This window comes from Hemitrygon akajei, unplaced genomic scaffold, assembly GCF_048418815.1.
Source record: "Hemitrygon akajei unplaced genomic scaffold, sHemAka1.3 Scf000186, whole genome shotgun sequence".
NCBI classification, from domain to species: Eukaryota; Metazoa; Chordata; class Chondrichthyes; order Myliobatiformes; family Dasyatidae; genus Hemitrygon; species Hemitrygon akajei.
In genome coordinates, this window is record NW_027332072.1 from 549623 (window position 1) to 684506 (window position 134884).

Below are 134884 nucleotides of genomic sequence, written 5' to 3' on the forward strand. Positions count from 1 at the left end.
CTGTGTCCAGTGCTCCCGGTGTGGCCTTTTATATATTGGTGAGACCCGACGCAGACTGGGAGACCATTTCGCTGACCACCTACGCTCGGTCCGCCAGAGAAAGCAGGATCTCCCAGTGGCCACACATTTTAATTCCACGTCCCATTCCCATTCTGATATGTCTATCCATGGCCTCTATTGTCAAAATGAATCCAAACTTAGGTTGGAGGAACAACACCTTATATACCAGCTGGGTAGCCTGCAACCTGATGGCATGAACATTGACTTCTCTAACTTCTGTTAATCCCCTTCTTACCCCATCCCTGACATATTTAGTTTGCCTGTTCTCCATCTCCCTCTGGTGCTCCCCCCTCCTCCTTTCTTTCTCCTGAGGCCTCCCGTCCCATGATCCTTTCCCTTCTCCAGCTCTGTATCACTTTCGCCAATCACCTTTCCAGCTCTTAGCTTCATCCCACCCCCTCTGGTCTTCTCCTATCATTTCGCATTTCCCCCTCCCCCCACTATTTTCAAATCTCTTACTATCTTTCCTTTCGGTTAGTCCTGACGAAGGGTCTCGGCCCGAAACATCGACAGCGCTTCTCCCTATAGATGCTGCCTGGCCTGCTGTGTTCCACCAGTATTTTGTGTGTGTTGTTTGAATTTCCAGCATCTGCAAATTTCCTCGTGCTTCCACGCAAAAATCCATGTTGACTGTTCCTAATCAGACCCTGTCTATCCAGATAATTATATATACCATCTCTAAGAATACTTTCCATTAATTTACCCACCACTGACATCAAACTTACAGGCCCATAATTGCTAGGTTTACTCTTAGAACCCTTTTTAAACAATGGAACAACATGAGCAATATGTCAATCCTCCGGCACCATCCCCGTTTCTAACGACATTTGAAATATTTCTGTCAGAGCCCTTGCTACTTCTACACTAACCTCCCTCAAGGTCCTAGGGAATATCCTGTCAGGACCCAGAGATTTATCCACTTTTATATTCCTTAAAAGCGCCAGCACTTCCTCCTCTTTAATCGTCATAGTTTCCATAACGTCCCTACTTGTTTCCCTTACCTTACACAATTCAATATCCTTCTCCCTAGTGAATACAGAAGAAAAGAAATTGTTCAAAATCTCCCCCATCACTTTTGGCTCCACTCTGATTCTCTAAGGGACCAATTTTATCCCTCACTATCCTTTTGCTATTAATATAACTGTAGAAACCCTTCGGATTTATTTTCACCTTACTTGCCAAAGCAACCTCGTATCTTCTTTTAGCTTTTCTAATTTCTTCCTTAAGATTCTTTTTACATTCTTTATATTCCTCGAGCACCCTTGCTGCCTATATTTATTGTAGATATCTCTCTTTTTCCAAACCAAGTTTCCAATATCCCTTGAAAACCATGGCTCTCTCAAACTTTTAACCTTTCCTTTCAACCTAACAGGAACATAAAGATTCTGTACCCTCAAAATTTCACCTTTAAATTACCTCCATTTCTCTATTACATCCTTCCCATAAAACAAATTGTCCCAATCCACTCCTTCTAAATCCTTTCGCATCTCCTCAAAGTTAGCCTTTCTCCAATCAAAAATCTCAACCCTGGGTCCAGTCCTATCCTTCTCCATAATTATATTGAAACTAATGGTATTGTGATCACTGGACCCGAAGTGCTCCCCAACACATATCTCCATCACCTGACCTATCTCATTCCCTAACTGAAGATCCAACACTGCCCCTTCTCTCGTTGGTACCTCTATGTATTGCTTATCCTTTGACATGTGTGCCCGATGCACTAGATAGATAGATAGATACTTTATTCATCCCCATGGGGAAATTCAACATTTTTTTCCAATGTCCCATACACTTGTTGTAGCAAAACTAATTACATACAATACTTAACTCAGTAAAAATATGATATGCCTCTAAATCACTCTCTCAAAAAGCATTAATAATAGCTTTTAAAAAGTTCTTAAGTAGTTTACTTAAATACATTAAATACAATCAACCCCGGCACTTTAACATATCTTACTCCTGGCAGTTGAATTGTAAAGCCGAATGGCATTGGGGAGTATTGACCTCTTCATCCTGTCTGAGGAGCGTTGCATCGATAGTAACCTGTCGCTGAAACTGCTTCTCTGTCTCTGGATGGTGCTATGTAGAGGATGTTCAGGGTTTTCCATAATTGACCGTAGCCTACTCAGCGCCCTTCGCTCAGCTACCGATGTTATACTCTCCAGTACTTTGCCCACGACAGAGCCCGCCTTCCTTACCAGCTTATTAAGACGTGAGGCGTCCCTCTTCTTAATGCTTCCTCCCCAACACGCCACCACAAAGAAGAGGGCGCTCTCCACAACTGACCTATAGAACATCTTCAGCATCTCACTACAGACATTGAATGATGCCAACCTTCTAAGGAAGTACAGTCGACTCTGTGCCTTCCTGCACAAGGCATCTGTGTTGGCAGTCCAGTCTAGCTTCTCGTCTAACTGTACTCCCAGATACTTGTAGGTCTTAACCTGCTCCACACATTCTCCATTAATGATCACTGGCTCCATATGAGGCCTAGATCTCCTAAAGTCCACCACTATCTCCTTGGTCTTGGTGATATTGAGACGCAGGTAGTTTGAGTTGCACCATATCACAAAGTCCTGTATCAGTTTCCTATACTCCTCCTCCTGTCCATTCCTGACACACCCCACTATGGCCTACCCTGAACTGTACCAAGGAATGACGGGCACAAATAGATGAAGGCTTTACCAGGCGAAAAACTTTACTCCATTGATTATCTGAAAGTAACTCTTGAAATTCCAATTCCCAGGCAGCTTTAATTTTATCATTAGATCATTCGTAAATTCAATAACCATTTATAAATTGTAGCTATTGATCCTTTGTGGAGTGGTTTAACCTGGAAGAGGATATCTAATATATGAGACAGATAAGTGGAGGGGTAATTTGGAAGCAAAGTACATAAAAATTCCTAATTTGTAAATATTTTAAAAAATGTACATTGGATAAATCAAATTTATCCTCTTGCTGAGTAAAAGACATTAAACAATCACCTATAAACAAATCGGAAGAAGTTATTATACCTTTGGATTTACAAATTTAAAAAGCCTGATCTAAAATTGATGTTTTAAAAAAATAGTTATATTTTACCAGAAGGGACAAAATTATTTAATTCAAAAAATCTGGGAAACTGAAACCAAATTCTTAATGTGTTTAATAATAGGATTAAGGTCTTGTCTACCAAAGTTAGAGAGCAGAAAAGGAAGAGGAGCTCCCAGTAAAGAAGCCAAAAAATAACACCTTCACCGAGTTTTTCTCCAATTCCACCCATAAAGGACAGTGGTATATATCTGAATAATGAATCCAACAGGTAATATATTGAATAGTAATTGCCCAGTAGTACAGTTTAAGGTTTGGCAAACCCATACCACTGTCCTTTTTTAATTTCAGCAGTAAAGGTTTACTCTATCTAGAATTTTTATTGTTCCAAATATAGGATAAAATTCTAGAGTCTATTCTGTCAAAAAACTGTTTAGGAAGAAATAAAGGAATTGCTTGAAATATATATAAGAATTTTGGTAGAACTATCATTTTAATAGCATTAATTCGACCAATTAATGATAGCATCATAGGAGACCATTTAGCAAGTGTTTGTTGGGTAAAATCAATTAATGGGAGAAAATTATATTTATATAGATCTGGAAAATTCTTAGTAACTTTAATACCAAGATAAGTAACTTGATTTTTAAAATAAATTCAATTCTTGTTAGCCACGGTTTTAGAATACTTCTTCCTCGATAGGACTTCCAGTATGACACAAATACAGCGAGCACCATCATCAGTAAGGGCTCCCAGATGGTCTTATTTCCCCCTAAATAAGAAACGGTTATTTAAATAGAAAAGTGGGTCTTGTAGCATGAAAGGGGGAAACAAAAGAAAGACGAGGAAAACCGCAACAAAACCTGAAGACAAGCGATAAAATACCGACTGACGGTGAGGACACAGATGTCGGTGCTAGCAACCAAGCTGAACACGAGGATACGGAGGCTGTTCATGTGAACGTCATAGCTGAAATACAGGCACTTCAATCGGATATGAAAAAAGAACTGAATGATTCCGTGGGTTTTCTAAAGAAGGAACTGGTGGATTTCAGAGAATAAATTAACCAGAAGTTGAATGCTATTGTTGGTGATTTAAAAGAAATAATGGGCAGAGTTGAAGAGACAGAGCAAAGGGTGACAGAAGTGGAGGAATGGAAGGCCAAGGCTGGGGAGGTTCTTTCCCGCACACTGGAACTTCGGGAGATTACTCAAGCTCAACTAACAAACCTGGAGGCATGTTCACACAGGAACACATACATATCCATGGAATTTCCAAGGGGGCGGAAGGAGACAATGTACAGGAATTTCTGGAAAAATTTATTAGAGTTATCCCTTCCCGATGTCACCCTTGGCATACAACGTTGCCATCAATCTCTTGAATCCAAACCACCACAAGGTTCCAACCCAAGGTCATCTACTTCCAGGAGTATAAAATTAAAGAGTTGGTGCTTCACTCGGCTTGGAAAAAACGAGAGATTTATTACGATGGGAAAAGAGTATTTTTTGCCAAGACTACCCAACCGAAATACTTAAAGCTTACTCCACCATCAGAAAGACACTTAAAGAAAAGGGGCTCCAGTTCCAGACTCTTTATCCAGCCAAACTTCGTGTTTTTTGACACTGGACAAGTCATCTACAGTAACGCATTGGAGGTGACAGAAGACCTGAAGAACCGGGAGTTTTCCCGGAATCGTGGCCCCCGCGGAAGGCACAGCCACGACGAAACCGAGGCGGCTTTCCTGGGAGACAGCGGGTGCAAAATCCCGTCGGGATCGAGAAACACGTCTGAAATGCATCCAGGACAAGCTAAAGGAATTTTGATGCATCAAAGATACTGCACGAAGCTCTCAAAAGTATATCCTTCAGCTAGGTCAGTAAAATCACACGTACCCTAACACCAAACTATAATTGACTTTGTATTAAGAACTTAAAAATAGAACATAAACAAGTTTTCCTCTGTAAGCTCTTATTACTATAATGGACCACAAACCCCACTTAGAAGTTTAGTTTACTTGTTCATCAGTCACTGAAGGTGAATGAGCAAGTGCAGCAGGCAGTGAAGAAGGCTAATGGAATGTTGGCCTTTATTACAAAGGGAATTGAGTACAAGAGCAAGGAAATCCTTTTGCACTTGTACAGGGCCCTGGTGAGACCACACCTGGAGTATTGTGTACAGTTTTGGTCTCCAGGGGACATCCTGGCTGTAGAGGAAGTGCAGCGTAGATTCACAAGGTTAATTCCGGACTGTCCGGACTGTCTTACGCAGAGAGGTTAGAGAGACTGGGCTTGTATACGCTGAAATTAAGGAGATTGAGAGGGGATCTGATTGCAACATATAAGATTATTAAGGGATTGGACAGGATAGAGGCAGGAAATATGTTCCAGATTCTGGGAGAGTCCAGTACCAGAGGGCATGGTTTAAGAATAAGGGGTAGGTCATTTAGGACAGAGTTAGGGAAAAACTTCTTCTCCCAGAGAGTTGTGGGGGTGTGGAATGCACTGCCTCAGAAGGCAGTGGAGGCCAATTCTCTGGATGCTTTCAAGAAGGAGCTAGATAGGTATCTTATGGATAGGGGAATCAAGGGATATGGGGACAAGGCAGGAACCGGGTATTGATAGTAGATGATCAGCCATGATCTCAAAATGGCGGTGCAGGCTCGAAGGGCTGAATGGTCTACTTCTGCACCTATTGCCTATTGTCTATGGAAGTCACAGATGTTATATGTGTTGTTTGCATGTTAAATGTTAACTTGTTGTACAGACAGAAGTTCATTTGTTTAGGTCAATGAGGGATCTCTTTTATTGGTGTGGAATGCTGTATCAAGAATACAGAGTAATCACCCTTGATGTGAATGGGCTGCAGAACCCAATCAAAAGGAGTAAGGCTACAGCTAAAATGAAGAGAGAAAAGCAAGATACAATTTTTTGGCAAAAAACTTACCTTTCAAAGATTGAACATAAGAAGTTACGCAAATTGAGAATACTTCTTCCTCTTTGGGATGTATATATCCTGTGCCTTCCAAACTCTTCCAGAAATTCCAGCCAATACTGCTCTGCCGTTATCCCTGCCAGTGTTCTTTTCCAATCAATTCTGGCCAACTCCTCTCTCATGCCTCTGTAATTCCCTTTACTCCATTGTAATACTGATACAGCTGACTTTAGCTTCTCCTTCTCAAATTTCAGGGCGAACTTGATCACATATGAACACTGTCCCTAAGGGTTCTTTTACCTTAAGCTCTCTAATCAATTCTGGTTGATTGCATAGCACCCCATCCAGAGAGGCTGATCCCCTAGTGGGCTCAACCACGAGCTGCTCTAAAAAGCCATCTCAAAGACACTCCAGAAATTCCCCCCTCCTGGAAACCTGACTTACCCATCTACCTGCATATTGAAATCCCCCATGACTATTGTAACATCGCCTGATAGCATGTATTTCTGTGTCCTGTTGAAATTTGTAGATCACACTCTTATGACTATTTGGCAGTCTGTAGTACAACTCCCATCAAGGTCTTTTTACCCACTACCTACCTACAATGAGTCAACACCTTCTATGTCACCTCTTTCTACTGATATAATTTCATTTTTTACCAACAAAACAATGCCACACCCTCTGCCTTCCTGCCTATCCTTTCAATACAATGTGTACCCTTGGACATTAAGCTCCCAGCTAATATCTTCTCTCAGCCATGACTCAGTGATGACTACAACATCGAACCTGCCAATCTGTAACTGTGCTGCAAGTTCATCGACCTTATTCCGTATACTGTGTGCATTCAACTACCAACACCTTCAGTCCTGTATTCATCCTTTTTGATTTTGTCCACCTTTTATGTTGTATCTCATCCTGTTGACTGCAATTTTGCCCCATCAGGAGCCTCACATCACTACACATTACCTCTGTTCGTTAACCAGCTACCTCGCCTTCAGCACCATCATCCACCTTTCCTATGAGATTTCTTGCATTGAAATGTACACAGCTCAGGACACAAGTCACACCACGCTCAACCTTTTGATTCCTGACTTTGTCTGAGGTCTTTCCAACACCTGCCTCCACAACCTCTTCAATCAGACCTTCCAATCCACATCGCATTACAACAGCTTTTTTAAAATCCTTGTAATTTCTTTGATTTAGTTTCACTGACCTCTTTCGACAATGCATCCCCCAGGGTCTCTGACCCTCCACTCTCAACCTTTGCTAGCAACTCTTCATCATTGGGGCATTTTCTTCATATATAACTATGAAGGTAAACTCTCTCATCTTTCAAACGCCCTGGGTTAATCTTGTCCTTCTTTCTTTTACCTATTTTAATATCCTCACCTCATGAATGATTCAATTCAAAACTAGGGTCCCAGACCTCAATTTTTCTTTTCAAGCTGAAATCTGTTGACTACCATCAACTGGTCTAGGTTAGGCACCTCAATACACAATTCTTAATTCGTCAAATCTTGTATTTTATTGTCTCTGCACAAAAAAAACTTAAGAATTAAAAACTTAAAATATGAATTCTATTGTTCCGAGTTACTCAGGTCAGGCACAGAACACGATCAATAAACCGGCATGTTCTATAATGGTGGCCGGGAAAAAACAACTCTGAAATAACTTCTTATTTGGAACTGATCTCTAATTCAATAGATTATCAGGAGTATCTTTGTGTCCACTTTGATAGAGCTATTCCTGAGCAGAACAAGTTCACAACGCAACTCACAAAATGGAGGTTACAGAACAAGGACAATTGGTTTATCTACATCCACTGTCCCTGACTCATTCGCATTTGATGTTTTCTTCCATATTTTAGTTCCTTCGTGGTCAACACAATAATGCTGTGAAACTAATTTCCATGAAAACATAAAACTCCCAACTATAAACACAGGAGCTGTAGTCCTTGAAAAAAGCGTGTAGATGGTAGAATCAGCTCAGCACAGTGGTGAAGGGTATTATCCACGCTGGTTGAGGAGCCTGATAGTTGTACTTTAATAACTATTTCTGAACCACCTGCTGTGTGGAACCTAAAGGTTCAAAGATTCATTTATTATCAAAGTAAACAGCTTTGAAATTCTTCTTCTCTCCATATCCACAAAACCAAGAAAGAAAACAAAGACAGCCTGATCAACCCCAAATCCCTCCTCCCTGCACAAATAAAATGAACAAAAATGGCATCGACCCCCAAAGTCCCCTTCCCTGCACACAAAAAAAATGAGAACGATCGGGTGAAAAACACAGAATACAAGAAAACCGTAAGACTGAAAAAAAGTTCACAGTCTAAGTCCACATCCAAAGCACAGAAAACCTGGGCAACATTCTCCCTCTCCGTATCAGAATATCTCACCAGGAAAAGGCGGTCTCCTCTCTCTGTAACAGAGTGATTTCACCAGCAATAAAAGGCGGTCTCCTCTCTCTGTATCAGAGTGATTTCACCAGAAATAAAAGGCAGTCCCCTCTCTCAGTATCAGAGTGTTTTCACCATCAATAAAAGGCAGTCCCCTCTCTCTGTATCAGAGTGATTTCACCAGCAATAAAAGGCGGTCTCCTCTCTCTGTATCAGAGTGATTTCACCAGCAATAAAAGGCGGTCTCCTCTCTCTGTATCAGAGTGATTTCACCAGCAATAAAAGGCGGTCTCCTCTCTCCGTATCAGAGTGATTTCACCATCAATAAAAGGCGGTCTCCTCTCTCCGTATCAGAGTGATCTCACCATCAATAAAAGGTGGTCTCCTCTCTCCGTATCAGAGTGATTTCACCAGCAATAAAAGGCAGTCTCCTCGCTCTGTATCAGAGTGATTTCACCATCAATAAAAGGCGGTCTCCTCTCTCCGTATCAGAGTGATTTCACCAGCAATAAAAGGCGGTCTCCTCTCTCCGTATCAGAGTGATTTCACCAGCAATAAAAGGCGGTCTCCTCTCTCCGTATCAGAGTGATTTCACCAGCAATAAAAGGCAGTCCCCTCTCTCTGTATCAGAGTGATTTCACCATCAATAAAAGGCAGTCCCCTCTCTCTGTATCAGAGTGATTTCACCAGCAATAAAAGGCAGTCTCCTCTCTCCGTATCAGAGTGATTTCACCATCAATAAAAAGCGGTCTCCTCTATCCGTATCAGAGTGATTTCACCATCAATAAACGGCGGTCTCCTCTCTCCGTATCAGAGTGATTTCACCAGCAATAAAAGGCAGTCTCCTCTCTCTGTATCAGAGTGATTTCACCATCAATAAAAGGCGGTCTCCTCTCTCTGTATCAGAGTGATCTCACCATCAATAAAAGGCGGTCTCCTCTTTCCGTATCAGAGTGATCTCACCATCAATAAAAGGCGGTCTCCTCTTTCCGTATCAGAGTGATCTCACCATCAATAAAAGGCGGTCTCCTCTCTCCATATCAGAGTCATCTCACCAGCAATAAAAGGCGGACCCCTCTCTCCGTATCAGAGTGATTTCACCATCAATAAACGGCGGTCTCCTCTCTCCGTATCAGAGTGATTTCACCAGCAATAAAAGGCGGTCTCCTCTCTCTGTATCAGAGTGATTTCACCAGCAATAAAAGGCAGTCCCCTCTCTCTGTATCAGAGTGATTTCACCAGCAATAAAAGGCAGTCTCCTCTCTCTGTATCAGAGTGATTTCACCAGCAATAAAAGGCGGTCTCCTCTCTCCGTATCAGAGTGATTTCACCATCAATAAAAGGCGGTCTCCTCTCTCCGTATCAGAGTGATCTCACCATCAATAAAAGGCGGTCCCCTCTCTCCGTATCAGAGTGATCTCACCAGCAATAAAAGGCGGTCCCCTCTCTCCGTATCAGAGTGATCTCACCAGCAATAAAAGGCGGTCCCCTCTCTCTGTATCAGAGTGATTTCACCAGCAATAAAAGGCGGTCCCCTCTCTCTGTATCAGAGTGATTTCACCATCAATAAAAGGCGGTCCCCTCTCTCTGTATCAGAGTGATTTCACCATCAATAAAAGGCAGTCTCCTCTCTCTGTATCAGAGTGATTTCACCAGCAATAAAAGGCGGTCCCCTCTCTCTGTATCAGAGTGATTTCACCAGCAATAAAAGGCGGTCCCCTCTCTCTGTATCAGAGTGATTTCACCAGCAATAAAAGGCGGTCCCCTCTCTCTGTATCAGAGTGATTTCACCATCAATAAAAGGCGGTCCCCTCTCTCTGTATCAGAGTGATCTCACCATCAATAAAAGGCGGTCTCCTCTCTCCGTATCAGAGTGATTTCACCAGCAATAAAAGGCGGTCTCCTCTCTCCGTATCAGAGTGATTTCACCATCAATAAAAGGCAGTCCCCTCTCTCTGTATCAGAGTGATTTCACCAGCAATAAAAGGCGGTCCCCTCTCTCTGTATCAGAGTGATTTCACCATCAATAAAAGGCAGTCTCCTCTCTCCATATCAGAGTGATTTCACCAGCAATAAAAGGCAGTCTCCTCTCTCTGTATCAGAGTGATTTCACCAGCAATAAAAGGCAGTCTCCTCTCTCTGTATCAGAGTGATTTCACCATCAACAAAAGGCAGTCTCCTCTCTCTGTATCAGAGTGATTTCACCATCAATAAAAGGCAGTCTCCTCTCTCTGTATCAGAGTGATTTCACCATCAATAAAAGGCAGTCTCCTCTCTCTGTATCAGAGTGATTTCACCAGCAATAAAAGGCAGTCTCCTCTCTCTGTATCAGAGTGATCTCACCAGCAATAAAAGGCGGTCTCCTCTCTCTGTATCAGAATGATTTCACCAGCAATAAAAGGCGGTCTCCTCTCTCTGTATCAGAGTGATTTCACCATCAATAAAAGGCAGTCTCCTCTCTCTGTATCAGAGTGATTTCACCAGCAATAAAAGGCGGTCTCCTCTCTCCGTATCAGAGTGATCTCACCATCAATAAAAGGCGGTCTCCTCTCTCCGTATCAGAGTGATTTCACCAGCAATAAAAGGCAGTCTCCTCTCTCCGCATCAGAGTGATTTCACCAGCAATAAAAGGCGGTCTCCTCTCTCCGTATCAGAGTGATTTCACCATCAATAAAAGGCGGTCTCCTCTCTCCGTATCAGAGTGATCTCACCAGCAATAAAAGGCGGTCCCCTCTCTCCGTATCAGAGTGATTTCACCATCAATAAAAGGCGGTCTCCTCTCTCCGTAACAGAGTCATCTCACCAGCAATAAAAGGCGGTCCCCTCTCTCCGTATCAGAGTGATCTCACCATCAATAAAAGGCGGTGTCCTCTCTCCGTATCAGAGTGATTTCACCAGCAATAAAAGGCGGTCTCCTCTCTCTGTATCAGAGTCATCTCACCAGCAATAAAAGGCGGTCCCCTCTCTCCGTATCAGAGAGATCTCACCAGCAATAAAAGGCGGTCTCCTCTCTCTGTATCAGAGTGATTTCACCAGCAATAAAAGGCGGTCCCCTCTCTCTGTATCAGAGTGATTTCACCAGCAATAAAAGGCGGTCTCCTCTCTCCGTATCAGAGTGATCTCACCATCAATAAAAGGCAGTCCCCTCTCTCTGTATCAGAGTGATTTCACAAGCAATAAAAGGCGGTCTCCTCTCTCTGTATCAGAGTGATTTCACCAGCAATAAAAGGCAGTCTCCTCTCTCCATATCAGAGTGATTTCACCAGCAATAAAAGGCGGTCTCCTCTCTCTGTATCAGAGTGATCTCACCAGCAATAAAAGGCGGTCTCCTCTCTCCGTATCAGAGTGATTTCACCAGCAATAAAAGGCGGTCCCCTCTCTCTGTATCAGAGTGATTTCACCAGCAATAAAAGGCAGCCCCTCTCTCCGTATCAGAGTGATTTCACCAGCAATAAAAGGCAGTCTCCTCTCTCCGTATCAGAGTGATTTCACCAGCAATAAAAGGCAGCCCCTCTCTCTGTATCAGAGTGATCTCACCAGCAATAAAAGGCGGTCTCCTCTCTCTGTATCAGAGTGATTTCACCATCAATAAAAGGCGGTCTCCTCTCTCTGTATCAGAATGATTTCACCAGCAATAAAAGGCGGTCCCCTCTCTCCGTATCAGAGTGATTTCACCAGCAATAAAAGGCGGTCTCCTCTCTCTGTATCAGAGTGATTTCACCAGCAATAAAAGGCGGTCCCCTCTCTCCGTATCAGAGTGATCTCACCATCAATAAAAGGCGGTCCCCTCTCTCCGTATCAGAGTGATTTCACCATCAATAAAAGGCAGTCTACTCTCTCTGTATCAGAGTGATTTCACCAGCAATAAAAGGCGGTCTCCTCTCTCCGTATCAGAGTGATTTCACCATCAATAAAAGGCGGTCTCCTCTCTCTGTATCAGAGTGATTTCACCAGCAATAAAAGGCGGTCCCCTCTCTCCGTATCAGAGTGATTTCACCATCAATAAAAGGCAGTCCCCTCTCTCCGTATCAGAGTGATTTCATCAGCAATAAAAGGCACTCCTCTCTCCGCATCAGAGTGATTTCACCAGCAATAAAAGGCGGTCTCCTCTCTCCGTATCAGAGTGATTTCACCATCAATAAAAGGCGGTCCCCTCTCTCTGTATCAGAGTGATTTCACCATCAATAAAAGGCGGTCTCCTCTCTCCGTAACAGAGTGATTTCACCAGCAATAAAAGGCGGTCTCCTCTCTCTGTATCAGAGTGATTTCACCAGCAATAAAAGGCAGTCTCCTCTCTCCATATCAGAGTCATCTCACCAGCAATAAAAGGCGGTCCCCTCTCTCCGTATCAGAGTGATCTCACCATCAATAAAAGGCGGTCTCCTCTCTCCGTATCAGAGTGATCTCACCAGCAATAAAAGGCGGTCTCCTCTCTCCGTATCAGAGTGATTTCACCAGCAATAAAAGGCAGTCTCCTCTCTCCATATCAGAGTGATTTCACCAGCAATAAAAGGCGGTCCCCTCTCTCTGTATCAGAGTGATTTCACCAGCAATAAAAGGCGGTCCCCTCTCTCTGTATCAGAGTGATTTCACCAGCAATAAAAGGCGGTCCCCTCTCTCTGTATCAGAGTGATCTCACCAGCAATAAAAGGCGGTCCCCTCTCTCTGTATCAGAGTGATTTCACCAGCAATAAAAGGCGGTCCCCTCTCTCCGTATCAGAGTGATCTCACCAGCAATAAAAGGCGGTCTCCTCTCTCCGTATCAGAGTGATCTCACCAGCAATAAAAGGCGGTCTCCTCTCTCCGTATCAGAGTGATTTCACCATCAATAAAAGGCAGTCCCCTCTCTCTGTATCAGAGTGATTTCACCAGCAATAAAAGGCGGTCTCCTCTCTCTGTATCAGAGTGATTTCACCAGCAATAAAAGGCAGTCTCCTCTCTCCATATCAGAGTGATTTCACCAGCAATAAAAGGCGGTCTCCTCTCTCTGTATCAGAGTGATCTCACCAGCAATAAAAGGCGGTCTCCTCTCTCCGTATCAGAGTGATTTCACCAGCAATAAAAGGCGGTCTCCTCTCTCCGTATCAGAGTGATTTCACCAGCAATAAAAGGCGGTCTCCTCTCTCCGTATCAGAGTGATTTCACCAGCAATAAAAGGCGGTCTCCTCTCTCCGTATCAGAGTGATCTCACCAGCAATAAAAGGCGGTCCCCTCTCTCTGTATCAGAGTGATTTCACCAGCAATAAAAGGCGGTCTCCTCTCTCCGTAACAGAGTGATCTCACCAGCAATAAAAGGCGGTCTCCTCTCTCCGTATCAGAGTCATCTCACCAGCAATAAAAGGCGGTCCCCTCTCTCCGTATCTGAGTGATCTCACCATCAATAAAAGGCGGTCTCCTCTCTCCGTATCAGAGTGATCTCACCAGCAATAAAAGGCGGTCTCCTCTCTCCGTATCAGAGTGATTTCACCATCAATAAAAGGCAGTCCCCTCTCTCTGTATCAGAGTGATTTCACAAGCAATAAAAGGCAGTCTCCTCTCTCCGTATCAGAGTGATTTCACAAGCAATAAAAGGCGGTCTCCTCTCTCTGTATCAGAGTGATCTCACCAGCAATAAAAGGCGGTCTCCTCTCTCCGTATCAGAGTGATTTCACCTGCAATAAAAGGCGGTCCCCACTCTCTGTATCAGAGTGATTTCACCAGCAATAAAAGGCAGCCCCTCTCTCCGTATCAGAGTGATTTCACCATCAATAAAAGGCGGTCTCCTCTCTCTGTATCAGAGTGATTTCACCATCAATAAAAGGCGGTCTCCTCTCTCTGTATCAGAGTGATCTCACCAGCAATAAAAGGCGGTCCCCTCTCTCCGTATCAGAGTGATTTCACCAGCAATAAAAGGCGGTCTCCTCTCTCTGTATCAGAGTGATTTCACCATCAATAAAAGGCAGTCTCCTCTCTCTGTATCAGAGTGATTTCACCAGCAATAAAAGGCGGTCTCCTCTCTCTGTATCAGAGTGATTTCACCATCAATAAAAGGCAGTCTCCTCTCTCTGTATCAGAATGATTTCACCAGCAATAAAAGGCGGTCTCCTCTCTCCGTATCAGAGTGATTTCACCAGCAATAAAAGGCGGTCCCCTCTCTCCGTATCAGAGTGATTTCACCAGCAATAAAAGGCGGTCTCCTCTCTCCGTATCAGAGTGATCTCACCATCAATAAAAGGCGGTCCCCTCTCTCCGTATCAGAGTGATTTCACCAGCAATAAAAGGCGGTCTCCTCTCTCCGTATCAGAGTGATCTCACCATCAATAAAAGGCGGTCTCCTCTCTCCGTATCAGAGTGATTTCACCAGCAATAAAAGGCGGTCCCCTCTCTCTGTATCAGAGTGATTTCACCAGCAATAAAAGGCGGTCTCCTCTCTCTGTATCAGAATGATTTCACCAGCAATAAAAGGCGGTCTCCTCTCTCCGTATCAGAGTGATTTCACCAGCAATAAAAGGCGGTCCCCTCTCTCCGTATCAGAGTGATTTCACCAGCAATAAAAGGCGGTCTCCTCTCTCCGTATCAGAGTGATCTCACCATCAATAAAAGGCGGTCCCCTCTCTCCGTATCAGAGTGATTTCACCAGCAATAAAAGGCGGTCTCCTCTCTCTGTATCAGAGTGATTTCACCAGCAATAAAAGGCGGTCCCCTCTCTCCGTATCAGAGTGATCTCACCATCAATAAAAGGCGGTCCCCTCTCTCCGTATCAGAGTGATTTCACCATCAATAAAAGGCGGTCCCCTCTCTCTGTATCAGAGTGATTTCACCAGCAATAAAAGGCAGCCCCTCTCTCCGTATCAGAGTGATTTCACCAGCAATAAAAGGCGGTCTCCTCTCTCCGTATCAGAGTGATTTCACCAGCAATAAAAGGCGGTCTCCTCTCTCTGTATCAGAGTGATTTCACCAGCAATAAAAGGCGGTCTCCTCTCTCCGTATCAGAGTGATCTCACCATCAATAAAAGGCGGTCTCCTCTCTCCGTATCAGAGTGATTTCACCAGCAATAAAAGGCAGTCTCCTCTCTCCGCATCAGAGTGATTTCACCAGCAATAAAAGGCGGTCTCCTCTCTCCGTATCAGAGTGATTTCACCATCAATAAAAGGCGGTCTCCTCTCTCCGTATCAGAGTGATTTCACCATCAATAAAAGGCAGTCTCCTCTCTCCATATCAGAGTCATCTCACCAGCAATAAAAGGCGGTCCCCTCTCTCCGTATCAGAGTGATCTCACCAGCAATAAAAGGCGGTCTCCTCTCTCCGTATCAGAGTGATTTCACCATCAATAAAAGGCAGTCCCCTCTCTCTGTATCAGAGTGATTTCACCAGCAATAAAAGGCGGTCTCCTCTCTCTGTATCAGAGTGATTTCACCAGCAATAAAAGGCAGTCTCCTCTCTCCATATCAGAGTGATTTCACCAGCAATAAAAGGCGGTCTCCTCTCTCTGTATCAGAGTGATCTCACCAGCAATAAAAGGCGGTCTCCTCTCTCTGTATCAGAGTGATTTCACCAGCAATAAATGGCGGTCTCCTCTCTCCGTATCAGAGTGATCTCACCAGCAATAAAAGGCGGTCCCCTCTCTCTGTATCAGAGTGATTTCACCAGCAATAAAAGGCAGCCCCTCTCTCCGTATCAGAGTGATTTCACCATCAATAAAAGGCGGTCTCCTCTCTCTGTATCAGAGTGATTTCACCAGCAATAAAAGGCAGTCTCCTCTCTCTGTATCAGAGTGATTTCACCAGCAATAAAAGGCAGTCTCCTCTCTCTGTATCAGAGTGATTTCACCAGCAATAAAAGGCGGTCCCCTCTCTCTGTATCAGAGTGATTTCACCAGCAATAAACGGCGGTCTCCTCTCTCCGTATCAGAGTGATTTCACCAGCAATAAAAGGCAGTCTCCTCTCTCTGTATCAGAGTGATCTCACCATCAATAAAAGGCGGTGTCCTCTCTCCGTATCAGAGTGATTTCACCATCAATAAAAGGCGGTCTCCTCTCTCCGTATCAGAGTGATCTCACCATCAATAAAAGGCGGTCTCCTCTCTCTGTATCAGAGTGATCTCACCAGCAATAAAAGGCGGTCTCCTCTCTCCGTATCAGAGTGATTTCACCATCAATAAAAGGCGGTCTCCTCTCTCCGTATCAGAGTGATTTCACCATCAATAAAAGGCGGTCTCCTCTCTCTGTATCAGAGTGATTTCACCATCAATAAAAGGCGGTCTCCTCTCTCCGTATCAGAGTGATTTCACCATCAATAAAAGGCGGTCTCCTCTCTCCGTATCAGAGTGATTTCACCATCAATAAAAGGCGGTCTCCTCTCTCCGTATCAGAGTGATTTCACCATCAATAAAAGGCAGTCTCCTCTCTCCGTATCAGAGTGATTTCACCATCAATAAAAGGCAGTCTCCTCTCTCCGTATCAGAGTGATCTCACCATCAATAAAAGGCAGTCTCCTCTCTCCGTATCAGAGTGATTTCACCATCAATAAAAGGCAGTCTCCTCTCTCCGTATCAGAGTGATCTCACCAGCAATAAAAGGCGGTCTCCTCTCTCTGTATCAGAGTGATTTCACCATCAGTAAAAGGCGGTCTCCTCTCTCCGTATCAGAGTGATTTCACCAGCAATAAAAGGCGGTCTCCTCTCTCCGTATCAGAGTGATTTCACCAGCAATAAAAGGCAGTCTCCTCTCTCTGTATCAGAGTGATTTCACCAGCAATAAAAGGCAGTCCCCTCTCTCTGTATCAGAGTGATTTCACCATCAATAAAAGGCGGTCTCCTCTCTCTGTATCAGAGTGATTTCACCAGCAATAAAAGGCAGTCCCCTCTCTCGGTATCGGAGTGATTTCACCAGCAATAAAAGGCGGTCTCCTCTCTCTGTATCAGAGTGATTTCACCAGCAATAAAAGGCGGTCCCCTCTCTCTGTATCAGAGTGATTTCACCAGCAATATAAGGCAGTCCCCTCTCTCTGTATCAGAGTGATTTCACCAGCAATAAAAGGCGGTCTCCTCTCTCTGTATCAGAGTGATTTCACCAGCAATAAAAGGCAGTCTCCTCTCTCCATATCAGAGTGATTTCACCAGCAATAAAAGGCGGTCTCCTCTCTCTGTATCAGAGTGATCTCACCAGCAATAAAAGGCGGTCTCCTCTCTCTGTATCAGAGTGATTTCACCAGCAATAAATGGCGGTCTCCTCTCTCCGTATCAGAGTGATCTCACCAGCAATAAAAGGCGGTCCCCTCTCTCTGTATCAGAGTGATTTCACCAGCAATAAAAGGCAGCCCCTCTCTCCGTATCAGAGTGATTTCACCATCAATAAAAGGCGGTCTCCTCTCTCTGTATCAGAGTGATTTCACCAGCAATAAAAGGCAGTCTCCTCTCTCTGTATCAGAGTGATTTCACCAGCAATAAAAGGCAGTCTCCTCTCTCTGTATCAGAGTGATTTCACCAGCAATAAAAGGCGGTCCCCTCTCTCTGTATCAGAGTGATTTCACCAGCAATAAACGGCGGTCTCCTCTCTCCGTATCAGAGTGATTTCACCAGCAATAAAAGGCAGTCTCCTCTCTCTGTATCAGAGTGATCTCACCATCAATAAAAGGCGGTGTCCTCTCTCCGTATCAGAGTGATTTCACCATCAATAAAAGGCGGTCTCCTCTCTCCGTATCAGAGTGATCTCACCATCAATAAAAGGCAGTCCCCTCTCTCTGTATCAGAGTGATTTCACCAGCAATAAAAGGCGGTCTCCTCTCTCTGTATCAGAGTGATCTCACCAGCAATAAAAGGCGGTCTCCTCTCTCCGTATCAGAGTGATTTCACCATCAATAAAAGGCGGTCTCCTCTCTCCGTATCAGAGTGATTTCACCATCAATAAAAGGCGGTCTCCTCTCTCCGTATCAGAGTGATTTCACCATCAATAAAAGGCAGTCTCCTCTCTCCGTATCAGAGTGATTTCACCATCAATAAAAGGCAGTCTCCTCTCTCCGTATCAGAGTGATCTCACCAGCAATAAAAGGCGGTCTCCTCTCTCTGTATCAGAGTGATTTCACCATCAGTAAAAGGCGGTCTCCTCTCTCCGTATCAGAGTGATTTCACCAGCAATAAAAGGCGGTCTCCTCTCTCCGTATCAGAGTGATTTCACCAGCAATAAAAGGCAGTCCCCTCTCTCTGTATCAGAGTGATTTCACCATCAATAAAAGGCGGTCTCCTCTCTCTGTATCAGAGTGATTTCACCAGCAATAAAAGGCAGTCCTCTCTCTCGGTATCGGAGTGATTTCACCAGCAATAAAAGGCGGTCTCCTCTCTCTGTATCAGAGTGATTTCACCAGCAATAAAAGGCGGTCCCCTCTCTCTGTATCAGAGTGATTTCACCAGCAATATAAGGCAGTCTCCTCTCTCCGTATCAGAGTGATTTCACCATCAATAAAAAGCGGTCTCCTCTCTCTGTATCAGAGTGATTTCACCATCAATAAAAGGCAGGCAACTGATGTTTCAATCTCCCTTGTCACTTTCATCAGCAAACAATGGGAGCTTTAATTGGCAAAATGGAGTCAAACATCGGCTCGCAGCCTTCTCACCCAACATTCCTGCAGGCTGCCTCTATCTTCTCGAAACCCCTCAGATACTGCAGAGCGCTGGATCACCCAAACGATCTCCAAACTGCAAATCACAGGCTCGAACAGTTCCAGAATCACATTCAAGATGAAAAACAAATGTAAAAGACATAAATATATTGTTTAAATATCTATCCAAAAGATGTCAACTGATTGAGTGTTTTATGTAGCATCTTCTTGATCAGAAGTCAAGAACCTAAGGCCCAGTGGTAGTAGTGTGAAGAGAGCATGGCCTGGGAGGTGGGAGTCCTTGATAATGGGAGTTACTTTCTTGTGACAGCACTCCATGTAAATGTATGCAATGGTGAGTAGAGTTCTCCGACAATCTGCTGAGAGTGGAAGAGTCAAGAGCTGTGTGAGAAAGAACTGGGTATCGTCAGCAGACAAGGGAACTGGCAATCCATTTTTAGGTTGTAAAGGGGAATGTGTTGATGAGAAATTGGGAGGGTACCAAGCACAGATTACCGGCTGGTGGCATAGTGGCATCAGCGCTGGACTTCAGGGCGAGAGTTCGAATCCAGCCGACTCCCTTGCACGGTCTCCATCCGTGCCTGGGTTGAGTGTCGAGCTAGCATTAAAAAAACCTGGAGCGGGATGGGCTCTGCCAGGTTTCAGATGAGCAATCACCAAAAAGCTTGTCATGACGGTGCCCCAACGACTCCACCAGGAGTGAAGGGTGCACACGCACGCACGCACGCACGCACGCACAGATCCTCAACAGGATCAGCATACTGAGAGATACCGCTGGAGGAAATCCCTTGCTCCAGTCTGGTGGACAAGAATGGAAGCAGGGAATTGTTATTAGGTCCAAATGAATAATGGTTCAGAGATGATGGATGAATGTGATGAGGTGTGATGTCAGTCAGTTAAGAAGAGACATGGATCAAAAATTGTATAAAAGACATTCATGAAAAGTGCTTTGGCTCGCGGGCAGAGACAGAAATCTGACTGATTATAATTTCTGCTAATGGTACCTTTCACTAAGGGATTCAATTTCAAAATGGTATCCAACAAATCAGATTCTTGTAAGTATGGAAACTTCGGTAAATATTGTTGTAAAAAATGTCTAACCTGAAAATATTGCAAAAATGTGTATGAGCAAGAGAGTATTTATTAATTAACTCTTCAAAAGTCATCAATCGACCATTATAAAATAAATCTGTAAAAGAACGGATCCCTTTATTTTTCCATAGGAGAAAAATGGGGTCGGTTATTTAAGGTTTAAATGAAAAGTTTCGATATAAAAAACTAGACAACTTAAATTGTTTAAAATTTAAAAAATTACGAAACTGAATCCAAATCCGTAAAGATTGTTTAATAACCGGGTAAAAATTTAAATTTGGAATTTTAGAGAGCTGTAAAGGTAATGGAGCTCCTAATATTGAAGTTAAATGAAATTGTTTAACAGCTTTTAATTCCAAAACAACCCAAAGTGGTTTTTGGCTCTTATCGAGCCAGTATAACCAAAAACGTAATTGTCTAATATTCACAGCTGGTACTTGTTAATTCTTGGTCTCTTATTGTTCCAAGTAAAGGAAAAAATAAGAGAGTGAATTTGATCAAAAAAAATTTTAGTTAAAAAGATAGGTATATTTTGGAAAATATATAAAAATCTAGGTAATGTCATCATTTTCACAGCATGGATACAACCTGTTAAAGAAAGAGTAAGTGGATTCCATCTAGAAAATAATAATTTCATAAAGTCTACTAGAGGAACTATATTAGCTTTATAAAGATCTTTATATTTTTAGTAATTATGACACCTAAATATCTAAATGTATTAACAATTCTAAAAGGAATATCATTATATGTACTAACATGAGCATTTAATGGAAACAATTCACTTTTATTCAAATCAAGTTTATATCCTGAAAATTTTCCAAAATCTTTAAGTGTTTCCAAAAGATTAGGAATTGATTCCTCAAGATTCGAAATAAAAATCAAAAGATCATCTGCATAAAGAGAAATCTTATGTATGGTTCCATTTATAGAAATATCATGAATGTTTTTGGCCTCCCATAATGTTATAGCTAAAGGCTCCAATACAAGATTAAATAATAAAGGGCTTAATGGACATCCCTGTCTAGTACCACGAGAAAGTGAAAAGAAAGAAGACCTGTAATTGTTAGTAATGACCGTGGCAATAGGGTTCTTATAGATCATTTGAATCCATCTATTAAAATTATTACCAAAACCAAATTTTTCTAATACTTTGAACAAGTATGGCCACTCAACTCTATCAAATGCCTTTTCTGCATCAAGAGAGATAACACATTGAGGTTGCTTAGATAATGGTGAATAAATAATGTTCATCAATCTCTGAACATTAGAGAAAGAGTAACGGCCTTTATTAAAGCCCGTTTGGTCCATAGAGATAATTTCAATTAAAATATTTTCCAAGCAGCTAGCCATTATTTTAGAAAGAATTTTTGCATCCACATTTAATAGTGAAATAGGTCTATATGATGAACATTCAACAGGGTCTTTATCTTTTTTAAGAATTAAGGAAATAGATGCTTCATAAAAAGAAGGTGGTAAATTACCCTTCTCAAAGGATTCATGAAACATTTCCAAAAGATACGGAGAAAGTAATCTTTCAAATTTTTTGAAAAATCCCACCGAATAACCATCAAGTCTGGGAGCTTTACCTGATTGCATTGATAAAATAGCTTTCTGAATTTCATGCTCGGTAATTGGAGCATCAAGCATCTGTTGATCTTCATCAGAAATTTGTGGAAATTTAATCTTATGTAAAAAAGCTTCCATTTTGGAAGAATCTTCAGGAAATTGAGATCTATAAAGATCAGAATAAAAATCTTGAAAAGTATTATTAATATCCTCATAGTTACTTACCATATCTCCATTGTTTTTACGAATCTTTAAAATTTGTCTTTTAGCTCTAACTGCTCTTAGTTGGAAAGCTAAGAGCTTATTATTTTTATCCCCAGAGATATAAAATTGACTTTTCAATTTAAGCAAATATCCTTCAATAGGATATGTTACAAAAAGAGAACTTATCACTAAAGATTAAACAAGATTGGGAGAGAGAACTTAATATGACCTTTGTGAATGAAGATTGGGTTCAAATTTTAAAAAATGTAAATTCTTCTATATGTGCCAATCACGGTCTAATTCAATTTACAATTGTCCATCGTTATTATTTAACAAAGGAGAGACTATCTAAAATATTTCCTAGTGTAGATAATTATTGTGATAAATGTAAAACTGAAGTAGCTACTTTGTCACATATGTTCAGGTCATGTTCTTCATTAAAACTGTTCTGGAAATCTTTATTTTCTACAATCTCTAAAGCTTTGAAAATTAATTTACAACCTAATAGATTAACTGTTCTATTTGGAATAGTTCCACATCATATTCAGGGTATTTCATCTTCAGATCAACATGTAATTGCATTTGTTACATTGTTGGCAAGAAGGGCTATTTTATTAAAATGGAAAGATATCTCTTCCCCTGCATTGATTGAATGGTTTTCTCAAGTAATGTTATGTCTCAGTTTGGAAAAAATTAGAAGTAGAACTTTTGAACCTCGATTTTATTTTGAGAGAAGATGGGGCTCTTTTGCCAAATATTACCATTTAATTTGAATTATTCTATATGGTTTCCTTCCAATTTTATTATTTTAAAAAAATGTGAACTGGCAGTTGATGAATTTTTTTCTATATATTTAGATGACGGTTAAACGTATTGCTTCTGGGGGTTGATTCCTAATGGGTTTTTCCTGTAGTTAATGGGGGTTTTTTTCTCTGTTAGATGGGGTTCTTTTTTTCCCTTCTTTTTTCTATATATAATTTTTTTTATTTTTATATATTATAGTTTTTTTCTTCAGCTCTATTAATTGTATACATATTAATTTGTTGATATTTTGTATTATTCTATAGTTGTGGAAAATTATGTATTAATAAAAAGATTCTAAAAATGAAAAAAGAAGAAATCTGACTGATTTGTTTCAAACAATGATTCATGCAACTATTCAAGACTCCTAGAACAGATGGGAATTTCAAGATTGTTACCAAAAGAACAAAAGTTGAGAGTGTGCACAATGTAATCAAGTGTGAAATTACCTCACCACAATGTCAGAGCCAGACCCACAGAAATCTGAGTTCCACAAACGCTGGAGGAACCCAGCGGCTCAGGCAGCATCTACGGAGAGGAATAAACACTCGACGTTCAGGCCAAGACCCTTCTTCAGTCCTGGTGGTGGGGGGGGGGAGTGTAGAAGCTGGCAGGTGATAGGTGAGACCAGGTGAAGGAGAAGGTGGGTGGGTGGGGGAGGGAGGTGGTAAGTGGAAGAGGCAAAGGGCTGAAGAAGGGGGAATCTGATAGGAGAGGAGAGTAGACCATGGAATAAAGGGAATTTGGAGATGAACCAGAGGAGGTGATGGCCAGGTGAGTAAAAGAGAAGGGGAGAGAGGGTGGGGAACCAGAGTAGGGAATGGAAAAAGAAAGAAGGGTGAAGGGGGAGTGATTACTTGAAGTTCCAGAAATCAGAGACAGAATATGAGATGTTGCTCCTCCAACCTGAGAGTGGTGACAGAGGAGACTGTGGACAGACAAATCAGATTGGGAGTGGGTAGCTATTGGGAGATTTTGGCATTTGCAGCGGACAGAGCAAAGGTGTGCAGTGAAGCAGCAAAAATGCTACATAAAATTTCCTCGTACACATACAGAAAAGGGCCTACCTCCTCTTTCCGAGGTACTAACTTTCTTTTATAGATGGTCACTGGTTTTGGATTCTCCTGTTACGTACCCCGTAACTGGGTGTCTGACCAGCAGAGAAAGAAGAATCCGTTGGAGTCTGGTGGTACCAAACTAAAGGTGTTTATTAGTAAACTACACAATACAATATCAAAAATGCAAATATACATATAAAACAAGTTAGCAGTAATAAACCTAAAAGTGTAGGAATAATAATAATCAATAATAAACAAGCTCTATCGATGTCTAGGGGTAAATGAATTGTGATAGGAAAGTATAGAGCTCAGTTCATAAATGCTGAAGTAGTTATGGTTGTTGTATTGAAATCGTTGGACAGAGAGAGAGAGAGCGAGCGAGAAGTAACAGCTACAGCAGCCAAACCTTCCTTTGCTTTCCTAATCCGTCGTATCGTTGTGGTCATTCAGTTATGACCCCTCTGGTCTTCAGCTAGACTGTTCTTCTGTGGTGGACTCATCACTCTGGCATGAGTGGACACACACACAAGTCCCCACCGGCCCTGCTGTAACACTGTGAGTTTTACTGACCGATCTCCTGGTTCGGTCTCCGAAGCCCCCACCTTTCTGTGGGTTCCCAACACTCAGTCAGTGTCCACTGGTGTGTCTGAAGGGTGTCTCTCCAGACCTGTCTTTTATCCCCACTCACGGGGTCTCAGCTATCCATCAACTCTGAATAACCGTGTCCATCAAATCAGGCCACTCCTGCTGTCTCCTGAGGAATGTTAACGAGCCAAGTACAGTCCTTGTAGTAGAAAGTAAATAATCCAGGAAGAGTCATAATACAGTAAATCAACAGTCTCTCTCCCCCTCTTATCTGTAGCAAATGTTCTTGCCTGGGCTTTATCTCTCTCTCATGAGCAGCGTAACAACAGCAATAGTTCGTAGTTCTCAGGAGGGGGGTTGGGAATGGTTAACTCTGCACCCCATTGTCCATCAGGTCTGTTCATCACTCATAACACTCCCATAAATCAAAGTTCAAAGTCAAACGTGTTGTCACAGCACACGCGTGTCTCCACAGAAAACCCAAAGGCTCGTTTCCTTTCCTGTGGGCATACTTAGCAAATCCATCAGGATCACTGAACCACAAACTGCAGATATAAATAAATAGCAATAAATAACGAGGATGAAATAACAAGATGAGTCTTAAAATAAGTTGTGGAAAGACCGGAAGTAGAATGAGCATAGTTTTCCTTTTTTTTTCAAGAGCCTGATGGTTGAGGGGTAGTAACTATTCTTGAATCTGGTGGTGTGAGTCCTGAGGCTCTCGTACCTCCTTCCTGATGGCAACAGTGAGAAAAAAGCCCGGCCTGGGTGGTGAGGATCTTTGATCTTGGATGCTGCTTTTCTGCAGCAAAGCCTCATGTAGATGTGATCAATGGTTGGAACGGCTTCACGTAAATGTGAATATTCTTAACAATCCTGCCAACTTATAATTAATTACAAAGCTTCATTCATCCTCTATTTTTTTTAAATGTCTAAATAAAAAGATCCAATATGCTTATGTTTTCCGACATGCAAATTGACTGGCACTGAAGTGTGGTGCTGTATTGAAAATCTTACGCGCTAACCAGACCAGAAGCCGTGGATGACCGCGGAGGTGCGTGCGCTGCTGAGGACCCGTGACTCCGCCTTCAGAGCAGGCGACGAGACAGCCCTAACAACAGCAAGGGCCAAACTGCCCCGAGCCATCAGAAGGGCAAAGCGTGCACATGCCCAGCAAACCCACAGCCACTTCCAGGACAGCGGCGACACACGGCGCATGTGGAAGGGCATCCAGGACATCACCAATTACAGGACAACATCACCTGACTGTGCTGGCGATGCCTCCCTCCCAGATGTGCTGAATAACTTCTACGCCCGTTTTGAGGTGGAAAATGACGTGGCGGCGAGGAAGTCCACCCCTCCTCCAAATGACCAGGTGCTGTGTCTCACCGTGGCCGACGTGAGAAGAATCTTGTGCAGGGTCAACCCACGGAAGGCTGCTGGACCAGACAACATCCCTGGTAGAGTGCTCAGAGGATGTGCAGACCAGCGAGCAGATGTTCTCACTGACATCTTCAACATCTCCCTGAGCAGTGTCACCGTTCCAACATGCTTCCAGGCTGCCACCATCGTCCCCGTGCCGAAGAAATCTTCAGTGTCCTGCCTAAATGACTACCGTCCCATTGCACTCACATCCATCATCATGATGTGTTTCGAGAGGCTCGTCATGAGGCATATCAAGACCCTGCTGCCCCCCCCCTTACTGACCCCCTGCAGTTTGCGTACTGTCCCAACCGCTCAACAGATGACGCCATTGCCACCACCCTCCACCTGGCCCTAACCCATCTGGACAAAAAAGACACATATGTTCGGATGCTGTTCATAGACTTCAGTTCAGCATTCAACACAATCATTCCTCAGCACCTGATTGGAAAGCTGAGCCTACTGGGCCTGAACACCTCCCTCTGCAACTGGATCCTAGACTTCCTGACTGGGAGACCTCAGTCAGTCCGGATCGGGAGCAGCATCTCCAACACCATCACACTGAGCATGGGGGCTCCCCAGGGTTGTGTGCTCAGTCCATTGCTGTTCACTCTGCTGACCCACGACTGTGCTGCAACACACAGCTCGAACCACATCATCAAGTTCACCGATAACACGACCGTGGTGGGTCACATCAGCAAGAATGATGAGTCACCTTACAGAGAGGAGGTGCAGCGGCTAACGGACTGGTGCAGAGCCAACAACCTGTCTCTGAATGTGAACAAAAGAGATGGTTGTTGACTTCAGGAGGGCACGGAGTGACCACTCCCCACTGAACATCGACGGCTCCTCGGTAGAGATCGTTAAGAGCACCAAATTTCTTGGTGTTCACCTGGCAGAGAATCTCACCTGGTCCCTCAACACCAGCTCCATAGCAAAGAAAGCCCAGCAGTGTCTCTACTTTCTGCGAAGGCTGAGGAAAGTCCATCTCCCACCCCCCATCCTCATCACATTCTACAGGGGTTGTATTGAGAGCATCCTGAGCAGCTGCATCACTGCCTGGTTCAGAAATTGCACCATCTCGGATCGCAAGACCCTGCAGCGGATAGTGAGGTCAGCTGAGATGATCATCGGGGTCTCTCTTCCCACCATTACAGACATTTACATTACACACTGCATCCGGAAAGGAAACAGCGTTATGAAGGACCCCACGCACCCCTCATACAAACTCTTCTCCCTCCCGCTGTCTGGGAAAAGGCACCGAAGCATTCGGGCTCTCACGACCAGACTATGTAACAGTTTCTTCCCCCAAGCTATCAGACTCCTCAATACCCAGAGCCTGGACTGACACCTTGCCCTACTGTCCTGTTTATTATTTATTGTAATGCCTGCACTGTTTTTGTGCACTTTACGCAGTCCAGTGTAGGTCTGTAGTATAGTGTAGTTGCTATGTGTGTGTGTTTTTTTTCTCTGTTGTTTTTTACGTAGTTCAGTCTAGTTTTTGTACTGTGTCATGTAACACCATGGTCCTGAAAAATGTTGTCTCATATTTACTATGTATTGTACCAGCAGTTATGGTCGAAATGACAATAAAAGTGACTTGACTTGACTTGACTACATTTTTCCAGAGAAGGTATGGAATCTGGAACGTGGCCTGACCAGAACCCTACAAGTAACTTATCATGACTTCTTTGTCAGCTCTGTAACTCCTGAAACAATCAGAATCCTCAACTCAGCAGGCTAGGCAGCATCTATAGGGAGAAGCGCTGTCAACGTTTCGGGCCGAGACCCTTCGTCAGGACTAACCGAAAGGAAAGATAGTAAGAGATTTGAAAGTAGTGGGGGGAGGGGGAAATGTGAAATGATAGGAGAAGACCGGAGGGGGTGAGATGAAGCTGAGAGCTGGAAAGGTGATTGGCGAAAGTGATACAGAGCTGGAGAAGGGAAAGGATCATGGGACGGGAGGCCTAGGGAGAAAGAAAGGGGGAGGGGAGCACCAGAGGGAGATGAGAACAGGCAGAGTGATGGGCAGAGAGAGAAAAAAACTAAATATATCAGGGATGGGGTAAGAAGGGGAGGAGGGGCATTAACGGAAGTTAGAGAAGTCAATGTTCATACCATCAGGTTGGAGGCTACCCAGTCGGTAGAAAAGGTGTTGTTCCTCCAACCTGAGTTTGGATTCATTTTGACAGTAGAGGAAGCCATGGATAGACATATCAGAATGAGAATGGGATGTGGAATTAAAATGTGTGGCCACTGGGAGATCCTGCTTTCTCTGGTGGACAGAGCGTAGGTGTTCAGCGAAAGTCTCCCAGTCTGTGTCGGGTCTCACCAATATATAAAAGGCCACACTGGGAGCACCGGACACAGTATACCACACCAGCCGACTCACAGGTGAAGTGTCGCCTCACCTGGAAGGACTGTCTGGGGCCCTGAATGGTGGTGAGGGAGGAAGTGTAAGGGCAGGTGTAGCACTCGTTCCGTTTACAAGGATAAGTGCCGGGAGGGAGATCGGTGGGAAGGGATGGGGGGGACGAGTGGAGAAGGGAGTCGCGTGGGGAGCGATCCCTGTGAAAAGCAGAAAGGGGGGGGGAGGGAAAAATGTGTTTGGCAGTGGGATCCCGTTGGAGGTGGCGGAAGTTATGGAGAATTATACGTTGGACCTGGAGGCTGGTGGGGTGGTAGGTAAGCATTTTGTGTGTGTTGTTTGAATTTCCAGCATCTGCAGATTTCCTCATGTAGAATCCTCAGCTGTTTGGACAAATTGTAATGCTGCTTTTAAAGATTTGAGCACCTGAATGCTTAATCTGTCTTCCGCTGAATAGAGATGAGGGTGGTAGGTGATATTTCACAGCTGTGCAGGAAGTTGATACCACTGGATCACAAGTCCAAGGACCCAGAATGCTGTGTGTGGGACTTGCATAGTGCGCACTGCTCCAGTTTCTCCCCACGTCCCAAATTCATGAACACAGAAAAAAGAACAGTATAGCACAGCACAGCACAGTTCCAACCTTTTAACCTACTCAAAGATCAATCTCCAATCACCTTAAAATTATAAACACAAAGTACACTTGATTTCAACGGACGCTGCCCGACCTGCTGAGTTCATCCAGCTTTTGCACGTGTTGACCTTATAATTATGCCTCTTATAGTAGCCATTCCCGCCCCGAGAAAAAGGTGCTGGTATCCACTCTATCATCTTGTACCCTCTCAGTCTCCCGCGTTCACTCTCTAATCCTGCAGCCTCTCCAACCAGATCTGACCACAACGCAATATCCCAAGGGTGGTCTGACCAGAGCTTCATAAAGCTGCAACACTGCCTCACGACGAACTAGAGTCCTGCGTTAAGGTTATTACAAGAGCTGAGTTTAGCATCGGTATCACGGTGACCAATAGATACGCACGTCACCCTGCGCCGTGAGCATGCGCTATCGGTTTCAGTTTGGACTACAATGTCCAGAATGCACTCGCAGGCATTCCCGAGTCACGTGACAGCGGTTTCCGCGATCATATGATCTGAGGCCGGCTTTCGGGGAGAGCTTGCGAAGCGCTGGCTTTGGGATGCGGTGCCCCGGCGCTGGGTGAGTGCATTGGATTGGGATGGGGAAGGACCCTCTTCCCTGAACCCCGGAAGCAAGGGTTAATACGACTCCCTGGTAGTGGGTGATTGGTAGGCTACCCTGAGCACCGTTCAGTGACTTGTCTAGGAAAGCCCGCTGTAATATTACCAACTGTACTGGGGACCATGGACTAATATGACTAGGAAACAAGTTAAATAAATTGGCAAAAGAAACATCAGGGCACGTGCAGTGTGACTTGGGTAAATGTTAAGTAACCTTTCGAGGAAAATGGATAACGGTGCATTATATTTTACAAGGTGAATTGGGAAAGTCGCAAGTTCGGAGATGCTTGGTACGAGTCCCAGGAGCTAAACGTACGGTTGTAGAAACGTGTACATTGGTGTTCACTGCAAGAGGCTTTGCTACGGGAGCAGGGGTGTCTTGCTCAGCCTTGGTCAGACTGGAGAATTCTGCACAGGTTTGGAGTAGGATATGCATACTGTGTGGGGGGGGGGGGGGGGGTAGCATAAATTCATTAGACTACCGTGCAGGGAGAGAGTACGTTGGCTAGGTCTCCTGCAGACAGGGTGGGCCAGTGGTCCTTAACCAGAGGAGTGAGTGTTGGTACAGTCACTGCGGACTGCAGCCATACTGTGATTTTTGTGAATTCCTGTTAGCATTGCTCAACGTTTTTTTTTAAAGGAAAACATTATAGAAGAGGGTGGAGAATGAAAGTCTCAGCTGTAGATGTCACATGTTGAATCACATGATTTCAAGTCAAGTCCAGTAGTTTATTGTCACGTGCGCATTTCTGATGAGGAGCAGGTATAATGAAAAACTTGCCTCAGCGTCACAGGCACCTAACTACAGAGATAACGAATTAAACCGAGAGGTACATCGAGTAGACAGGAAAAATACTTTTCTAAGGGTGGAAAAGTTGATTTTAACGTAAGTTAAGAGATTAACACAGCATTGTGGGCTGAAGGGCCTGGACTGCTGTTATCTTCTAATGAAGAGAATGAGAAAGACAGAGTCGGCAACAGCATATTAAAACAATTCAAGAAACAGAGTTCATGAAAAAGAAACACTCCATTTCTAGGTAGCAGAGTGGTTAGCACAATGCTTTACAGTACCAGCAACACAGGTTCATTTCACAGCACTGCCTGGAAGCAGTTTGTCTCTACTCCCATGTCTGCACAGCCTTCCTCCCAGAGGCCAAAGATGGAGTGGTTGGTGGGTTAATTGGCCATTGTAAATTGTCCCATGATTAGACTACAATTAGACTGGGGGTTACTGGGTGCTGGGGTTTGACATTGTCCCGTGATTAGGTTATGATTAGACTGGGGGTTACTGGGTGCTGGGGTTTGACATTGTCCCGTGATTAGGTTATGATTAGACTGGGGGTTACTGGGTGCTGGGGTTTGACATTGCCCCGTGATTAGGTTAGGATTAGACTGGGGGTTACTGGGTGCTGGGGTTCAACATTGTCCCGTGATTAGGTTAGGATTAGACTGGGGGTTACTGGGTGCTGGGGTTTGACATTGTCCCGTGATTAGGTTAGGATTAGACTGGGGGTTACTGGGTGCTGGGGTTTGACATTGCCCCGTGATTAGGTTAGGATTAGACTGGGGGTTACTGGGTGCTGGGGTTTGACATTGCCCCGTGATTAGGTTATGATTAGACTGGGGGTTACTGGGTGCTGGGGTTTGACATTGTCCCGTGATTAGGTTAGGATTAGACTGGGGGTTACTGGGTGCTGGGGTTCGACATTGTCCCGTGATTAGGTTAGGATTAGACTGGGGGTTACTGGGTGCTGGGGTTTGACATTGTCCCGTGATTAGGTTAGGATTAGACTGGGGGTTACTGGGTGCTGGGGTTCAACATTGTCCCGTGATTAGGTTAGGATTAGACTGGGGGTTACTGGGTGCTGGGGTTCGACATTGTCCCGTGATTAGGTTAGGATTAGACTGGGGGTTACTGGGTGCTGGGGTTTGACATTGTCCCGTGATTAGGTTATGATTAGACTGGGGGTTACTGGGTGCTGGGGTTTGACATTGCCCCGTGATTAGGTTAGGATTAGACTGGGGGTTACTGGGTGCTGGGGTTTGACATTGCCCCGTGATTAGGTTAGGATTAGACTGGGGGTTACTGGGTGCTGGGGTTCGACATTGTCCCGTGATTAGGTTAGGATTAGACTGGGGGTTACTGGGTGCTGGGGTTTGACATTGTCCCGTGATTAGGTTATGATTAGACTGGGGGTTACTGGGTGCTGGGGTTTGACATTGCCCCGTGATTAGGTTAGGATTAGACTGGGGGTTACTGGGTGCTGGGGTTTGACATTGTCCCGTGATTAGGTTAGGATTAGACTGGGGGTTACTGGGTGCTGGGGTTTGACATTGTCCCGTGATTAGGTTAGGATTAGACTGGGGGTTACTGGGTGCTGGGGTTTGACATTGTCCCGTGATTAGGTTAGGATTAGACTGGGGGTTACTGGGTGCTGGGGTTTGACATTGTCCCGTGATTAGGTTAGGATTAGACTGGGGGTTACTGGGTGCTGGGGTTCAACATTGTCCCGTGATTAGGTTAGGATTAGACTGGGGGTTACTGGGTGCTGGGGTTTGACATTGTCCCGTAATTATGTTAGGATTAGACTGGGGGTTACTGGGTGCTGGGGTTTAACATTGTCCCGTAATTATGTTAGGATTAGACTGGGGGTTACTGGGTGCTGGGGTTCAACATTGCCCCGTGATTAGGTTAGGGTTAGACTGGGGGTTACTGGGGGGGTGGAATTTGACCAGTTGAAGTGCCTATTCCACACTATGTCAATAGATTTTTAAAAATTGCATGTACTGCAAGCTTCAGTGAGCCGGGTTAACCCTGACACCAGGCGCTTTGTGTGTGTGTGTGGAGTTTGCATGTTATTGCTGTGAATGTGTTGGTTAACCCCCACACCCCGTGCTCGAGTCTTCTCCCACAATCCCAAATGCGTGCGGGTTGCTAGCGTAGGTGAGGGACACAACCGGGTACAGTTGAGGACAGTGTGGCGAATGGTTTCTGTGGGGGAGGGGCCTGTATTTGCGCTGCCTGTCTTGCCTCTGTGCATTCTGATTGGTGTTGTAAGGTGGGAAATTCCAGCCAATCTGCATGTCAGCAAGTGTCTGTAATTATCAGGTTCAACAAGAAAAGCAAATGTTTGTGCAAAATGGAACAGAAAGCGTCTAAGTTCTCAGCAGGCCAGTCAGGATTGGTGGAGAGAGAAACAGAGTTAAAATTTGTGTCAGAGACCCTGTGTTACATTCATGTCCTTGAGACATAGGAGCAGAATTAGGCCATTTGGCCCATCGATTCTATTCCACCATTTCATCATGGCTGATCCATTGCCCTCTCAACCCTTTTCTTCTGCCTTCTCCCCGTACCCATACCCTTTCACACCCTGACTAATCGAGAATCTGTCAATCTCCTCCTTCAATACACCCAATGATTTGGCCTCCACAATTGTCCGTGGCACCAAATTCCACTGATATGCCAACCTCTGGCTAAAGAAATTCCTCCTCATCTGTTCTAAATGGGCATCCCTCTATTTTGAGGCCGTGTCATTTGGACTTCCCCACCAAAGGAAACATCCTCTCCACATCCACTCTGTCTAGGCCTTTCAACGTTTGATAGGTTTCAATGCGATCCTCCTCGTTCTTCTATATTCCAGTGAGTAAAGACCAAGAGCTATCATGGCTCCTCATATGGAAAGCTCTTCATTCCCAGAATCCTTCTCATAAACCTCCTCTGAGCTCTTGCGAATATCAGCACATCCTTCCTTAAAGGGCCCAGTTCTCCAAGTGAGGCCTCACCAATGCCTTTTATATCCTTTTAAATTGTCGTCCTCTTGAAATGAATGCTAACATGAATGCCCTTCCTCACCACCTACTCAACTAGAAAAGTAACCTTTAGGGAAGCCTGCACGAGGATTCCCAAATCTCTTTGCACCTCTGATTTTTGTATTTTTGTCAACATTTAGAAAGTAGTCTATGCTTTTAATCCTTCTACTAAAGTGTATGACGTTACATTTTCCGACACTGTATCCCATCTGCTTAGTTGCCCATTCTTCTAATCTGTCTAAGTCCTTCTGCAGCTGATCTGATTCCTCAACAATACCTGATTCCTCCACCTATCTTCATATTATCTACAAGCCTGGCCACAAAACCATCTATTTCATTATCCAAAAGCAGTTCAAACACAGACCCCTATGGAAAACCACTAGTCACTGGCAGCCAATCTAAAAAGGACCCCTTTATTCCCAATTGGCCAAAGTTCTATCTGTGCTAGTATCTTTTCTGTAGTACCACGGGCTGTTAGCTTGTTAAGCAGCCTCATGCGCAGCAACTTGACAAAGGCCTTCTGAAAATCCAAGTACACAACATCTACCAACTCTCCTTTGTCTATCCTGCTTGTTACTTCTTCAAAGATTTCTAACAGATTTGTCAGGCAAGATTTCCCCTTGAGGAAACCATGCTGACTTTGGCCTGTTTTATCACGTGCCTCCAAGTACCCTGAAACCACATCCTTAACAATCGACTCCAACATCTTCCCAACCACTGAAACCACGCTAACTGGCCTAAAATTTCCTTTCTTGAAGATTGGAGTGATATTTGCAATTCTCTAGTCCTCCAGAACCATGCTAGAATCTGCTGATTCTGCACAAGCTCTTCATGCGACCGTTTTTAGAATCCATCAGGTGGAGGTAACTTGTCTACCTTCACACCTTTCCATCTCCCAAGTAACTTCATTCACTTCTGTCCCTTGAACTTCCACCCTACTGCTAGTGTCTTCCACAGTGAAGACTGATGGAAAATACATACTCATCTCATCTGCCATTTTCTAGTCCCACATTATTATCTCTCCAGCATCATTTTCCAGCAATCCAATATCTACTCTTGCCTCTTTATATATCTAAATAAAAGTTTGGTATCATTTTTGATACTATTGGTTTATGTTCATATTTCATCTTCCCCACATCCCACTAATTTTTGCTGTATTGTGTACCCTCTCTTTTGCTCTTGATGTCTTTGACTTGTCCGCCATGGTGGTGTCATCCTGCCTTTAGAATAGCTTTGGAAAGATATCTATCCTACACGTTCTGAATTAATCCCAGAAATTCCAGGCATGGCTGCTGCAGATCTGGTGATGAGTATTGACTCCGTGGCCCTGGGTGGAGGGCTCGACTCGTGTTCCATCTGGATGACGGTACCTCTGACAGATCATCAGAATGAGATGAGGCATCCATTAGTCTGGCGAGGCCACGGATCTGCGCCCGGAAGATCAGTCTGTGTCGGTTGTGGAGGCCCACACGGGAGTGACCGTCTCAGCTGCAGTGACTGCATTTGAAGGCGCGGCGTTGTCTTGGTGCTGTTTTCACAGTGAATGCGCTTTTCTTCAGCAGCAAGCCGCAGCTTCCCTTTTCAGACCTCTGCGGAGTTCCAGTCTCCAGCGAGAGCGGTCGCTTGCAATGTCCTCCCGCCTCTCGATGTTCATCAGCATATTGTTGGTTATTTAGTATTTTTATTTACTTAGTGATATGGACTGTGTGTGTGGGAGGGGGAGGGGGAGAGACCAGAGCACCCAGAGAAAACCCGCGCACCCCACGAGGAGGACGTACAGAGACTCCTTACAGAATGGCAATGGAATTGAGCGCCGACTCGGAATGCTCCGCCTGTAACACTGTCACAGTCTTCGCTACGACGGCTACTGAGATGCGCTGAAAAGCGAATCACGTTTATTGTCACTTGCGCATGTTGTGAGATTTGTTTTGTGGCAGCAGTGCAGTAAAATACAAAGATTTATGTTGTAAATCATTAAGACAAGGGTATAAAATTAAATAGTGCAAAATTCGCACGGTGGTATTCATGGGGAATGTGACGGCAGAGGGGGTGCTTACAGACAGGGTAATGCAAAAGCAGACATTTCCAGGTCCAGCAGCCACAATGAGGTAGTTTGAGAGATCAAGTGCTCATCATTAGCATTGGAAAGGCCCGTTCAAGAATTATGACAGCTGGGCAATGCTATCCTTGAGCCTGGGGTGGGGTGGGGGGGGGTGTTATTAGAGACACAGGCCCTCCTGGCCCAATGACCCAGTGCGGCACATTTAAACCCACTTGGCAAATTGACCTGTATGCCTTTGCAATGTGGGAGGAAACCCACATGATGACAGGGAGAACAAACGTACAGACAGCAGCAGGAAATGAACCCGAGTCACTGGCGCCGTAATTGTATTAGGCTGCCATATTTGTATGGGGGGGGAGAGAGAAAGAGAAAATGAGGGATGTCTTCTCTCATCACAGGTTTTGTGCTGGAGTGCCTTGGCTGCTATTTGAACCCACGATCTCGTGAGAGAAGTTAGTGGAGCCAGCAAGCACAGGTGTAGGCCCTTGGGCCCATCGTGTCTATGCTGACACATCTGCACATTTTCCAGCACCTGGCCTGTTGCCAGTTCAAGTCATTGTCCAGTTGCTATCTAAATGCAGTGAAAGTAGCTCTTTCCCCCACCCACTCAGGCTGAATGAACGTGTATAGTGGTTTGGGGGGGAAGGGGGAGGGGGAGGGCAGATAGTCGTTGCTCTGTCTTCCTAATTGCAGCACGTTTTGTTTCATTTTCTCTGCCTCTCCCACTCCCGTCCTTTTAGATGCTGAGTGAAACGCCTCTGGTTCTGTGGATGGTCCAGGCTAACCGAGCCCGTTTGTGTGAACCAGTGGGCACTGCACAGGGATGGCCTGCTGTGAGGCCTCAGTGAACAGTGACCAGCAGGACTGGGGCTGGAGCCAGGAGCGTGGGGAGCGCACTCTCCTCCTGCCCAGCTCATCCACCCAGCAGCCAAGGGGCGCAGGGAAGCAAGGAAGGACACCAGCCTATGCGGCTGTCTTCATTGTAGTCAATGCCGCACTGGGCGCAGGCCTGCTCAACTTCCCCTACGCCTTCTACGTGGCCGGAGGAGTGGTGGCTGGCATCGTCCTGCAGATGGTGAGTCCATCTTTACAGATGTAGCTCTTCAATCTTTCCTTCCCGGTCTCCTCCAGCCTCGTCCGGAGATTCAGCAAGACACTCTGATGGGATCTGAGCTTTTCCATTGGGAAGTTTGGGATTAGCTTGATATCCAGTGCCGAGCCAGAGCGACACAGTGGTGCAGCAAGCAAAGGCACCCCTCCAGACTCCAGAGAGCCAGGTTCAATCCTGACTCCAGGTGCTGTCCACGTGAAGTGTACAGACAGACAGACGTACTTTATTGATCCCGAGGGAAATCGGGTTTCGTTACAGTCCAAGAATAGTGTAAACATGCTCTCCCTGTGATCATATGGGCTTCCCCCGGGTGCTCTGGTGATGTGACCCGTCAGAATGCTGCCCACCGTACAAGTGACATTTTCCACCCTCCAGAACCATTTCAGAATCGCGTGATCACAGTTACTTCTCTCAGAATGTCGGGGTGTAGTCAGGTGACTTGCCCACCTTCAGCCCTTTCAGCTTCCCCTTGGTGACTCACCTCTGCCTCGATACTGCAAGTGTCTTCCACAATGAAAACTGATGCAAAATACTTAAGTTTGTCCCCCATTACTAGCTCTCCAGTGGTCCAAATGCACTCTCACCTCTTACTCTTTATACTTCTGAAAAAGCTTTTTCTATCTGATATTATTGGTTAGCTTAGCTTCATATTCATCTTTTCTCTCCTCACGGCTTATTTTAGTTGTTTTTTGGTTTTTAAAAGCTTCCCTCTCTGACTTCCCTTTAGTTTTTGCTCTTTTATACGCACTCTCTTTTGCTTTTTGCTGCCTTTGACTTGTCAGCCAGCGACTCATCCTCACTTCTTCAGGACGTATCTGTCCTGCACTTTCCTGCTCCCAGAAGCTCCAGCCATTTCTGTTTTGCTGTTATCCCTTCCAGTCAACTTTGGCCAGCTCTTCTCTCAGACCTCTAAACTCCACTGTAATACTGATACATGAGACTGCAGTTTCCCCTCTCAAATTGCAGAGTGAATCCTATCATATTATGATCACTGTCTCCTTAGGGCTATTTTATCTTAAACTCCCTAACCAAATCGGAGTCATTACGTAACACCCAAACCAGAATTGCCATTCCCGCGTGGGCTCAAACACAAACTGCTCTGAAAAAGCCACCTCGTACGGATTCTACAAATTCCATCTTTTGGTACCCAGCACCAAACTGATCTTCCCAATTTACCTGGCGATTGAAATCCCCATGCCTATCGTGGCATTGACCTTCTTACCTGCTTTTTTCGGTCTCCTGTTGTATTTTGCAGACCACATCCTAGCCTGTATTTAACAATGTCATACGTGCCAATTTGTAACTGCACTATAATTTCCTTACACAGCACCCATTCAAATATAACACCTTCTGTCCTGTATTTGTCACCTTTTCTATTTTGTCCCCCGTGTTACACTGCAACTCATCTTACTGACTGTGATTTTGCCCTAACATATGCCTGTCCTTCCTCTAAGTCTGACTACACGCTGTATCTGCTTGTAAAACAACTGCACAATTTTCAACGTGAAAGGTCCTTTTACGTTTTACATTCTGAAGTTTGAAGATATCCTCAAATGGATAACTGTCAGAGGCAAAAGTGACTAAGTATTTGGCTTCTAACTTCCAATTGACTTGCTTCCCTTCCACCGGATTAAAGCATCTCTTACTCAATGGTACGTGCACGAGTCTGGGTTTAGGACACTTCCACTGGGCAGGACCTCATGGCAAGGGAAATCAGACCCAAATTTTTATGATTACAGGGTAACCTTGGTATCGATCGGAAGTTACAGCCCAGTGGCAGGAGACTGGAGGCCCAGAGGCCTGTCTTGAGTTGGAGGGCTATCTATGGGTGGGAGGGAGGAATGGGGCTGGTTTGACTGTTCAGTTCTTGTCTTCTGTGTTGTCCTGCTGAGTATTGGGCACATGGTATGTTGGTGCCCATTCGTATGACGACACTTACTAGCTGCCTCAGCACGTCCTTGGGTGTGTTTGTTGTGAAAACAGTCAACATCATTCACTGTATTTTTCAATGTATACATAATAAATACATCTGAATCTGTATAGAAAATAGACGGGTCCCTTGGGGATTGGGTGCCATGTTCCCTCCTGAGATACAGACAGGTCCCATGGGGATTGGGTGCCATGTTCCCTCCTGAGATACAGACAGGTCCCATGGGGATTGGGTGCCATGATCCCTCCTGAGATACAGACAGGTCCCATGGGGATTGGGTGCCATGTTCCCATCTGAGATACAGACAGGTCCCATGGGGATTGGGTGCCATGTTCCCATCTGAAATACAGACAGGTCCCATGGGGATTGGGTGGCATGTTCCCTCCTGGGATACAGACAGGTCCCAAGTTCCCTCCTGAGATACAGACAGGTCCCATGTTCCCTCCTGAGATACAGACAGGTCCCATGGGGATTGGGTGCCATGTTCCCTCCTGAGATACAGACAGGTCCCATGGGGATTGGGTGCCATGTTCCCATCTGAGATACAGACAGGTCCCATGGGGATTGGGTGCCATGTTCCCATCTGAAATACAGACAGGTCCCATGGGGATTGGGTGCCATGTTCCCTCCTGAGATACAGACTGGTCCCATGGGGATTGGGTGGCATGTTCCCTCCTGGGATACAGACAGGTCCCATGTTCCCTCCTGAGATACAGACAGGTCCCATGGGGATTGGGTGCCTTGTTCCCTCCTGAGATACAGACAGGTCCCATGGGGATTGGGTGCCATGTTCCCTCCTGAGATACAGACAGGTCCCATGGGGATTGGGTGCCATGTTCCCTCCTGAGATACAGACAGGTCCCATGGGGATTTGGTGGCATGTTCCCTCCTGAGATACAGACAGGTCCCATGGGGATTGGGTCCCATGTTCCCTCCTGAGATACAGACTGGTCCCATGGGGATTGGGTGCCATGTTCCCTCCTGAGATACAGACAGGTCCCATGGGGATTTGGTGGCATGTTCCCTCCTGAGATACAGACAGGTCCCATGGGGATTGGGTGCCATGTTCCCTCCTGAGATACAGACAGGTCCCATGGGGATTGGGTGCCATGTTCCCTCCTGATTTGCAGATGGGTCCCATGGGGATTGGGTGCCATGTTCCCTCCTGAGATACAGACAGGTTCCATGGGGATTGGGTGCCATGTTCCCTCCTGAGATACAGACAGGTCCCATGGGTATTGGGTGGCATGTTCCCTCCTGAGATACAGACAGGTCCCATGGGGATTGGGTGCCATGTTCCCATCTGAGATACAGACAGGTCCCATGGGGATTGGGTGCCATGTTCCCATCTGAGATACAGACAGGTCCCATGGGGATTGGGTGCCATGTTCCCTCCTGAGATACAGACAGGTCCCATGGGGATTGGGTGCCATGTTCCCTCCTGAGATACAGACAGGTCCCATGGGGATTGGGTGCCATGTTCCCTCCTGAGATACAGACAGGTCCCATGGGGATTGGGTGCCATGTTCCCTCCTGATTTGCAGATGGGTCCCATGTTCCCTCCTGAGATACAGACAGGTCCCATGGGGATTGGGTGCCATGTTCCCTCCTGAGATACAGACAGGTCCCATGGGGATTGGGTGCCATGTTCCCTCCTGAGATACAGACAGGTCCCATGGGGATTGGGTGCCATGTTCCCTCCTGAGATACAGACAGGTCCCATGGGGATTGGGTGCCATGTTCCCTCCTGATTTGCAGACGGGTCCCATGGGGATTGGGTGCCATGTTCCCTCCTGAGATACAGGCAGGTCCCATGGGGAGTGGGTCCCATGTTCCCTCCTGAGATACAGACTGGTCCCATGGGGATTGGGTGCCATGTTCCCTCCTGAGATACAGACTGGTCCCATGGGGATTGGGTGCCATGTTCCCTCCTGAGATACAGACAGGTCCCATGGGGATTGGGTGCCATGTTCCCTCCTGAGATACAGACTGGTCCCATGGGGATTGGGTGCCGTGTTCCCTCCTGAGATACAGACTGGTCCCATGGGGATTGGGTGCCATGTTCCCTCCTGAGATACAGACTGGTCCCATGGGGATTGGGTGCCGTGTTCCCTCCTGAGATACAGACAGGTCCCATGGGGATTTGGTGCCATGTTCCCTCCTGAGATACAGACAGGTCCCATGGGGATTGGGTGCCATGTTCCCTCCTGAGATACAGACTGGTCCCATGGGGATTGGGTGCCATGATAAGATGCAGCTGCAGCTCTCATTTCTTGAGGCCATGTCCTGTGTTACATTTCCATTGGTGACCATCTCTAGCAAAAGGAATCTGGAGCGCGTCCCTGTACATTAATTAACCCTAGATGCATTAATGTCAATAGAGGTTAGCCCGTCTCCATTCCTCCTGTAGTCCACAACCAGCTTCTTTGTTTTTGCGACATTGAGGGAGAGGTTGTTTTCTTGACACCACTGTGTCAGAGAGATATCTTCTTCCCTGTAGGCCACCTCGTTACTGTTTGAGATAAGACAAATCAATGTAGTGTTGTCAGCAAATTTAATTAGCTGATTGGAGCTGTGGGTGGAGGTACAGTCATGGGCATACAATGAGTAAAGGAGGGGACTCAGTATGCAGCCCTGAGAGGCTCCTGTATTGAGAGTTAGAGGGTTGGAGGTGAGGGAGCCCACTCTTACCACCTGCCAGTGTTCTGACAGGAAGTCCAGGATCCAGCTGCACAAGACAGGGTCAGGGCCGAGGTTTCTGAGCTACCTGTCGAGCCTGGGTGGAACGATGGTGTTGAATGCTGAACTGTAGTCCAAGAACAGCATTCTCACATAAGCATCCTTCTTCTCCAGATGTGTAAGGACCGTATGTAGAGCAGTGGTTATTGTGTCTGTCGATCAGTTGTGTCAGTCGGCAAATTGCAGGGGTTCCAGTTTGGGGTCAAGCTGCAGATGTAGATGCAATTTCTCAAAGTTCTGGTAATTGATCTCCCCCCTCCCCTCAACATTCCCATTCTCACTTTCCCCCTCTCACCTCGTCTCCTTCTCTGCCCATCACCTCTCTCTGCTGCTCCTCCCCCTTCCCTATCTTCCATGGCCTTCTGTCCTCTCCTATCAGATACCCCCTTCCCCAGCCCTTTCACCTTTCCCACCTCTTTACTTCATTCCTCTCGTTCCCGGTTTCACCTACCGCCTTGCACTTCGTACTCCCCTACCCCAGGTTTTTACTCTGACCATCTTTTTTCCAGACCTGATGAAGGGTCCAGGCCCAAAACGTTGATTGTTTACTCTTTTCCCTAGATGCAGCCTGACCTGCTGAGTCCCTCCAGCATTGTGTGTGTTGCTGCTCAGGGTTTCCAGCACCTGAGCCTCCTGTCAGGCCGCGATTGGCTTTGTGAATTTTTATACAGCCCAGCCCAATCACAGGACACTTCACAATGACCAGTCAGTACGTCTAGGAGGAAGCAACCACCCAGAGGAATTCCTTGCTTTCCCAGGTGGGAACGTGGACTTCCTGACGTTGGAATTGGACTCTGCGGAATTGCGTGGTGCTAACCGTTGCGATAGCTTGCTGCCCAGGAAGGGTTGCAACAATGGCATCAGCTCCTTGTACTTGGTGCTGAAGGCTTTCGTATCCATTTCGTTGATGTCCTAAGCACAAGGTGGGCTCTTGATCTTTGGATGTTACTCCATCACCTGTCTCCTTGGCAGTCTGGATTTGGACTGATTTATTAGATGGACGTCAAAACATAGTGAAATGCATCAACAACCAATGCAGCCTGGGGGGACTCACAAGAGCCCCCAGCTTTCCAGTGCCAATGTAGCATGCCCACCAGGTTTTGCAGAGTACAACAGAACAGACCAAGAAATGACCATATAACAATTACAGCACGGAAACAGGCCATCTCGGTCCTTCTAGTCCATGCCGAACGCTTACTCTCACCTAGTCCCACCGACCTGCACTCAGCCCATAACCCGCCATTCCTTTCCTGTCCACATACCTATCCAATTTTTTTTTAAATGACAAAATCGAACCTGCCTCTACCACTTCTACTGGAAGCTCATTCCACACAGCTACCACTCTCTGAGTAAAGAAGTTCCCCCTCGTGTTACCCCTAAACTTTTGCCCCTTAACTCTCAACATGTCCTCTTGTTTGAATCTCCCCTACTCTCAATGGAAAAAGCCTATCCACGTCAACTCTATCCATCCCCCTCATAATTTTAAATACCTCTATCAAGTCTCCCCTCAACCTTCTGCGCTCCAAAGAATAAAGACCTAACTTGTTCAACCTTTCTCTGTAACTTAGGTGCTGAAACCCAGGTAACATTCTAGTAAATCTTCTCTGTACTCTCTCTATTTTGTTGAAATCTTTCCTATAATTTGGTGACCAAAACTGTACACAATACTCCAAATTTGGCCTCACCAATGCCTTGTACAAATTTAACATTACATTCCAACTCCTATACTCAATGCTCTGATTTATAAAGAGCAGCATACCAAAAGCTTTCTTCACCACCCTATCCACATGAGATTCCACCTTCAGGGAACTATGCACCATTATTCCTAGATCACTCGGTTCTACTGCATTCCTCAGTGCCCTACCATTTACCATGTATGTCCTATTTGGATTATTCCTACCAAAATGTAGCACCTCACACTTATCAGCATTAAACTCCATCTGCCATCTTTCAGCCCACTCTTCTAACTGGCCTAAATCTCTCTGCAAGCTTTGAAAACTACTTCATTACCCACAATGCAACCTATCTTAGTATCATCTGCATACTTACTAATCCAATTTACCACCCCATCATCCAGATCATTAACGTATATGACAAACAACATCAGACCCTGAGGCACACCACTAGTCACCGGCCTCCAACCTGACAAACATTTATCCACCACTACTCTCTGGCATCTCCCATCCAGCCACTGTTGAATCCATTTTACTACTTCAATATTTATACCTAGCGATTGAACCTTCCTAACTAACCTTCCGTGTAGAACCTTGTCAAAGGCCTTACTGAAGTCCATATAGACAACATCCACTGCTTTACCCTCGTCAATTTTCCTAGAAACCTCTTCAAAAAAAATTCAATAAGATTTGTCAAACATGACCTTCCACGCACAAATCCATGTTGACTGTTCCTAATCAGACCCTGTCTATCCAGATAATTATATATACCATCTCTAAGAATACTTTCCATTAATTTACCCACTACTGATGTCAAACTGGCAGGCCGATAATTGCTAGGTTTACTCTTAGAACCCTTTTTAAACAACGGAACCACATGAGCAATACGCCAATCCTCCGGTACCATCCCCGTTTCTAATGACATTTGAAATATTTCTGTCAGAGCCCTTGCTATTTCAACACTAACTTCCCTCAAGGTCCTAGGGAATATCCTGTCAGGACCCGGAGACTTATCCACTTTTATATTCCTTAAAAGCGCCAGCTTTTCCTCCTCTTTAATTGTCATAGTTTCCATAATGTCCCTACTTGTTTCCCTTACCTTACACAATTCAATATCCTTCTCTTTAGTGAATACCAAAGAAAAGAAATTGTTCAAAATCTCCCCCATCTCTTTTGGCTCCACACATAGCTGTCCGCTCTGATTCTCTAAGGGACCAATTTTATCCCTCACTATCCTTTTGCTATTAATATATCTGTAGAAACCCTTTGGATTTATTTTCACCTTACTTGCCAAAGCAACCTCGTATCTTCTTTTAGCTTTTCTAATTTCTTTCTTAAGATTCTTTTTACATCCTTTATATTCCTCGAGCACCTCATTCACTCCATGCTGCCTATATTTATTGTAAATCTCTCTCCTTTTCCAAACCAAGTTTCCAATATCCCTTGAAAACCATGGCTCTCTCAAACTTTTAACCTTTCCTTTCACCCTAACAGGAACATAAAGATTCTGTACCCTCAAAATTTCACCTTTAAATGACCTCCATTTCTCTATTACATCCTTCCCATAAAACAAATTGTCCCAATCCACTCCTTCTAAATCCCTTCGCATCTCCTCAAAGTTAGCCTTTCTCCAATCAAAAATCTCAACCCTGGGTCCAGTCCTATCCTTCTCCATAATTATATTGAAACTAATGGTATTGTGATCACTGGACCCGAAGTGCTCCCCAACACATACCTCAGTCACCTGACCTATCTCATTCCCTAACAGGAGATCCAAGATTGCCCCTTCTCCAGTTGGTACCTCTATGTATTGCTGCAAAAAACTATCCTGCACACATTTTACAAACTCCAAACCATCCAGCCCTTTTACCGAATGGGCTTCCCAGTCTATGTGTAGAAAATTAAAATCTCCCACAATCACAACCCTGTGCTTACTACAAATGTCTGCTATCTCCTTGCAAATTTGCTCCTCTAATTCTCGCTCCCCATTAGGTGGTTTATAATATACCCCTGTAAGTGTTACTACACCTTTCCCATTCCTCAATTCCACCCAAATAACCTCCCTAGACAAGCCCTCTAATCTATCTTGCAGAGCACCGCTGCAATATTTTCTCTGACAAGCAATGCAACACCTCCCCCTCTTGCCCCTCCAATTCTATCACACCTGAAGCAACAAAATCCAGGAATATTTAGTTGCCAATCACACCCCTCCTGCAACCATGTTTCATTAATAGCTACAACATCATATTTCCAGGTATCAATCCATGCTCTAAGCTCATCCACCTTTCTTACAATGCTCCTAGCATTAAAATAAATGCATTTAAGAAACTCTCCATCTCTTATTCTCTGTTTATCCCTAACGGTGCAAACAACTTTATTATCTTTTTCTTTCTTCCTCCCTCGCACACTGTCTACTAGCTTTCTCTATTTGTGAACTAACCACCTCTCTCCTAGTCTCTTCAATTTGATTCCCACCCACCCCCCCCCCCCCAACCATTCTAGTTGAAAGACTCCCCAGCAGCCTTCGCAAATCTCCCCACCAGGATATTGGTCCCCCTAGGATTCAAGTGCAACCTGTCCTTTTTGTACGGGTCACACCTGCCCCAAAAGAGGTCCCAGTGATCCAGAATCTTGAATCCCTGACCCTTGCTCCAATCCCTCAGCCACGCATTTATCCTCCACCTCATTCCATTCCTACTCTCACTGTCGCGTGACACAGGCAGTAATCACGAGATTACTACCTTTGCGATCCTTCTTCTCAACTCCCTTCCTAACTCCCTGTATTCTCCTTTCAGGACCTCTTCCCTTTTCCTACCTATGTCACTGGTACCTATATGTACCACGACCTCTGGCTCCTCACCCTCCCACTTCAGGATATCTTGGACGCGATCAGAAACATCCCGGATCCTGGCACCAGGGACACAAACTACCATCCGGGTGTCCTGACTGCGTCCACAGAATCGCCTATCTGATCCCCTAACTATCGAGTCCCCTATCACTACTGCCTTCCTCTTCCTTTCCCTACCCTTCTGAGCTACAGGGCCGGACTCTGTGCCAGAGGCACGGCCACTGTCACTTCCCCCAGGTAGGCTGTCCCCCCGCCCCCCCCAACAGTACTCAAACAGGAGTACTTATTGTCAAGGGGTACAGCCACTGGGGTACTCTCTAGTACCTGACTCTTCCCCTTCCCCCTCCTAACCATGACCCACTTGTCTGCCTCCCGTGGCCCTGGTGTGACCACCTGCCTGTAACTCCTCTCTATCAACTCCTCACTCTCCCTGTCCAGACGAAGGTCATCGAGCTGCAGCTCCAGTTCCCTAACACGGTCCCTTAGGAGCTGCAGCTCGGCGCACCTGGTGCAGATGTGGACGTCCGGGAGGCTAGGAGACTCCAGGACCTCCTACATCCGACATCGAGAACAACAAGCTGCCCTCACACTCCTACTTCCCCCTTTCCCCAGATAACAGGAAAAATTGAAAACTAAACCTGCCTTGTCTCGCCCGTTTCTGCCTAAGCCCATTGAGCCAAAGCCCTTAAGCCTTCACTGTTCCTGGCTCACTGCGCTGCCCGCAAACGACGCTGCCTGCTGTATCGGGCTGTGTTCCTTTTAAATCTTCCGCGCTTCACTGCCCGACGTCACACGCTTGTGCAGTCCCGCCTCTCTTAACCCCGATGAGAAGAAAAAATCAAAATGGCTCCCGCAGCACTCCCGTTCTGATTCTCGGACTTCCTCCTCCAAAAAAAATAAAGCAACGACAGTCAACAAAAGGCCCATTTCTCCTTCCCTCCCACCATAACCCGATCCAAAGTCTCCGGCTGGCATAGCTTCTCTCCCCCCTCCACAAGGATCACTCCTTCCCCAGACACTCCCCTATAACTGCAACCACTTCGCAGACAGATGGTCCAACAGAGGAGGGCTAACACCCCAGGTCAGGACTCGGCCGCACATCCACACCTAAAGGACGAGGGATACTCCTTTGATAACAACGTGCACACTTTGGACAGGGAGCACAGGTGGTTTGAAAGAAAGCATCTTTGTCAAACTGGAAAACCCATCCCTGAACAGAGGAGGTGGGGTACAACACCACCTAGCAGCTGCTTACAGTGCAGTCCTACCATCTCTACCCACACCTCCGTTCAGGAAAAGGTAAGACTAACAACCCTCTCATTACCTCGATGACTCTTAATGGTGCTCATGTGATTGCTATCCATGGATCAGAAGCCTCCCAGATGAGTGGAGAGATGCCTTCCAGACAACACAACGTCCAGCTGCCCTGATTTGCTGCTGCGTGATATGCGATGACTTGGATGACTGAGAACCTCCTTAGACACAAATTCAGTAGAATTTTATGAAAAATATGCCTAAAGAAAGACTAACAAACACATAATGTGCAAACTGATCCAAACTGTGCAATAAAAAAGGGAATCCTGAGAATGTGAGTTCTAAAGAGGCTTTGAGAGTGATTCTGTAGGAGGTAGAATCGGTTCAGAGTAGTTGTGAATGAAATTAGCCATGCTGGTTCAGGAGCCTGATGGGATTAACGTGAGAGGGGAAAGGGGGTCTGAGGGACATGTTTCCCACAGAGTGGGGGTGCTGGGGTATGTGGGAGGTGGACTACTTAGAACTACAACGTTTCAGAAGTATTTAGACAGGTACATTGTTTCGAGGAAGGTGGGACAAATACTGGCAAGTTGGACCCACTTAATTGGGTATCTTGGTCAGCCTGGGTGAGCTGGACCGAGGGACTCATTTCTCTGTGACTGTTCACGTAGAGCCCGAAGTTGTGTGCTGCACTTCCCAGGCTAGGTGTTAGAGCTTAAACCCTGTGCTTCAGGAAAGAGTGCAGCCAGCCGACCCTGGCCCCCTGGCCTTGTGTCAGTGTCTGCCTTCAGCGGAGGGGGAAAACAATAAAATATGGGAGTAGAATTAAGCCATTCAGCCCATCAAGTCTGCTCTCCCATTCCATCATTGCAGGTTTATTGTCCTTCTCCCTATAAAACGTAATCGTGGATTCCCTCACCCACGTATTCCACCCACCTCACCTGCAGTTCTTTGTGGGAGGAAGCCCGCTCAGACACGGCCAGCTCCCTGGGTAAGCTGGAGCTCTGAGGCTCATTGGGCCTCTCCGCCGATGCCATCTCCAGCCCCCAAAGCTTTTGGAGACACTGTAGTGTAATGGGGTGGGAGTAGGTAACAGAGGTAACTGGTTTACTACATGAAACCAGACAGACAGACAGACATACTTTATTGATCCCGAGGGAAATTGGGTTTCGTTACAGTCGCACCAACCAAGAAAAGTGAAGAAATATAGCAATATAAAACCATAAATAATTAAATAATAATAAGTAAGTTATTCCAAGTGGAAATAAGTCCAGGACCAGCCTATTGGCTCAGGGTGTCTGACACTCTGAGGGAGGAGTTGTAAAGTTTGATGGCCACAGGCAGGAATGACTTCCTATGACATTCAGTGTTGCATCTCGGTGGAGTATAAAGCATAGGAGCAGAGTTAGGCTGTTCAGCCCATTGAGTCTGCTCTGCTATTTGATCAAGGCCAATTCATTATCTCCCTCAATCCTATTCCCTTGCCTTTTCCCAGTAACATCAATGTCTGCTTCAAATATACCCAACGAATTGGCTTCCAGATTCACCACCTTCTGGCTAAAGAAATTCCTCCTCTTCTCTCCTTGTAGTCAGGCTGTGTTCCCTGGTCTTGATTCCTCCTCTATAGGAAGCATCCTCTCCACGCCAACACTATCTAGGCCTTTCAATGTCCGACAGGCCTCAGTGAGTACAGGGCCAGAGCCGCCATTCCTTAATGCTTTCATCAACTTCCACTGGGCCCTCGGATGCACGGCACATTGGGAAGCTTTCATTTAACGGTCTGCCAGCCAGACAGACAGACCGTTCTATGCAAAATCACGTTCAGGAACTGCAAAACAATACAGAATATGCAATAGCTTTACAGTTACGGGAAAAGTCTGAGGTAGAGTTCATTCTGATTATTCTGCTAGTGAAAATGGCATCGCAGAATCAAAGTAAGTTGTGGAATTGTTGGCTCTATCATGGGTACTAGTCTCCATGGTATCCAAGGCATCTTCAAGGAGTGCTATTTCTGCTCTTGCAGTAATTTTAATGTAACTGTTGATTACATACACACACTTTAATTCAGTTTTTTCTGTTCTCTATTGCATTGTACTGCTGCCACAAAGTTAACAAGTTTCATGACGTTTGCTGGTGATAGTAAACCTGATTCTAATTCCCAAACCGCTGGCAATCAGCCAAATGTTGTGTGATTTTTTTTTTCTAGTGCTTGCTGCTGTTTATAATTGCTGGGCTGGTGATCCTGGCTTACTGTTCACAAGTGAGTGGTAAAGCCACGTACCAGGAGGTGGTGCGGGCGGTCTGTGGACAGATGGTGGGCACAATCTGTGACATCCTGATCGCTGTCTACACCTTCGGCACCTGCATTGCATTCCTCATCATCATCGGCGACCAGCTGGACAAGAGTAAGTCATCGGGAGTGGGGCTGGACGGAGATCCTCGTGTCTGGGTCGGGTAGGAGAGGATGGCAGCGTTGGTATGGTATGGGCAATGAGTGGGTTCACCAATCCAACCCCCACTGCCATGAGTTGACTGGGCACGGCAGGTGGTGAATTCATCCTAGACTGAGTGGACACGGGCTAGATTTTCTGGCCATCGTTAGTATGATTGTTGTAGGCACACATTCTGCGTGGTTACAGACACTGGGCTTCAGCTTGTCACAGGAAAGCTGGTGTGTACCGGTGGGAAGTGTGTCTTGGGCAGGTAGGGAAAGCTGCCCAATCTCCGGACTGGGGGGGGCGGGGGGATTTGGACGGTTACTGTTTTAGAATGGGATTCTGTAACCGCAGGAGGTTCCAGTTCTTTTTCCCAGTTTCGGTTGGATGATGTTTCATGGGGGAATGTGGAAGCCCATTTGCTGACAGAGGCCTCACACATGAGAACTGCAGAAGATCAAACACAGAAAAGGCACTTCAGCCCATCATGTTGTACTGACTTTTTAACCTACACCAAAATCAATCTTACCCTTCCCTCCCGCACAGCCCTCCATTTTCCTATCACCCCTGTGCCTACCTAAGAGTTTTTTAAATGTCCCTAATACACCCGCCTTTACCACCACCCCCAGCAGGGTTTTCCACACACCCACCTCTCTCTGTGTGAATAAATAAACAGCTTGCCTCTCACATCCCTGCTATAACTCTTCAATCATCCTGAAATTATACCCACTTGTGTCAATCATTTTTGCCCCGGGAAAACCCCTCTGGCATCCTCACTCACTGAGGAGCTCATCATCCTGTACACCTCTTATCAAGTTGCCTCTCATCATCTTCCGATCCAAAAAGAAAATCGCTCAACCTGTCCTCATGAGACATCCTGACTGATCCAGACAGCATCCTGGTGAATCCCCTCTGCACCCTCTCTGATCCAGACAGCATCCTGGTAAATCCCCTCTGCACCCTCTCTGATCCAGACAGCATCCTGGTAAATCCCCTCTGCACCCTCTCTGATCCAGACAGCATCCTGGTGAATCCCCTCTGCACCCTCTCTGATCCAGACAGCATCCTGGTAAATCCCCTCTGCACACTCTCTGATCCAGACAGCATCCTGGTAAATCCCCTCTGCACCCTCTCTGATCCAGACAGCGTCCTGGTGAATCCCCTCTGCACCCTCTCTGATCCAGACAGCATCCTGGTGAATCCCCTCTGCACCCTCTCTGATCCAGACAGCGTCCTGGTAAATCCCCTCTGCACCCTCTCTGATCCAGACAGCATCCTGGTGAATCCCCTCTGCACCCTCTCTGATCCAGACAGCATCCTGGTAAATCCCCTCTGCACCCTCTCTGATCCAGACAGCATCCTGGTAAATCCCCTCTGCACCCTCTCTGATCCAGACAGCATCCTGGTGAATCCCCTCTGCACCCTCTCTGGTCCAGGCAGCACCCTGGTGAATCCCCTCTGCACCCTCTCTGATCCAGACAGCATCCTGGTGAATCCCCTCTGCACCCTCTCTGATCCAGACAGCATCCTGGTAAATCCCCTCTGCACCCTCTCTGATCCAGACAGCATCCTGGTAAATCCCCTCTGCACCCTCTCTGATCCAGACAGCATCCTGGTAAATCCCCTCTGCACCCTCTCTGATCCAGGCAGCATCCTGGTAAATCCCCTCTGCACCCTCTCTGATCCAGACAGCATCCTGGTAAATCCCCTCTGCGCCCTCTCTGATCCAGACAGCATCCTGGTGAATCTCCTCTGCACCCTCTCTGATCCAGACAGCATCCTGGTAAATCCCCTCTGCACCCTCTCTGATCCAGACAGCATCCTGGTAAATCCCCTCTGCACCCTCTCTGATCCAGACAGCATCCTGGTGAATCCCCTCTGCACCCTCTCTGATCCAGACAGCATCCTGGTAAATCCCCTCTGCACCCTCTCTGATCCAGGCAGCATCCTGGTGAATCTCCTCTGCACCCTCTCTGGTCCAGACAGCATCCTGGTAAATCCCCTCTGCACCCTCTCTGATCCAGACAGCATCCTGGTGAATCCCCTCTGCACCCTCTCTGATCCAGACAGCATCCTGGTAAATCCCCTCTGCACCCTCTCTGATCCAGACAGCATCCTGGTGAATCCCCTCTGCACCCTCTCTGATCCAGACAGCATCCTGGTAAATCCCCTCTGCACCCTCTCTGATCCAGACAGCATCCTGGTGAATCCCCTCTGCACCCTCTCTGATCCAGGCAGCATCCTGGTAAATCCCCTCTGCACCCTCTCTGATCCAGACAGCATCCTGGTAAATCCCCTCTGCGCCCTCTCTGATCCAGACAGCATCCTGGTGAATCTCCTCTGCACCCTCTCTGATCCAGACAGCATCCTGGTAAATCCCCTCTGCACCCTCTCTGATCCAGACAGCATCCTGGTAAATCCCCTCTGCACCCTCTCTGATCCAGACAGCATCCTGGTGAATCCCCTCTGCACCCTCTCTGATCCAGACAGCATCCTGGTAAATCCCCCTCTGCACCCTCTCTGATCCAGGCAGCATCCTGGTGAATCTCCTCTGCACCCTCTCTGGTCCAGACAGCATCCTGGTAAATCCCCTCTGCACCCTCTCTGATCCAGACAGCATCCTGGTGAATCCCCTCTGCACCCTCTCTGATCCAGACAGCATCCTGGTAAATCCCCTCTGCACCCTCTCTGATCCAGACAGCATCCTGGTGAATCCCCTCTGCACCCTCTCTGATCCAGACAGCATCCTGGTAAATCCCCTCTGCACCCTCTCTGATCCAGACAGCATCCTGGTGAATCCCCTCTGCACCCTCTCTGATCCAGACAGCATCCTGGTAAATCCCCTCTGCACCCTCTCTGATCCAGACAGCATCCTGGTAAATCCCCTCTGCAGCCTCTCCACATCTTTCTCTATCGAGTGGACCGATACCGCTGAGGGTGAGCTAGCCAGGGTTGTATAGAGCTGCAACGTTAGTTTGTTGCTCGATTCTGCCACGGATCCTTTCATGAACCCTTTATTCTACCTTTAGTTATGAACTTGGTGATGAAATCTGGGCTAATCGAGCTGCTACATTAGTCCTCAATGTAATGTCCTTCATGGTGTTTAACTGAAGTATTTAATCAAACATGAACATAGTCTGAGCAGTAGATATAGTCGCCTCCCTCTGGGAGTTGTTTGCCCACTGTCTCTAGCCCTGGGTAGATGCATCTAAACAAACGTTTTAAGGAAGGTAGTTGGTGGGGAGTGATGTGAGTGGTTGGTTTTGCCTTGCAGTACTTGGGGCAGTGTTGCACACACACGAAGGGGATGCTGCTGTCTACGGCCACTGGTATAGTAACCGCAAATTCACCATCTCGGTCATCTCCATTCTCGTCATCCTACCTCTCTCCATTCCCAAAGAGATTGGGTTCCAGAAGTACGCCAGGTTAGTGCTTGTACTGTATTGAACAGTATTACTGTATTCCACAGACTGAAGATGGGTGATCACTCAGGTGTTTACCAAGTCTTGGCAACCTCACCAGCTGTCTACCCTTTCACCTCCAAAATTCTCACTCCTCTCGTCCTTGCTCCTGATGTTTGAGCAGTCCCTGGTTCCCCCATTGTTCCATTCCCTGTCGGTCTCCATCCCCAGCCCCCTGGAGTTCTGGAATTCTAGCACCTCCGACGTGCGCTGTGTGAATCCCCCTCTGCCCAGCTTGGGAATTTCCACGCACACCCATCAACTTGTTGGTCCTTGGTTCTCGTTCAGGTCAGCAGACCCGGCCACACACAGCCGAAACCCTCTGGAAACTGCTGTCAGCCACACCCCCTTGTCCACTGACCTCAGACCTTCCCCTCCTGTGCCCTCCATGGGGACCCCTCTGTCAGAGCAGTTATGATTCCAGAGAACAATGAAAGTGAAGAGCAAATCCTTGAGACCAGATTGACCGGGCTCAGTTACCATATTGAGTGGACCCTGCTGAACAGGATGTCATCTGTCCACGGGGCGTCCTGGCAAAGCCTCTCCAGAGCTGTGACACGAAGGAAGCTGGATTTTGCAGTGTTCTCCTAGTGAGGATGTCATTATAGAATCAGTAGGGCACTGAAGGAGGCCTCTCAGCCCATCTTGTTCTTTCTGACCACGGTGGCCTCTCCCTCTCCCCCTCCCTCTCCCCCTCCCTCTCCCCCTCCCTCTCCCCCTCCCTCTCCCCCTCCCTCTCCCCCTCCCTCTCCCCCTCCCTCTCCCCCTCCCTCTCCCCCTCCCTCTCCCCCTCCCTCTCCCCCTCCCTCTCCCCCTCCCTCTCCCCCTCCCCTCCCGTCTTTCCATCTATGCCTATTGCATTTTCATTACCTCATTCGGTTAGCTCTCCATTCTAATCAAACTTTCAGTGGGATTTTGATAATTTGGTGCTTCTGTTGTCTGTCCCTTGTATTGACCATGATGCCTTGCTGTCCAATTCCATCATCGAATGAATGCCCCCTACTCGCTACAACCACCAGGTGGGGCAGTTCAGGAGCTTCAGGTCCCACACCACCGGGTTCAGGAACATCAGACCCCGGAACCAGTGTGCATAACGTCACTCATCTCAACTTGCGTCGAGTGTTATTTATTTACTTATTTGCATGATTTGTCTGTGTATTTTACATAAATTCTATGTGATTTCTTTGTATTCTGCAGGAAAATGAATCTCAGGATAGTTAATGGTGACTTTGTGGACCAGTAATAAATTTACTTTGAACTTTGAATATGGCCTGTCCTTGATCCGAGTTCCTGCCAAACATCGCTACGCACTCAGCGGGGAAGGCTTGGCAGTGAGGATGCCTGACCCCTCCGTCCATATATTGTTTCTTAGCTGGTGAAGCACGCCACTCCCTGCCCACCATGAGTTCCTGTACCCATGTCCCATCTGTGCTCCGTGGACAGTTGAGCACATGGCTCATTAGCCACAGAATGGGGCAGTTGTCTCTGCGTGTTGGTTGGGGTTATCACAAGGGGATGGCTGGGGAAGGTGTCGCTAGGCAAGGGAACCTGGCTAGCTGGACATTGACTTGGCACAGGCTGTGCCTTTGTCCATCAGCTGATTCTGTCTGTGTCAAGAACTGCACAAAAATCACTCCATATGCTCACCATGCCATCGAAGTACTGTAAAGCAGGGCATCGACTAATAAAGACAATTACTATAGGTGGAAACGTTCTGTTGTTTGTAAGAATTTTTGCATGCAATGATATGTGAGCTTGTTCATATCTGGGCTGTACGTAACTAGGGAACGGTGGGTACGGACAGTACTGGTGTCTTTTGCTTGGGACAAATCCGGACTAGTGCTCGTGGTGAGATGGGTGCTCCTGGCTAGCAGCTGCTCCGCAGTAGTAGGTAGATCCCAAAATCGCCAGCTGGTATTTATGATGAATAATATTAAACAGGCCTTGCAAAGTAGTCCGAGTTTGGAACTGATTGAACTGTACTTCGCTTGCTTGGGGCGGTCGATACCAGGCCTAACTCCTGGAATTCCTGTGTACCATTCACCAGAGCTGGCACCCTGTTAAAGAGTGACGCAGTTGACCTGAGCCAGGATTTCACACGGCAGTCAAGGAGCTTTGAATTCAAACCTTTGTAATATTTGTCAGCCTTTGCACTTGATATTTACGCCCGGTTTTGATGTCTATTTCTTTTACTCTAGCACCCTAAGTGTGTTGGGGACTTGGTACGTGACTGTTATAGTCATCGTCAAGTACGTGTGGCCAGATCAAGGCATCGATACTGGGCACATTCCCACCAGGTAGGTGCTGTCTCCTTCTGCCCGGTTTGTTAGGCTTCAGCAAGCTGTTTCTGAGCCATTGTGACGAGATGCTGGCCTACGTGGGGTGTGTGATGCATTGCTGCCTGGATTAGCTGGCCTGCGTGGGGTGTGTGATGCATTGCTGCCCGGATTAGCTGGCCTGCGTGGGGTGTGTGATGCATTGCTGCCCGGATGAGCTGGCCGACGTGGGGTGTGTGATGCATTGCTGCCCGGATTAGCTGGCGTACGTGGGGTGTGTGATGCATTGCTGCCCGGATTAGCTGGCGTACGTGGGGTGTGTGATGCATTGCTGCCCGGATTAGCTGGCCTGCGTGGGGTGTGTGATGCATTGCTGCCTGGATTAGCTGGCCTGCGTGGGGTGTGTGATGCATTGCTGCCCGGATTAGCTGGCCTGCGTGGGGTGTGTGATGCATTGCTGCCTGGATTAGCTGGCCTGCGAGGGGTGTGTGATGCATTGCTGCCCGGATTAGCTGGCCTACGTGGGGTGTGTGATGCATTGCTGCCTGGATTAGCTGGCCTGCGTGGGGTGTGTGATGCATTGCTGCACAGATTAGCTGGCGTACGTGGGGTGTGTGATGCATTGCTGCCCGGATTAGCTGGCGTACGTGGGGTGTGTGATGCATTGCTGCCCGGATTAGCTGGCCTGCGTGGGGTGTGAGATGCATTGCTGCCCGGATTCGCTGGCCTGCGTGGGGTGTGTGATGCATTGCTGCCCGGATTAGCTGGCCTGTGTGGGGTGTGTGATGCATTGCTGCCCGGATTAGCTGGCCTGCGTGGGGTTTTACTGCCCGGATTAGCTGGCCTGTGTGGGGTGTGTGATGCATTGCTGCCTGGATTAGCTGGCCTGCGAGGGGTGTGTGATGCATTGCTGCCCGGATTAGCTGGCCTGCGTGGGGTGTGTGATGCATTGCTGCCCGGATTAGCTGGCCTGCGTGGGGTGTGTGATGCATTGCTGCCTGGATTAGCTGGCGTACGTGGGGTGTGTGATGCATTGCTGCCCGGATTAGCTGGCCTGCGTGGGGTGTGTGATGCATTGCTGCCCGGATTAGCTGGCCTGCGTGGGGTGTGTGATGCATTGCTGCCCGGATTAGCTGGCCTGCGTGGGGTGTGTGATGCATTGCTGCCCGGATTAGCTGGCCTGCGTGGGGTGTGTGATGCATTGCTGCCCGGATTAGCTGGCCTGCGAGGGGTGTGTGATGCATTGCTGCCCGGATTAGCTGGCCTGCGTGGGGTGTGTGATGCATTGCTGCCCGGATTAGCTGGCCTGCGAGGGGTGTGTGATGCATTGCTGCCCGGATTAGCTGGCCTGCGTGGGGTGTGTGATGCATTGCTGCCCGGATTAGCTGGCCTGCGAGGGGTGTGTGATGCATTGCTGCCCGGATTAGCTGGCGTACGTGGGGTGTGTGATGCAATGCTGCCCGGATTAGCTGGCCTGCGTGGGTTGTGTGATGCATTGCTGCCCGGATTAGCTGGCCTGCGTGGGGTGTGTGATGCATTGCTGCCCGGATTAGCTGGCCGACGTGGGTTGTGTGATGCATTGCTGCCTGGATTAGCTGGCCTGCGAGGGGTGTGTGATGCATTGCTGCCCGGATTAGCTGGCGTACGTGGGGTGTGTGATGCAATGCTGCCCGGATTAGCTGGCCGACGTGGGTTGTGTGATGCATTGCTGCCTGGATTAGCTGGCCTGCGAGGGGTGTGTGATGCATTGCTGCCCGGATTAGCTGGCCGACGTGGGGGTGTGTGATGCATTGCTGCCTGGATTAGCTGGCCTGCGAGGGGTGTGTGATGCATTGCTGCCTGGATTAGCTGGCCTGCGAGGGGTGTGTGATGCATTGCTGCCTGGATTAGCTGGCCTGCGTGGGTTGTGTGATGCATTGCTGCACAGATTAGCTGGCCTGCGAGGGGTGTGTGATGCATTGCTGCCCGGATTAGCTGGCCTGCGTGGGGTGTGTGATGCATTGCTGCCTGGATTAGCTGGCCTGCGTGGGGTGTGTGATGCATTGCTGCCCGGATTAGCTGGCCGACGTGGGGTGTGTGATGTGTGACTCATTGCTGCCTGGATTAAAGAACGTGTCTTGTGAGCAAACTCAGGCTTTTCTTTCTGGAGCAAGGGAGGATGAGAGGGGACGATAGAGATGGTGAAGATAATGAGGCATAGATCGAGTGGACAGCCAGGGTGGAAATGGCTAATGCAAGGAGGCGTAATTTTAAGGAGATTGGAGGGAAGTATGGGGGATGTCGGAGGTAGGTTTTTGCTTTTTATTTAAGGTGTTGGGTGCCTGCAGTGACCCTGCTGGGATGGTGGTGGCGCTAGATACATTAGGGTGTTTAGAAACCCAGACACCTGGATGATAGAAGTGGAGGGCTGTGCGTGAGGGAAGAGTGTAGAGTTACTCTAGAGTTCGTGTTGGAGGGTGGCACAGGGTCACATGGTCTCTTCCTGCGCCTGGAGGGTTCTCTGCTCACTGCCAGAACAGAGCTGGACGTCTGGCACCTCGGTGGCCGAGGAGTGCGATCAAATGTGTTCCGGGTGCCTGAGGTGGCAACCTTGGGTAAGAGCAACCTGACAAATGTCTGACCTTCAGGGCTGACGTACAGCAGAGAACGCGGGCAGTAGGTTAGCACTAGGGCAGCCCGGCGGTGTACAGCAGCCAGCTGTAACCCTCCCACTGGAGCCGGTGACCCTCCCACTGCTCCAGCTGTTCCTCCCTCATTCGCCGTTCGGGGTGAGTGATTGGAGGCAAGCTGGAAACATGGTGACGCTGGCCCAGCAGAATCCCGACCGGTTCGATTTGATGCATTTTCACTGTGTTTCAGGAAATAAAGCCAGTCTTTCCTCTATCTTTCCACGGGGAGGGGGGGTTGAGCCAACAGTAAAGTTCATGTATTTTCTCTCTCTCTGCAGTCCCTCCTCCTGGATGATGGTACTGAATGCTGTCCCGACTATCTGCTTCGGCTTCCAGGTACAGGTCTGCGGTGCCCCGTCTCCATTTCTCAGTCGTGGCACTGGGGGCCATGAACAAGAGCGTGTGGGTGTGAGGCAGAGAGAGGGAAAGGGAAAGGGGGGAGAAGAGGGACTGTCCAGGGCTGTGATTACGCTGGCTGATTGACTGAGGCTGTGAGTCCACGGAGGAGAAGTTGTTTCTGTGATGTGCTGAGCTGTGCCCACGACTCTCCAGTTTGTAGTGGCCATGGGCACAGTGGCACCCTGACAGAAGCTTTCTGCTGGTTGTGCGGGGAGAGGGTCTGTATCCTGCTGGTTGTGCGGGGAGAGGGTCTGTATCCTGCTGGTTGTGCGGGGAGAGGGTCTGTACACTGCTGGTTGTGCGGGGAGAGGGTCTGTACACTGCTGGTTGTGCGGGGAGATGGGTCTGTATCCTGCTGGGTGTGTGGGGAGATGGGTCTGTACCCTGCTGGTTGTGTGGGGAGAGGGTCTGTACACTGCTGGTTGTGCGGGGAGAGGGGTCTGTATCCTGCTGGTTGTGTGGGGGGAGAGGGTCTGTATCCTGCTGGGTGTGTGGGGAGATGGGTCTGTATCCTGCTGGGTGTGTGGGGAGAGGGTCTGTACACTGCTGGTTGTGCGGGGAGAGGGTCTGTATCCTGCTGGTTGTGTGGGGAGAGGGTCTGTATCCTGCTGGGTGTGTGGGGAGATGGGTCTGTACACTGCTGGTTGTGCGGGGAGAGGGTCTGTATCCTGTTGGTTGTGTGGGGGGATGGGTCTGTATCCTGCTGGGTGTGTGGGGAGATGGGTCTGTATCCTGCTGGGTGTGTGGGGGGAGGGTCTGTATCCTGCTGGTTGTGTGGGGAGAGGGTCTGTACCCTGTTGGGTGTGTGTGGGGAGATGGGTCTGTATCCTGTTGGGTGTGTGTGGGGAGATGGGTCTGTATCCTGCTGGGTGTGTGGGGAGATGGGTCTGTATCCTGCTGGGTGTGTGGGGAGATGGGTCTGTATCCTGCTGGGTGTGTGGGGAGATGGGTCTGTACCCTGCTGGTTGTGTGGGGAGAGGGTCTGTATCCTGCTGGGTGTGTGGGGAGAGGGTCTGTACACTGCTGGTTGTGCGGGGAGAGGGGTCTGTATCCTGTTGGGTGTGTGTGGGGAGATGGGTCTGTATCCTGCTGGGTGTGTGGGGAGATGGGTCTGTACCCTGCTGGTTGTGTGGGGAGAGGGTCTGTATCCTGCTGGGTGTGTGGGGAGAGGGTCTGTACACTGCTGGTTGTGCGGGGAGAGGGGTCTGTATCCTGTTGGGTGTGTGTGGGGAGATGGGTCTGTATCCTGCTGGGTGTGTGGGGAGATGGGTCTGTACCCTGCTGGTTGTGTGGGGAGAGGGTCTGTATCCTGCTGTGTGTGTGGGGAGAGGGTCTGTACACTGCTGGGTGTGTGTGGGGAGATGGGTCTGTACACTGTTGGGTGTGTGTGTGGGGAGAGGGGTCTGTACACTGCTGGTTGTGCGGGGAGAGGGGTCTGTATCCTGTTGGGTGTGTGTGGGGAGATGGGTCTGTATCCTGCTGGGTGTGTGGGGAGATGGGTCTGTACCCTGCTGGTTGTGTGGGGAGAGGGTCTGTATCCTGCTGGTTGTGCGGGGAGAGGGGTCTGTATCCTGTTGGGTGTGTGTGGGGAGATGGGTCTGTATCCTGCTGGGTGTGTGGGGAGATGGGTCTGTACACTGCTGGGTGTGTGGGGAGAGGGTCTGTACCCTGCTGGGTGTGTGTGGGGAGATGGGTCTGTACACTGTTGGGTGTGTGTGTGGGGAGAGGGGTCTGTACACTGCTGGTTGTGCGGGGAGAGGGGTCTGTATCCTGTTGGGTGTGTGTGGGGAGATGGGTCTGTATCCTGCTGGGTGTGTGGGGAGATGGGTCTGTACCCTGCTGGTTGTGTGGGGAGAGGGTCTGTATCCTGCTGGTTGTGCGGGGAGAGGGGTCTGTATCCTGTTGGGTGTGTGTGGGGAGATGGGTCTGTATCCTGCTGGGTGTGTGGGGAGATGGGTCTGTACACTGCTGGGTGTGTGGGGAGAGGGTCTGTACCCTGCTGGTTGTGTGGGGAGAGGGTCTGTACCCTGTTGTGTGTGCGGGGGGAGGGTCTGTACCCTGTTGGGTGTGTGTGGGGAGAGGGTCTGTACACTGCTGGGTGTGTGTGGGGAGATGGGTCTGTACCCTGCTGGGTGTGTGGGGGGAGATGGGTCTGTACCCTGCTGGGTGTGTGGGGGGAGAGGGTCGGTACACAGCTGGGCGTGCGGGGATGGGGGAGGGGGTTGGTGCCCTGCTGGGCGTGTGGGGAGGGGGGGGGTCGGTGCTCTGCTGGGCATGCAGGGAGATGGGTCTGTACCCTGCTGGGCGTGTGGGGAGATAGGTCTGTACCCTGCTGGGCGTGTGGGGAGAGGGTCGGTACACAGCTGGGCGTGCGGGGATGGGGGGGGGGGGGTCGGTGCCCTGCTGGGCGTGCGGGGAGGGGGGGTCGGTGCTGTGCTGGGCATGCAGGGAGATAGGTCTGTACCCTGCTGGGCGTGTGGGGAGGGGGGGTTTAGTATGCTACTGGATATCCTGGGCTTCATAAATAGCACAGACTGCGTAAACTGGGAGGGAGTGTTGAGTCTGTGGGTATTGGATATCCAGTTCTGGCCATTGCCTTTGGGTGTGATGTGAAGACCATGGAGAGGATGCCAAAATGATTTACTCGAGTGGTTCGAGGGATGAGAGAGGGCTGCCGCGGGGTTAGACTCAGAAGGTAGACATTCATTTGCTGCTAAGGCAGTGAAGAGGGTGTAGGCACAAGCTTATGGCCTTGTGTGAAGTCAAAAGGGAGAAGTTCTCGTTAGCTGATGGCTGGCGGACACAAAGTGAAGGACATTTTATGTCAGTATGGTGACGCAGAGTCAGGTTCGTTATCACTGGCACATCGTGAAGTTTGTTTTGAAGCTGCAGCATAGTGCATTACATAGGAACTATATAAAATAAATAGTGCAAAAATAGGAGAGACGAATGTAGTAAGTTAGTGTTCAGGCCTCCTTCAGAAATCTGATAGCGGAGGCGAAGAAGTGGTTCCTAAAACACTGAGGGTGTGTCTTCAGGCTGCTGTACCTTGTCCGTGATGGTAGCAATGAGCAGAGGGCATTATTTCTGTGGTGGTGTGGGTCTTTCAAGATAGATGCCATTGAAGATGGAAACGTCAGCCGAAACTCTCAGAGGGAAATGGGGTTCTTGAGGAAATAATGTGCAGTGCAAGAATGCTGGATTGGGACTGATGGAGTTGTAACTGCAACTATTTCCTGTTAGATGTACTGAGGTGGAGTGCATGCCGTCCTGATAGACCAGCCAGGATTGTCCAACCTCTCCTCAAGGATCATTTTGTTCTGGCTTCACCGAGTCAAAAATGCTCCCTTTGCCCGGCGCGTCCCCCCTCGCCCCCCCACCCCGGCCCGGCGCGTCCCCCCTCGCCCCCCCAGCTAAAGCTAGGTCTCACTCTATCTCCGTTTGGTGAATCAGCTCTGATTCCCTTTCCACAATTACTGCCTCCCTCACCTGTACTCAGCATGTTCAGATTTGGTGCAGATGCTTTTCTGCAGCCAGAGGTCTGAATTCTCTGTTCTTGAGGTATGGAGCCAAGGAGCACTACAGCACAGAAACCGGCCCTGAAACATCCCAGCTGCTGAACTTTGTCCCACACGTGGAACACGGCCCCCCCAATACCCACCTCATCCACGTACATATCCAAACCCACATCCAGCAGTTCTGCCGTCACCTGGTTCCACACTCTCACCACCCATTTCACCCATGACCCATGACCTCTGGTTCTGGTCCTCCCCCAGCCGCAGTGGGAAAAGCCTGCTTGCATTTACCCTGTCTCATAATTTTATATACCTCCATCAAATCTTCACTCAGGCCCCTATGCTCCAGGAAGTGAAGTCCTAACCTATTCCACTTCTCCCTAAATCTCCAGTGCCAACAGCATCTCAGTAAATATTATCAGCCTGAAGTCGGCCCTTTAACCTGCTACCCCCGATTTAATCCTCGCCTAATTCTGGGACCATTTACAATGACCGATTAACCTGCCAACAGCAACATGCATCTTGGTGCTATGTGAGGGAAGGGGGTCAGGGGGAAATGTGCAACCTGCTCCCGGACGGCGGCTGGAACTGAACTCTGTACACTGAGAGGTGCTAAGCACTCTGCTACCGTTCTGTCGTCAGGTTCCTGAGCGCACAGCCTCGCTATTCCACCTCGGTGCTGTTTATTTCTGTAACTCTTGGACAGCACATGGGTGATTGAGAATGGGAACGGAGGGAAGGGTTGGATTGATCTGGGAGTAGGTTAACAGGTTGGCACGACATCGTGGGCCAGACGGCCTGGACTGTGCTGTGATGTTCAGTGATTTGTCTTGCTCTGTACTGCCACAAGACAAGTTTCACGGCATATGTCGGTGATGGTAGACCTGAGGGGAAGGGGAGGCTGGAGGGCCTGTTGCTAAGCCGTTTCTCCTCCTCCCATCGGCAGTGCCACGTGAGCAGTATCCCGGTGTTCCACAGCATGGAGAGATCGTCGATGCGGCGTTGGAGCTGGGTGGTGACTGCTGCTGTCCTGGTCTGCCTGTTTGTGTACACAGGCACAGGTATGATGCACATCTCCCGGGGAACGTGGGCCTAACTGGACAGTCCTATCCCACCCCACCCTCCCACTGCTTCACTGGAGCAAGCAAAACCTCTTGGTGGGTTGGGGGGGCATCGAGTTCCCAGCCCACCAGAGGTGGAGTTGAATTGGGGGGGTAGAGTGGAGATCGTGAGGGACTGCAGATGCTGTAATCTGGAGTGTAAAGCAGAGCAGTGGAAGGACTCAGCAGGTCAGGCAGCATCTGTGGTGGGGGGAAGGAATGAGCAGTGGGCATTTTGGGCTGACACCCTTCACCTTGAGTGAACATGAGGAGGGAGAGCCAGTGTAAAGAAGTGAGGGGAGGGGTGGGACAAGAGCTGTCTGGGGAGCGGGGAGACGGGGGCTTGTGACAGGCAGCTCGGGGCTGTGGTCAGTGGGTTCTGATAGCGGGGCGCTGTGGTCAGTGGGTTCTGATAGCGGGGAGACGGGGGCTTGTGACAGGCAGCTCGGGGCTGTGGTCAGTGGGTTCTGATAGCGGGGCGCTGTGGTCAGTGGGTTCTGATAGTGGGGAGACGGGGGCTTGTGACAGGCAGCTCGGGGCTGTGGTCAGTGGGTTCTGATAGCGGGGAGACGGGGGCTTGTGACAGGCAGCTCGGGGCTGTGGTCAGTGGGTTCTGATAGCGGGGAGACGGGGGCTTGTGACAGGCAGCTCGGGGCTGTGGTCAGTGGGTTCTGATAGCGGGGAGACGGGGGCTTGTGACAGGCAGCTCGGGGCTGTGGTCAGTGGGTTCTGATAGCGGGGAGACGGGGGCTTGTGACAGGCAGCTCGGGGCTGTGGTCAGTGGGTTCTGATAGCGGGGAGACGGGGGCTTGTGACAGGCAGCTCGGGGCTGTGGTCAGTGGGTTCTGATAGCGGGGAGACGGGGGCTTGTGACAGGCAGCTCGGGGCTGTGGTCAGTGGGTTCTGATAGCGGGGCGCTGTGGTCAGTGGGTTCTGATAGCGGGGAGACTGGGGCTTGTGACAGGCAGCTCGGGGCTGTGGTCAGTGGGTTCTGATAGTGGGGCGCTGAGGCATGGGAGTTGGGGTTCGGCGAGGGGAGGGACCCGGTGGGAGGAGTGTGGGGATGAGAGACAATATGGTGGGGGCAGTGGCGGGTTGTGGAGAGAAATGAGTAGATCAGAAGGAGTGGGAAAAGGGATAGTTTATCTGAAATTGGAGAATTTGAATGTTCCTTGTGTGCCAGATGGAATAAGACACTGTTGTTCTTATTTGCATTCCATCTGCTCAGTTTTTTATACACGTTAAGTCACATTCAGATGGGGGGGTTGGGGTCCATTTCCTACCACGAACGCTGCCTGACCCACTGAGCTCCTACTTTCTAACACTTTGTGGAGATGTTGTTGGTCTAGGAAGAGGTTGCTTTGGTGAAAGCAGGACTGACTGCTTATCAAAGTTCAATGTTGTGATACTGACAAAAAGAGTCTGGAATGGTTAGACAGGAGGCAGAAAGGGTGAGGGAGCAGCTGAGCGAGGTAGAGTTGAGTGATATGATTGAGAAAGGGTGAGGGAGCAGCTGAGCGAGGTAGAGTTGAGTGATATTGAGAGGGTGAGGGTTTCAGTGCAGGTGAGTGAGGTAGAGTTGAGTGATATGATTGAGAAAGGGTGAGGGAGCAGGGACTGAGGTAGAGTTGAGTGATATGATTGAGAAAGGGTGAGGGAGCAGGGACTGAGGTAGAGTTGAGTGATATGATTGAGAAAGGGTGAGGGAGCAGGGACTGAGGTAGAGTTGAGTGATATGATTGAGAGGGTGAGGGTTTCAGTGCAGCTGAGCGAGGTAGAGTTGAGTGATATGATTGAGAAAGGGTGAGGGAGCAGGGACTGAGGTAGAGTTGAGTGATATGATTGAGAAAGGGTGAGGGAGCAGGGACTGAGGTAGAGCTGAGTGATATGATTGAGAAAGGGTGAGGGAGCAGGGACCGAGGTAGAGTTGAGTGATATGATTGAGAAAGGGTGAGGGAGCAGGGACTGAGGTAGAGTTGAGTGATATGATTGAGAAAGGGTGAGGGAGCAGGGACTGAGGTAGAGTTGAGTGATATGATTGAGAAAGGGTGAGGGAGCAGGGACTGAGGTAGAGTTGAGTGATATGATTGAGAGGGTGAGGGTTTCAGTGCAGGTGAGTGAGGTAGAGTTGAGTGATATGATTGAGAGGGTGAGGGTTTCAGTGCAGGTGAGTGAGGTAGAGTTGAGTGATATTGAGAGGGTGAGGGTTTCAGTGCAGGTGAGTGAGGTAGAGTTGAGTGATATTGAGGGGGTGAGGGTTTCAGTGCAGGTGAGTGAGGTAGAGTTGAGTGACACGATGGCGCTCTTCAGCAATGGTGGTGTTGGGGTGTGAGGGGATTTGGGGTCTGAAGCTCACCTTCATGCTTGTGGCTTGAGAGCCAGCAGCTGGACAATGGGTTCCCCTGGGACCGATGGTGTTGTCTGCCATTTCCCTTGTTCAGTGGTGGGTGTGAAAGCTGTGGTCAGAAGGGGCAGTGAGGACTAACAACAGAAGCCATCCACTGTGAGCGTGGAAAGAACATGCCCAGGAGGGGTTGACATCTAACTTGTTTTGTGGGGTTGGTGTGTAGAATGTTGAACAGTTTTTCCATTACTAGCCGGTTTGAGTTATCACCCACTCTGCATTTCACTAAACGAGGATCTTAGACTCAGTGCCCTCCCTCTGGTGTTGAGGAAGAGAAAGAGCGATGTGGTTTTTGTGGAGCTGAAGTCCATGTGCAATGGCACAGAGCGAGAGCGAGAGAGAGAGGTTGCTTTGTCCCACGGGTGCTGTACCTATCCTGGGAATGTTTGATCCTCTGCTCCGATTGAACCAGCACTTGGCCTTTTGGAGAGGTGAGGGGTGACAGTTGAAAGCCACGGACTTTAATGTCGGTGCGGGGTGTATGTTGCGTGACTGACCCACATCCCCTTCCGAACTCTGCAGGAGTGTGTGGTTTCCTGACCTTTGGCTCCAGTGTGAATGTGGATATCTTGCTGTCGTATCCGTCGACTGACATCTCTGTGGCTGTGGCTCGAGCCTCCATCATCCTCTGCGTGCTCACTTCCTACCCCATCCTTCACTTCTGTGGCAGGTGAGGCTTGCACCTGACTGCCCCTGGTCAGTTACTGGATTCATCACCGTGGCAGAGTCTTGCTGAGGTGGGAGGAGGGAGCGTTTCTACTGAGACAGATTGCCATTAATAAGAAACGGAAAAACATGCATTTGTGTTGTGCTCTTATGGTCTACAGAGCATTACAAAACTTTTCAGAGCCAAGATACACTCTTGAAGTGTACAATCTGTAATAAGATGGGAAATCTCTGGAACAGCTCTCTCGGAAGGCAGTCAAAGCTGATTGTAGATCTTCATTCAGATACAAATTGGATAGATACCCTCTTGAGACTAATGTTTAAGGACAAATACAATGTATTAGTAATTTGAGACATGGCATGACATTCGATTCAAGTTTAATTGCCCTTCAACCATGAATGCAGTCAAAGCAGACACCGTTACTCCAGGGCCAACAGTCACCGGCTCCGACTCAACCCCGTACACCTGCCTTCTTGCCATAGCCTTTGATGCCCTGACCAGTCTGGAAACTTAACAATTTTTGCTTTGAATATACCCACAACTTGGTCTCCACCGCAGTCTGTGGCAGAGCATTCCACAGATTCACTACTCTGGCTAAAAAAATTCCCCCGTACCTTTGTTCTGAAGCTAGAGGCTGTGCCCTCTAGTTCTGGACACCCTCCACCATTGGAAACACCCTCTCTATATCCACCCTATCCAGTCCTTTCAACATTCAGCAGGGTTCAATGAGATCCAATCTCCCCTCCCCCCACCCCTGCATTCTTCTAAATTCCAGTCAGTACAGGCCCAAAGCTGCCAAACGCTCTCATATGTTAACCCCTTCATTCCTGGTATCATCCTCGTGAACCTGCTCCAGACTCTGTCCAATGATAACACATCCTTTATGAGATATGGGGCCCAAACCAGTTGGCAGTATTCCAAGTGCGGCCTGACTAGTGTCTTTTTAAGCCTCAGCATTATCTTCTTGGTTTTAATATTCTATTTGTCTTAAAATAAATGCCAAAATTGCATTTGCCTTCTTTACCATAGACTCAACCTGTAAATTAACCTTCTGGGAGTCTTGCACGAGGACTTCCAAGTCCCTCTGCACCTCTGCTGTTTGAATTTTCTCCTCATTTAGATAATAGTCCATGCTATTAGTCCTTTTACCAAAATGCATTATCGTATATTTCCCAACAATGTATTCGATCTCAAGGAAATCTGCAGATGCTGGAAATTCAAACAACACACACAAAATGCTGGTGGAACACAGCAGGCCAGGCAGCATCTATAGGGAGAAGTGCTGTCAACATTTTGGGCCGAGACCCTTCGTCAGGACTAACTGAAAGAAAAGATAGTAAGAGATTTGAAAGTGGGAGGGGGAGGGGGAAATGCGAAATGATAGGAGAAGACCAGAGGGGGTGGGATGAAGCTGAGAGCTGGAAAGGTGATTGGCGAAAGTGATACAGAGCTGGAGAAGGGAAAGGATCATGGGACGGGAGGCCTCAGGAGAAAGAAAGGAGGTGGGGGGAGCACCAGAGGGAGATGGAGACCAGGCAGAGTGAGAAAAAAAAGGGAGGGGGGGAATAAATCAGGGATGGGGTAAGAGGGGTGGAGGGGTATTAATGGAAGTTAGAGAAATCAGTGTTGATTTCTTGTAATCTACAGCATATTCATGATCTGTGTGTGGGTGGGGGGAACTACCTCTGACATTCTCTCCGCCCCCCCCCCCCAATACTTTCCTCCAATCACCTTAGCATTATGCCCTAAGAATTAATCATCCCCTCTCTGGGGAGATATCTGTGGCTATTCACTTGATCTGTGCCTCTTTTCACCGGGGAAAGGGAATGTGTCTGGGGCTCGATACAATGAACCCAAAGGTAGGATTGTAAAGCATTGTATCAAGCATACATGAACCGACCTTCACCACAGATACTGAATCATTTGCACAGTTTCACTCGGTAAAAGGATTGTCTGCTGTTGCCGTTTCCACACCTCACCTGTTCAGTTCTACCTTTGTCCTTGGCTATATCTTTTCCTTTCTAACTGGCAAGGCAGCATCGCTACCTTTGTCCAAACTTGTGACCTGTGGTTCTGGGTCTGCAGCATTTGCTGTATTTACGTGAGTGCTTTTGCTTTCCGAGGAAATGGACAAGTCACACAGGAGACCAGATTTCTGATGCCTGTGTGCCAGCTTTGGACGTCAGTACTGAGATCGCTTGACTCCCTCACGTGCCGCTTCCAAGGGTAGTTGGGTTGGTGCCATTTTGACAATATTCTAATTTGCTTTCAATCCAAACCAGATGATCATTGCCCATATTCATCTGCTCTTGGGAGTAGGGTTATCATTCTGAGGAGGCAGAGGCAGGAGGCGCAGGTTTAGCGTGGATGTGAGGTACACGTTTTCAAGGTGAGTGAATGGAGTAAGCTGCCAGAGGAAGTGGTGCAATTACAAGTTCTAAAAGACATTTGGGCAGGCAAATGGAGAGGAAATCTTTGTAGTGATGGGGACCAAATGGGGACTGGCTCAGGGAGGGGCCCTGGACGAGTTGGCCAAAGGGTCTGTTTTGTGCAGTCTCTGTGAATGTTGAAGCAGAGGTGATGAATGCCGGGCTTGGTGGAGAGCGTGTGGGTGGTGGTGTCCGAGCACACGCACAAAATGCCGGAGGAACGCGGGCCAGGCAGCATCTGTGGAGAAAAAACTGTCGACGTTTTGGGCCGAGACTTCTTCAAGGCTGGAGAAGGTCAGTAAGAAGGTGAGGAGAGTTGTGCAGGGAATGTCCCCTGTGGAAAGCAGAAAGTGGCGGGTGGGGAATAACGTGCTTTGTGGTTGGATCCTGTTGGAGATGGCCCTCCCCACTGATCTCCCTCCTGGCACTTATTCTTGCAAGTGGAACCAGTGCTGCACTTGCCCCTACACCTCCTCCCTCACCACCATTCAGGGCTCCAAACAGTCCTTCCCGGTGTGGCGACACTTCACCTGTGAGTCTGTTGGGGTTATCTGTATCCGGTGCTCCTGGTGTGGCCTCCTGTATATCGGTGAGACCCAACGTAGATTGGGAGACCATTTCACTGAGTGCCTACACTCCGTCTGCTAGAAAAAGCGGGATCTCCCACTGGTCACCCATTTGAATTCCACTTCCCATTCCCATTCTGGCATGACCTCCTCGACTGCTCCAACCTAATGGCATGAACATCACTTCCAATAGTGAGCACCCCCACCATTCCCCATCCCTCACCCCCCTCACCTTATCTCCTAACCTCCCTCCGCTGCTCCTCGCCCCTTTCCTTTTTTCCATGGCCTCTGTCCTCTCCGATCAGACTCCCCCTTCTCCAGCCCTATGTCTCTTTCACCAATCACCTTCCCAGTTCTTCACTTCATCATTCCCCCTCCTGGTTTCACCAATCACTTACAACCTTTTACTTCTTCCTCCCTCGCCCACCTTCTTACTCTGACTTCTCACCTTTGTTTCTCCAGTCCCGACATCTCGGCCCGAAATGCCGACTGCTCATTTCCATAGATGCTGCCTGGCTAGCTGAGTGTGTGTTGCTTGGATTTCCAGCAGCTGCGGATTTGCTCTTGTTTGTGAGGTGTGATGTGCCCCTGCCCCAGGTGGGTAACTGGATGAACTTGTTGTCGATGGTGCACATGGCCGCCTTGGTTGCCATGATTGTGCTAGCGTAACCGTGGCGATGGGTTGAGTTTTGAGCTGGGGGTAGGTAGAAGGACAGGTTCACCTTTCCTAATGCAGGGCAGGCATCTGTGGTGATTGCTTGTCATAATGGAAATCAGGCTAAACCTGAGAGTGTGGAAGAAACTTAGTGACCCACTTGGACCAACGAGGTTGCTGCCTTTGAATGAGAGGAATGCAGTGCAGAGTTCAGCAGACTGTGTCGTTGTTAGTCCAGGCATAGAGAGCATGCTGAGGGCCCCAACAGGAACTCAGTAAGCCCTGGTACTGGAAAGGGAGTGGCTGTGAGGATCCACGCTTGTCGGGCTGACCCAGTTTACTGCACGACTATGTCAGCTGGAAGTACGAGGCTCCGTCAGTCGGTGTTCAAGCTGCAGGGTCCTATCATCAGCTAGTCCAAGGTCAATCCCAGACCTTCAAACACTGCTCCCTCCCTCTGTCCCCCTAAAGGGGCAAGGCAGCAGGGGGAAAACACTGCTCCCTCCCTCTGTCCCACTGCTCCCTCCCTCTGTCCCACTAAAGGGGCAAGGCAGCCGGGGAAAACACTGCTCCCTCCCTCTGTCCCACTAAAGGGGCAAGGCAGCCGGGGAAAACACTGCTCCCTCCCTCTGTCCCACTAAAGGGGCAAGGCAGCCGGGGAAAACACTGCTCCCTCCCTCTGTCCCACTAAAGGGGCAAGGCAGCAGGGGAAAACACTGCTCCCTCTGTCCCACTAAAGGGGCAAGACAGCAGGGGAAAACACTGCTCCCTCCCTCTGTCCCACTAAAGGGGCAAGGCAGCAGGGGGAAACAATGCTCCCTCCCTCTGTCCCACTAAAGGGGCAAGGCAGCAGGGGGAAAACACTGCTCCCTCCCTCTGTCCCACTAAAGGGGCAAGGCAGCAGGGGGAAAACACTGCTCCCTCCCTCTGTCCCACTAAAGGGGCAAGGCAGCCGGGGTAAACACTGCTCCCTCCCTCCCTCTGTCCCACTAAAGGGGCAAGGCAGCCGGGGTAAACACTGCTCCCTCCCTCTGTCCCACTAAAGGGGCAAGGCAGCCGGGGAAAACACTGCTCCCTCCCTCTGTCCCACTAAAGGGGCAAGGCAGCCGGGGGTAAACACTGCTCCCTCCCTCTGTCCCACTAAAGGGGCAAGGCAGCTGGGGGAAAACACTGCTCGCTCCCTCCCTCTGTCCCACTAAAGGGGCAAGGCAGCCGGGGGAAACACTGCTCCCTCCCTCCCTCTGTCCCACTAAAGGGGCAAGACAGCCGGGGGAAAACACTGCTCCCTCCCTCTGTCCCACTAAAGGGGCAAGGCAGCCGGGGGAAAACACTGCTCCCTCCCTCTGTCCCACTAAAGGGGCAAGGCAGCCGGGGGAAAACACTGCTCCCTCCCTCTGTCCCACTAAAGGGGCAAGGCAGCCGGGGTAAACACTGCTCCCTCCCTCTGTCCCACTAAAGGGGCAAGGCAGCCGGGGAAAACACTGCTCCCTCCCTCTGTCCCACTAAAGGGGCAAGGCAGCCGGGGGTAAACACTGCTCCCTCCCTCTGTCCCACTAAAGGGGCAAGGCAGCCGGGGGAAAACACTGCTCCCTCCCTCCCTCTGTCCCACTAAAGGGGCAAGGCAGCCGGGGAAAACACTGCTCCCTCCCTCTGTCCCATTAAAGGGGCAAGGCAGCCGGGGGAAAACACTGCTCCCTCCCTCCCTCTGTCCCACTAAAGGGGCAAGGCAGCCGGGGTAAACACTGCTCCCTCCCTCCCTCTGTCCCACTAAAGGGGCAAGGCAGCCGGGGTAAACACTGCTCCCTCCCTCTGTCCCACTAAAGGGGCAAGGCAGCCGGGGAAAACACTGCTCCCTCCCTCTGTCCCACTAAAGGGGCAAGGCAGCCGGGGGTAAACATTGCTCCCTCCCTCTGTCCCACTAAAGGGGCAAGGCAGCTGGGGGAAAACACTGCTCGCTCCCTCCCTCTGTCCCACTAAAGGGGCAAGGCAGCCGGGGGAAACACTGCTCCCTCCCTCCCTCTGTCCCACTAAAGGGGCAAGACAGCCGGGGGAAAACACTGCTCCCTCCCTCTGTCCCACTAAAGGGGCAAGGCAGCCGGGGTAAACACTGCTCCCTCCCTCTGTCCCACTAAAGGGGCAAGGCAGCCGGGGAAAACACTGCTCCCTCCCTCTGTCCCACTAAAGGGGCAAGGCAGCCGGGGGTAAACACTGCTCCCTCCCTCTGTCCCACTAAAGGGGCAAGGCAGCCGGGGGAAAACACTGCTCCCTCCCTCCCTCTGTCCCACTAAAGGGGCAAGGCAGCCGGGGAAAACACTGCTCCCTCCCTCTGTCCCATTAAAGGGGCAAGGCAGCCGGGGGAAAACAATGCTCCCTCCCTCCCTCTGTCCCACTAAAGGGGCAAGGCAGCCGGGGAAAACACTGCTCCCTCCATCTGTCCCACTAAAGGGGCAAGGCAGCAGGGGAAAACACTGCTCCCTCCCTCTGTCCCACTAAAGGGGCAAGGCAGCAGGGGAAAACACTGCTCCCTCCCTCTGTCCCACTAAAGGGGCAAGGCAGCAGGGGGAAAACACTGCTCCCTCCCTCTGTCCCACTAAAGGGGCAAGGCAGCCGGGGAAAACACTGCTCCCTCCCTCCCTCTGTCCCACTAAAGGGGCAAGGCAGCCGGGGTAAACACTGCTCCCTCCCTCTGTCCCACTAAAGGGGCAAGGCAGCCGGGGGAAACACTGCTCCCTCCCTCTGTCCCACTAAAGGGGCAAGGCAGCAGGGGAAAACACTGCTCCCTCCCTCTGTCCCACTAAAGGGGCAAGGCAGCCGGGGTAAACACTGCTCCCTCCCTCTGTCCCCCTAAAGGGGCAAGGCAGCCGGGGGTAAACACTGCTCCCTCCCTCTGTCCCACTAAAGGGGCAAGGCAGCAGGGGAAAACACTGCTCCCTCCCTCTGTCCCACTAAAGGGGCAAGGCAGCCGGGGGAAAACACTGCTCCCTCCCTCTGTCCCACTAAAGGGGCAAGGCAGCCGGGGGAAAACACTGCTCCCTCCCTCTGTCCCACTAAAGGGGCAAGGCAGCCGGGGGAAAACACTGCTCCCTCCCTCTGTCCCACTAAAGGGGCAAGGCAGCCGGGGGTAAACACTGCTCCCTCCCTCTGTCCCACTAAAGGGGCAAGGCAGCCGGGGGAAACACTGCTCCCTCCCTCTGTCCCACTAAAGGGGCAAGGCAGCCGGGTTAAACACTGCTCCCTCCCTCTGTCCCACTAAAGGGGCAAGGCAGCAGGGGGTAAACACTGCTCCCTCCCTCTGTCCCACTAAAGGGGCAAGGCAGCCGGGGGTAAACACTGCTCCCTCCCTCTGTCCCACTAAAGGGGCAAGACAGCAGGGGGAAAACACTGCTCCCTCCCTCTGTCCCACTAAAGGGGCAAGACAGCAGGGGGTAAACACTGCTCCCTCCCTCTGTCCCACTAAAGGGGCAAGGCAGCCGGGGTAAAACACTGCTCCCTCCCTCTGTCCCACTAAAGGGGCAAGGCAGCCGGGGTAAACACTGCTCCCTCCATCTGTCCCACTAAAGGGGCAAGGCAGCAGGGGTAAAACACTGCTCCCTCCCTCTGTCCCACTAAAGGGGCAAGGCAGCCGGGGGTAAACACTGCTCCCTCCCTCTGTCCCACTGAAGGCAGGTGCAGCTTGAGCCGAGTCGAGTGTAGTGGAGCAGGTGAGTGAAGTTAATCCATGTTCAGCCGGGTGAGTGGTGGAGGAGAGCCAGTTGGGCCTCTTGCTTTTGACGGAGGAGGAGTGTACTCGGGACCTTGTCTTGTGTGGGATAGAGGGGCGAGAAAGGAACTGGGAGCTAACGAATGGGAGAAGGGTTGGGGATGTCGTGAATACAGTGTGGAAGGGGCTGGGCCAAGGTGAAAAGATGGGGGTCAAGGTAGGAAAAGTTGGAGTTGGTTTATTAATGTCACAATTACTGAGATACAGTGAAAATCTTGTCTTGCATACTGTTCCTGCACATCAGATCATTACAGCGTGCACAGAGGTAGAATAATGCAGTGTAAAAACTACAGAGAGGGTGCAGTGCAGGTAGGCAATAAGGTTCAAGGTCATAACGAGCTGAATTGTTAGGTCAGTGGTCCCAGCGGCACACTTGGGGCAGAAAGCATTCTGAAACAACGGTCCTATTTGTGAATTTGAGGCAGGAGTTGGAAGTGGGGCTCGTGTCAGTGACTGTCATCTCCTCTCATTCAGGGCTGTGATTGAAGGCCTGTGGCTCCGTTACAAGGGAGAGGCCCTGGAGGTGGACAGGTATCGAGAGAGACGGCGACGTATACTCCAGACAGTGACCTGGTTTGTGCTGACCCTGATTCTGGGCCTCTTCATCCCAGACATCGGGAAGGTGATCTCTGTTATCGGGGGATTGGCTGCCTGCTTCATCTTGGTGTTTCCAGGTACAGGGCACGTGGGTGGGGGGGAGCGTGGGGCGGGGCATTGTAGGCAGGAGGCTGTGTGTGTGACAGCAGGGTCAGCAGTAATGCTTAATACAGCATTACTGGGTGGTCACACTGGGCTTGTGGGGCTGTGGTGGTCTGTGGGGAGAGATCGCGACAGCAATCAGCTGAGGGTGAAAATCAAGAGAAAGCTGTAGACACTGGAAATCTGAGGTAAAAACGGAAGCATGCGGGGGAAAACTCGGGTCAGGCAGGATCTGCGGAGAGGAAATGGTCGCTTCTTGGGGAATGGAGATGTTGAATCCTGTAGCATGCAGCAGTGGGGTAAAAGACGATTTGGGGGGTGGGTTGGAACTAGCACCCAGCGGGAGTTTGTGTTACACTGGGATATGGGAGAGCAACCCAGGGGTTCTCCTCCCAAACCCACGTATTTCCTCGAGAGCTGAGCAGGGCACTTGTGAAACCATTCCTCATTGTAAGTGACAAGGCTCGTGCAGAGCACTACTCAAAAGGCCGAGGTGGAGAAGCGCAGTGATCTGGAGCCATTGGCTGCAGCCATGTGCAGTTAGATTCAGCAGTAACAGTACAGTAGAGAAACAGGCCTTTCAGCCCATCTTGCCTGTGCTGGCCTTATTGCCAAATTAAGCTAATCCCATCTGCCTGCACACGATTCCTATCCCTCCATTGCCTTCCTGATCCCATGTCTGTAAATGACATGGCTGCCATGACGGATTCTGCCACCCCACCACACCTTTTGGGGGAAGAAACGTGCCACTTGGATCTCTTTTGAACTTTACCCTGCCTATAAATTTCTGTCAGATCTCCCCTTGGCCTCCACCGCTCCAGGAACCACTTTAGCTAATACCCCCCGGTCCAGGCAGCATCCCAGTAAACGTCATCTGTACCCCCCTCAAACCCTCCATGTCCTGTAGTGAGGTAACCAGAGCTGTGTGCTCTGCTCCGCATGGGGAAAAGTGCCTGGCACTCGGTTCCTAGCTTGGGTTAGCGATTGAGGGGATGTGGGGCAGCTGGCGGGAGTGAGGAGTGTCAGAGCGGGTCACTGTTAATGTGGTTTTCTGTGCCCTCAGGCCTCTGTCTGATCAAAGCAAAGCTCTGTGAGATCCAGCAGTTCAACTCTGCCAGGTAAATACCAACGGAGGCACCCGGGGCACTGATTCCTTCGTCTTGAACTATACTTTTCCCACATCCACCCTGACAAGTGACCTGATTATCAGAGTGATGACTGGGGCAGGGGGGTGCACTGAGACGAGGAGAAGGTTATTACTGACCTGACGAGGGAGGGGGCATCTTTACGTTGTTCCCAGGCAGTCAGCAGAGCTGGAGGAGGGCCTGTTGAGTTAATGGCAAGAGTGGAAAGGGCCTGTTGGGGAGAGAGTTCTCTTGGGGTTGTGCACTGAGTTTTGGGGTAAGGGTAGGTGGTGTTGTAGTGAAAGTTTCAGAGAAGGGTTTAAAGCCATAAGACGAGCAGAATCAGGCCATTCAGTCCATCTAGTCTGCTCTGCTATTCCATCATGGCTGATTCAGTCCCTCTCAGTACCATTCTGCCCGTAACCTTTCACACTCTGACTAATCAAAAACCTACCAACCTTCACCTCAAATACACCAAATGACTCAGCCACCTGTGACAATGAATTCCACAGACTCACCACCCTCTGGCTAAAGAAATTCCTCCTCATCTCCATTCTAAATAGGCGTCCCTCTGTTCTGAGGCTGTACCCTCTGGTTGTAGGCTCCCCCACCAAAGGAAACATCCTCTCCGCATCCACTCTACCAAAGCCTTTCAACATTTGATAGGTTTCAATGAGATAACCCCTCAGTCTTCTAAATTCCAGTGTTCCCAGAGCCATCAATTGCTCCTCATACGATAAACTTTTCATTCACTTAATCATTCTGATGAACCTCCTCTGAGCCCTCTCCAATGTCCACATATCCTTCCTTAAATAAAGGGCCCAAAACTGCTCATGATGCTCCAAGTGAGACCTTCTCATCAGTGCCTTATTTCTTCTACCGACGTGCATGCCGATGCTCGACCCGTACCAGTACCTTCCCTGAGCTCCTATCCAGTTCAGCAGCCTCGTGCAAAGGCCTTCTGAAAATCCAAGCGCACAGCATCCACTGATTCTCCTTTCTCTCTTCTGCTTGTTACTACTTCAAAGAATTCCAACAGGTTTGTCAGGCAAGATTTTCCCATAAGGAACGTATGGCCTATCATCATGTGCCTCCAAAATCACATCCAAAATCATCTCCAACGTCTTCCCAACCTTTGAGGCCAGGCTAACAGGCCTATAATTTCGTTACTTCTACCTCCCTCCTTTCTGGAAGGGTGGAGTGATATTTGCAGTTTTCCAGTCCTCCAGAACCATGCCACAATCTCAAACGAGAGAAAATCTGCAGATGCTGGAAATCCAAGCAACACACACAAAATGCTGGAGAAGCTCAGCAGACCCGGCAGCATCTATGGAAAAGAGTAAACAGTCAATGCTTCAGGCCAAGACCCTCCTTCCGTTCTGATGAAGTGTCTCGGCCTGAAACGTCAACTGTATATAATGTAACTGCTGCCTAGCCTGCTGAGATTCCGTGCTAGAATCTATTGAGTCCTGAAGGACCATTACTAATGCCTCTACAACCTCTTCAGCCACTTCTTTTGGAACTCTGGGGTGTCGTCCATCATGTCGAGGTGACTTGTCAGACTTGTCAGTTTCCAAAGTACCATCTCCCTAGAAATGGCAACTGTACTCATTTCTGCCTCTTGACACTCTTGAACTTCCAGCTTTCTCAGCGAGGACTGATGCAAAAGACTTATTCAGTCAGTGTTACTTTCCAGCAGTCCAATATCTTCTCTCCCCTTTCTTTTACTCTGTTTATATCTGGAAAAAAAAACATTGGTATCATTTTTGATATTATTGCTAAGTTTACCTTCCTGTTTTATCTTTTCCCTCCCTTATGGTTTCTTTTAAATGCCTTCTGTTGGTTTCTAAAACTTTCCCAAACCTCGAACTTCCCACTAATTTTCCTCAATTATATGTCCTCCCTTGTGCTTTTATGTTGGCTTTGATTTGTCAGCCACGGTTGCATCAACCTGCCTTTAAAATACTTCCTCTCCTTTAGGACGTACTATCCTGCACCTTCCGAATTGCTCCCAGAAACTCCAGCCTCTGCTGCTCTGCCGTCATCCCTGCTAGTGTTCCCTTCCAATCAACTTTGGCCAGCTCCTCCCTTATGCCTCTGTAATTCTCTTTACTCCACTGAAATATTGATAAATCTGTCTTCAGCTTCTCCCCCGAGGGTAAATTCTGTCATTATCATTGTTTCCTAAGAGTTCCTTTACCTCTGGTTCAGTCGCATCTGTTGATTTTTTTTCAGCCCACAGAGTCCAAGAGTGAGTTGAAACTTGTTGCTTTGCAGTCATTTATTTAGAGTTTAAACAAAGGAACAGGCGCAGAGCACATGAAACTTAGAAGAACTAAGGATAAAGACAAAGCAATACGAGATGGCGATTTTTGCAGAAACAGACACTTGTACGGAGATGAGGCAAATTCCTGAGAGAAACTTAGAAGCCACACAGGAGTAACTTTTTTAATATATAGCCATTGAAAAATGAAAGATGATAAACCATTATATAACTGTTATCACTTTGTCACCAACATTTGGAGTCTAACTCGTGAAAAATACAGGTCAAAAATACAAATTGTTTATTAGTGAAACTACAAATTCAGTCTTGCATTAATTCAACTATTACCTTATACCTTATTAAAAACATTTAAAAAAACTCTTTCCAACAGCTCTCTAATCATATCCTGTTCATTACACAGCACCCAATCCAGAATTACTGATCCCCGAGCACACGCAATCACAAGATGCTCCAAAATGCTACCTCGGAGGCATTCCACCAATTCTCTCTAGGGTTCAGTGTCAGTCTGTCTGCATATCGAAATCCCCTATGACTAGCACTGTGTTCTTGACGTGCTTTTTCTCTCTCCCGCTGTCATTTGTAGCCCACATCCTGGCTGTTGGTCGCAGGCCTGTAAGTAACTGCCATCAGGGTTTTGCCCTTGCAGTTTCTCAACTCTACCACAAGGATTCTAAACCTTCTGATACGTTGTCACACCTTTCTAAAGATTTCATTTCATTTTCTCACAAGCAGAGCCACTCCTCCTCCTAGGCCTCTCTGCCCGTACTTTCGATATATTGTGTATCCTTGGATATGAAGCTCCTGACTACAGTAGTTTATTTTAGCCATGACTCCGTGATACCCACCTGCCAAGCTGTAACTGCACTACAAGATCACCTACCTGATTCCACATGCTGTGTGCATTGAAATGCCACACTTTCAGTCCCTGTATTTATCTCCCCTTCCATTGTGGTCCCCCTTTTACACTGCAACCCATCCCACTGACTGAAAATTTGCCCAATCACCTGCCTGACCTTCCTGACAGTGTCACTACACGCTGCCTCGGCTTGTAAGCCAACATCCCTGTCCTCAGCCCTATCACTCTTTCCCATCTCCCTGCCAAACTAGTTAAACCCCCCCCCCCCCCCCCCAAACTGCTCAAGCAAACCCGCAAGGATGTTGGTCCGCCCCCAGGTTCAGGTGTAGCCCATCCCTTTTGTAAAGATCACACCTTCCCCAGAAGTGATCCTTAAATCTGAAACCCTGCCCCGCACCAGTTTGTCAGCCACGTATTCACCTGCCAAATCGTCCTATTCTTACTCTCACTGTTGCGTGGCACAGGCAGCAGTCCAGAGATTACTACCCTGATTCTGTTTCTCAGCTTTCCACCGAGCTCTCTTCAGTTCCCTCTGTAGGACCCCTTCTCTCCTCCTCCCTACGTCATCGGTGCTGATATGAACCAAGTCACTGGCTGCTAAGGCTGTGCATGAGCCGACATGCCAGATGTCCTGCATAGAGTTGGGCTGGGGGGTTGGATGCAAGAGCCGGAGAAGATGGGACCTGCTGGGATGGGATCCCGAGCTGTCTGAGCAGGAGATCTCCAGGCAGTCTCAACACTCGACACCAGGCCGGACTCGAAACCGATGGGGCTTAGCGTCATCCCTGAAAGTTTCAGCCATGTGATTTTCTACCCAATGGGGCTGGGGAATGTGGAATATCTCCATCCATCACCGTTCCCTCTCCCTTCGTTATCTTCCTGATGGCACCATGGAACAGCAGCAGCCCACAAAATGCTGGAGGAACCCAGCAAGTCAGGCAGCAGCTACGCAGGGACATTTTGGGCAGAGGCACTTCATGAGAACTGCAAAGAAACGGGGTAGAAGCCAGAATAAGACAGGGAGGGTGGAAGAGTGCAAGTTGGTCCTTTGCCCCTCGAGCCAGTTCACAATGCAACGATGTCACAATGATTAATGACAGTCATTCCTCTCCTTACCTTCCCTTGTACTCCCCCTCCAAACATTCCCCAACAGTGTCACACTCGCATTACCCAGTGAACTTGCACCTTCCCTTGTACTCCCCCTCCAAACATTCCCCAACAGTGTCACACTCACATTGCCCAGTGAACTTGCACCTTCCCTTGTACTCCCACTCCAAACATTGCCCAACAGTGTCACACTCACATTACCCAGTGAACTTGCACCTTCCCTTGTACTCCCATCCAAACAATCCCCAACAGTGTCACACTCACATTCCCAGTGAACTTGCACCTTCCCTTGTACTCCCATCCAAACATTCCCCAACAGTCACACTCACATTGCCCAGTGAACTTGCACCTTCCCTTGTACTCCCCCTCCAAACATTCCCCAACAGTGTCACACTCACATTACCCAGTGAACTTGCACCTTCCCTTGTACTCCTCTCCAAACATTGCCCAACAGTGTCACACTCACATTACCCAGTGTACTTGCACCTTCCCTTGTACTCCTCTCCAAACATTCCCCAACAGTGTCACACTCACATTACCTAGTGAACTTGCACCTTCCCTTGTACTCCTCTCCAAACATTGCCCAACAGTGTCACACTCACATTCCCCAGTGAACTTGCACCTTCCCTTGTACTCCCTCTCCAAACATTCCCCAACAGTGTCACACTCACATTACCCAGTGAACTTGCACCTTCCCTTGTACTCCCTCTCCAAACATTGCTCAACAGTGTCACACTCACATTACCCAGTGAACTTGCACCTTCCCTTGTACTCCCCCTCCAAACATTGCCCAACAGTGTCACACTCACATTACCCAGTGAACTTGCACCTTCCCTTGTACTCCCCCTCCAAACATTGCCCAACAGTGTCACACTCACATTGCCCAGTGAACTTGCACCTTCCCTTGTACTCCCGTCCAAACATTCCCCAACAGTGTCACACTCACATTACCCAGTGAACTTGCACCTTCCCTTGTACTCCCCCTCCAAACATTGCCCAACAGTGTCACACTCACATTGCCCAGTGAACTTGCACCTTCCCTTGTACTCCCCCTCCAAACATTCCCCAACAGTGTCACACTCACATTACCCAGTGAACTTGCACCTTCCCTTGTACTCCCCCTCCAAACATTCCCCAACAGAGTCACACTCACATTACCCAGTGAACTTGCACCTTCCCTTGTACTCCCCCTCCAAACATTCCCCAACAGTGTCACACTCACATTACCCAGTGAACTTGCACCTTCCCTTGTACTCCCATCCAAACATTCCCCAACAGTGTCACACTCACATTGCCCAGTGAACTTGCACCTTCCCTTGTACTCCCCCTCCAAACATTCCCCAACAGTGTCACACTCACATTGCCCAGTGAACTTGCACCTTCCCTTGTACTCCCCCTCCAAACATTGCCCAACAGTGTCACACTCACATTACCCAGTGAACTTGCACCTTCCCTTGTACTCCTCTCCAAACATTGCCCAACAGTGTCACACTCACATTACCCAGTGTACTTGCACCTTCCCTTGTACTCCTCTCCAAACATTCCCCAACAGTGTCACACTCACATTACCCAGTGAACTTGCACCTTCCCTTGTACTCCTCTCCAAACATTGCCCAACAGTGTCACACTCACATTCCCCAGTGAACTTGCACCTTCCCTTGTACTCCCTCTCCAAACATTCCCCAACAGTGTCACACTCACATTACCCAGTGAACTTGCACCTTCCCTTGTACTCCCTCTCCAAACATTGCTCAACAGTGTCACACTCACATTACCCAGTGAACTTGCACCTTCCCTTGTACTCCCCCTCCAAACATTGCCCAACAGTGTCACACTCACATTACCCAGTGAACTTGCACCTTCCCTTGTACTCCCCCTCCAAACATTGCCCAACAGTGTCACACTCACATTGCCCAGTGAACTTGCACCTTCCCTTGTACTCCCGTCCAAACATTCCCCAACAGTGTCACACTCACATTACCCAGTGAACTTGCACCTTCCCTTGTACTCCCCCTCCAAACATTGCCCAACAGTGTCACACTCACATTGCCCAGTGAACTTGCACCTTCCCTTGTACTCCCCCTCCAAACATTCCCCAACAGTGTCACACTCACATTACCCAGTGAACTTGCACCTTCCCTTGTACTCCCCCTCCAAACATTCCCCAACAGAGTCACACTCACATTACCCAGTGAACTTGCACCTTCCCTTGTACTCCCCCTCCAAACATTCCCCAACAGTGTCACACTCACATTACCCAGTGAACTTGCACCTTCCCTTGTACTCCCATCCAAACATTCCCCAACAGTGTCACACTCACATTGCCCAGTGAACTTGCACCTTCCCTTGTACTCCCCCTCCAAACATTCCCCAACAGTGTCACACTCACATTGCCCAGTGAACTTGCACCTTCCCTTGTACTCCCCCTCCAAACATTGCCCAACAGTGTCACACTCACATTACCCAGTGAACTTGCACCTTCCCTTGTACTCCTCTCCAAACATTCCCCAACAGTGTCACACTCACATTGCCCAGTGAACGTGCACCTTCCCTTGTACTCCCCCTCCAAACATTCCCCAACAGTGTCACACTCACATTGCCCAGTGAACTTGCACCTTCCCTTGTACTCCCCCTCCAAACATTCCCCAACATTGTCACACTCACATTACCCAGTGAACTTGCACCTTCCCTTGTGCTCCCCCTCCAAACATTGCCCAACAGTGTCACACTCACATTACCCAGTGAACTTGCACCTTCCCTTGTACTCCCTCTCCAAACATTGCTCTACAGTGTCACACTCACATTACCCAGTGAACTTGCACCTTCCCTTGTACTCCCCCTCCAAACATTGCCCAACAGTGTCACACTCACATTACCCAGTGAACTTGCACCTTCCCTTGTACTCCCCCTCCAAACATTGCCCAACAGTGTCACACTCACATTGCCCAGTGAACTTGCACCTTCCCTTGTACTCCCGTCCAAACATTCCCCAACAGTGTCACACTCACATTACCCAGTGAACTTGCACCTTCCCTTGTACTCCCCCTCCAAACATTGCCCAACAGTGTCACACTCACATTACCCAGTGAACTTGCACCTTCCCTTGTACTCCCCCTCCAAACATTGCCCAACAGTGTCACACTCACATTACCCAGTGAACTTGCACCTTCCCTTGTACTCCCCCTCCAAACATTGCCCAACAGTGTCACACTCACATTGCCCAGTGAACTTGCACCTTCCCTTGCACTCCCCTCCAAACATTCCCCAACAGTGTCACACTCACATTACCCAGTGAACTTGCACCTTCCCTTGTACTCCCCGTCCAAACATTCCCCAACAGTGTCACACTCACATTGCCCAGTGAACTTGCACCTTCCCTTGTACTCCCCCTCCAATCATTGCCCAACAGTGTCACACTCACATTGCCCAGTGAACTTGCACCTTCCCTTGTACTCCCCCTCCAAACATTCCCCAACAGTGTCACACTCACATTACCCAGTGAACTTGCACCTTCCCTTGTACTCCCCCTCCAAACATTCCCCAACAGTGTCACACTCACATTACCCAGTGAACTTGCACCTTCCCTTGTACTCCCCCTCCAAACATTCCCCAACAGTGTCACACTCACATTACCCAGTGAACTTGCACCTTCCCTTGTACTCCCATCCAAACATTCCCCAACAGTGTCACACTCACATTGCCCAGTGAACTTGCACCTTCCCTTGTACTCCCCCTCCAAACATTCCCCAACAGTGTCACACTCACATTGCCCAGTGAACTTGCACCTTCCCTTGTACTCCCCCTCCAAACATTCCCCAACAGTGTCACACTCACATTACCCAGTGAACTTGCACCTTCCCTTGTACTCCCCCTCCAAACATTGCCCAACAGTGTCACTCACATTACCCAGTGAACTTGCACCTTCCCTTGTACTCCTCTCCAAACATTCCCCAACAGTGTCACACTCACATTGCCCAGTGAACTTGCACCTTCCCTTGTACTCCCCCTCCAAACATTCCCCAACAGTGTCACACTCACATTGCCCAGTGAACTTGCACCTTCCCTTGTACTCCCCCTCCAAACATTCCCCAACAGTGTCACACTCACATTACCCAGTGAACTTGCACCTTCCCTTGTACTCCCCCTCCAAACATTGCCCAACAGTGTCACACTCACATTACCCAGTGAACTTGCACCTTCCCTTGTACTCCCCCCCCCAAACATTCCCCAACAGTGTCACACTCACATTACCCAGTGAACTTGCACCTTCCCTTGTACTCCCCGTCCAAACATTCCCCAACAGTCACACTCACATTACCCAGTGAACTTGCACCTTCCCTTGTACTCCCCCTTCAAACATTCCCCAACAGTGTCACACTCACATTACCCAGTGAACTTGCACCTTCCCTTGTACACCCCGTCCAAACATTCCCCAACAGTGTCACACTCACATTCCCCAGTGAACTTGCACCTTCCCTTGTACTCCCCCTCCAAACATTCCCCAACAGTGTCACACTCACATTACCCAGTGAACTTGCACCTTCCCTTGTACTCCCCCTCCAAACATTGCCCAACAGTGTCACACTCACATTACCCAGTGAACTTGCACCTTCCCTTGTACTCCCCCTCCAAACATTCCCCAACAGTGTCACACTCACATTACCCAGTGAACTTGCACCTTCCCTTGTACTCCTCTCCAAACATTCCCCAACAGTGTCACACTCACATTGCCCTGTGAACTTGCACCTTCCCTTGTACTCCCCGTCCAAACATTGCCCAACAGTGTCACACTCACATTACCCAGTGAACTTGCACCTTCCCTTGTACTCCCTCTCCAAACATTGCTCAACAGTGTCACACTCACATTACCCAGTGAACTTGCACCTTCCCTTGTACTCCCCCTCCAAACATTCCCCAACAGTGTCACACTCACATTACCCAGTGAACTTGCACCTTCCCTTGTACTCCCCCTCCAAACATTGCCCAACAGTGTCACACTCACATTGCCCAGTGAACTTGCACCTTCCCTTGTACTCCCCCTCCAAACATTGCCCAACAGTGTCACACTCACATTGCCCAGTGAACTTGCACCTTCCCTTGTACTCCCCCTCCAAACATTGCCCAACAGTGTCACACTCACATTGCCCAGTGAACTTGCACCTTCCCTTGTACTCCCCCTCCAAACATTGCCCAACAGTGTCACACTCACATTGCCCAGTGAACTTGCACCTTCCCTTGTACTCCCCCTCCAAACATTGCCCAACAGTGTCACACTCACATTGCCCAGTGAACTTGCACCTTCCCTTGTACTCCCCCTCCAAACATTGCCCAACAGTGTCACACTCACATTGCCCAGTGAACTTGCACCTTCCCTTGTACTCCCCCTCCAAACATTGCCCAACAGTGTCACACTCACATTGCCCAGTGAACTTGCACCTTCCCTTGTACTCCCCCTCCAAACATTGCCCAACAGTGTCACACTCACATTGCCCAGTGAACTTGCACCTTCCCTTGTACTCCCCCTCCAAACATTCCCCAACAGTGTCACACTCACATTACCCAGTGAACTTGCACCTTCCCTTGTACTCCCCCTCCAAACATTGCCCAACAGTGTCACACTCACATTGCCCAGTGAACTTGCACCTTCCCTTGTACTCCCCCTCCAAACATTGCCCAACAGTGTCACACTCACATTGCCCAGTGAACTTGCACCTTCCCTTGTACTCCCCCTCCAAACATTGCCCAACAGTGTCACACTCACATTGCCCAGTGAACTTGCACCTTCCCTTGTACTCCCCCTCCAAACATTGCCCAACAGTGTCACACTCACATTGCCCAGTGAACTTGCACCTTCCGTTGTACTCCCATCCAAACATTGCCCAACAGTGTCACACTCACATTACCCAGTGAACTTGCACCTTCCCTTGTACTCCCATCCAAACATTGCCCAACAGTGTCACACTCACATTGCCCAGTGAACTTGCACCTTCCCTTGTACTCCTCCTCCAAACATTCCCCAACAGTGTCACACTCACATTGCCCTGTGAACTTGCACCTTCCCTTGTACTCCTCTCCAAACATTGCCCAACAGTGTCACACTCACATTACCCAGTGAACTTGCACCTTCCCTTGTACTCCCCCTCCAAACATTCCCCAACAGTGTCACACTCACATTGCCCAGTGAACTTGCACCTTCCCTTGTACTCCCCCTCCAAACATTCCCCAACAGTGTCACACTCACATTGCCCAGTGAACTTGCACTTTCCCTTGTACTCCCCCTCCAAACATTGCCCAACAGTGTCACACTCACATTACCCAGTGAACTTGCACCTTCCCTTGTACTCCCCCTCCAAACATTGCCCAACAGTGTCACACTCACATTGCCCAGTGAACTTGCACCTTCCCTTGTACTCCCCCTCCAAACATTGCCCAACAGTGTCACACTCACATTGCCCAGTGAACTTGCACCTTCCCTTGTACTCCCCCTCCAAACATTGCCCAACAGTGTCACACTCACATTGCCCAGTGAACTTGCACCTTCCGTTGTACTCCCATCCAAACATTGCCCAACAGTGTCACACTCACATTACCCAGTGAACTTGCACCTTCCCTTGTACTCCCCGTCCAAACATTGCCCAACAGTGTCACACTCACATTACCCAGTGAACTTTCACTTTCCCTTGTACTCCCCCTCCAAACATTCCCCAACAGTGTCACACTCACATTACCCAGTGAACTTGCACCTTCCCTTGTACTCCTCTCCAAACATTCCCCAACAGTGTCACACTCACATTGCCCAGTGAACTTGCACCTTCCCTTGTACTCCCTCTCCAAACATTCCCCAACAGTGTCACACTCACATTGCCCAGTGAACTTGCACCTTCCCTTGTACTCCCCCTCCAAACATTGCCCAACAGTGTCACACTCACATTGCCCAGTGAACTTGCACCTTCCCTTGTACTCCCCCTCCAAACATTCCCCAACAGTGTCACACTCACATTACCCAGTGAACTTGCACCTTCCCTTGTACTCCCTCTCCAAACATTCCCCAACAGTGTCACACTCACATTACCCAGTGAACTTGCACCTTCCCTTGTACTCCCCCTCCAAACATTCCCCAACAGTGTCACACTCACATTACCCAGTGAACTTGCACCTTCCCTTGTACTCCCCCTCCAAACATTCCCCAACAGTGTCACACTCACATTACCCAGTGAACTTGCACCTTCCCTTGTACTCCTCTCCAAACATTCCCCAACAGTGTCACACTCACATTGCCCAGTGAACTTGCACCTTCCCTTGTACTGCCCCCCCAAACATTCCCCAACAGTGTCACACTCACATTACCCAGTGAACTTGCACCTTCCCTTGTACTCCCCGTCCAAACATTGCCCAACAGTGTCACACTCACATTCCCCAGTGAACCTGCACCTTCCCTTGTACTCCCCCTCCAAAAATTGCCCAACAGTGTCACACTCACATTGCCCAGTGAACTTGCACCTTCCCTTGTACTCCCCCTCCAAACATTCCCCAGCAGTGTCACACTCACATTACCCAGTGAACTTGCACCTTCCCTTGTACTCCTCTCCAAACATTCCCCAACAGTGTCACACTCACATTACCCAGTGAACTTGCACCTTCCCTTGCACTCCCCTCCAAACATTCCCCAACAGTGTCACACTCACATTGCCCAGTGAACTTGCACCTTCCCTTGTACTCCCCGTCCAAACATTCCCCAACAGTGTCACACTCACATTGCCCAGTGAACTTGCACCTTCCCTTATACTCCTCTCCAAACATTCCCCAACAGTGTCACACTCACATTGCCCAGTGAATTTGCACCTTCCCTTGTACTCCCATCCAAACATTGCCCAACAGTGTCACACTCACATTACCCAGTGAACTTGCACCTTCCCTTGTACTCCCCCTCCAAACATTCCCCAACAGTGTCACACTCACATTACCCAGTGAACTTGCACCTTCCCTTCTACTCCCCCTCCAAACATTGCCCAACAGTGTCACACTCACATTGCCCAGTGAACTTGTACCTTCCCTTGTACTCCCCCTCCAAACATTGCCCAACAGTGTCACACTCACATTGCCCAGTGAACTTGCACCTTCCCTTGTACTCCCCCTCCAAACATTGCCCAACAGTGTCACACTCACATTGCCCAGTGAACTTGCACCTTCCCTTGTACTCCTCCTCCAAACATTCCCCAACAGTGTCACACTCACATTGCCCTGTGAACTTGCACCTTCCCTTGTACTCCTCTCCAAACATTGCCCAACAGTGTCACACTCACATTACCCAGTGAACTTGCACCTTCCCTTGTACTCCCTCTCCAAACATTCCCCAACAGTGTCACACTCACATTGCCCAGTGAACTTGCACCTTCCCTTGTACTCCCCCTCCAAACATTGCCCAACAGTGTCACACTCACATTGCACAGTGAACTTGCACCTTCCCTTGTACTCCCCCTCCAAACATTCCCCAACAGTGTCACACTCACATTGCCCAGTGAACTTGCACCTTCCCTTGTACTCCCTCTCCAAACATTCCCCAACAGTGTCACACTCACATTGCCCAGTGAACTTGCACCTTCCCTTGTACTCCCCCTCCAAACATTGCCCAACAGTGTCACACTCACATTGCACAGTGAACTTGCACCTTCCCTTGTACTCCCCCTCCAAACATTCCCCAACAGTGTCACACTCACATTACCCAGTGAACTTGCACCTTCCCTTGTACTCCCCCTCCAAACATTGCCCAACTGTGTCACACTCACATTGCCCAGTGAACTTGCACCTTCCCTTGTACTCCCCCTCCAAACATTGCCCAACAGTGTCACACTCACATTACCCAGTGAACTTTCACTTTCCCTTGTACACCCCGTCCAAACATTGCCCAACAGTGTCACACTCACATTACCCAGTGAACTTGCACCTTCCCTTGTACTCCCCCTCCAAACATTCCCCAACAGTGTCACACTCACATTGCCCAGTGAACTTGCACCTTCCCTTGTACTCCCTCTCCAAACATTCCCCAACAGTGTCACACTCACATTGCCCAGTGAACTTGCACCTTCCCTTGTACTCCCCCTCCAAACATTGCCCAACAGTGTCACACTCACATTGCCCAGTGAACTTGCACCTTCCCTTGTACTCCCCCTCCAAACATTCCCCAACAGTGTCACACTCACATTACCCAGTGAACTTGCACCTTCCCTTGTACTCCCTCTCCAAACATTCCCCAACAGTGTCACACTCACATTACCCAGTGAACTTGCACCTTCCCTTGTACTCCCCCTCCAAACATTCCCCAACAGTGTCACACTCACATTACCCAGTGAACTTGCACCTTCCCTTGTACTCCCCCTCCAAACATTCCCCAACAGTGTCACACTCACATTACCCAGTGAACTTGCACCTTCCCTTGTACTCCTCTCCAAACATTCCCCAACAGTGTCACACTCACATTGCCCAGTGAACTTGCACCTTCCCTTGTACTGCCCCCCCAAACATTCCCCAACAGTGTCACACTCACATTACCCAGTGAACTTGCACCTTCCCTTGTACTCCCCGTCCAAACATTGCCCAACAGTGTCACACTCACATTCCCCAGTGAACCTGCACCTTCCCTTGTACTCCCCCTCCAAAAATTGCCCAACAGTGTCACACTCACATTGCCCAGTGAACTTGCACCTTCCCTTGTACTCCCCCTCCAAACATTCCCCAGCAGTGTCACACTCACATTACCCAGTGAACTTGCACCTTCCCTTGTACTCCTCTCCAAACATTCCCCAACAGTGTCACACTCACATTACCCAGTGAACTTGCACCTTCCCTTGCACTCCCCTCCAAACATTCCCCAACAGTGTCACACTCACATTGCCCAGTGAACTTGCACCTTCCCTTGTACTCCCCGTCCAAACATTCCCCAACAGTGTCACACTCACATTGCCCAGTGAACTTGCACCTTCCCTTATACTCCTCTCCAAACATTCCCCAACAGTGTCACACTCACATTGCCCAGTGAATTTGCACCTTCCCTTGTACTCCCATCCAAACATTGCCCAACAGTGTCACACTCACATTACCCAGTGAACTTGCACCTTCCCTTGTACTCCCCCTCCAAACATTCCCCAACAGTGTCACACTCACATTACCCAGTGAACTTGCACCTTCCCTTCTACTCCCCCTCCAAACATTGCCCAACAGTGTCACACTCACATTGCCCAGTGAACTTGTACCTTCCCTTGTACTCCCCCTCCAAACATTGCCCAACAGTGTCACACTCACATTGCCCAGTGAACTTGCACCTTCCCTTGTACTCCCCCTCCAAACATTGCCCAACAGTGTCACACTCACATTGCCCAGTGAACTTGCACCTTCCCTTGTACTCCTCCTCCAAACATTCCCCAACAGTGTCACACTCACATTGCCCTGTGAACTTGCACCTTCCCTTGTACTCCTCTCCAAACATTGCCCAACAGTGTCACACTCACATTACCCAGTGAACTTGCACCTTCCCTTGTACTCCCCCTCCAAACATTCCCCAACAGTGTCACACTCACATTGCCCAGTGAACTTGCACCTTCCCTTGTACTCCCCCTCCAAACATTCCCCAACAGTGTCACACTCACATTGCCCAGTGAACTTGCACCTTCCCTTGTACTCCCCCTCCAAACATTCCCCAACAGTGTCACACTCACATTGCCCAGTGAACTTGCACCTTCCCTTGTACTCCCTCTCCAAACATTCCCCAACAGTGTCACACTCACATTGCCCAGTGAACTTGCACCTTCCCTTGTACTCCCCCTCCAAACATTGCCCAACAGTGTCACACTCACATTGCACAGTGAACTTGCACCTTCCCTTGTACTCCCCCTCCAAACATTCCCCAACAGTGTCACACTCACATTACCCAGTGAACTTGCACCTTCCCTTGTACTCCCTCTCCAAACATTCCCCAACAGTGTCACACTCACATTACCCAGTGAACTTGCACCTTCCCTTGTACTCCCCCTCCAAACATTCCCCAACAGTGTCACACTCACATTACCCAGTGAACTTGCACCTTCCCTTGTACTCCCCCTCCAAACATTCCCCAACAGTGTCACACTCACATTACCCAGTGAACTTGCACCTTCCCTTGTACTCCTCTCCAAACATTCCCCAACAGTGTCACACTCACATTGCCCAGTGAACTTGCACCTTCCCTTGTACTGCCCCCCCAAACATTCCCCAACAGTGTCACACTCACATTGCCCAGTGAACTTGCACCTTCCCTTATACTCCTCTCCAAACATTCCCCAACAGTGTCACACTCACATTGCCCAGTGAACTTGCACCTTCCCTTGTACTCCCATCCAAACATTCCCCAACAGTGTCACACTCACATTACCCAGTGAACTTGCACCTTCCCTTCTACTCCCCCTCCAAACATTCCCCAACAGTGTCACACTCACATTACCCAGTGAACTTGCACCTTCCCTTGTACTCCTCCTCCAAACATTCCCCAACAGTGTCACACTCACATTACCCAGTGAACTTGCACCTTCCCTTGTACTCCTCTCCAAACATTCCCCAACAGTGTCACACTCACATTACCCAGTGAACTTGCACCTTCCCTTGTACTCCTCTCCAAACATTCCCCAACAGTGTCACACTCACATTGCCCAGTGAACTTGCACCTTCCCTTCTACTCCCATCCAAACATTCCCCAACAGTGTCACACTCACATTGCCCAGTGTACTTGCACCTTCCCTTGTACTCCCATCCAAACATTCCCCAACAGTGTCACACTCACATTACCCAGTGAACTTGCACCTTCCCTTGTACTCCCCCTCCAAACATTGCCCAACAGTGTCACACTCACATTAACAAGTGAACTTGCACCTTCCCTTGTACTCCCTCTCCAAACATTGCCCAACAGTGTCACACTCACATTGCCCAGTGAACTTGCACCTTCCCTTGTACTCCCCGTCCAAACATTCCCCAACAGTGTCACACTCACATTACCCAGTGAACTTGCACCTTCCCTTGTACTCCCCCTCCAAACATTCCCCAACAGTGTCACACTCACATTACCCAGTGAACTTGCGCCTTCCCTTGTACTCCCCCTCCAAACATTCCCCAACAGTGTCACACTCACATTACCCAGTGAACTTGCGCCTTCCCTTGCACTCCCATCCAAACATTCCCCAACAGTGTCACACTCACATTGCCCAGTGAATTTGCACCTTCCCTTGTACTCCCCGTCCAAACATTCCCCAACAGTGTCACACTCACATTACCCAGTGAACTTGCACCTTCCCTTGTACTCCCCCTCCAAACATTCCCCAACAGTGTCACACTCACATTACCCAGTGAACTTGCACCTTCCCTTGTACTCCCTCTCCAAACATTCCCCAACAGTGTCACACTCACATTACCCAGTGAACTTGCACCTTCCCTTGTACTCCCCCTCCAAACATTCCCCAACAGTGTCACACTCACATTACCCAGTGAACTTGCACCTTCCCTTGTACTCCCTCTCCAAACATTCCCCAACAGTGTCACACTCACATTACCCAGTGAACTTGCACCTTCCCTTGTACTCCCCCTCCAAACATTCCCCAACAGTGTCACACTCACACTACCCAGTGAACTTGCACCTTCCCTTGTACTCCCCCTCCAAACATTCCCCAACAGTGTCGCACTCACATTACCCAGTGAACTTGCACCTTCCCTTGTACTCCCTCTCCAAACATTCCCCAACAGTGTCACACTCACATTACCCAGTGAACTTGCACCTTCCCTTGTACTCCCCCTCCAAACATTCCCCAACAGTGTCACACTCACATTACCCAGTGAACTTGCACCTTCCCTTGTACTCCCCCTCCAAACATTCCCCAACAGTGTCACACTCACATTACCCAGTGAACTTGCACCTTCCCTTGTACTCCCTCTCCAAACATTCCCCAACAGTGTCACACTCACATTACCCAGTGAACTTGCACCTTCCCTTGTACTCCCCCTCCAAACATTGCCCAACAGTGTCACACTCACATTACCCAGTGAACTTGCACCTTCCCTTGTACTCCCCCTCCAAACATTCCCCAACAGTGTCACACTCACATTACCCAGTGAACTTGCACCTTCCCTTGTACTCCCTCTCCAAACATTCCCCAACAGTGTCACACTCACATTACCCAGTGAACTTGCACCTTCCCTTGTACTCCCCCTCCAAACATTCCCCAACAGTGTCACACTCACATTACCCAGTGAACTTGCACCTTCCCTTGTACTCCCCGTCCAAACATTCCCCAACAGTGTCACACTCACATTGCCCAGTGAACTTGCACCTTCCCTTGTACTCCCCCTCCAAACATTCCCCAACAGTGTCACACTCACATTAACCAGTGAACTTGCACCTTCCCTTGTACTCCCCCTCCAAACATTGCCCAACAGTGTCACACTCACATTACCCAGTGAACTTGCACCTTCCCTTGTACTCCCCCTCCAAACATTGCCCAACTGTGTCACACTCACATTGCCCAGTGAACTTGCACCTTCCCTTGTACTCCCCCTCCAAACATTGCCCAACAGTGTCACACTCACATTACCCAGTGAACTTGCACCTTCCCTTGTACTCCCCGTCCAAACATTGCCCAACAGTGTCACACTCACATTACCCAGTGAACTTTCACTTTCCCTTGTACTCCCCCTCCAAACATTCCCCAACAGTGTCACACTCACATTACCCAGTGAACTTGCACCTTCCCTTGTACTCCTCTCCAAACATTCCCCAACAGTGTCACACTCACATTACCCAGTGAACTTGCACCTTCCCTTGTACTCCCCCTCCAAACATTCCCCAACAGTGTCACACTCACATTACCCAGTGAACTTGCACCTTCCCTTGTACTCCCCGTCCAAACATTGCCCAACAGTGTCACACTCACATTACCCAGTGAACTTTCACTTTCCCTTGTACACCCCGTCCAAACATTGCCCAACAGTGTCACACTCACATTACCCAGTGAACTTGCACCTTCCCTTGTACTCCTCTCCAAACATTCCCCAACAGTGTCACACTCACATTACCCAGTGAACTTGCACCTTCCCTTGTACTCCTCTCCAAACATTCCCCAACAGTGTCACACTCACATTACCCAGTGAACTTGCACCTTCCCTTGTACTCCCCCTCCAAACATTGCCCAACAGTGTCACACTCACATTGCCCAGTGAACTTGCACCTTCCCTTGTTCTCCCCGTCCAAACATTGCCCAACAGTGTCACACTCACATTACCCAGTGAACTTGCACCTTCCCTTGTACTCCCCCTCCAAACATTCCCCAACAGTGTCACACTCACATTACCCAGTGAACTTGCACCTTCCCTTGTACTCCCCCTCCAAACATTCCCCAACAGTGTCACACTCACATTACCCAGTGAACTTGCACCTTCCCTTGTACTCCCCCTCCAAACATTCCCCAACAGTGTCACACTCACATTACCCAGTGAACTTGCACCTTCCCTTGTACTCCCCGTCCAAACAGTCCGCAACAGTGTCACACTCACATTACCCAGTGAACTTGCACCTTCCCTTGTACTCCCCGTCCAAACATTCCCCAACAGTGTCACACTCACATTACCCAGTGAACTTGCACCTTCCCTTGTACTCCCCGTCCAAACAGTCCGCAACAGTGTCACACTCACATTACCCAGTGAACTTGCACCTTCCCTTGTACTCCCCGTCCAAACATTCCCCAACAGTGTCACACTCACATTACCCAGTGAACTTGCACCTTCCCTTCTACTCCCCTCCAAACATTCCCCAACAGTGTCACACTCACATTACCCAGTGAACTTGCACCTTCCCTTGTACTCCCCCTCCAAACATTGCCCAACAGTGTCATACTCACATTACCCAGTGAACTTGCACCTTCCCTTGTACTCCCCCTCCAAACATTGCCCAACTGTGTCACACTCACATTGCCCAGTGAACTTGCACCTTCCCTTGTACTCCCCCTCCAAACATTGCCCAACAGTGTCACATTCACATTACCCAGTGAACTTGCACCTTCCCTTGTACTCCCCTCCAAACATTCCCCAACAGTGTCACACTCACATTACCCAGTGAACTTGCACCTTCCCTTGTACTCCCCCTCTAAACATTCCCCAACAGTGTCACACTCACATTACCCAGTGAACTTGCATCTTCTGCAAATTACACTTGAATCTTTCAGGATTCCTGCCACATTTCCCGACTCCAGCTGTGAAAGTCCAGGCTGTTGTTGTTCGACTTTGCTCCTACAGATCAATTCTTCCAACTAATGTCAGCGGTCTCTCCAACTCTGCTTTAATATCCGAGCAAACCCCAGATTTTAAATCCTGACATTACTTCATACAACCTTGTTCAGGTTAAGGTGTCCCTAATCTAGTAATCGTTTCCAGAGGACTCGAATATAAGAGCAAAGATGTCATTGCTGAGGCTTTAAGGCATTGGCCTGATCACACTTGGGGCATTGTGGGCCTCTAATCTGAGACAGGATGTACTGACATTGAGGAGAATACAGAGGACATTCTCAGGATTCTCCTCTTGAATGACAGGCTTAATGTACGATAGTTCTGATGGCTTTACTCACTGGAGCTTCGAAGAATGAGGGGAAATCTCATTGCTTCCTCTCGGATATTGAACAACGTAGGGAGGATGTTTCCTGTCGGGTGGGAGTTTAGGAACAGAGGGCACAGCGTCACAGTCAAAGGACATGACTTTAGAACAGAGATGAGGAATCATTCTGTTAGCCAGAGGGTGATGTATCTATGGAATTCATTGCCACGGACACTGACATTGGGTATATTTAAGATGGAGTTGATGTGTTGATGGGTCATCGAGGAATCAAAGCTTCTAGTGGGAAGGCAGGAGAATGGGGTTGAGAGGGATGATAAATCAGCCATGATGAAATGGCAGAGCACACTTGATGGGACAAATGGCCTAATTCTATTCCAGAGTCTTACGGTCTTAAGCTTCTAAATGCTGGTGATGCTGTTTGTGGGGATTGACTGTAACAACAATCTCTGGCACTTGTGTGGCATAGATCCACTGGCCTGGTCTCCTCACCACTGGCATGGTTTATCTGAGGAATTGCTGGTCCTGGAACATGTGCTCAACTTTCAGGACCTAGGGTGGGGTTAACGCCTCTCTTCACCACGATCTGCCCGTGCTATGATTTTGTGATGGGATGTTTTAGTTTTCTAACGGCTCTTGCTCTGTTCCTCCCCTCCAGCTGGTGGCTTCTGGTGTTGTTTGGGATCTTCATGGTGTGCCTGGGAGCTTTCATCTTTGGACACAGCACCATGAGCTCCATCTACCAGATTGAACACAAGTGACTGCTCTCTCCACCTCCACCTTGTACCCCCCATGAAATCCAGCTGCCACATCAGTCCAGTCCAACAGGAGCTGGACATGTCTAATGTTTACAGGCGTTCCAGGAGCTGTGGAGCGACTGGATTCTGCAGTAACTGGCCTTCAAAGTGAGAGTTGTGTTTAGCTTTGGTTCGACACAGCTTTTCTTCCTCATTTGGCATCTGTGATCCTCCTCGCTGTGGCTTTGTCTGCACTCAGGTTTCTGCCAATGGGGGCCACCATTTCCAGGGGGGGAACGCGAATCCAGCCGGGTGTGTGGGAGACTTTAGGATAAAGCCAGAATGATGAGGGGAGGGCTTGTTCGTTCAATCAGTGGCACCTTGAAACTCACCACGGTGCTGGAAGCATTCCACACACCTCCTTTTCAGCAGAGGGGATTCTGTTAGAACTGCTCTGACCACTAAAACTATGCACGAGTGTATGAGTCAATTGTCATTAATACACTAATTAGATGATCACCTTCCCTGGAGCCCACTACCAATGTCTCACTAGTCCACGCGCACAGAGTCCCACCCCCAGCCAACCCATTCACCTGTGCTGCTATGGCAACACGCACGCCAACCCACCCCCAGCCAACCCATTCACCTGTGCTGCTATGGCAACGCACACCGACCCACCTCCAGCCAACCCATTCACCTGTGCTGCTATGGCAACGCACGCCAACCCACCCCCAGCCAACCCATTCACTTGTGCTGCTATGGCAACGCGCACCGACCCACCCCCAGCCAACCCATTCACTTGTGCTGCTATGGCAACACGCACTGACACACCCCCAGCCAACCCATTCACCTGTGCTGCTATGGCAACGCGCACCGACCCACCTCCAGCCAACCCATTCACCTGTGCTGCTATGGCAACGCACACCAACCCACCTCCAGCCAACCCATTCACTTGTGCTGCTATGGCAACGCGCACCGACCCACCCCCAGCCAACCCATTCACTTGTGCTGCTATGGCAACACGCACCGACCCACCTCCAGCCAACCCATTCACCTGTGCTGCTATGGCAACGCACACCAACCCACCTCCAGCCAACCCATTCACCTGTGCTGCTATGGCAACACGCACTGACACACCCCCAGCCAACCCATTCACCTGTGCTGCTATGGCAACGCGCACCGACCCACCCCCAGCCAACCCATTTACCTGTGCTGCTATGGCAACACGCACTGACACACCCCCAGCCAACCCATTCACCTGTGCTGCTATGGCAACGCACACCGACCCACCTCCACCCAACCCATTCACCTGTGCTGCTATGGCAACGCACGCCGACCCACCCCCAGCCAACCCATTTACCTGTGCTGCCATGGCAACGCACACCAACCCACCCCCAGCCAACCCATTTACCTGTGCTGCTATGGCAACACGCACTGACTCACCCCCAGCCAACCCATTGACTGTGCTGCTATGGCAACGCACACCGACCCACCTCCACCCAACCCATTCACCTGTGCTGCTATGGCAACGCACGCCGACCCACCCCCAGCCAACCCATTTACCTGTGCTGCTATGGCAACACGCACTGACTCACCCCCAGCCAACCCATTTACCTGTGCTGCTATGGCAACGCACACCGACCCACCTCCAGCCAACCCTTTCACCTGTGCTGCTATGGCAACGCACGCCGACCCACCCCCAGCCAACCCATTTACCTGTGCTGCTATGGCAACGCACACCGACCCACCTCCAGCCAACCCATTTACCTGTGCTGCTATGGCAACGCACGCCAACCGACCCCCAGCCAACCCATTCACCTGTGCTGCTATGGCCGGTTCTGAGCACCAAACAGAGCCAACACTTCTTGCCACAGCAGGAGATGGGAAGTCTGCTTGGCCTTTCCTCTCCACACTGGGCTGAGAATTGTCTCTATCTGGAGTTAAGTCTGGTGCCATCTTTTTAGATGACTTGAAAAGAGAAGGTTGTTGATTTGGGGCTGTCGAGGCACTTTTTTTAAACCATGGAGTCAGGCAGTCAGCAATCCACACATTCTACACCATCAGGGCAGGACTGCAGTGCGGCCTGGCAGATTCTGCGTCTTCTGAGGCCTGTTTGATGAATCATCAGTCCGTTCCGGGACTCAGTGTTGGAAAATGGGAGTCTGTGTCCAATGTCTGACTTTGCAACTTTCAATAAAGGTGGTTTCATAGTGGAATCATTACTAATTCACGTGATCGGTGGTGAGCTTTGTGGCTTTCCTGGGCTATGGTCAGCTAAGGTGACGGTCATCGTAAACACCGGAGATTCCACAGATGGTGGTTTTCCTCTTCCTTCCCTTTCCCCCACGGTCCACTCTCCTATCAATCAGATTCATGGTCAAGATACAGGCATTTCAGCCCAATGCTCTGACCCCTTCTCACCTGCCCGTCACCTACCCCTAATGCCCTTTCTCCCATGGTCCATTCTTTCAGAACATGGAACAGTATAGCCCAGGAACAGGCAGTTCAGCCCACAATGTTGTGCTGAACCAGTTAAAAAGCAAATAAAAACACCAAATCCCTCCTAACTACACCACGTCCATCTTCCTTCCATCTTCCCCACATCCATATACCGATCTAAACGCCTCATTAAAAGCCTCTATATCCATACCAGGCAGTGCATCTAGGCATCCACAACTCCCTGAGTAAAAATCTTAAACCTCACATCCCCTTTGAACCTACCCCTCTCACCTTCAATGCCACCCTCCGGTGTTGGACATTTCGACTCTGGGAAACAGATGCTCCCTGTCCACTCGATCTCTGCCTCTCAATCTTATAAATTTCTGTCAGATCTCCCCTCAGCCTCCGACGCTCAGTGAAAACAATCCAGTTTATCCAGCCTCTCGTGATAGCATATTCCCTCTAAACCAGGCAGCGTCCCCTCGGCACCCTCTCCGAAGTCCCAGCACCCTTCGTATAGTGGGGAGACAGAACTCCAGATGTGGCCTAACCAGACTTTTATAAAGTTGCAACAATTCCTCCTGATTTTTCTCTCCTATCATATTGTCTTCAGCCCTTTACCTCTTCGGCCTATCATTTCACAGCTTCTCATATACCCTACATTGCTCCCCGCACACCCCCTCACCAGGTCTCGCCTATCACCTCCAGCCTGTACTCCATCCTCTCCCCCCATCTTTTTATTCTGGCTTCATCCATCTTCCTTTCCAGTCCTGATGAAGGGCCGTGGTCCAAAGCGTCAACAGCTTTTCCCCTCCACAGATACCGCCTGCCCTGTTGCTCCATCATTTTGTGTCGGAACAGCAACGTGTCAGTATGGCAAAACGTCCACCATGAGCAGCAGCCCTGACTCCGAAAGGCCCGGGAACAGACCCTGTGTAAACGGGTGGGCTGAGAGGTGGCAGAGCCGCTTGCAGGAGTAAAGGTGGGAGTGACAACGGGATCGAGATCACAGTGACAGAGTGGGGGGAGTGAGGGGGTGATGGTGTGGATGGGGTGACAGATGGTGTGTGGGGGGGTGACAGAACGAAGTCCAACGGGATCGAGATCACACTGACAGAGTGGGGTGAGTGAGGGGGGTGATGGTGTGGATGGGGTGACAGATGGTGTGTGGGGGGGTGACAGAACGAAGTCCAACGGGATCGAGATCACAGTGACAGAGTGGGGTGAGTGACGGAGTGAGGGGGGTGATGGTGTGGGGGAGGAGTGACGGTGTGGGAGTGACGGAGTGAGGGGGGTGATGGTGTGGATGGGGTGACAGATGGTGTGTGGGGGGGTGACAGAACGAAGTCCAACGGGATCGAGATCACACTGACAGAGTGGGGTGAGTGAGGGGGGTGATGGTGTGGATGGGGTGACAGATGGTGTGTGGGGGGGTGACAGAACGAAGTCCAACGGGATCGAGATCACAGTGACAGAGTGTGGGGAGTGACGGAGTGAGGGGGGTGATGGTGTGTGGGGGGGTGACAGAACGAAGTCCAACGGGATCGAGATTACAGTGACAGAGTGGGGTGAGTGACGGAGTGAGGGGGGTGATGGTGTGGGGGAGGAGTGACGGTGTGGGAGTGACGGAGTGAGGGGGGGTGATGGTGTGGATGGGGTGACAGATGGTGTGTGGGGGTGACAGAACGAAGTCCAACGGGATCGAGATCACAGTGACAGAGTGGGGGGAGTGACGGAGTGAGGGGGGTGATGGTGTGGGGGAGGAGTGACGGTGTGGGAGTGAGGGGGGTGATGGTGTGGATGGGGTGACAGATGGTGTGTGGGGGTGACAGAACGAAGTCCAACGGGATCGAGATCATAGTGACAGAGTGGGGTGAGTGACGGTGTGGGAGTGACGGAGTGAGGGGGGTGATGGTGTGGGGGAGGAGTGACGGTGTGGGAGTGAGGGGAGTGATGGTGTGGATGGGATGACAGATGGTGTGTGGGGGTGACAGACATAGCAGAGTGAAGGTGTGGGTTAACGGCCAGAGCTGGGGGGTAGAGAGCGATGGGACGGAGCTGCTGGTAGTGAGGGGGCTGATCCTGGGGGGCGGAGTTGTCGGGGATGGGGGTGAGGGGGCTGATCCTGGGGGGCAGAGTTGTCGGGGATGGGGGTAGAGAGCGATGGGACGGAGCTGCTGGTGGTGAGGGGGCTGATCCTGGGGGGCGGAGTTGTTGGGGATGGGGGTGAGGGTGATGGGACGGAGCTGCTGGTGGTGAGGGGGCTGATCCTGGGGGGCGGAGTTGTCGGGGATGGGGGTGAGGGTGATGGGACGGAGCTGCTGGTGGTGAGGGGGCTGATCCTGGGGGGCGGAGTTGTCGGGGATGGGGTAGAGAGCGATGGGACGGAGCTGCTGGTGGTGAGGGGGCTGATCCTGGGGGGGCGGAGTTGTGGGGGATGGGGGTGAGGGGGCTGATCCTGGGGGGCGGAGTTGTCAGGGATGGGGGTAGAGAGCGATGGGACGGAGCTGCTGGTGGTGAGGGGGCTGATCCTGGGGGGCGGAGTTGTCGGGGATGGGGGTAGAGAGCGATGGGACGGAGCTGCTGGTGGTGAGGGGGCTGATCCTGGGGGGCGGAGTTGTCGGGGATGGGGGTAGAGAGCGATGGGACGGAGCTGCTGGTGGTGAGGGGGCTGATCCTGGGGGACGGAGTTGTCAGGGATGGGGGTAGAGAGCGATGGGACGGAGCTGCTGGTGGTGAGGGGGCTGATCCTGGGTGGCGGAGTTGTCGGGGATGGGGATGGGGGTGAGGGTGATGGAACGGAGCTGCTGGTGGTGAGGGGGCTGATCCTGGGGGGCGGAGTTGTTGGGGATGGGGGTGAGGGTGATGGGACGGAGTTGCTGGTGGTGAGGGGGCTGATCCTGGGGGGCGGAGTTGTTGGGGATGGGGGTGAGGGTGATGGGACGGAGTTGCTGGTGGTGAGGGGGCTGATCCTGGGGGGCGGAGTTGTCGGGGATGGGGGTGAGGGTGATGGGACGGAGCTGCTGGTGGTGAGGGGGCTGATCCTGGGGGCGGAGTTGTTGGGGATGGGGGTGAGGGTGATGGGACGGAGCTGCTGGTGGTAAGGGGGCTGATCCTGGGGGGCGGAGTTGTCGGGGATGGGGGTAGAGAGCGATGGGACGGAGCTGCTGGTGGTAAGGGGGCTGATCCTGGGGGGCGTAGTTGTCGGGAATGGGGGTGAGGGTAATGGGACGGAGCTGCTGGTGGTGAGGGGGCTGATCCTGGGGGGCGGAGTTGTCGGGGATGGGGGTGAGGGGGCTGATCCTGGGGGGCGGAGTTGTCGGGGATGGGGGTGAGGGTGATGGGACGGAGCTGCTGGTGGTGAGGGGGCTGATCCTGGGGGGGCGGAGTTGTCGGGGATGGGGGTGAGGGGGCTGATCCTGGGGGGCGGAGTTGTCGGGGATGGGGGTGAGGGTGATGGGACTGAGCTGCTGGTGGTGAGGGGGCTGATCCTGGGGGGCGGAGTTGTCGGGGATGGGGGTGAGGGTAATGGGACGGAGCTGCTGGTGGTGAGGGGGCTGATCCTGGGGGGCGGAGTTGTTGGGGATGGGGGTGAGGGTGATGGGACGGAGCTGCTGAAGGTGAGGGGGCTGATCCTGGGGGGCGGAGTTGTCGGGGATGGGGGTGAGGGTGATGGGACGGAGTTGCAAATTCCCATTGATAGTAATTTTGGGGAAACTTAACCCTGATCATTTTATTGAAAGAGTTTCACAAGCAATGTGGCCATAAGACATGGACACAGAATTAGTTTATTCAGCCCATTGAGCCTGCTCCACTATTAGAAACATGGAAAACCTACAGCACAATACAGGCCCTTTGGCCCACAAAGCTGTGTCAAACATGTCCCTACCTTAGAAATTACCTAGGGTTACCAATAACCCTCTATTTTTCTAAGCTCCACCCCCCCCCCCCCCCCATTCTTCTGAACTCCACCAAGTACAGTCCCAGAGCCAAGAAATGCTGCTCATCTGCTAACCCCTTCATTCCCAGCATCATTCCCCCTCTGGATCTTCTCCATGTTCTCATGGGGCCCAAAGCTGCTCTCAATACTCCAGCCCAACTACTAAATGAAATGACTTAGACAAAAGTCAGAACTTGTGGATTATGTTTTTCTTTGGGCTCTTCAAGTTCCTGATAAAGCCTATTATATGATGAAAATTTTAAATATGCAGCACCAGAGCTGTAAGAGTGAATCAAGATCACTACAACCATTTCTTTAAGTGTTGATATCTGGGATTCCACACCAGACCTTTCCAGCTCTCACAGCCACATACACTGCAAAAGCAAACTGTGACAATGTTGAAAATCTTGCATAAACGTACATTCCCACCAGGCAGCTTGTTCTCTTCCCAATTCCCCCCCCCCCTCCCCACAAGTTATTCTAGCTTCTCCCCCCTTCCTTTCCAGTTCTGTTGAAGGGTCTGGGCCGGAAATGTTGACCGTTTATTCTCCTCCGTCGATGCTGCCTGGCCTGCAGTATGGTGTGTGTGGTGTGGACGCAGGGCTGTATGGACTGGTTGCTGCCCTGCGCCCCCGACAATAACGTAGCTCCATTACTGACTGCCAGTTCACTGCAATGTGGTGTGGACGCAGGGCTGTATGGACTGGTTGCTGCCCTGCGCCCCCGACAATAACGTAGCTCCATTACTGACTGCCAGTTCACTGCAATGTGGTGTGGACGCAGGGCTGTATGGACTGGTTGCTGCCCTGTGCCCCCAACAATAACGTAGCTCCATTACTGACTGCCAGTTCACTGCAGCCTGAGCATCAGATGGAAGCTGTGAGCAATGCAGTCCGGCTGCCATTTACCGTCTGTTACTGAAGTTATGGAAACATCGGCCAGAGCAGAAGAGATGTAGGATTGGATGGGAACATGTTCCTTCTCTCTCTTTATGTGTACTTTGGCTGGGCAGTCCCCAGTCACTCCTGCAACCAATTTCACCCATCCAGAAAGCAAAGGGAATGCATTCCAGAATTGGACTGTTTCAATTGTCACCAACACAAGAAAAGCTGCAGACGCTGGAAATCCAAGTGACACGCACACAAAGCTGCAGGAGCTCAGCAGGCCAGTCTATGGAGAAGTGTCAACATTTAGGGCCGAGACCCTTCATCAGGACCAGAAAGGGAAAGAAGTAGGTGGGAGGTACAGTGAATGGACAAGGGAGTTGCGTAGGGAGTGAGGACGTGGAATGTGGAGGGGGCGAGAAGATCCCGATGGAGATGGTGCAAGTTATGGAGAACTGGATGTGGATGCTAATGGGGTGGCAGGTGAGGACAAGAGGAACCCTATCCCTTGTGTGGTGGCAGGAGGAAAGTGTGAGGGCAGATGTGTGTGAGATGAAGGTGCGGGCAGTGTTGCTGCTGGAGGAAGGGAAACCTCTTCCTTTGAACGAGGACATCTCAGTAGTTCTGGATTGGAGAGCTTCATTCTGAGAGTATCTTTAAATAGATTTGCAGGCAACAAGACAACAGATTTGTGTTTGTTCCCTTCACATTATTTTCTGAGATGCTGTTGTGCTTCCCGGAGATTGAAGTAAGGCAAGTTTATTTGTATAGCAGTTTTCGAACAAGGAGCTTTACATAGAATAAGATTTAAAAATCAAGCATCAAATTTCAGACAATATAAAGAGTAAAATCACACAAATATATATATGATAAATTTAAAAAGGAATAGAAGTTACTGTGGAGCAAATTCCAATTAAAAGCTACAGCAAAAAGTAAAGTTTCAAGGCTTGTTTTAAAAGAGTCTAGAGTTGGGGCAGACTTCAGATTCTCTGGAAGGTTATTCCAGATATGTGGAGCAAAGTAACTAAAAGCTGCTTCACCATGTTTAGTTTTGACCCTGGGGATGGTAAACAGACCAGCCCCAGGTGACCTGAGAGCTCGGGAAGGTTCATAGTGCAGCAGGAGATCAGGGATGTAGTTTGGCCCTCGACCATTATAAACCAGTAGTAATATTTTAAACCCAGTCCTCTGGTGGACAGGAAGCCAGTGTAGTGATCTGAGAACCGGAGTGATGTGTTCTACTGTCTTCGTCTCTGGCAGCAGCGTTCTGAGTGAGCTGCAGCTGTGACGGATTGTTTACAGAGACTGTGAAAACGCCATTACAGTAGTCAAACTGACTAAAAATAAATGCATGGACGAGTTTTTCTAAATCTTGCTGAGAATTTTGCTATATGTTATGATGGTAGGAGGCTAACTTAGTAATTGTCTTAATGTGACAGTTAAAATTTAAATCTGAGTCCATCACAACACCAGGTAGTCCAAATAGACCAGTCAGGCACTGACGAGCTCCCACATGGAAGGCCATGAGACCCGGGATAAGTTGGCAAATTCGTTCCAGACTTGGTTTGGTAATGAGGGTTACTACAAGGATCAGCATTGGGATCCTTACAATTTGCTGAATATATTCATGATTTTGGTGACTCGCCCTGTATGGTCAATAACCCAGCCACATCTGCTGATGCACAAGACGAGAAGTTTTCATTGCCTCGGAATACTGTGTTGAGGTCGGCCACGGGCTTTAGGATCAAAGCTGATCCCCGTTCTATACACACAGGACACTGCAGATGCTGGGGTCAAAGCAACACGTACAACAAGCTGGAGGAACTCAGCAGGTCAGGCAGCATCCGTGGAAACTAACAGTCAACGTTTCGGGCCGAGACCCTTCGTCAGGACTGAAGAGGGAGGGGGCTGGGGCCCTATAAAGAAGGTGGGGGAGGGTGGGAAGGAGAAGGCTGGTGGGTGTCAAGTTGCCACCTGCTTCACATTCCCATTCGGATATGTCCATACATGGCCTCCTCTACTGCCATGATGAGGCCAAACTCAGGTTGGAGGAGCAACACCTCATATATTGTCTGGGTAGTCTCCAGCCCCTTGGCATGAACATCGAATTCTCCAACTTCCGGTAATTCCCTCCCTCTCCCTTCCCCATCCCACCTTCACTCTGTCTCCTCCTCCAGCTGCCTGTCACCTCTCTCATGATTCTGCCTTCTTCTACTACCCACAGTGCTTTCCCCTTACATTCCTTCTTCACCTCTCCGGCCTATCCCCTCCCCCACCCCTTGATCTTTCCTCTGATTGGTTTTTCACCTGGCACCTTCCCCCCTCCCCCCACTTTCTTTAAAGGGCCCCTACCTTCTCCCTCTTCAGTCCTGACGAAGGGTCTCGGCCCGAAATGTTGACTGCTCGTTTCCACGGATGCTGCCTGACCGGCTGAGTTCCTCCAGCTTGTTTGTACGTGTTGCCTCGTTCTATACAGTTACTAGTTTTTGAAAATAGAGTATTCCACAGAGCAGCAGCCAAGGTCTCAGAAGCCAGGTCAACATGATTGTCAACGTAAACTCAGCCCATTTTGAACCTGGTGCTCCTGTAACTCCAACCTCGCTTACCAAGGGGGCTCTGTGCACATTCCACTTCTCCTTGTGGCCCAGATCTGGGCTCGCCCTCCCCCAGAACCAAGCTCACATCTGTGTGCTGGGAAGCAGAGAGCCATTCTCCTCCCCAGGACAATTACAGGGACGATGTTATACAATAAGGAAGCAGAGATCTGGAGGTATCCTGTCCAACTACATATAGGACAAGTTATCCCCATGACCCTTTCTGTAAACCAATCATTAATCCCCAGAAAAATGTGTTATAACGTGGGGGGTTCCTGCCCCTTCCCAGCAGAGGTAAGAGTGGCCAATTTGTCCAAATGTTACAGACATTTCAATCACATCCTCAAATTAAAACATTGATGCAGATGCAAGGAACTGATTAGTTTGTGCACTTCATTTGACTGGCAAAATGGCCAAATCTGGAACAAGATTTTTCAATCTAAAAAAGCAACAGCATCAGGCTGAGCAAATTAAAGGCCCTTCCATTTCATTCAATGAATAGAAGTTGCTCAGTGTTGTTGAAAATATATTGCACATATCAGCCTGGTCTGGCCTCTGTTCCGAGCCAGGTTTTACTGCCGCGGCTTAGCTTGGTGCTGGTTACTCTGGTCCATGTTCTGTGATTAAAAGCCTATTGTCATAAGAGAAGCAGGAAAAGCAGCCAATCATCGGGCTGGGAAACCGTGGGCGGGCGCTGTCTCAGTACGGAGTGTTGGAGAGGTAGGACTCGAACATCTTCAAAGCCTGCCTGGGTGCCCACTGTGGTACCATGTGTCCGGCTCCCTGGGGAGAGACAAAGCAGCATTAGAAGTGATCTCCAGATAACTAACACCCTGCTGTTAACAAAGACCGAGTTGTCCAGGTAGCATACAAGAGAGCCTGACGTTCAGGCATCAACAATGTCTTGATTCCTTCCCCATGATGATATGCTCACGCTTTGTGACATCATCGATTTGATCAATAACTGTTACCCTGCCAACCAGAGGTTGGTGATACATTCACTGTCTTTGTATTACCCAGTCAGCGGCATCCAACTCTAAAATTGGCAATGAAGGTGAAGAGATGTGGAGAGAGAGGTCAGCGATACCATAAAACAGGTCATGTCCAGATCCTGGGGAGCCAGGACTTCAGGAAGGCAGTGTGCAACTTGCCCTGAATCAGCGGCTGCCAATGATACTCCCCCTTCTCCTGAACAGAGGAGGGAAGGGGCAGGTAGGTGGAGCTGACTCTATGCTGTTATTGAATGGCAGTGCAGGTTTGATGGGTCAGATGGCTAACAGGCTGGAGGGGGGGGGAGCCAGTAAGAGTTGGTTACCTTAATGGTCAAGAAGGTAAGGTTTCCATACTGTTCGTAGAACCCAGCAATCTGTTTATCGCAAATCCATGGCCGGTACTCAGTCGTTTTCTATGGTGAAGAAGACATTTGGTTATTGCACACTGCCGCTAAGGAGACTCCCTCACCCAATCTGTCCCTCCCCAACACCTCCAGACTGGGGCTCCCTCCCTCCTGAAGAACGGACAGTTACCTGCCATCTGACAACCCAGTCTGGTGGTACTGGAGGAACGAGTTGGCCAGGAAAATACTGTGGGAAAAGGGGAGATTCTGACAGGAAGGACACTGACCCATTGGGACAATCTCAGCGCCAGCCTCCCTCCATTTATGTTTGGTCCTACGGTGCTGGGATAGGTCTGCTATCTGCTCGAAGCAGTTAACCAGTCAGCTGGCTATTGAAAACCACTGGAATACTGTTTCAGTTCTGGTCGGGAGGATATGGGAGCTTTAGAGAGGGTGCAGGAGGAGATTTACCAGGACGCTGCCTGGATTAGACAGCATGTCTCATGAAGATAGGTTGAGTGAGCTCGGGCTTTTCCCTTTGGGAGAGACGGAGGATGAGAGGTGACTTGTTAAAGGTGTACAAGATGACAAGAGGCATAGATTGAGCGAACAGCCGGAGGCTTTTTCCCAGGGCTGAAATGGTTAATACAGGTGGGTGTAATTTAGGATGACTGGAAGATAGTATAGGGGAATGTCAAGAGGTAAGTTTCTTTTACACATAGTGGAGGGTGTGTGAAATGCCCTGCCAGGGGTGGTGGTAGAGCCAGATACATTAGGGACATTTAAGAACCGTTAGATAGGCACATGGATGATTGAGAAAATGGAGAGCGATGAAGGACAGCAGGGTACTATTACCCGGAGTAGGTGCAACACGCTGGGCCAAATGGTGCGATAAAGCCCGAGGCCTTCACCACTGGGCAGCATAACGCAGCAGCAGCAAGACAGGACTAGGAAATATATTCGACACCTGTCCTGGCCATCCATCGGGTTACTGACTGCCTGGCCTTCAACACACCACCGATTGTTTCTTTTCCCTTACGAGAAGCGGAGCAACAGGATTTACCTCATTGGGGGTACTGGGTGTGTGGAATGAGCTGTCAGGGTACTGGGTACTGGGTGTGGGGAATGAGCTGTCAGGGTGCTGGGTACTGGGTGTGGGGAATGAGCTGTCAGGGTGCTGGGTACTGGGTGTGTGGAATGAGCTGTCAGGGTGCTGGGTACTGGGTGTGTGGAATGAGCTGTCAGGGTGCTGGGTACTGGGTGTGGGGAATGAGCTGTCAGGGTGCTGGGTACTGGGTGTGTGGAATGAGCTGTCAGGGTGCTGGGTACTGGGTGTGTGGAATGAGCTGTCAGGGTGCTGGGTACTGGGTGTGGGGAATGAGCTGTCAGGGTGCTGGGTGTGTGGAATGAGCTGTCTGGGTGCTGGGTACTGGGTGTGTGGAATGAGCTGTCTGGGTGCTGGGTACTGGGTGTGGAGGAATGAGCTGTCAGGGTGCTGGGTACAGGGTGTGGGGAATGAGCTGTCAGGGTACTGGGTACTGGGTGTGGGGAATGAGCTGTCAGGGTGCTGGGTACTGGGTGTGGGGAATGAGCTGTCAGGGTGCTGGGTACTGGGTGTGGGGAATGAACTGTCAGGGTGCTGGGTACTGGGTGTGGGGAATGAGCTGTCAGGGTGCTGGGTACTGGGTGTGTGGAATGAGCTGTCAGGGTGCTGGGTACTGGGTGTGTGGAATGAGCTGTCAGGGTGCTGGGTACTGGGTGTGTGGAATGAGCTGTCAGGGTGCTGGGTACTGGGTGTGTGGAATGAGCTGTCTGGGTACTGGGTACTTTGTGTGTGGAATGAGCTGTCAGGGTGCTGGGTACTGGGTGTGTGGAATGAGCTGTCTGGGTACTGGGTACTGGGTGTGGGGAATGAGCTGTCAGGGTGCTGGGTACTGGGTGTGTGGAATGAGCTGTCAGGGTACTGGGTACTGGGTGTGGGGAATGAGCTGTCAGGGTGCTGGGTACTGGGTGTGTGGAATGAGCTGTCTGGGTGCTGGGAACTGGGTGTGGGGAATGAGCTCTCAGGGTGCTGGGTACTGGGAGTGGGGAATGAGCTGTCAGGGTACTGGGTACTGGGTGTGTGGAATGAGCTGTCTGGGTGCTGGGAACTGGGTGTGGGGAATGAGCTGTCAGGGTGCTGGGTACTGGGTGTGTGGAATGAGCTGTCAGGGTACTGGGTACTGGGTGTGGGGAATGAGCTGTCAGGGTGCTGGGTGTGGGGAATGAGCTGTCAGGGTGCTGGGTACTGGGTGTGGGGAATGAGCTGTCAGGGTACTGGGTACTGGGTGTGGGGAATGAGCTGTCAGGGTGCTGGGTACTGGGTGTGGGGAATGAGCTGTCAGGGTGCTGGGTGTGGGGAATGAGCTGTCAGGGTACTGGGTGTTTGGAATGAGCTGTCTGGGTGCTGGGTACTGGGTGTGGGGAATGAGCTGTCAGGGTGCTGGGTGTGGGGAATGAGCTGTCAGGGTGCTGGGTACTGGGTGTGTGGAATGAGCTGTCAGGGTGCTGGGTACTGGGTGTGTGGAATGAGCTGTCAGGGTGCTGGGTATTGGGTGTGTGGAATGAGCTGTCAGGGTGCTGGGTACTGGGTGTGTGGAATGAGCTGTCAGGGTGCTGGGTACTGGGTGTGTGGAATGAGCTGTCAGGGTGCTGGGTACTGGGTGTGGGGAATGAGCTGTCAGGGTGCTGGGTACTGGGTGTGTGGAATGAGCTGTCAGGGTGCTGGGTATTGGGTGTGTGGAATGAGCTGTCAGGGTGCTGGGTACTGGGTGTGTGGAATGAGCTGTCAGGGTGCTGGGTGTGTGGAATGATCTGTCTGGGTGCTGGGTACTGGGTGTGTGGAATGAGCTGTCAGGGTGCTGGGTACTGGGTGTGGGGAATGAGCTGTCAGGGTGCTGGGTACTGGGTGTGGGGAATGAGCTGTCAGGGTGCTGGGTACTGGGTGTGTGGAATGAGCTGTCAGGGTACTGGGTACTGGGTGTGTGGAATGATCTGTCTGGGTGCTGGGTACTGGGTGTGTGGAATGAGCTGTCAGGGTGCTGGGTACTGGGTGTGTGGAATGAGCTGTCAGGGTGCTGGGTACTGGGTGTGGGGAATGAGCTGTCTGGGTGCTGGGTACTGGGTGTGTGGAATGAGCTGTCAGGGTGCTGGGTATTGGGTGTGTGGAATGAGCTGTCAGGGTGCTGGGTACTGGGTGTGTGGAATGAGCTGTCAGGGTACTGGGTACTGGGTGTGTGGAATGATCTGTCTGGGTGCTGGGTTCTGGGTGTGTGGAATGAGCTGTCAGGGTGCTGGGTACTGGGTGTGGGGAATGAGCTGTCAGGGTGCTGGGTACTGGGTGTGGGGAATGAGCTGTCAGGGTGCTGGGTACTGGGTGTGGGGAATGAGCTGTCAGGGTGCTGGGTACTGGGTGTGTGGAATGAGCTGTCAGGGTGCTGGGTACTGGGTGTGTGGAATGAGCTGTCAGGGTGCTGGGTACTGGGTGTGGGGAATGAGCTGTCAGGGTGCTGGGTACTGGGTGTGTGGAATGAGCTGTCAGGGTACTGGGTATAGGGAGTGTGGAATGAGCAGTCAGGGTGCTGGGTACTGGGTGTGTGGAATGAGCTGTCAGGGTGCTGGGTACTGGGTGTGTGGAATGAGCTGTCAGGGTGCTGGGTACTGGGTGTGGGGAATGAGCTGTCAGGGTGCTGGGTACTGGGTGTGTGGAATGAGCTGTCAGGGTACTGGGTATTGGGTGTGTGGAATGAGCTGTCAGGGTGCTGGGTACTGGGTGTGTGGAATGAGCTGTCAGGGTACTGGGTACTGGGTGTGTGGAATGATCTGTCTGGGTGCTGGGTACTGGGTGTGTGGAATGAGCTGTCAGGGTGCTGGGTACTGGGTGTGGGGAATGAGCTGTCAGGGTGCTGGGTACTGGGTGTGTGGAATGAGCTGTCAGGGTGCTGGGTACTGGGTGTGGGGAATGAGCTGTCAGGGTAATCGGTACTGGGTGTGTGGAATGATCTGTCTGGGTGCTGGGTACTGGGTGTGTGGAATGAGCTGTCAGGGTGCTGGGTACTGGGTGTGGGGAATGAGCTGTCAGGGTGCTGGGTACTGGGTGTGTGGAATGAGCTGTCTGGGTGCTGGGTGTGGGGAATGAGCTGTCAGGGTGCTGGGTACTGGGTGTGGGGAATGAGCTGTCAGGGTACTGGGTACTGGGTGTGGGGAATGAGCTGTCAGGGTACTGGGTACTGGGTGTGTGGAATGAGCTGTCAGGGTACTGGGTACTGGGTGTGGGGAATGAGCTGTCAGGGTGCTGGGTACTGGGTGTGGGGAATGTGCTGTCTGGGTGCTGGGTACTGGGTGTGGGGAATGAGCTGTCAGGGTGCTGGGTACTGGGTGTGTGGAATGAGCTGTCAGGGTGCTGGGTACTGGGTGTGTGGAATGAGCTGTCAGGGTGCTGGGTACTGGGTGTGGGGAATGATCTGTCAGGGTACTGGGTACTGGGTGTGGGGAATGAGCTGTCTGGGTACTGGGTGTGTGGAATGAGCTGTCAGGGTGCTGGGTACTGGGTGTGGGGAATGAGCTGTCAGGTTGCTGGGTATTGGGTGTGTGGAATGAGCTGTCTGGGTACTGGGTGTGTGGAATGAGCTGTCAGGGTGCTGGGTACTGGGTGTGGGGAATGAGCTGTCAGGGTACTGGGTGTGTGGAATGAGCTGTCAGGGTGCTGGGTACTGGGTGTGGGGAATGAGCTGTCAGGGTGCTGGGTACTGGGTGTGTGGAATGAGCTGTCAGGGTGCTGGGTACTGGGTGTGTGGAATGAGCTGTCAGGGTGCTGGGTACTGGGTGTGGGGAATGAGCTGTCAGGGTGCTGGGTACTGGGTGTGTGGAATGAGCTGTTGGTGCTGGGTACTGGGTGTGTGGAATGAGCTGTCAGGGTGCTGGGTACTGGGTGTGGGGAATGAGCTGTCAGGGTGCTGGGTACTGGGTGTGGGGAATGAGCTGTCAGGGTACTGGGTACAGGGTGTGGGGAATGAGCTGTCAGGGTGCTGGGTACTGGGTGTGTGGAATGAGCTGTCAGGGTACTGGGTACTGGGTGTGGGGAATGAGCTGTCAGGGTGCTGGGTACTGGGTGTGGGGAATGAGCTGTCAGGGTACTGGGTACAGGGTGTGGGGAATGAGCTGTCAGGGTGCTGGGTACTGGGTGTGTGGAATGAGCTGTTGGTGCTGGGTACTGGGTGTGTGGAATGAGCTGTCAGGGTGCTGGGTACTGGGTGTGTGGAATGAGCTGTCAGGGTGCTGGGTACTGGGTGTGTGGAATGAGCTGTCAGGGTGCTGGGTACTGGGTGTGGGGAATGAGCTGTCAGGGTGCTGGGTACTGGGTGTGGGGAATGAGCTGTCAGGGTACTGGGTACTGGGTGTGTGGAATGAGCTGTTGGTGCTGGGTACTGGGTGTGTGGAATGAGCTGTCAGGGTGCTGGGTACTGGGTGTGGGGAATGAGCTGTCAGGGTGCTGGGTACTGGGTGTGGGGAATGAGCTGTCAGGGTGCTGGGTACTGGGTGTGTGGAATGAGCTGTTGGTGCTGGGTACTGGGTGTGTGGAATGAGCTGTCAGGGTGCTGGGTACTGGGTGTGTGGAATGAGCTGTCAGGGTGCTGGGTACTGGGTGTGTGGAATGAGCTGTTGGTGCTGGGTACTGGGTGTGGGGAATGAGCTGTCAGGGTGCTGGGTACTGGGTGTGGGGAATGAGCTGTCAGGGTACTGGGTACTGGGTGTGTGGAATGATCTGTCTGGGTGCTGGGTTCTGGGTGTGTGGAATGAGCTGTCAGGGTGCTGGGTACTGGGTGTGGGGAATGAGCTGTCAGGGTGCTGGGTACTGGGTGTGGGGAATGAGCTGTCAGGGTGCTGGGTACTGGGTGTGGGGAATGAGCTGTCAGGGTGCTGGGTACTGGGTGTGTGGAATGAGCTGTCAGGGTGCTGGGTACTGGGTGTGTGGAATGAGCTGTCAGGGTGCTGGGTACTGGGTGTGGGGAATGAGCTGTCAGGGTGCTGGGTACTGGGTGTGTGGAATGAGCTGTCAGGGTACTGGGTATAGGGAGTGTGGAATGAGCAGTCAGGGTGCTGGGTACTGGGTGTGTGGAATGAGCTGTCAGGGTGCTGGGTACTGGGTGTGTGGAATGAGCTGTCAGGGTGCTGGGTACTGGGTGTGGGGAATGAGCTGTCAGGGTGCTGGGTACTGGGTGTGTGGAATGAGCTGTCAGGGTACTGGGTATTGGGTGTGTGGAATGAGCTGTCAGGGTGCTGGGTACTGGGTGTGTGGAATGAGCTGTCAGGGTACTGGGTACTGGGTGTGTGGAATGATCTGTCTGGGTGCTGGGTACTGGGTGTGTGGAATGAGCTGTCAGGGTGCTGGGTACTGGGTGTGGGGAATGAGCTGTCAGGGTGCTGGGTACTGGGTGTGTGGAATGAGCTGTCAGGGTGCTGGGTACTGGGTGTGGGGAATGAGCTGTCAGGGTAATCGGTACTGGGTGTGTGGAATGATCTGTCTGGGTGCTGGGTACTGGGTGTGTGGAATGAGCTGTCAGGGTGCTGGGTACTGGGTGTGGGGAATGAGCTGTCAGGGTGCTGGGTACTGGGTGTGTGGAATGAGCTGTCTGGGTGCTGGGTGTGGAGAATGAGCTGTCAGGGTGCTGGGTACTGGGTGTGGGGAATGAGCTGTCAGGGTACTGGGTACTGGGTGTGGGGAATGAGCTGTCAGGGTACTGGGTACTGGGTGTGTGGAATGAGCTGTCAGGGTACTGGGTACTGGGTGTGGGGAATGAGCTGTCAGGGTGCTGGGTACTGGGTGTGGGGAATGTGCTGTCTGGGTGCTGGGTACTGGGTGTGGGGAATGAGCTGTCAGGGTGCTGGGTACTGGGTGTGTGGAATGAGCTGTCAGGGTGCTGGGTACTGGGTGTGTGGAATGAGCTGTCAGGGTGCTGGGTACTGGGTGTGGGGAATGATCTGTCAGGGTACTGGGTACTGGGTGTGGGGAATGAGCTGTCTGGGTACTGGGTGTGTGGAATGAGCTGTCAGGGTGCTGGGTACTGGGTGTGGGGAATGAGCTGTCAGGTTGCTGGGTATTGGGTGTGTGGAATGAGCTGTCTGGGTACTGGGTGTGTGGAATGAGCTGTCAGGGTGCTGGGTACTGGGTGTGGGGAATGAGCTGTCAGGGTACTGGGTGTGTGGAATGAGCTGTCAGGGTGCTGGGTACTGGGTGTGGGGAATGAGCTGTCAGGGTGCTGGGTACTGGGTGTGTGGAATGAGCTGTCAGGGTGCTGGGTACTGGGTGTGTGGAATGAGCTGTCAGGGTGCTGGGTACTGGGTGTGTGGAATGAGCTGTTGGTGCTGGGTACTGGGTGTGTGGAATGAGCTGTCAGGGTGCTGGGTACTGGGTGTGGGGAATGAGCTGTCAGGGTGCTGGGTGTGTGGAATGAGCTGTCAGGGTGCTGGGTACTGGGTGTGGGGAATGAGCTGTCAGGGTGCTGGGTACTGGGTGTGTGGAATGAGCTGTCATGGTGCTGGGTACTGGGTGTGTGGAATGAGCTGTCAGGGTGCTGGGTACTGGGTGTGGGGAATGAGCTGTCAGGGTGCTGGGTACTGGGTGTGTGGAATGAGCTGTTGGTGCTGGGTACTGGGTGTGTGGAATGAGCTGTCAGGGTGCTGGGTACTGGGTGTGGGGAATGAGCTGTCAGGGTGCTGGGTACTGGGTGTGGGGAATGAGCTGTCAGGGTACTGGGTACAGGGTGTGGGGAATGAGCTGTCAGGGTGCTGGGTACTGGGTGTGTGGAATGAGCTGTCAGGGTACTGGGTACTGGGTGTGGGGAATGAGCTGTCAGGGTGCTGGGTACTGGGTGTGGGGAATGAGCTGTCAGGGTACTGGGTACAGGGTGTGGGGAATGAGCTGTCAGGGTGCTGGGTACTGGGTGTGTGGAATGAGCTGTTGGTGCTGGGTACTGGGTGTGTGGAATGAGCTGTCAGGGTGCTGGGTACTGGGTGTGTGGAATGAGCTGTCAGGGTGCTGGGTACTGGGTGTGTGGAATGAGCTGTCAGGGTGCTGGGTACTGGGTGTGGGGAATGAGCTGTCAGGGTGCTGGGTACTGGGTGTGGGGAATGAGCTGTCAGGGTACTGGGTACTGGGTGTGTGGAATGAGCTGTTGGTGCTGGGTACTGGGTGTGTGGAATGAGCTGTCAGGGTGCTGGGTACTGGGTGTGGGGAATGAGCTGTCAGGGTGCTGGGTACTGGGTGTGGGGAATGAGCTGTCAGGGTGCTGGGTACTGGGTGTGTGGAATGAGCTGTTGGTGCTGGGTACTGGGTGTGTGGAATGAGCTGTCAGGGTGCTGGGTACTGGGTGTGTGGAATGAGCTGTCAGGGTGCTGGGTACTGGGTGTGTGGAATGAGCTGTTGGTGCTGGGTACTGGGTGTGGGGAATGAGCTGTCAGGGTGCTGGGTACTGGGTGTGGGGAATGAGCTGTCAGGGTACTGGGTACAGGGTGTGGGGAATGAGCTGTCAGGGTGCTGGGTACTGGGTGTGGGGAATGAGCTGTCAGGGTGCTGGGTACTGGGTGTGTGGAATGAGCTGTCAGGGTGCTGGGTACTGGGTGTGTGGAATGAGCTGTCTGGGTGCTGGGTACTGGGTGTGTGGAATGAGCTCTCAGGGTGCTGGGTACTGGGTGTGTGGAATGAGCTGTCAGGGTGCTGGGTACTGGGTGTGGGGAATGAGCTGTCAGGGTGCTGGGTACTGGGTGTGTGGAATGAGCTGTCAGGGTACTGGGTACTGGGTGTGGGGAATGAGCTGTCAGGGTGCTGGGTACTGGGTGTGGGGAATGAGCTGTCTGGGTGCTGGGTACTGGGTGTGTGGAATGAGCTGTCAGGGTACTGGGTACTGGGTGTGTGGAATGAGCTGTCAGGGTGCTGGGTACTGGGTGTGTGGAATGAGCTGTCAGGGTACTGGGTATTGGGTGTGTGGAATGAGCTGTCAGGGTGCTGGGTACTGGGTGTGTGGAATGAGCTGTCAGGGTGCTGGGTACTGGGTGTGTGGAATGAGCTGTCAGGGTGCTGGGTACTGGGTGTGTGGAATGAGCTGTCAGGGTGCTGGGTACTGGGTGTGGGGAATGAGCTGTCAGGGTGCTGGGTACTGGGTGTGTGGAATGAGCTGTCTGGGTACTGGGTACTGGGTGTGTGGAATGAGCTGTCAGGGTGCTGGGTGTGGGGAATGAGCTGTCAGGGTACTGGGTGTGTGGAATGAGCTGTCAGGGTGCTGGGTACTGGGTGTGTGGAATGAGCTGTCAGGGTACTGGGTACTGGGTGTGTGGAATGAGCTGTCTGGGTACTGGGTACTGGGTGTGTGGAATGAGCTGTCAGGGTGCTGGGTGTGGGGAATGAGCTGTCAGGGTACTGGGTACTGGGTGTGGGGAATGAGCTGTCAGGGTACTGGGTACTGGGTGTGTGGAATGAGCTGTCAGGGTGCTGGGTGTGGGGAATGAGCTGTCAGGGAGCTGGGTACTGGGTGTGGGGAATGAGCAGTCTGGGTACTGGGTACTGGGTGTGGGGAATGAGCTGTCAGGGTGCTGGGTACTGGGTGGGTGGAATGAGCTGTCAGGGTGCTGGGTACTGGGTGTGGGGAATGAGCTGTCAGGGTGCTGGGTACTGGGTGTGGGGAATGAGCTGTCAGGGTGCTGGGTACTGGGTGTGTGGAATGAGCTGTCAGGGTGCTGGGTACTGGGTGTGTGGAATGAGCTGTCAGGGTGCTGGGTGCTGGGTGTGTGGAATGAGCTGTCAGGGTGCTGGGTACTGGGTGTGTGGAATGAGCTGTCAGGGTGCTGGGTACTGGGTGTGTGGAATGAGCTGTCAGGGTGCTGTGTACTGGGTGTGGGGAATGAGCTGTCAGGGTGCTTGGTACTGGGTGTGGGGAATGAGCTGTCAGGGTGCTGGGTACTGGGTGTGTGGAATGAGCTGTCAGGGTGCTGGGTACTGGGTGTGTGGAATGAGCTGTCAGGGTGCTGGGTACTGGGTGTGGGGAATGAGCTGTCAGGGTGCTGGGTACTGGGTGTGTGGAATGAGCTGTCAGGGTACTGGGTATTGGGTGTGTGGAATGAGCTGTCAGGGTGCTGGGTACTGGGTGTGTGGAATGAGCTGTCAGGGTGCTGGGTACTGGGTGTGTGGAATGAGCTGTCAGGGTGCTGGGTACTGGGTGTGGGGAATGAGCTGTCAGGGTGCTGGGTACTGGGTGTGTGGAATGAGCTGTCAGGGTGCTGGGTATTGGGTGTGTGGAATGAGCTGTCAGGGTGCTGGGTACTGGGTGTGTGGAATGAGCTGTCAGGGTGCTGGGTGTGTGGAATGATCTGTCTGGGTGCTGGGTACTGGGTGTGTGGAATGAGCTGTCAGGGTGCTGGGTACTGGGTGTGGGGAATGAGCTGTCAGGGTGCTGGGTACTGGGTGTGGGGAATGAGCTGTCAGGGTGCTGGGTACTGGGTGTGTGGAATGAGCTGTCAGGGTACTGGGTACTGGGTGTGTGGAATGATCTGTCTGGGTGCTGGGTACTGGGTGTGTGGAATGAGCTGTCAGGGTGCTGGGTACTGGGTGTGTGGAATGAGCTGTCAGGGTGCTGGGTACTGGGTGTGGGGAATGAGCTGTCTGGGTGCTGGGTACTGGGTGTGTGGAATGAGCTGTCAGGGTGCTGGGTATTGGGTGTGTGGAATGAGCTGTCAGGGTGCTGGGTACTGGGTGTGTGGAATGAGCTGTCAGGGTACTGGGTACTGGGTGTGTGGAATGATCTGTCTGGGTGCTGGGTTCTGGGTGTGTGGAATGAGCTGTCAGGGTGCTGGGTACTGGGTGTGGGGAATGAGCTGTCAGGGTGCTGGGTACTGGGTGTGGGGAATGAGCTGTCAGGGTGCTGGGTACTGGGTGTGTGGAATGAGCTGTCAGGGTGCTGGGTACTGGGTGTGTGGAATGAGCTGTCAGGGTGCTGGGTACTGGGTGTGGGGAATGAGCTGTCAGGGTGCTGGGTACTGGGTGTGTGGAATGAGCTGTCAGGGTACTGGGTATAGGGAGTGTGGAATGAGCAGTCAGGGTGCTGGGTACTGGGTGTGTGGAATGAGCTGTCAGGGTGCTGGGTACTGGGTGTGTGGAATGAGCTGTCAGGGTGCTGGGTACTGGGTGTGGGGAATGAGCTGTCAGGGTGCTGGGTACTGGGTGTGTGGAATGAGCTGTCAGGGTACTGGGTATTGGGTGTGTGGAATGAGCTGTCAGGGTGCTGGGTACTGGGTGTGTGGAATGAGCTGTCAGGGTACTGGGTACTGGGTGTGTGGAATGATCTGTCTGGGTGCTGGGTACTGGGTGTGTGGAATGAGCTGTCAGGGTGCTGGGTACTGGGTGTGGGGAATGAGCTGTCAGGGTGCTGGGTACTGGGTGTGTGGAATGAGCTGTCAGGGTGCTGGGTACTGGGTGTGGGGAATGAGCTGTCAGGGTACTCGGTACTGGGTGTGTGGAATGATCTGTCTGGGTGCTGGGTACTGGGTGTGTGGAATGAGCTGTCAGGGTGCTGGGTACTGGGTGTGGGGAATGAGCTGTCAGGGTGCTGGGTACTGGGTGTGTGGAATGAGCTGTCTGGGTGCTGGGTGTGGGGAATGAGCTGTCAGGGTGCTGGGTACTGGGTGTGGGGAATGAGCTGTCAGGGTACTGGGTACTGGGTGTGGGGAATGAGCTGTCAGGGTACTGGGTACTGGGTGTGTGGAATGAGCTGTCAGGGTACTGGGTACTGGGTGTGGGGAATGAGCTGTCAGGGTGCTGGGTACTGGGTGTGGGGAATGTGCTGTCTGGGTGCTGGGTACTGGGTGTGGGGAATGAGCTGTCAGGGTGCTGGGTACTGGGTGTGTGGAATGAGCTGTCAGGGTGCTGGGTACTGGGTGTGTGGAATGAGCTGTCAGGGTGCTGGGTACTGGGTGTGGGGAATGATCTGTCAGGGTACTGGGTACTGGGTGTGGGGAATGAGCTGTCTGGGTACTGGTTGTGTGGAATGAGCTGTCAGGGTGCTGGGTACTGGGTGTGGGGAATGAGCTGTCAGGTTGCTGGGTATTGGGTGTGTGGAATGAGCTGTTGGTGCTGGGTACTGGGTGTGTGGAATGAGCTGTCAGGGTGCTGGGTACTGGGTGTGTGGAATGAGCTGTCAGGGTGCTGGGTACTGGGTGTGGGGAATGAGCTGTCAGGGTGCTGGGTACTGGGTGTGTGGAATGAGCTGTTGGTGCTGGGTACTGGGTGTGTGGAATGAGCTGTCAGGGTGCTGGGTACTGGGTGTGGGGAATGAGCTGTCAGGGTGCTGGGTACTGGGTGTGGGGAATGAGCTGTCAGGGTACTGGGTACAGGGTGTGGGGAATGAGCTGTCAGGGTGCTGGGTACTGGGTGTGTGGAATGAGCTGTCAGGGTACTGGGTGTGTGGAATGAGCTGTCTGGGTGCTGGGTACTGGGTGTGTGGAATGAGCTCTCAGGGTGCTGGGTACTGGGTGTGTGGAATGAGCTGTCAGGGTGCTGGGTACTGGGTGTGGGGAATGAGCTGTCAGGGTGCTGGGTACTGGGTGTGTGGAATGAGCTGTCAGGGTACTGGGTACTGGGTGTGGGGAATGAGCTGTCAGGGTGCTGGGTACTGGGTGTGGGGAATGAGCTGTCTGGGTGCTGGGTACTGGGTGTGTGGAATGAGCTGTCAGGGTACTGGGTACTGGGTGTGTGGAATGAGCTGTCAGGGTGCTGGGTACTGGGTGTGTGGAATGAGCTGTCAGGGTACTGGGTATTGGGTGTGTGGAATGAGCTGTCAGGGTGCTGGGTACTGGGTGTGTGGAATGAGCTGTCAGGGTGCTGGGTACTGGGTGTGTGGAATGAGCTGTCAGGGTGCTGGGTACTGGGTGTGTGGAATGAGCTGTCAGGGTGCTGGGTACTGGGTGTGGGGAATGAGCTGTCAGGGTGCTGGGTACTGGGTGTGTGGAATGAGCTGTCTGGGTACTGGGTACTGGGTGTGTGGAATGAGCTGTCAGGGTGCTGGGTGTGGGGAATGAGCTGTCAGGGTACTGGGTGTGTGGAATGAGCTGTCAGGGTGCTGGGTACTGGGTGTGTGGAATGAGCTGTCAGGGTACTGGGTACTGGGTGTGTGGAATGAGCTGTCTGGGTACTGGGTACTGGGTGTGTGGAATGAGCTGTCAGGGTGCTGGGTGTGGGGAATGAGCTGTCAGGGTACTGGGTACTGGGTGTGGGGAATGAGCTGTCAGGGTACTGGGTACTGGGTGTGTGGAATGAGCTGTCAGGGTGCTGGGTGTGGGGAATGAGCTGTCAGGGAGCTGGGTACTGGGTGTGGGGAATGAGCAGTCTGGGTACTGGGTACTGGGTGTGGGGAATGAGCTGTCAGGGTGCTGGGTACTGGGTGGGTGGAATGAGCTGTCAGGGTGCTGGGTACTGGGTGTGGGGAATGAGCTGTCAGGGTGCTGGGTACTGGGTGTGGGGAATGAGCTGTCAGGGTGCTGGGTACTGGGTGTGTGGAATGAGCTGTCAGGGTGCTGGGTACTGGGTGTGTGGAATGAGCTGTCAGGGTGCTGGGTGCTGGGTGTGTGGAATGAGCTGTCAGGGTGCTGGGTACTGGGTGTGTGGAATGAGCTGTCAGGGTGCTGGGTACTGGGTGTGTGGAATGAGCTGTCAGGGTGCTGTGTACTGGGTGTGGGGAATGAGCTGTCAGGGTGCTGGGTACTGGGTCTGGGGAATGAGCTGTCAGGGTGCTGGGTACTGGGTGTGTGGAATGAGCTGTCAGGGTGCTGGGTGCTGGGTGTGTGGAATGAGCTGTCAGGGTGCTGGGTACTGGGTGTGTGGAATGAGCTGTCAGGGTGCTGGGTACTGGGTGTGGGGAATGAGCTGTCAGGGTGCTGGGTGTGGGGAATGAGCAGTCAGGGTACTGGGTACTGGGTGTGGGGAATGAGCTGTCATGGTACTGGGTTTGGGGAATGAGCAGTCAGGGTACTGGGTACTGGGTGTGGGGAATGAGCTGTCAGGGTGCTGGGTACTGGGTGTGTGGAATCAGCTGTCAGGGTGCTGGGTACTGGGTGTGTGGAATGAGCTGTCAGGGTGCTGGGTACTGGGTGTGGGGAATGAGCTGTCAGGGTGCTGGGTACTGGGTGTGGGGAATGAGCTGTCAGGGTGCTGGGTACTGGGTGTGGGGAATGAGCTGTCAGGGTGCTGGGTACTGGGTGTGGGGAATGAGCTGTCAGGGTGCTGGGTACTGGGTGTGGGGAATGAGCTGTCAGGGTGCTGGGTACTGGGTGTGTGGAATGAGCTGTCAGGGTGCTGGGTACTGGGTGCGGGGAATGAGCTGTCAGGGTGCTGGGTACTGGGTGCGGGGAATGAGCTGTCAGGGTGCTGGGTACTGGGTGTGTGGAATGAGCTGTCAGGGTGCTGGGTACTGGGTGTGGGGAATAAGCTGTCAGGGTGCTGGGTACTGGGTGTGTGGAATGAGCTGTCAGGGTGCTGGGTACTGGGTGTGTGGAATGAGCTGTCAGGGTGCTGGGTACTGGGTGTGGGGAATGAGCTGTCAGGGTGCTGGGTACTGGGTGTGTGGAATGAGCTGTCTGGGTGCTGGGTACTGGGTGTGGGGAATGAGCTGTCAGGGTGCTGGGTACTGGGTGTGGGGAATGATCTGTCTGGGTACTGGGTACTGGGTGTGGGGAATGAGCTGTCAGGGTGCTGGGTACTGGGTGTGTGGAATGAGCTGTCAGGGTGCTGGGTACTGGGTGTGGGGAATGAGCTGTCAGGGTGCTGGGTACTGGGTGTGTGGAATGAGCTGTCAGGGTGCTGGGTACTGGGTGTGGGGAATGAGCTGTCAGGGTGCTGGGTACTGGGTGTGTGGAATGAGCTGTCAGGGTGCTGGGTACTGTGTGTGGGGAATGAGCTGTCAGGGTACTGGGTACTGGGTGTGTGGAATGAGCTGTCAGGGTGCTGGGTACTGGGTGTGTGGAATGAGCTGTCAGGGTGCTGGGTACTGGGTGTGGGGAATGAGCTGTCAGGGTGCTGGGTACTGGGTGTGGGGAATGAGCTGTCAGGGTGCTGGGTACTGGGTGTGTGGAATGAGCTGTCAGGGTGCTGGGTACTGGGTGTGGGGAATGAGCTGTCAGGGTGCTGGGTACTGGGTGTGGGGAATGAGCTGTCAGGGTGCTGGGTACTGGGTGTGTGGAATGAGCTGTCAGGGTGCTGGGTACTGGGTGTGGGGAATGAGCTGTCAGGGTGCTGGGTACTGGGTGTGGGGAATGAGCTGTCAGGGTGCTGGGTACTGGGTGTGGGGAATGAGCTGTCAGGGTGCTGGGTACTGGGTGTGGGGAATGAGCTGTCTGGGTGCTGGGTACTGGGTGTGTGGAATGAGCTGTCAGGGTGCTGGGTACTGGGTGTGTGGAATGAGCTGTCAGGGTACTGGGTACTGGGTGTGTGGAATGAGCTGTCAGGGTGCTTGGTACTGGGTGTGTGGAATGAGCTGTCAGGGTGCTGGGTACTGGGTGTGTGGAATGAGCTGTCAGGGTGCTGGGTACTGGGTGTGGGGAATGAGCTGTCTGGGTGCTGGGTACTGGGTGTGGGGAATGAGCTGTCAGGGTACTGGGTGTGGGGAATGAGCTGTCAGGGTGCTGGGTACAGGGTGTGGGGAATGAGCTGTCTGGGTGCTGGGTACTGGGTGTGGGGAATGAGCTGTCTGGGTGCTGGGTACTGGGTGTGGGGAATGAGCTGTCAGGGTGCTGCGTGTGGGGAATGAGCTGTCAGGGTGCTGGGTACTGGGTGTGGGGAATGAGCTGTCAGGGTGCTGGGTACTGGGTGTGTGGAATGAGCTGTCAGGGTACTGGGTACTGGGTGTGTGGAATGAGCTGTCAGGGTGCTGGGTACTGGGTGTGGGGAATGAGCTGTCAGGGTGCTGGGTACTGGGTGTGGGGAATGAGCTGTCAGGGTGCTGGGTACTGGGTGTGTGGAATGAGCTGTCAGGGTGCTGGGTACTGGGTGTGGGGAATGAGCTGTCAGGGTGCTGGGTACTGGGTGTGGGGAATGAGCTGTCAGGGTGCTGGGTACTGGGTGTGTGGAATGAGCTGTCAGGGTGCTGGGTACTGGGTGTGGGGAATGAGCTGTCAGGGTGCTGGGTACTGGGTGTGTGGAATGAGCTGTCAGGGTGCTGGGTACTGGGTGTGGGGAATGAGCTGTCAGGGTGCTGGGTGCTGGGTGTGGGGAATGAGCTGTCAGGGTGCTGGGTACTGGGTGTGGGGAATGAGCTGTCAGGGTACTGGGTACTGTGTGTGGGGAATGAGCTGTCAGGGTGCTGGGTACTGTGTGTGGGGAATGAGCTGTCAGGGTGCTGGGTACTGGGTGTGGGGAATGAGCTGTCAGGGTGCTGGGTACTGGGTGTGTGGAATGAGCTGTCAGGGTGCTGGGTACTGGGTGTGTGGAATGAGCTGTCAGGGTGCTGGGTACTGGGTGTGTGGAATGAGCTGTCAGGGTGCTGGGTACTGGGTGTGGGGAATGAGCTGTCAGTGTGCTGGGTACTGGGTGTGGGGAATGAGCTGTCAGGGTGCTGGTTACTGGGTGTGGGGAATGAGCTGTCAGGGTGCTGGGTACTGGGTGTTGGAAATGAGCTGTCAGGGTGCTGGGTACTGGGTGTGGGGAATGAGCTGTCAGGGTGCTGGGTGCTGGGTGTGGGGAATGAGCTGTCAGGGTACTGGGTGTGGGGAATGAGCTGTCAGGGTGCTGGGTACTGGGTGTGGGGAATGAGCTGTCAGGGTGCTGGGTACTGGGTGTGGGGAATGAGCTGTCAGGGTGCTGGGTACTGGGTGTGTGGAATGAGCTGTCAGGGTGCTGGGTACTGGGTGTGTGGAATGAGCTGTCAGGGTGCTGGGTACTGGGTGTGGAGAATGAGCTGTCAGGGTGCTGGGTGTGGGGAATGAGCTGTCTGGGTGCTGGGTACTGGGTGTGGGGAATGAGCTGTCAGGGTGCTGGGTACTGGGTGTGGGGAATGAGCTGTCAGGGTGCTGGGTACTGGGTGTGTGGAATGAGCTGTCTGGGTGCTGGGTACTGGGTGTGGGGAATGAGCTGTCAGGGTGCTGGGTACTGGGTGTGGAGAATGAGCTGTCAGGGTGCTGGGTGTGGGGAATGAGCTGTCTGGGTGCTGGGTACTGGGTGTGGGGAATGAGCTGTCAGGGTGCTGGGTACTGGGTGTGGGGAATGAGCTGTCAGGGTGCTGGGTGTGGGGAATGAGCTGTCTGGGTGCTGGGTACTGGGTGTGGGGAATGAGCTGTCAGGGTGCTGGGTACTGGGTGTGGGGAATGAGCTGTCAGGGTGCTGGGTACTGGGTGTGTGGAATGAGCTGTCTGGGTGCTGGGTACTGGGTGTGGGGAATGAGCTGTCAGGGTGCTGGGTACTGGGTGTGGGGAATGAGCTGTCAGGGTGCTGGGTACTGGGTGTGGAGAATGAGCTGTCAGGGTGCTGGGTGTGGGGAATGAGCTGTCTGGGTGCTGGGTACTGGGTGTGGGGAATGAGCTGTCAGGGTGCTGGGTACTGGGTGTGGGGAATGAGCTGTCAGGGTGCTGGGTACTGGGTGTGTGGAATGAGCTGTCTGGGTGCTGGGTACTGGGTGTGGGGAATGAGCTGTCAGGGTACTGGGTACTGGGTGTGTGGAATGAGCTGTCTGGGTGCTGGGTACTGGGTGTTTGGAATGAGCTGTCAGGGTGCTGGGTACTGGGTGTGTGGAATGAGCTGTCAGGGTGCTGGGTACTGGGTGTGTGGAATGAGCTGTCAGGGTGCTGGGTACTGGGTGTGGGGAATGAGCTGTCAGGGTGCTGGGTACTGGGTGTGTGGAATGAGCTGTCAGGGTGCTGGGTACTGGGTGTGTGGAATGAGCTGTCAGGGTGCTGGGTACTGGGTGTGGGTAATGTGCTGTCTGGGTACTGGGTGTGTGGAATGAGCTGTCAGGGTGCTGGGTACTGGGTGTGTGGAATGAGCTGTCAGGGTGCTGGGTACTGGGTGTGGGGAATGAGCAGTCAGGGTGCTGGGTACTGGGTGTGTGGAATGAGCTGTCTGGGTGCTGGGTACTGGGTGTGGGGAATGAGCTGTCAGGGTGCTGGGTACTGGGTGTGTGGAATGAGCTGTCAGGGTGCTGGGTGCTGGGTGTGTGGAATGAGCTGTCAAGGTGCTGGGTGCTGGGTGTGTGGAATGAGCTGTCAAGGTGCTGGGTACTGGGTGTGTGGAATGAGCTGTCAGGGTGCTGGGTACTGGGTGTGTGGAATGAGCTGTCAGGGTGCTGGGTACTGGGTGTGGGGAATGAGCTGTCAGGGTGCTGGGTACTGGGTGTGTGGAATGAGCTGTCAGGGTGCTGGGTACTGGGTGTGGGGAATGAGCTGTCAGGGTGCTGGGTACTGGGTGTGTGGAATGAGCTGTCAGGGTGCTGGGTACTGGGTGTGTGGAATGAGCTGTCAGGGTGCTGGGTACTGGGTGTGGGGAATGAGCTGTCAGGGTGCTGGGTACGGGGTGTGGGGAATGAGCTGTCAGGGTGCTGGGTACTTGGTGTGGGGAATGAGCTGTCAGGGTGCTGGGTACTGGGTGTGGGGAATGAGCTGTCTGGGTGCTGGGTGTGTGGAATGAGCTGTCAGGGTGCTGGGTACTGGGTGTGGGGAATGAGCTGTCAGGGTGCTGGGTACTGGGTGTGTGGAATGAGCTGTCATGGTGCTGGGTACTGGGTGTGGGGAATGAGCTGTCAGGGTGCTGGGTACTGGGTGTGGGGAATGAGCTGTCAGGGTACTGGGTACTGGGTGTGGGGAATGAGCTGTCAGGGTACTGGGTGTGTGGAATGAGCTGTCAGGGTGCTGGGTACTGGGTGTGTGGAATGAGCTGTCAGGGTGCTGGGTGTGGGGAATGAGCTGTCAGGGAGCTGGGTACTGGGTGTGGGGAATGAGCAGTCTGGGTACTGGGTACTGGGTGTGGGGAATGAGCTGTCAGGGTGCTGGGTACTGGGTGGGTGGAATGAGCTGTCAGGGTGCTGGGTACTGGGTGTGGGGAATGAGCTGTCAGGGTGCTGGGTACTGGGTGTGGGGAATGAGCTGTCAGGGTGCTGGGTACTGGGTGTGTGGAATGAGCTGTCAGGGTGCTGGGTACTGGGTGTGTGGAATGAGCTGTCAGGGTGCTGGGTGCTGGGTGTGTGGAATGAGCTGTCAGGGTGCTGGGTACTGGGTGTGTGGAATGAGCTGTCAGGGTGCTGGGTACTGGGTGTGTGGAATGAGCTGTCAGGGTGCTGTGTACTGGGTGTGGGGAATGAGCTGTCAGGGTGCTGGGTACTGGGTCTGCGGAATGAGCTGTCAGGGTGCTGGGTACTGGGTGTGTGGAATGAGCTGTCAGGGTGCTGGGTGCTGGGTGTGTGGAATGAGCTGTCAGGGTGCTGGGTACTGGGTGTGTGGAATGAGCTGTCAGGGTGCTGGGTACTGGGTGTGGGGAATGAGCTGTCAGGGTGCTGGGTGTGGGGAATGAGCAGTCAGGGTACTGGGTACTGGGTGTGGGGAATGAGCTGTCATGGTACTGGGTTTGGGGAATGAGCAGTCAGGGTACTGGGTACTGGGTGTGGGGAATGAGCTGTCAGGGTGCTGGGTACTGGGTGTGTGGAATCAGCTGTCAGGGTGCTGGGTACTGGGTGTGTGGAATGAGCTGTCAGGGTGCTGGGTACTGGGTGTGGGGAATGAGCTGTCAGGGTGCTGGGTACTGGGTGTGGGGAATGAGCTGTCAGGGTGCTGGGTACTGGGTGTGGGGAATGAGCTGTCAGGGTGCTGGGTACTGGGTGTGGGGAATGAGCTGTCAGGGTGCTGGGTACTGGGTGTGTGGAATGAGCTGTCAGGGTGCTGGGTACTGGGTGCGGGGAATGAGCTGTCAGGGTTCTGGGTACTGGGTGCGGGGAATGAGCTGTCAGGGTGCTGGGTACTGGGTGTGTGGAATGAGCTGTCAGGGTGCTGGGTACTGGGTGCGGGGAATAAGCTGTCAGGGTGCTGGGTACTGGGTGTGTGGAATGAGCTGTCAGGGTGCTGGGTACTGGGTGTGTGGAATGAGCTGTCAGGGTGCTGGGTACTGGGTGTGGGGAATGAGCTGTCAGGGTGCTGGGTACTGGGTGTGTGGAATGAGCTGTCTGGGTGCTGGGTACTGGGTGTGGGGAATGAGCTGTCAGGGTGCTGGGTACTGGGTGTGGGGAATGATCTGTCTGGGTACTGGGTACTGGGTGTGGGGAATGAGCTGTCAGGGTGCTGGGTACTGGGCGTGTGGAATGAGCTGTCAGGGTGCTGGGTACTGGGTGTGGGGAATGAGCTGTCAGGGTGCTGGGTACTGGGTGTGTGGAATGAGCTGTCAGGGTGCTGGGTACTGGGTGTGGGGAATGAGCTGTCAGGGTGCTGGGTACTGGGTGTGTGGAATGAGCTGTCAGGGTGCTGGGTACTGTGTGTGGGGAATGAGCTGTCAGGGTACTGGGTACTGGGTGTGTGGAATGAGCTGTCAGGGTGCTGGGTACTGGGTGTGTGGAATGAGCTGTCAGGGTGCTGGGTACTGGGTGTGGGGAATGAGCTGTCAGGGTGCTGGGTACTGGGTGTGGGGAATGAGCTGTCAGGGTGCTGGGTACTGGGTGTGTGGAATGAGCTGTCAGGGTGCTGGGTACTGGGTGTGGGGAATGAGCTGTCAGGGTGCTGGGTACTGGGTGTGGGGAATGAGCTGTCAGGGTGCTGGGTACTGGGTGTGTGGAATGAGCTGTCAGGGTGCTGGGTACTGGGTGTGGGGAATGAGCTGTCAGGGTGCTGGGTACTGGGTGTGGGGAATGAGCTGTCAGGGTGCTGGGTACTGGGTGTGGGGAATGAGCTGTCAGGGTGCTGGGTACTGGGTGTGGGGAATGAGCTGTCTGGGTGCTGGGTACTGGGTGTGTGGAATGAGCTGTCAGGGTGCTGGGTACTGGGTGTGTGGAATGAGCTGTCAGGGTGCTTGGTACTGGGTGTGTGGAATGAGCTGTCAGGGTGCTGGGTACTGGGTGTGTGGAATGAGCTGTCAGGGTGCTGGGTACTGGGTGTGGGGAATGAGCTGTCTGGGTGCTGGGTACTGGGTGTGGGGAATGAGCTGTCAGGGTACTGGGTGTGGGGAATGAGCTGTCAGGGTGCTGGGTACTGGGTGTGGGGAATGAGCTGTCTGGGTGCTGGGTACTGGGTGTGGGGAATGAGCTGTCTGGGTGCTGGGTACTGGGTGTGGGGAATGAGCTGTCAGGGTGCTGCGTGTGGGGAATGAGCTGTCAGGGTGCTGGGTACTGGGTGTGGGGAATGAGCTGTCAGGGTGCTGGGTACTGGCTGTGTGGAATGAGCTGTCAGGGTGCTGGGTACTGGGTGTGGGGAATGAGCTGTCAGGGTGCTGGGTACTGGGTGTGGGGAATGAGCTGTCAGGGTGCTGGGTACTGGGTGTGTGGAATGAGCTGTCAGGGTGCTGGGTACTGGGTGTGGGGAATGAGCTGTCAGGGTGCTGGGTACTGGGTGTGGGGAATGAGCTGTCAGGGTGCTGGGTACTGGGTGTGTGGAATGAGCTGTCAGGGTGCTGGGTACTGGGTGTGGGGAATGAGCTGTCAGGGTGCTGGGTACTGGGTGTGTGGAATGAGCTGTCAGGGTGCTGGGTACTGGGTGTGGGGAATGAGCTGTCAGGGTGCTGGGTGCTGGGTGTGGGGAATGAGCTGTCAGGGTGCTGGGTACTGGGTGTGGGGAATGAGCTGTCAGGGTACTGGGTACTGTGTGTGGGGAATGAGCTGTCAGGGTGCTGGGTACTGTGTGTGGGGAATGAGCTGTCAGGGTGCTGGGTACTGGGTGTGGGGAATGAGCTGTCAGGGTGCTGGGTACTGGGTGTGTGGAATGAGCTGTCAGGGTGCTGGGTACTGGGTGTGTGGAATGAGCTGTCAGGGTGCTGGGTACTGGGTGTGTGGAATGAGCTGTCAGGGTGCTGGGTACTGGGTGTGGGGAATGAGCTGTCAGTGTGCTGGGTACTGGGTGTGGGGAATGAGCTGTCAGGGTGCTGGTTACTGGGTGTGGGGAATGAGCTGTCAGGGTGCTGGGTACTGGGTGTTGGAAATGAGCTGTCAGGGTGCTGGGTACTGGGTGTGGGGAATGAGCTGTCAGGGTGCTGGGTACTGGGTGTGGGGAATGAGCTGTCAGGGTACTGGGTGTGGGGAATGAGCTGTCAGGGTGCTGGGTACTGGGTGTGGGGAATGAGCTGTCAGGGTGCTGGGTACTGGGTGTGGGGAATGAGCTGTCAGGGTGCTGGGTACTGGGTGTGTGGAATGAGCTGTCAGGGTGCTGGGTACTGGGTGTGTGGAATGAGCTGTCAGGGTGCTGGGTACTGGGTGTGGAGAATGAGCTGTCAGGGTGCTGGGTGTGGGGAATGAGCTGTCTGGGTGCTGGGTACTGGGTGTGGGGAATGAGCTGTCAGGGTGCTGGGTACTGGGTGTGGGGAATGAGCTGTCAGGGTGCTGGGTACTGGGTGTGTGGAATGAGCTGTCTGGGTGCTGGGTACTGGGTGTGGGGAATGAGCTGTCAGGGTACTGGGTACTGGGTGTGTGGAATGAGCTGTCTGGGTGCTGGGTACTGGGTGTTTGGAATGAGCTGTCAGGGTGCTGGGTACTGGGTGTGTGGAATGAGCTGTCAGGGTGCTGGGTACTGGGTGTGTGGAATGAGCTGTCAGGGTGCTGGGTACTGGGTGTGGGGAATGAGCTGTCAGGGTGCTGGGTACTGGGTGTGTGGAATGAGCTGTCAGGGTGCTGGGTACTGGGTGTGTGGAATGAGCTGTCAGGGTGCTGGGTACTGGGTGTGGGTAATGTGCTGTCTGGGTACTGGGTGTGTGGAATGAGCTGTCTGGGTGCTGGGTACTGGGTGTGTGGAATGAGCTGTCAGGGTGCTGGGTACTGGGTTTGGGGAATGAGCTGTCAGGGTGCTGGGTACTGGGTGTGTGGAATGAGCTGTCAGGGTGCTGGGTACTGGGTGTGTGGAATGAGCTGTCAGGGTACTGGGTACTGGGTGTGGGGAATGAGCTGTCAGGGTGCTGGGTACTGGGTGTGTGGAATGAGCTGTCAGGGTGCTGGGTACTGGGTGTGGGGAATGAGCTGTCAGGGTGCTGGGTACTGGGTGTGTGGAATGAGCTGTCAGGGTGCTGGGTACTGGGTGTGTGGAATGAGCTGTCAGGGTGCTGGGTACTGGGTGTGGGGAATGAGCTGTCAGGGTGCTGGGTACGGGGTGTGGGGAATGAGCTGTCAGGGTGCTGGGTACTTGGTGTGGGGAATGAGCTGTCAGGGTGCTGGGTACTGGGTGTGGGGAATGAGCTGTCTGGGTGCTGGGTGTGTGGAATGAGCTGTCAGGGTGCTGGGTACTGGGTGTGGGGAATGAGCTGTCAGGGTGCTGGGTACTGGGTGTGTGGAATGAGCTGTCATGGTGCTGGGTACTGGGTGTGGGGAATGAGCTGTCAGGGTGCTGGGTACTGGGTGTGGGGAATGAGCTGTCAGGGTACTGGGTACTGGGTGTGGGGAATGAGCTGTCAGGGTACTGGGTGTGTGGAATGAGCTGTCAGGGTGCTGGGTACTGGGTGTGTGGAATGAGCTGTCAGGGTGCTGGGTACTGGGTGTGTGGAATGAGCTGTCAGTGTGCTGGGTGTTGGGTGTGTGGAATGAGCTGTCAGGGTGCGGGGTACTGGGTGTGTGGAATGAGCTGTCAGGGTGCTGGGTACTGGGTGTGTGGAATGAGCTGTCAGTGTGCTGGGTGTTGGGTGTGTGCAATGAGCTGTCAGCGTGCTGGGTACTGGGTGTGTGGAATGAGCTGTCAGGGTGCTGGGTACTGGGTGTGTGGAATGAGCTGTCTGGGTGCTGGGTACTGGGTGTGGGGAATGAGCTGTCAGGGTGCTCGGTACTGGGTGTGTGGAATGAGCTGTCAGGGTGCTGGGTACTGGGTGTGTGGAATGAGCTGTCAGGGTGCAGGGTATTGGGTGTGTGGAATGAGCTGTCAGGGTGCTGGGTACTGGGTGTGTGGAATGAGCTGTCAGGGTGCTGGGTATTGGGTGTGTGGAATGAGCTGTCAGGGTACTGGGTACTGGGTGTGGGGAATGAGCTGTCAGGGTACTGGGTGTGGGGAATGAGCTGTCAGGGTGCTGGGTACTGGGTGTGTGGAATGAGCTGTCAGGGTGCTGGGTATTGGGTGTGTGGAATGAGCTGTCAGGGTGCTGGGTACTGGGTGTGGGGAATGAGCTGTCTGGGTGCTGGGTACTGGGTGTGTGGAATGAGCTGTCAGGGTGCTGGGTACTGGGTGTGTGGAATGAGCTGTCAGGGTACTGGGTATTGGGTGTGTGGAATGAGCTGTCTGGGTGCTGGGTACTGGGTGTGTGGAATGAGCTGTCAGGGTGCTGGGTACTGGGTGTGGGGAATGAGCTGTCTGGGTGCTGGGTACTGGGTGTGTGGAATGAGCTGTCAGGGTGCTGGGTACTGGGTGTGTGGAATGAGCTGTCAGGGTGCTGGGTGCTGGGTGTGGGGAATGAGCTGTCAGGGTGCTGGGTACTGGGTGGGGGGAATGAGCTGTCAGGGTACTGGGTATTGGGTGTGTGGAATGAGCTGTCAGGGTACTGGGTGTGTGGAATGAGCTGTCAGGGTGCTGGGTACTGGGTGTGGGGAATGAGCTGTCAGGGTGCTGGGTACTGGGTGTGTGGAATGAGCTGTCAGGGTGCTGGGTACTGGGTGGGGGGAATGAGCTGTCAGGGTACTGGGTATTGGGTGTGTGGAATGAGCTGTCTGGGTGCTGGGTTCTGGGTGTGTGGAATGAGCTGTCAGGGTGCTGGGTACTGGGTGTGTGGAATGAGCTGTCAGGGTACTGGGTACTGGGTGTGGGGAATGAGCTGTCAGGGTACTGGGTGTGTGGAATGAGCTGTCAGGGTGCTGGGTACTGGGTGTGGGGAATGAGCTGTCAGGGTGCTGGGTACTGGGTGTGTGGAATGAGCTGTCAGGGTGCTGGGTACTGGGTGGGGGGAATGAGCTGTCAGGGTACTGGGTATTGGGTGTGTGGAATGAGCTGTCTGGGTGCTGGGTACTGGGTGTGTGGAATGAGCTGTCAGGGTGCTGGGTACTGGGTGTGTGGAATGAGCTGTCTGGGTGCTGGGTACTGGGTGTGTGGAATGAGCTGTCAGGGTGCTGGGTACTGGGAGTGTGGAATGAGCTGTCAGGGTACTGGGTGTGTGGAATGAGCTGTCTGGGTGCTGGGTACTGGGTGTGTGGAATGAGCTGTCAGGGTGCTGGGTACTGGGTGTGGGGAATGAGCTGTCTGGGTGCTGGGTACTGGGTGTGTGGAATGAGCTGTCAGGGTGCTGGGTACTGGGTGTGTGGAATGAGCTGTCAGGGTACTGGGTATTGGGTGTGTGGAATGAGCTGTCTGGGTACTGGGTGTGTGGAATGAACTGTCAGGGTACTGGGTACTGGGTGTGGGGAAATAGCTGTCAGGGTGCTGGGTACTGGGTGTGTGGAATGAGCTGTCAGGGTGCTGGGTACTGGGTGTGGGGAATGAGCTGTCTGGGTGCTGGGTACTGGGTGTGTGGAATGAGCTGTCAGGGTGCTGGGAACTGGGTGTGTGGAATGAGCTGTCTGGGTGCTGGGTACTGGGTGTGGGGAATGAGCTGTCAGGGTGCTGGGTACTGGGTGTGGGGAATGAGCTGTCAGGGTGCTGGGTACTGGGTGTGTGGAATGAGCTGTCTGGGTGCTGGGTACTGGGTGTGTGGAATGAGCTGTCAGGGTGCTGGGTACTGGGTGTGGGGAATGAGCTGTCAGGGTACTGGGTACTGGGTGTGTGGAATGAGCTGTCAGGGTACTGGGTACTGGGTGTGTGGAATGAGCTGTCAGGGTGCTGGGTACTGGGTGTGTGGAATGAGCTGTCAGGGTGCTGGGTACTGGGTGTGTGGAATGAGCTGTCTGGGTGCTGGGTACTGGGTGTGGGGAATGAGCTGTCAGGGTACTGGGTACTGGGTGTGTGGAATGAGCTGTCAGGGTACTGGGTACTGGGTGTGTGGAATGAGCTGTCAGGGTGCTGGGTACTGGGTGTGGGGAATGAGCTGTCTGGGTGCTGGGTACTGGGTGTGGGGAATGAGCTGTCTGGGAGCTGGGTACTGGGTGTGGGGAATGAGCTGTCAGGGTGCTGGGTACTGGGTGTGGGGAATGAGCTGTCTGGGTGCTGGGTACTGGGTGTGGGGAATGAGCTGTCTGGGTGCTGGGTACTGGGTGTGGGGAATGAGCTGTCTGGGTGCTGGGTACTGGGTGTGGGGAATGAGCTGTCTGGGTGCTGGGTACTGGGTGTGGGGAATGAGCTGTCTGGGTGCTGGGTACTGGGTGTGTGGAATGAGCTGTCTGGGTGCTGGGTACTGGGTGTGTGGAATGAGCTGTCAGGGTGCTGGGTACTGGGTGTGGGGAATGAGCTGTCAGGGTGCTGGGTACTGGGTGTGGGGAATGAGCTGTCAGGGTGCTGGGTACTGGGTGTGGGGAATGAGCTGTCAGGGTGCTGGGTACTGGGTGTGTGGAATGAGCTGTCTGGGTGCTGGGTACTGGGTGTGTGGAATGAGCTGTCAGGGTGCTGGGTACTGGGTGTGGGGAATGAGCTGTCAAGGTGCTGGGTACTGGGTGTGGGGAATGAGCTGTCAGGGTACTGGGTACTGGGTGTGGGGAATGAGCTGTCTGGGTGCTGGGTACTGGGTGTGTGGAATGAGCTGTCAGGGTGCTGGGTACTGGGTGTGTGGAATGAGCTGTCAGGGTACTGGGTACTGGGTGTGGGGAATGAGCTGTCAGGGTACTGGGTGTGTGGAATGAGCTGTCAGGGTGCTGGGTACTGGGTGTGGGGAATGAGCTGTCAGGGTGCTGGGTACTGGGTGTGTGGAATGAGCTGTCAGGGTGCTGGGTACTGGGTGGGGGGAATGAGCTGTCAGGGTACTGGGTATTGGGTGTGTGGAATGAGCTGTCTGGGTGCTGGGTACTGGGTGTGTGGAATGAGCTGTCAGGGTGCTGGGTACTGGGTGTGTGGAATGTGCTGTCTGGGTGCTGGGTACTGGGTGTGTGGAATGAGCTGTCAGGGTGCTGGGTACTGGGAGTGTGGAATGAGCTGTCAGGGTACTGGGTGTGTGGAATGAGCTGTCTGGGTGCTGGGTACTGGGTGTGGGGAATGAGCTGTCAGGGTGCTGGGTACTGGGTGTGTGGAATGAGCTGTCTGGGTGCTGGGTACTGGGTGTGTGGAATGAGCTGTCAGGGTGCTGGGTACTGGGTGTGGGGAATGAGCTGTCAGGGTGCTGGGTACTGGGTGTGGGGAATGAGCTGTCAGGGTGCTGGGTACTGGGTGTGGGGAATGAGCTGTCAGGGTGCTGGGTACTGGGTGTGGGGAATGAGCTGTCAGGGTGCTGGGTACAGGGTGTGTGGAATGAGCTGTCAGGGTGCTGGGTACTGGATGTGTGGAATGAGCTGTCAGGGAGCTGGGTACTGGGTGTGGGGAATGAGCAGTCTGGGTACTGGGTACTGGGTGTGGGGAATGAGCTGTCTGGGTGCTGGGTTCTGGGTGTGGGGAATGAGCTGTCAGGGTACTGGGTGTGTGGAATGAGCTGTCAGGGTGCTGGGTACTGGGTGTGGGGAATGAGCTGTCAGGGTGCTGGGTACTGGGTGTGTGGAATGAGCTGTCAGGGTGCTGGGTACTGGGTGGGGGGAATGAGCTGTCAGGGTACTGGGTATTGGGTGTGTGGAATGAGCTGTCTGGGTGCTGGGTACTGGGTGTGTGGAATGAGCTGTCAGGGTGCTGGGTACTGGGTGTGTGGAATGAGCTGTCTGGGTGCTGGGTACTGGGTGTGTGGAATGAGCTGTCAGGGTGCTGGGTACTGGGAGTGTGGAATGAGCTGTCAGGGTACTGGGTGTGTGGAATGAGCTGTCTGGGTGCTGGGTACTGGGTGTGGGGAATGAGCTGTCAGGGTGCTGGGTACTGGGTGTGTGGAATGAGCTGTCTGGGTGCTGGGTACTGGGTGTGTGGAATGAGCTGTC

General features: G+C 51.2%; 1 protein-coding gene and 1 long non-coding RNA gene across 3 annotated transcripts; one reads left to right on the plus strand and one right to left on the minus strand.

Moving 5' to 3' along the window:
• The first annotated feature begins 29280 nt into the window (after positions 1-29280).
• On the plus strand, positions 29281-97785 carry LOC140724305 (sodium-coupled neutral amino acid transporter 7-like). Of its 2 annotated transcripts, none has more exons than XM_073038758.1 (11): positions 29281-29328; positions 35982-36316; positions 49003-49201; positions 52506-52656; positions 54891-54989; positions 57916-57973; positions 62498-62612; positions 65578-65725; positions 73607-73806; positions 74895-74949; positions 95477-97785. In XM_073038758.1, the coding sequence occupies exons 2-11, from the start codon at positions 36065-36067 to the stop codon at positions 95577-95579; spliced, it is 1380 nt and encodes a 459-aa protein (XP_072894859.1). In that variant the 5' UTR covers positions 29281-29328; positions 35982-36064; the 3' UTR covers positions 95580-97785. The 2 variants fall into 2 exon arrangements, with proteins under 2 accessions (XP_072894859.1, XP_072894860.1); XM_073038759.1 differs by lacking the exon at positions 29281-29328 and adding an exon at positions 29676-29785.
• A 5776-nt stretch (positions 97786-103561) lies between these two features.
• Positions 103562-106818, minus strand: LOC140724306 (uncharacterized). Its single transcript, XR_012098089.1, has 2 exons — positions 106728-106818; positions 103562-106195 (listed from the first exon to the last, which is right to left on the minus strand). It is a non-coding gene; the product is annotated as an uncharacterized lncRNA (long non-coding RNA).
• Positions 106819-134884: the final 28066 nt, after the last annotated feature.

Excerpts from the sequence above, each read along its gene's own strand:
- LOC140724305 (XM_073038758.1), top strand. The coding sequence starts at position 36,065 with ATGGCCTGCTGTGAGGCCTCAGTGAACAGTGACCAGCAGGACTGGGGC. Across the intron at positions 65,726-73,606 it reads ATCCTTCACTTCTGTGGCAG|GGCTGTGATTGAAGGCCTGT; the intron begins GTGAGGCTTGCA and ends CCTCTCATTCAG. Across the intron at positions 73,807-74,894 it reads CTTCATCTTGGTGTTTCCAG|GCCTCTGTCTGATCAAAGCA; the intron begins GTACAGGGCACG and ends CTGTGCCCTCAG.